The sequence below is a fragment of the Lontra canadensis genome, unplaced genomic scaffold (assembly GCF_010015895.1).
Source record: "Lontra canadensis isolate GAN:19392208 unplaced genomic scaffold, GSC_riverotter_1.0 scaffold75, whole genome shotgun sequence".
In the NCBI taxonomy this organism is placed as follows: Eukaryota; Metazoa; Chordata; class Mammalia; order Carnivora; family Mustelidae; genus Lontra; species Lontra canadensis.
In genome coordinates this window covers 10,002,590-10,145,067 of record NW_022631069.1, presented here as the reverse complement: position 1 = coordinate 10,145,067, position 142,478 = coordinate 10,002,590, and the positions used below count along the sequence as shown (strand labels likewise).

The 142,478-nt window shown below is 43.5% G+C and overlaps 6 protein-coding genes, 1 non-coding gene and 1 pseudogene across 21 annotated transcripts in view; 5 read left to right on the top strand and 3 right to left on the bottom strand.

Moving 5' to 3' along the window:
• Positions 1-18,646, bottom strand: part of WDR47 (WD repeat domain 47) — a 62,021-nt gene extending 43,375 nt beyond the window's left edge. For 7 of the 12 annotated variants that reach the window (XM_032881567.1, XM_032881570.1, XM_032881569.1 and 4 more), the window contains exons 1-5: positions 18,448-18,646; positions 15,537-15,583; positions 7,665-7,733; positions 6,118-6,158; positions 1,379-1,545 (exon numbers count right to left, since the gene is read on the bottom strand). In XM_032881567.1, coding sequence (XP_032737458.1) covers positions 1,379-1,545; positions 6,118-6,158; positions 7,665-7,731 — 275 coding nt within the window. In that variant the 5' untranslated portion in view covers positions 7,732-7,733; positions 15,537-15,583; positions 18,448-18,646. The remainder of the gene's footprint in view (positions 1-1,378; positions 1,546-6,117; positions 6,159-7,664; positions 7,734-15,536; positions 15,584-18,447) is intronic. The other 5 variants (XM_032881578.1, XM_032881568.1, XM_032881576.1 and 2 more) reach the window with 5 other exon arrangements.
• Positions 18,647-21,376: 2,730 nt separating this feature from the next.
• Positions 21,377-22,411, top strand: LOC116881506 (xaa-Pro aminopeptidase 3-like). The gene is made up of 2 exons (XM_032881275.1): positions 21,377-22,171; positions 22,388-22,411. The coding sequence occupies exons 1-2, from the start codon at positions 21,377-21,379 to the stop codon at positions 22,409-22,411; spliced, it is 819 nt and encodes a 272-aa protein (XP_032737166.1).
• A 6,698-nt stretch (positions 22,412-29,109) lies between these two features.
• Positions 29,110-37,612, bottom strand: TAF13 (TATA-box binding protein associated factor 13). The gene is made up of 4 exons (XM_032881565.1): positions 37,534-37,612; positions 36,586-36,664; positions 33,070-33,167; positions 29,110-30,259 (listed from the first exon to the last, which is right to left on the bottom strand). The coding sequence occupies exons 1-4, from the start codon at positions 37,558-37,560 to the stop codon at positions 30,089-30,091; spliced, it is 375 nt and encodes a 124-aa protein (XP_032737456.1). The 5' UTR covers positions 37,561-37,612; the 3' UTR covers positions 29,110-30,088.
• Positions 37,613-48,203: 10,591 nt separating this feature from the next.
• Positions 48,204-51,740, top strand: TMEM167B (transmembrane protein 167B). The gene is made up of 3 exons (XM_032881566.1): positions 48,204-48,353; positions 50,312-50,443; positions 51,213-51,740. Exons 1-3 carry the CDS (start codon positions 48,344-48,346, stop codon positions 51,293-51,295), a joined length of 225 nt encoding a protein of 74 aa, XP_032737457.1. The 5' UTR covers positions 48,204-48,343; the 3' UTR covers positions 51,296-51,740.
• Positions 51,741-54,916: 3,176 nt separating this feature from the next.
• Positions 54,917-55,328, top strand: LOC116881656. Its single transcript, XR_004385461.1, has one exon.
• Positions 55,329-56,570: 1,242 nt separating this feature from the next.
• On the bottom strand, positions 56,571-66,784 carry CUNH1orf194 (chromosome unknown C1orf194 homolog). The gene is made up of 5 exons (XM_032881564.1): positions 66,592-66,784; positions 58,543-58,659; positions 57,910-58,025; positions 57,423-57,553; positions 56,571-56,987 (listed from the first exon to the last, which is right to left on the bottom strand). The coding sequence occupies exons 1-5, from the start codon at positions 66,670-66,672 to the stop codon at positions 56,917-56,919; spliced, it is 516 nt and encodes a 171-aa protein (XP_032737455.1). The 5' UTR covers positions 66,673-66,784; the 3' UTR covers positions 56,571-56,916.
• Positions 66,785-67,610: 826 nt separating this feature from the next.
• On the top strand, positions 67,611-137,370 carry ELAPOR1 (endosome-lysosome associated apoptosis and autophagy regulator 1). Of its 4 annotated transcripts, none has more exons than XM_032881560.1 (23): positions 67,611-67,996; positions 100,897-101,017; positions 103,101-103,293; positions 109,031-109,178; positions 109,659-109,739; positions 110,314-110,419; positions 110,564-110,713; positions 117,722-117,810; positions 121,223-121,400; positions 121,587-121,715; positions 122,119-122,209; positions 124,355-124,460; positions 124,773-124,910; positions 125,424-125,687; positions 127,466-127,639; positions 130,312-130,492; positions 130,817-130,913; positions 131,387-131,488; positions 132,831-132,957; positions 133,035-133,213; positions 133,729-133,894; positions 134,146-134,201; positions 135,072-137,370. In XM_032881560.1, the coding sequence occupies exons 1-23, from the start codon at positions 67,844-67,846 to the stop codon at positions 135,103-135,105; spliced, it is 3,063 nt and encodes a 1,020-aa protein (XP_032737451.1). In that variant the 5' UTR covers positions 67,611-67,843; the 3' UTR covers positions 135,106-137,370. The 4 variants fall into 4 exon arrangements, with proteins under 4 accessions (XP_032737451.1, XP_032737450.1, XP_032737453.1 ...); XM_032881559.1 differs by having other exon boundaries at positions 135,041-137,370; XM_032881562.1 differs by lacking the exon at positions 134,146-134,201 and having other exon boundaries at positions 135,041-137,370.
• On the top strand, positions 77,634-90,790 carry LOC116881488 (annotated as a pseudogene).
• Positions 137,371-142,478: the final 5,108 nt, after the last annotated feature.

Below are 142,478 nucleotides of genomic sequence, written 5' to 3'. Positions count from 1 at the left end.
TACAATTCTTTGCATTTCACCTCAGACCAGCAAAACTTCATCCCAATACCCAGCAGGTTCTTGGAGGGGGCATATTTGAGAGCTGCTGCTAAATTACCAGGAGTACCAATGCTTGAAAGAGAGCCAAAAGAATATGGCCTCAGTACTGGTTCCTGGTGATTACCATTGACTAAGCAACTCAGGGTTAAATGACATTCATAATACAGAATACAGAAAAGTTCAAGCAATTTAAATAAATTCTCTTAATATAGTAAAGATTTTTTTTTTAAGTTCCTTTTTCATGACTTAGGGATACTTCATCTTTTAAGGCTTTCCAACTCACAAAATGCTATCTCCAAGAATCTGTACTCTTTGTCAAAGGATATTCAGCATCACATAAGCAAAGAATACATTTCTGTATGGAAATTTGGGTTTTTCTTTTTCCATCCAATTCAAGTTAGGATATATTTAGCTTTGCATTTTGGCAAATATGTTAATTCCCTTTTGCTCTGCAATTCCAAGAATCTTGTTCTAAGGAAATAATCCAATATATAGAAAAAGCCGTATGTATAAAAGATGCTCAACAGAACACTTATTTAAGATAAATTGGAAATAATTTGTCTAAAAATAGGGGAACCATAGGAAGTTGAAAATTTTTATAGTATAAATTTGTAATAACACAGGGAATGCTTATGTTAATGGATAAAGGATACTAAATTATAAATGCAACAGAATTGCTGTTTTTTAAAAAATATGTATAGAAAATTATTAGTATGAAGTCTGTCTGGGTGGTGGGTGATTTTTCTTCTTTATTTTTGTATATTTTCTATAATGAATAGGTTTATATTCACTTCTATGGCAAAAAAAAATGGCACTCCAGAAATATTTTATCTGCCTGGAGTCCCCGATTTCTTACTCAAGTATTTTCTGTGATGACACCACAACCATAAGGGAGTTGTGACTCTAGTTTTTTTTAATGGACCTCTGGATCTTACTACTGAAAACATTCTTTAGAGAACATTATTTTGTAAATGTTCCATTACAAAAACAAGCATTATATCTAAAAATTATACTTATAGGGGTGCCTGGGTGGCTAAGTTGGTTGGGCCTCTGCCTTCAGTTCAGGTTGTGATCACCGGATCAAGGGATCGAGCCCCACATCGGGCTCCCTCATCAGCAGGGAGCCACTTCTCCCTCTCTTCCCCACTTGTGCTCTCTCTCGCTATCTCTGTCACTATCTCTTAAGTAAATAAATAAAATCTTTTAAAAAAAAATTTTTTTAAATTATACTTATATAGCCTTCTCATGATTATATCTACCTGTGATACACATATTACCTTATAATACTTAACACTTCTTTGAAAGAGCTACAAAACTCATAATATTAATGAAATCATACCTCAGAAAAAGCATATCATCTGAAAACAGGCCATTTATGACTCCACTTTCCTTCTCAAGGGCCAACATACTAATGTGAAGCTTCTTTGAATTCAGGAAGTCTAAAATTAGCTTAATGATTTCAACCTCTTTTACATTCACTGTTTCTTCAGCCGTCATGTTGATAGCCTAAATATTAAACAGAACAAAAATAAAAATTATTCTTACTGTTTTATTTCTAAGTGTTATTAACTGTCTGGAAACTACACATTAGAGATTTCTTGGAAATATTTAGTACAGGTATTTTGAAGTGAAATTAATTTAATATTTATCAAAATCAGTCATTCTTTAAGGTATAATAAAGGTTATGGCTGTAATTTTTTTTAAAGTCCTTATCTTTGAGAGATACACAATGGGATAATACAGATTAAATTATATAAAGCCTGTGATTTGTTTCAAAACAATACAAGAGGGGCCTGGGAGGAGATAAAGAGGAAATAAGAATAATCATGACTACTGAAGTGGGATAATGGGTAAAAGAAAGTTCATTTATATTTGCTATGGTTTGGACATTGTGTCCTCCCAAATTAATCTGGTGAAATCCTAATCTCCAAATTGATGGTATTAGGATATGAAATCTTTGGGAGGTGATTAGTGGGATTAGGTGTCCTTCAAGAGGCCCCAGAAAGATAGCTCAACCCTTCCACCTTGAAAAGATGCAATAAGACAGTCGTCTGCAACCAGAAAGAGAGACCACATCAGAACTGACCATGCTAACACTCTGGTCTTAGATTTCTAGCTTCCAAAGCTGTGAGCAATAAATTTCTGCTATTTATAAGCCACCCAGTCTATGGTATTCTGTTACAGCAACCCAAATGGACTGAGATAGTATTATTTTGTCTATTCTTACATGTTTCTAGAATTTGCCATAGTAAAGAATATTGTAAAAAGTCACTAATAACCATGTTTAGCTATGTTCTAAATAACTTGCTCTAGGTATATACTCATTCCATAAGCAGTTACCACTTTTTCTCTGTGATAGGCACTGTTCTATACTTGGGAGAAACTGGCCTTGTCCTTAAGAAGCTTATAGTCTAGCAGCAATATATAAAATGTTATACCTTGTCCTTTGGAGCCAAACAAAGTAAGGCTGGTTAAAAAGGTGCTACTTTAACTCATGTTGGTACTATGAACCTAAACATGAAACAAAGATATTTCAACTCTCTACAATCTCTTCTGTTACCTATTAGTGTTCAGTGAAATAACTAAGCACATAGGTTATGAATTCATAAAGATTTAGAACTAGGAGGAATTCTGAAGATCATTTCATAGATGAGGCCACACAAGTTAAAGGGCCTAACTTGTTGCAATTTTCAGAGGTCAAGGCTCAGAGCAATACAAAAGACTTCCATGCGAACAGTAAGATTAGCTGCAAAGACACATCATCAGATCAAAAAGACTGTAAGCACATCTTTCTCACTGGACGAACTAACTTTAACAGAGCTCACAGAAACAAACATACATGTACACAAACATGTTAATTTTTTTTCCAACTTATCAACTTCTTCATAATGAGAAGTATAAATGTCTAGCATACTAGAATGCTCCTATCAGATGAGTACATTTTCTCTCTTAGAGAACATGGTAGGGTAAACAAAGGACAGAACATGGGAAGATAATTGTATGATTCCAAGATAATTGTATGATTCAAATATTTAATGACATCAGACTAAGTTAATCTCCTACATCCATCTCCAACAATAAGGACATGCTTGCCTCAAGAAACAAATCACACACACACACACAAAAAATCTCAACAGGGCAGCCGCCCCAGTTCCACATGCTTTGGGTTTCCCTTTGCTTTCTTCTGAGCTGCCCTTCCTCCTGTTAAGAGACTTTGTTCAAAAGAGGATACACTAAAATTAACGATATTTCTACTCATTAAATTCTAATTACATTTCAGAACTGCCTCCCTGAGATTACTCCTAAAGCACCATGATTAGTGATTTTAGCCTTTCCCAAATCTTCCCAAATCTGTAATTCTTACTAGCAAAAGAATGGCTTGCGGTGCCTGGGTAGCTCAGTGTGTTAAAGACTCTGCTTTTGGCTCAGGTCATGATCTCAGGGTCCTGGGGCTGAGCCCTGCATCAGGCTCTCTGCTCAACGGGGAGCCTGCTTCTCCCTCTCTCTCTGCCTGCTTTTCTGCCTACTTGTGATCTCTGTCTGTCAAATAAATAAATAAAATCTTTAAAAAAAAAAAAAAAGAATGGCTTTAAGTGGGGCACCTGGGTGGCTCAGTTGGTTAAGCAACTGCCTTCAGCTCAGGTCATGATCCTGGAGTCCTGGGATTGAATCTCTCATCTGGCTCCCTGCCCAGCGGGGAGTCTGCTTCTCCTTCTGACCCTCTCATGCTCCCTCTCTCTCACTCTCATTCTCTCTCAAATAAATAAGTAAAATCTTAAAAAAAAAAAAAAAAAAGGATGGCCTTAACTAATTTAGTGATCAGAAAAATAATTGCCCCCTCCATCTCTAAGATCTTAGAGAGGACTTCACTTATATCACTATGTACCAACCATACAACCCAGTGCAGAACTGAGATGTAATTTTCTAAAGTTGTTCAATATACCCAATGATGCTCAACATTTTGTAGGCCTCCATTTATTAAATATTCAGTCTAAATATGGAGTAACTCTGGAGTTACTATGAATCTATGGCAATAGTCCCACTCTAAATCATAACTACAAGTTTAATGTTGCCATCATTTCTGATTATTAAATAATTCTTACAAATACATATTTTATATTGACTTCACATTTAATTTTGGATAGAGAAAATGTTTCCTAATTAACAGAGAATTGATCAGGATTTTTTAAAACACAAACTTTAATTCTAGACTGTGAAATTCTTAGTAGAATAGTATAATATTTTAACCACCTAACCCAGAATTTTAATTCTTATAAAATTCACTGTTGTTGGATATAATAATAAACATAGGTAAAGGGGCTCCTGGGTGGCTCAGTGGGTTAAAGCCTCTGCCTTCGGCTCGGGTCACGATCTCAGGGTCCTGGGATCAAGCCCCAGATCAGGCTCTCTGCTCAGAACACAGCCTGTTTCCTCCTCTCTCTCTGCCTGCCTCTCTGCCTACTTGTGATCTCTGTCTGTCAAATAAATAAATAAAATCTTAAAAAAAAAAAAAAAAAGTCAGGGACACCTGGGTGGCTCAGTTGGTTGAGCAGCTGCCTTCAGCTCAGGTCATGATCCCAGCATCCTGGGATCAGGTCCCACATCGGGCTCCTTGATTGGCGGGGAGCCTGCTTCTCCCTCTGCCTCTGCCTGCCACTCTGTCTGCCTGTGCTTGCTCTCACTCCTCTTTCTCTGACAAATAAATAAATAAAATCTTAAAAAAAAAAAAAGTCATTTGTTAAAAATAAATAATAAATAATTTTTAAAAAATAAAACATAGGTAAAGAAGGACCAGGGTGGCTTATTCAGGGAAGCCGCTGCCTTCGGCTCAGGTCATGATCTCAGAGTCCTGGGATCCTGGGATACAGACCCATGTCAGCATCTCCCCGCTTGTCTGCCTCTCCCTGTCCCTCTGCCCTTCCCAGGCTTGTGCTCTCTCTCAAATAAAATCTTTAACTAAAACAAATATAGATATATGCTTGATGATTATATCTTATTTTGTTATTGAAACATTTGTAGAGGCTCCCCAAATCCTAGCTATATAATTTAGAAATTAAGTACATTATAAGTTTTAAAGATAAGATATAAAAACAGAATTCATATATATTTTTAATTTCAAACTTTTAATGCCTATAAAGCTAGAATTTTTCTCTAATTTAGAAGAGTAGAATTCAATAATAAATGCTTCATGGGATGCCTGGGTGGCTCAGTTGGTTAAGAATCTGCCTTCAGCTCAGGTCATGATCCCAGAGTCCTGGGATTGAGTCCCACATTGGGCTCCCTGCTCAGCAGGGAGCCTACTTCTCCCTCTGCCTGCAGCATCCCCTGCTCATGCTCCCTTTCTCCCTCTCTGGCAAGTAAATAAAAATCTAAAAAATAATAATAAGTGTTTCATCCCCCATCCTCAGGGGAGATATAAAACAGAGTTAACTGGCTAAGAAACAACTAAAATTATCTTTTAAAATAAGATGCACAGGGGCGCCTGGCTCAGTGGGTTAAGCCTCTGCCTTCGGCTCAGGTCATGATCTCAGGGTCCTGGGATGGAGCCCCACATCAGGCTCTCTGCTCAGCGGGGAGCCTGCTTCCCCCTCTCTCTCTGCCTGCCTCTCTGCCTACTTGTGATCTCTGTCAAATAAATAAATAAAATCTTGAAAAAAAATTAAATGCACAGTATGTTAAGTGTTCAACAAATGTTAGTTGAATAATTTAAGACGTAATTAATGAAGAAATGTCTCTAAAAAGGTAGAGAGTAAATTATTTTCTTTACTACTATTCTAAAAGCCATTCAAAAGAATGGAGAGGTGCCTGGGTGGCTCAGTGGATTGGAAGTCCAGTTCTTGGTTTTGGCTCAGGTCCCTGCTCATGAGGAGTCTGCTTCTCCCTCTTCCTCTGCCCCTCTCCCCTGCTTGTGCTTGTGAGCCCTCTCTCTCTCTCTCAAATAAATCAATAAAATCTTAAAAAACAACAACAAAGAAAAAATAAAAGGATAAAGCTTTGGCTCTTTATTTAGCTAAAGTCAGCTCTGACAGTATCTTATGTAGACACATCAGCCCATGGTACATGTGAACAGTTACTCACCAGGCAGAATTTATGTAGGGCCAACAATAAAGGGTGTTCTACTGAAAACAGAAAACAAAACAAATCAGAATGTTTCAGTATTTCTATAATAAAATGATAAATTTACATATAAAGAAATCACAAAAAAATCTTTATGGATTTTCCTTTAAGAAATTAGTTTTTGCTTATATCCACCTCTGGACTAGGTGAATAAGGAAATACGTTTTCTTTAATAATGAGTACATCTGGACACCAGTTGGTAGGTCGTTAGTATTTCAGTACTTAAATATAATTAATATCTACAGAAACTAAATTCGAAATAAGGTCTTTATATTCATACTGATTCCTATCTTACTCAAATAACATTGAAGAATATATTAAGGGGCAAGAAATAAAATTATTTTTAGAAATCTAAGATTAAAGATAAAATGTTAAGAAAAAAAGAAATAATGTTAACATAAATTCACTTCTATATATATTTCTATACATGGATATGGAAAAAGTTTCATGAAAAAATATCAGTGGTAGCTTTCTGATCAAATATAAATAGATATGATTTAAATGTTCCTTTACAAAGAGGAACATTTGAAGTGTTCCTTCAATAACTTATAATATAGATTAGGAAGGAAGAAAAATGCACAAAGCTACAAATGATTTACAAGTATGAGATTAAAGGAATCAAGGTACAGTCATTATAAATTTTATGGTCAAGAAGAGTACTTAAGAAAGGCTCCATTAATCTCCAACTCCATCCCACCCAATAAAAACCATTCTCTTTAATCTTCTGAGTATTACAGAGTGCCTAACAATGAATAACACTGCCTTACCATTCCTGTTTACAGGCAAAATTGCAGATAAGGAAATAAAGTACTAGGAAGACTTTTAATATAATACCAAACTAGGACATAATACAAACTAAGACTGTACCTTTTCCTTTAAAAAATGGAGAAAAAGGGGCACCTGCATGGTTCAGTGGGTTGAGCATCTGCCTTCTGCTCAGGTCATGATCTCAAGGGTCCTGGGATCGAGCCCAGGGAGGTTGGGCTCCACTTCTCCCTCTCCCTCTGCTCCTCCCCACTACTAGTGCTCTCTCTCTCAAATAAATTTAAATAAATCTTTTAAAAAATGGAGAAAGAAATTTGTGACCTATCTTTTTAATAAAATAGCATTCTAAAAATTTGTAACTGTAAATGTCTGGCCTTTGTGATGTTGCAAATCAATCTCTATGGGCTTCAATTTCTTCATACATAAAACAATAGGGTTAGTTTGGGTAATTTCTATGATTTCAAGTTTTATGATTTGCTTTAAGTCACATTTCAATAAAAAGAAAGTATACATAAATTCTTAGTGGGAAAAAGTCTGGAATAATTAGAAGTCTAATCTATAAGGTCAGTTTAATAAGAGGAAAGAAAATAGATTTGTTTTAAATCATTTAAGCAAACAAAAGTCCTTCTAATTGCAAAACTCTGTCATGTCTGCTAATCAGCTAACATTTGTGACATGGATGTATAATGTGTCCCTTCTTATTGTTGACAGCTGTGCTCTATTCATCAATTATTCTAATTTACCTTCTGGAACTGTGAATAATTTTGGCCTACAGACCAAATTATCTTTAAAGCAGGTGCAGCTTAACATAGCTATAAAAAGAAAAAAACTCAATTAACATAAACTAAATGTTGTGTGTATGCATAAAATATCTTTGGGGAAAAGGAGAAAAAATTGATAAAAATGACTGTCTTAAAAGAAAACTGGATAATTAAAGAATAGGAATGGGAAGAAGACTTCCCACTATATACCCTTTTGTACCTTTTGAATTTTGTATCATGTACAAATATTACTTATTCAAAAAATGTAAAAATTATAATATGAAACATAAGTAATGAATTTCCCATTGCAAATTACTTGAAAATTCTAATTGCAAGTAACTGGAAGGAATTAGTAATATAATGAATATAATGTGTTCATTTCATATATAAAGAAGTAACATTTGAGAATGATTTGTAATTTTTAAAATAATACCTCAGATCTAATTCAAATATTATTTCAATCTTTATGAGATTAAAGTAGTTGTGTTCTTTCCATATTCAAACCCACAAAAATTAAAAAGCATATTTAATTGCTGAAGAACTAAAAATTTACAAAGTAAGCAAAACTATTTTGACTCGGGGTGCCAGGGTGGCTCCGTCAGTTAAGCATCTGCCTTCATCTCTGGTCATAATCCCAGGGTCCTGGGATGGAACCCTGAATCAGGCTTTCTGCTCCGTGAAGAGCCTACTTCTCCCTCTGCCTGCTGCTCTGCCTGCTTGTATTCTCTCTTTCTCATTCTAATAAATAAATAATAAATAAATAAATAAAATCTTAAATAATAAATAAAATCTTAAAAACCAAAAAACAAAACTATTTTTGACTCAGACTATGTAATTAAGTCCCACAACCCAGGGGTGCCTGGGTGGCTCAGTCAGTTAAGTGTCTGACTTTGGCTCAGGTCATGATCTCAGGATCCTGGAATCAAGCCCCACATTAGGCTCTGTGCTCAGCAGGGAGTCTGCTTCGCCCTCTTCCTCTGCCCTTCCCCTGTTCATGCACTCTCTTTCATATGAATAAATAAAATCTTTAAAAAAAAAAAAAAAGTCCCATAACCCTGAAAATGTAAAGAAAAAAACTTGTCAAATTTGGTACTAAAAATGTATTCCACTTGTAACAGAAGTTGCCGTAAACAAGTTAAAAGACAAAGGACTGGGGCACCTTGGTGGCTCGGTTGGTTAAGGGTCTGACTCTTGGTTTCAGCTTTAAAAAAAAAAAAAAGACAAAGGACAAACTAGGGGGGCACCTGGGTGGCTCAGTGGGTTAAAGCCTCTGACTTCAGCTCAGGTCATGATCCCAGGACCCTAGGACCGAGCCCCGCATTGGGCTCTCTGCTTGGGAGGGAGCCTGCTTCCCTTCCCCTCTCTCTGCCCGCTTCTCTGCCTACTTGTGATCTCTGTCCGTCAAATAAATAAATAAACAAAATCTTTTTTTAAAAAAAGGACAAACTAGGAATAAACATAATACACATAAACAGTTACATGATTACCACTAAGAACATATAAATAGCATCTTTAAATCAATACCCCCCAAAATTCGAGTTGAACGAGCAAAGACTACAGACAATTCACAGAACTATAAAAGACCAATAAATTTATGAAAAGAAGTTCAACATCACAAGTGATATTAAAATAAGAAATCATTTATGGCCTACTGGTTTTGCAAAAAAGACCTGATATCTAGTGTTGGCAAGAGCATGAGTAAATGTCCTTTCATATATTGTGTTAAGAACATAAATTGGCAGGGGGTAGAGGGGTATTGGAGAGGGTGGTTGGGTTATGGACATTGGGGAGGGTATGTGCTATGGAGAGTGCTGTGAAGTGTGTAAGCCTGACAATTCACAGACCCCCGGGGCAAATAATACATTATATATTAATAAAAGCAATTAATAAAAAAATGTAAATTGGGGGCACCTGGGTGGCTCAGTTGCGGCTGGTGGTCATGAGGTCATGATTCCGGAGTCCTGAGATCAAGCCCCATGTTGAGCACCCTGCTCAGCGGGGAGTCTGCTTCTCCCTCTGCCCCTCACCCCACTCATGCTTATTCTCCCTCTCTCATATAAATAAATAAAATCTTTTAAAAAAAGGATATAAATTGGGACAAACTTTTTGAGAGAGAGTATGACAGCATGAAACTTCTACCTATGAAAATTTTACTTTTTTTCTACCTATGAAAATTTTAAATGTTTATACTCTGACTTACCAATTCCAATTCTACTTCTAGACACCTATCCTAAAAAAGTACTTGCAGGGGCGCCTGGGTGGCTCAGTGGGTTAAGCCTCTGCCTTCGGCTCAGGTCATGATCTCGGGGTCCTGGGATCGAGTCCCGCATCGGGCTCTCTGCTCAGCAGGGAGCCTGCTTCCCTTTCTCTCTCTCTCTCTCTCTGCCTGCCTCTCCATCTAATTGTGATCTCTGTCAAATAAATAAATAAAATCTTTAAAAAAAAAAAAATAAATAAAAATAAATATATAAATAAAGGATATAAATTGGGACAAACTTTTTGAAAGAGAGTATGACAGCATGAAACTTCTACCTATGAAAATTTTACTTTTTTTCTACCTATGAAAATTTTAAATGTTTATACTCTGACTTACCAATTCCAATTCTACTTCTAGACACCTATCCTAAAAAAGTACTTGCAGGGGCGCCTTGGTGGCTCAGTGGGTTAAGCCTCTGCCTTTGGCTCAGGTCCTGATCCTGGGATCGAGCCCCGCATCGGGCTCCCTGCTCAGCGGGGAGCCTGCTTCCTCCTCTCTCTCTCTCTGCCTGCCTTTCTGCCTACTGTGATCTCTCTCCGTCTGTCAAATAAATAAAATCTAAAAAAAAAAAAAAAAGTACTTGCAAATATACACAAAGGTACATATACAATGATGCTCCTTGAATATCTGCTTGTAATAGAGAAAAATTAGAAATGAACGGAGCTCTCATCAATAGAATTGTTAAATTATGGTAAATTCATTAATATAGAATACAAATGCATCCTCACAATGCAAAAGCACATCACAGAACAATAGAACTATCAATAAATATTTGCTGAATGGATCAATATAAATAGGTTCACTTGATTTTTTTAAAGAGAAGATATGATATCCATGTCTAAATAAGTAACAAAGAAAGGTCTAGTGGGACACATATCAAACTGTTAAGAAAGGTTACCTCTGAGGACAGGAATGGTACTGGATGCAAGGCATAAAACTGGGAAAAGAAAGGGGCTGAAGGGAGACTGTTTTACTCTTTATCATTTGTATTACCAGAATGCTTCACAAGCATTCATGTATCACTTGTATGTTTACACACACATTTCTTGTATGAATACAATTTTTTAATTTTAAAAAGAAAACTGAAAAATTACAAGTTTAGATCTGAAAGGTTCTCTTCTACATCAACCTGCCAACTGGAATACAATCCCAAAGATAAGATTAACTGCTATGTTTACAGTGCAAAAACTACTGGGTACTATTCTAAGATCTTTACTCATATTGTTTAAGTGATCCTTAAAACAATCTTATGAGATAGGCAGTTTCATTCCCATTTGACAGACGAAGACCCTTGGCTTTGTAAGTTTAAGAAATTAACCCAGTATCTGGGGGACCTGGCTGGCTGAGTCAGAAAAGCATGCAACCCTTCATCTCAGGGTTGTGAGTTCAAGCCCTACATCTATATTGAGTGTAGAGATTAAATAAACAAACAAACAAAAACTAACCCGGTATTTACATTAAGACTCAACATGTATTTCACAAGCTACTAAGTACTTCTTTCAAAAGTGCATCAGGACATACATCCTGGTATCCATGTTGACACCGTAAAAAGTACCAGAAGGTGGGATGCATGGGAGGTTCTGCCTGCCTCTCCCTCTGGCTTGTGCTGTCTCTGACAAATAAATAAATAAATAAAATCTGTAATAAATAAATAAATAAAAAGTACCAGAGGGCACCTATTTAACAGGATAGCAAAACAAGGGGAGGCAGTATTTATTTATTTATTTAATAATCTATACATGGTTAATCTAGCATATATATATATATATATATACATATACACACACACATATGTATCTATGTATATAGATAGTTAATCTTGGTAGCCAGACAAGAAATTGTCTCCCTCTCCCCAATCATATCCAAAGCTTTGTAGCAATGAAAATCAGAATTTCTGACAGAAATACAGATACAAAGAGGACAGGCAAAGAGAGAGAAAGAGGAAGAAAAGGAAAAAGAGTAGGAAAAGGAAATGAAGGAAATACAGTAGCCAAAGGTTATAATCTCAGGGCAAGATTGGAAACAGTCTGTGGGATTCTGCAGCTCTTTCTGCTATATCACACTAATTCCCAAGAAAGTGAAAGGCAAAGATAAGGAAAGTTATGAAATGGAAAGAGTCATCTAAATATGCCAAAATGAAAAAGCTTCATAGTACTGAAATAATTTTTTTTAAGATTTTATTTATTTATTTGACAGAGAGAGATCACAAGTAGGCAGAGAGGCAGGCAGAGAGAGAGAGAGGAGGAAGCAGGCTCCCTGCCGAGCAGAGAGCCCAATGCGGGACTCGATCCCAGGACCCTGAGATCACGACCCAAGCCGAAGGCAGAGGCTTAACCCACTGAGCCAACCAGGCGCCCCAGTACTGAAATAATCTTTAAAAATTATTCCAACAAGTATGCCTGGGTGGCTCAGTGGGTTAAGCCTCTGCCTTCGGCTCAGGTCATGATCCCAGGCTTCTTACTCAGGAAGGAGCCTGCTTCTCCCTCTGCCTGCTTCTCTCCCTGCTTGTGCTCTCTCTCTCTCTGACAAATAAATAAAATCTTTAAGAAAAATTATTCCAACAGAGGACCCTAGTTTTATGATCTTTCACATTATTTTCCTATTAAACAATGTTAATAGGGTAGATAAACAGAAGTCTGCATTAATAATAGTCTAATCAGACTTTTAAACACGTATTTTTAGCAAGAGAGACAAAAAGTATTAGCTCAACTGTGTAAGAAACTAAAATAAAAGTAGAGGGTGCCTGGGTGGCTTAGTTGGTTGGATGACTGGCTTTGGCTCAGGTCATGATCCTGGAGTCCTGGTATCAAGTCCTGCATCGGGCTACCTGCTCAGCAGGGAGCCTGCTTCTCCCTCGGACTTTTCCCCTCTCATTCTCTTTCTCAAATAAATAAATAAAAATAAAAAAATAAAAGTAAATATTACTTTTCATTTTTTAAAAAATCTCTCCACATCTAATATACTTGGGCAGGGGGAGGGGGAAGCAGGCTCCCTGCTGAGCAGAGAGCCCAATGTGGGGCTTGATCCCAGGACCCTGAGATCATGACCTGAGCCGAAGGCAGAGGCTTAACCCACTGAGCCACCCAAGTCCCCAGGTCTAATATACTTAACCCTTATTTAATAAGCCCCACTTAAGTTTAAAATTACGTTTAAAATTATCTAAATGAATACCACCATCAAAAAATAAGCAGTACTGAAACTGATAAGAAGGGAACCAAAAGGAAAGAAGGAAAGAAAAAAGAAAAAAAGAAAAAAAAATTAGATCTAAGAACTTTGGAGTTTAACTTTCAAGTTTAAAATGGACTTCAATTTTTAAAGTATCCATGAAGGGAGGCTGGGTGTCTCAATAGGTTAAACGTCTGCCTTTGGCTCAAGTCATGATCCCAGGGTCCTGGGATAGAGTCTGGCACTCGGCTCCCTGCTCAGCAGGAACCCTGCTTCTCCCTCTGCTTGCACTCGTGCTGAGAAATAAAATCTTTAAAAAATAAAAAAAATAGGGGCGCCTGGGTGGTTCAGTCGTTAAGCATCTGCCTTCAGCTCAGGTCCTGATCCCAGGGTCCTGGGATCGAGCCCCACACCTGGCTCCCTACTCAGCAGGAAGCCTGCTTCTCCCTCTCCCACTTCCTCTGCTTGTGTTCCCTCTCTTGTTATGTCTCTCTCTGTCAAATAAATAAAATCTAATAAATAAATAAATAAAAATATAAATAAAGTATCCATGAAAACCACACCAAATATGAGGAAATCTAGATAAATCTAAACAAATTTAAGTGTTTCAACAAATGCTTTACTACTAATCATAATTCAGTTTTTAGACCACAACTAAAAGCAAAATTAGCATTGATTTAAGGCATAAGAATTTTATTTATTTATTTATTTATTTAGTAGAAAGATAGTATGTGCAAGAGAGAGGGTGGCAAGAGGCGGGTTGGGGCAGATGGAGAGGGGAGGAAGGAGGAAAATCTTAAGCAGGCTCCATGCCCAGCATGGCTTGATCTCACAACCAACCCTGAGATCAGGACCTGCCAAAATCAAGAGCGGAGTGCTTAACCAACTGAGCCACCCAAGCGCCCCTAAGGCAGTAAGAATTTTAGATTGAAAAACAAAATGTTTAGAGAATGATTTTTATTCTTAAATAATAAACTTATAGCTCACTTGCTTAAAATATGGTTCAGCGGATCTCTTTAAGACCTGTCAGACATTTGCTGTGTTCTCTGTCTCAGACTGAACAGCTTCCAGTCAGAAAACTCATAGACTGTGTCACTGATCTCAAAAGAAACCTGGCAGCTAAAGTATGGACAGACCAAAACAAGTCCATTCCTTAAAACAATTCAAAATGGGAATCCCACTTACTAGTGAGCAACAGTGCCATCACTTGATTATATGATTATTATTTGACATTAGACAGAGCTAAACTCCAAGTCTCCTGACTTCCAGCCAAAACCTTTAGGTGTTAATCATAAAAAGAATTCAAGGATTTTAAAACATTTTTATTCCTTAAATCATCACAGCAGCTCATAGTGAAAATTCAAATGTATATTAAGCAGAGTTTCAACCCATAAAGATGTAAGAAATGTAGAAAGTTTACAATCTTAATATTTGTAATAAAAATTAATTCTAAACTCTAAGCACAAATTAATGCTATATCAACTAAGGTCAAAGTAAAAGACTCATAATTTCATACAGTATTCTTTTTGTGTGGTTTATTTTACGATAAAAAGGACGTTTTATCTAAGAACACAATTTCACCTTTTATTATATAATGAAGCCTCCAGCATAGTTTTCTATCACACCTAAAACCAAGGTAAAAAGTGTGCTTTGTAAAATAGATTAAAAGTGTCCTTCATGGGGACGCCTGGGTGGCTCAGTTGGTTGGACGACTGCTTTCGGCTCAGGTCATGATCCCGGAGTCCCGGGATCGAGTCCCGCATCGGGCTCCCAGCTCCACAGAGAGTCTGCTTCTCCCTCTGACCTTCCCCTTGCTCATGCTCTCTCTCACTGCCTCTCTTTCAAATAAATAAATAAAGTCTTTAAAAAAAAAAAAAAGTGTCCTTCATGTTTTATTCCCACACATACTCTATTATTTTTAAAGGGAAAAAGCAGAACTTGAGGTATTTGTGTATACTTCAAAAATTGAACTATCTTAAAAAATGGCTTTAAGTCAGTAGGTCAACATTCAGAAACATATAAGGAAATGTACTAAACCAAGAGCCACAAAAACTTAAAAATGTACCAAAAATGCCAAAATTATACAAGCATTAACTACTAAATTAAGTACAACAAAATATATACTATATAATTACCTATTAAATTTTTCTATCCTTAACTTTTCTACTTTCTTAGTTTTATATATTTATCACAGAACTGAGTCGGAAGGTACATTAGTCCATGCTACTTAGTACAGAATATTCAAATACTTACCTCTAACAGATGGTCTGCCAACCAATACATAAATGCCTCCAATGACAGAAAATTTTTATATACCCCCTACAAGGCACCTGTGGCAGGTAGACTCTAAGATGGTCACCAGTGACCCTAATAGTGTTTATAACATTTTGTACTCACTGGCCCTTACATATGGGTTGGATTTAGCGAGTCACTTCTACACAGAAGCACAGGAGAAGTGTTGAGATGTCACTTTCAAGCTCTGTAAAGAGATGACAGTGTGAGTCCTGAGTGTTGGCATGTATGCTCTCAGACTCTCATGCTGGGGGAAGCCAGCTGCCGTGTCATGAAGTAACCTTATGGAAAGATCCAAGTGGCAAAGAACCACTCAACTGCCAGGAGGAATGGAAGCCCTCAGTCCAACAGCCCACAGGAACAAAGGCCCAAGTCACTGAATTTGGATGGAGATCATCCCTGATTTGTATCTTCAGATGAGATCACAGCCCCTTGCTGCAGCTTGACTGCAACCTTAAGAAAGACCTTAAATCAGAGGTACTCAGTAGGGCTGTGCCCCAGGTTCCTGACCCTCAGAAACAGTGAGATAAACTATTTGTTGTTTTAAGCCACTATGTTTTGGAAAAGGTAATTTATTACACAGTAATAGTACAGGACTCCAAAAATTTTCTCACAAGTAGAAAAATTTTGCTTTTTGTTTTTTTAAGGGGGCAGGGGCAGAGGGAGAGAGAGAATCTTAAAAAGGCTCCATGCCAGGGGCACCTGGGTGGCTCAGTGGGTTAAAGCCTCTGCCTTCGGCTGGGGTCATGATCCCAGGGTCCTGGGATTGCTCCCCCCCCCAAAATCAGGCTCCCTGCTCAGCAGGGAGCCTGCTTCCCTGCCCCCTCTCTCTCTGCCTGCTTGTGATCTCTGTCTGTCAAATGAATAAATAAAAAATCTTAAAAAAAAAATAAGGTTCTGGACCTCAAAATACTAAGTGGATCATGCCAATACTCTATTAAAAGGTAATCAACAGGGGCACCTGGGTAGCTCTGTTGGTTAAGCAGCTGTCTTTGGCTTAGGTCATGGGATTGAGCCCAGAACTGGGCTCCCTGCTCAGCCAGGAGCCTGCTTCTCCCTCTCCCTGCCATTCTGCCTATTTGTGCTTTCTCTGTCAAATTAATAAATAAGAATCTTAAAAAAAAAAAAAAAAGGTAATCAACAGATCCCTTAAATTTTTTCCAAAACACTTTCAAATAGATTATTCTGTTCAACTTAGGAGCCCATTCCAGACTAAAATAATAGTAGGTATTATTACCATTTTACAGATTAAATATTAACTCTACAGTAGGATAAGTAGTAATGTAATCAAGAGCAAACTATATTGTAATCAATAGCAAAATGAAACTTAAATCTGGGCAATCTGATTTCCAGTTTACTGATCCACTAAGGAAAACTGCATCTCTTCATACTTATTTTGAAGTGTTTCTCAAACTGCTGTGCGTGTGTGTGTGTGTGTGTGTGTGTGTGTGTGTATGTATGTATTAACCTTATCACATGCTGTCCATTCAGTAACTGATAAATTCACAAACAGAAAAAGAGAATGAACACAATTATGTAACTAAAGAACTTAGGATAACACCCCTGTTCTCTTAGGATATATTCCTCATACTGGCTTTTAAAAAAAAAAAAAAAAAAGAAAAAAAAAAAGAAAGGAAAGAATTGGGAAGTAGGAGGGAGAGATAAACATGTTAAAATCCCTTCACAAAAAATTACATATTTCTAATGACATCGAAGTTCGAGTGTTTTGTCTTTATTTTACCTGACAAGATATGGTTAGTGGTTTAATTACTTGTCCTTTCCCTCATTGTATAATAATTTTTTTTCCCGTGTGGAAGCAATCTACCCCCTAAAACCTAACTAAAATTGTTCATTACATCCTCTTCCTAAATGAGACCTCCAGAATATGACATATAAAGGAAAATGGGTTCTTAGGCGTTTCTCCTTTCTAGTAAAAATTCAATACAACTCATGCCAATACTGGAGACAAAAAAAAAAAATCTACTTGGATTTACTGTGGAAAAAAAAAAAAGATTTGTAGCATATTTAAAGCCTACATGTTAATTTCTGTACCATTAACTTCTTGATGCATTCTTTGAAGTCTACAACAAAGGGAGGGAAATAAGTGTTAGATCACAACCTATGAATCTGGGTGGAACAAAGACTTCTCCTTTCATTATGCAGAGAACCAAGTTGCCAAAAACGCTCCGCTCAGATACCATGCGTGGTTACAGACTGCACGTCTGGGTTTAGAGAAGAAAACAATCAAACGCTGGTCAATGCTGTCCCTGCCTCCTCCTGCTCTCGCCCCTTATGCCCGATGCCTCGCCCCAGAGCATGAGCCCCAATCTCTTTCTCCCCAATACACGCGACCCGCTGAACCCTACGAGTTCTACAGCCTCCCGCGTCTTCTACGCAGGCGCTTCCCCCGCCCCAGCAAAACCGGGTTCCAAACCCAGTCGCTACCCCTCTCCCCGCCCGCCGCCCAGACCCCCAAAGGCTGCTCCCACAGACCACTGACGTAAGATAAGGCCAAAGCCGGCCCCGCGGAGCTGCCCCACGCCGAGGCTCGGCTCCCAGTCCCGGAGCTTCCTCCCTTCCTCCCGGCCAAGGCGTGCCCAGAAAGGGACGCCAGCGCGCCCCTCAGTTCTCGTCCGGGCCCCGCAGCGGGCCGAGGAAGGAAGAATCCGCGAAGCCAGCTCCCCTCCCGCCTCTCAGCAGCAGCGAGGTGGACACCCACCCTGCGCTCGCTCCTCGCTCGGGGGCCGACAAGCACCCGGGCGAGGGGCGTCGCTTGCCCCAGAGCCCGGCTGGCAGACAGGGGAAGGTGTGGTTCAGGAGCGGCGGCCTCCAAACTGGGGCCGGCAGTTCCCAGGCCCTCACCCACGACCCCGGTCCCCTGCGCCACCGAATCCTACCCGAGACCCTTCTCCCGGGCCGCAAACGCCGCCGTAGGGGCCAAGGGCTGCCTGGGTCGGAACCCCGTCAGGTGGTGACAGGTGGCGACCGGGGACCATGGCAACTCGAGGTGCTGCGCGGCCGACCCCGCCTCCGCCACCCGGAGTCACTCACCTGAGGGTTCCCGGACCAGTCCAGAGAAGCGGCTGGGGAGAAAGCGACTAAGAGGCCGGAGGACGCGGCCCCGACGCGGCCGGCTCTGGGCTGGGACTGGAGCGCGAGGGCGGAGGTCTGTGTCTGTGCTTGGCGTTGGTCCTCCCTTCTGCCGCCCTCACATCAATCCATCAGACCGTCAGTCCGTTCTTCCCCGAGTCCGCCCGAAGTACCTCTCTGCTCAGCCTCGCAGACTGCGGTTGTCAAGCGGCGTCGGAGCCGAGCTCCAACCCCGAGCCGCAGCCAATCACCGCGCTTCTCCGAGGCGCCTCAGGACCCCGCGGAGGGGCGGCCAGGCAGGTGCCTGAGCCAAAGGGAAAGTCAGCTGGGCGGGCCCAGGCTAGGAGTGGTGGGGGCACGCTTAGATGGACCGGCTCCGGGACTGCGCTCCAAGGACCGACTGGACCCTGAGGAAAAGCTTGCCTGGCGATCGGGTAAGGAACCAGCGCCCCGGACGCAACCCATCGCTGGCGGGTGGCCCTGCGTCCCGAAATAGCGCAGAGGGGACTTCGGAATCGAGAAGTCATCTGCGCATTAGAATCGATTCAACATTCCTCCCCGACAATTTATTAATAAAGACTAATGAAGTAAATCTGGCCTCCTCCCAGTGTCTCTCCGCTTCTGCAGGCCCCACTTCCTCCCGAAAACTCCAGCATCTCATCTGCCCCTTTCTTGATTTCTCCTTTTGTGATGCTGATATGCCTCCGAGCATTTTCCAGTTACTTAACACTTAACGGGATACTAGGGGTTTTTTTACTACCCTTTTTAGGTGTAAGCTCCTTGACAAGAGGATCTCACTTTCCCACCCCACCCGTGCAGTAGTAGTCCACAAATAAACGTGATGCTTCACCGAGCTGAATTGAGCCTTCAGTGGGTATAACCATGTAGAAGAGCTAGGAATAAACTGACACAAACCTCTAACAGCCTCGTCCTCATAAAGGCCAAATGCCAAGAGTGATCTGGGCCTCCCAACTGGGGGAAAGGACGTAAAAGAGAGTGGTAATAATAAACATCAAAAACATTTCTGAACAGGAAGAATTTAATCCAATTCAAGATACAGGGAGCGGTAGTGTGAGGCAAAGTTTCCAAGAAAAATATTTACAAATTCAGGGAAAACAGTTTATGCAAAATTTCTCTTGCCTAGTCCTGATTAACTCCTGGAAGAGTCTTCATTAAGAACTTTCTGTGATAAGTGACAGGCAAATAAATATAAGCACAAGTTAATGTTACCCAGGGTCCGGATATTTGAAAAAAAAGAAAAAAATGGTAAATAATGTTTAAATAGAAAAAGTGGGCAGATATATCCAGGAAATGCAGGTATAGTCTTTGCCAGTATAGTTCATCTGAGAATCTGCTTCTTGATCTTGAGTCTCAAACAATACCAGTTGCAAGAAGCAAGCGTTATTTATTTAAATTTTCAACTAGATCTACAAAGAGTTATTAATCAGGGACAATCTGACAAACATTTGACCACCTATTGAGGGCAGAGCACTACACAATAGGAAGAACCTGTTCTGGTACTAGATTGTTTGGATAGTCATTAAGCATAAGATTAAGTGCTTTCCCTATGTTCTCACTTAAGCCTCACAATCTCCCTTAAAATGCCTGTTAACTATTCCCATTTTAGAGATTAAGGAAAATAATTTGCCCAAGGTCAAACAGCTGTTCTGTAGGAGAGCCAAGATTTTAACTATTATGATTCTTAAACCCTCCTTTTTGAACTCTACCTCAGTGTATCAACTGGAAATTTTAGCTTGAAAAAAGTGGACCTTATTCTGACAAGGTAGAGGGAATAAGAGGTCTTACTCATCTTTATTCCCCCCCCATATCCTGTGGCAAAGTGTTATGTGCATCTAAATTTTCAAAAAGTAGTCATCAGAATTGTTAGAAGCAAATGAATAATCATTATATTTCCAGAAAAGGGGGGTGCAGGTTAGAGAGAAACTAGGCACTGAAATACAAGACATCTGGTACATCTTATCACTCGTTCAGTGATAAATGCATTGACTGTATATTCGCTTCCTAATGTAACATCAAGTTTTACACCACAACCTTAATAGCTGTTAGCCTAGGGTATATCACCTTTCCTTCTATACTCAGCCACACTGGTTAAGATTAGATCTTCTTGTCTTTCACTCTAGTTGCTGCAAAGCAGCGAATTGTTCAGAAAGGACAAGGCTTTCTTAGTTGAAAGACGGTCCTTAGATTCTGAGGTACTGCCTCAATCATTCACCAAATATTTATCCAGTGCCTACTCTGGATCAGGAACTAGGTTAGGCATCATGTGAAAATGCAGGTTCTAACTTGTGGGAATGATTCATAGTGCCTTGTGACTTAAATGCCTGTAGGCTAAGGTGGACCCCTTTTAATAAGACTCTCAAATCTCATTTCTAAAAAGGGAAATAGAAGTTTTTGGGTTTTCCCCAAATAGTGGAAAGGAATCTGAGCACAAGCCTAAATTAGGAAATCTTGCCTCAAGCCATTCAGGGGAAGTTCAGTAGGGATATGCGTTCTTGTTTTAAAAGCTCCACTCTCCTTATTAGAGCACATACACATAAATACACACAGCAAAGAGCTGTGTGCTTTAGAGCTGGGGCACTGCTGGCTCTGGGAGAACAAACAAAATACCACTACTGCAGGTTCTCTCAAATAGGCTCAAGAAATATGTAGGTAGAATACCTGAGTCTATCAGCACTCCTATCCAGACCCCTAAACAAAAGCTTAAATTATAGGTCAATGGCTAAACCTAGGAAAGAAAAACAAATTTTTGTTTTGACATAGAAGAGATTTTTTTTATATATATTAAATAAATATCCTGGATGTTAATATTGAAAACAAAAATAAAATCTTAAAAGTATTTTGTTTTGGCTGCCGTGTGAGCAAGGACGACATGCTTTGGTTACTCTCAGCAACTAAGCTGGTTCCCGCCGTAGCAAGCTCCCGCTGCCTCTCAGGATGCATGTCGTGTTCTCAGCGAAGGTACTCCCTCCAGCCCATCCCAGAGAGGAGAATTCCTAACCGATACTTGGGCCAGCCCAGCCCCTTTACACACCCACACCTCCTCAGACCAGGAGAGGTGACGCCAGGTCTATCTCAAGTGGAGTATGCACTTCGCAGGCACAAACTAATGTCTCTGATCCACAAGGAAACACAAGGGCAGAGTGGGACAGACCAGACAGTGGTTCTGCTGTCCAACCCTACATACTACATGAGCAATGATATCCCCTATACTTTCCACCAAGACAACAATTTCCTGTACCTGTGTGGATTCCAAGAGCCCGATAGCATTCTTGTTCTTCAAAGCCTCCCTGGCAAGCAGTTACCAGCACATAAGGCCATGATTTTTGTGCCTCAGAGAGACCCTAGTCGAGAACTTTGGGATGGCCCACAATCTGGCACCGATGGAGCAATAGCTTTAACGGGAGTGGATGAAGCCTATACACTGGAAGAATTTCAACATCTAGTACCAAAATTGAAAGATGAGACAAATATGGTCTGGTATGACTGGATGAGGCCCTCTCATGCACAGCTTCCCTCTGACTACATGCAGCATCTGACTGAGGTCAAAGCCAGGAGCAAGAATAAGGTTCAAGCTGTCCAGCAGCTGGTACAGCGCCTCCGGCTGATCAAATCTCCTGCAGAAATTGAGAGAATGCAGATTGCTGGGAAGCTAACATCACAGAGAGCAAGAGAGCACAAGCAGGCAGAGCAGCAGAGAGAGCGGGAGAAGCGGGCTCCCCACTGAGCAGGGAGCCCGATGTGGGGCTCGATGTGGGGCTCGATCCCAGGACCCTGGGATCATGACCTGAGCCCAAGCAGTCGTTTAACCAACTGAGCTACCCAAGCACCCCATACATTCCAGCTTTCAAACAGACTTTAATTTTTATTCTTTTCACGGTAGCATCCCTACATTGCCTTGAGTTAATTCTGTCATCCCTAAGGGGTTCATTTGCAGCCCCAGGCTAGTGCTGCATAATGTGTTCCATATTCAGTAGATCTAAAAGAGTTTCTTCTTTACTTCCAGCCATTCAATCACCCATTTGTTAAAATGTCTTGAGTTCCCTGCCAGAGATGACCTGGCATGATATGAAGCAGAGTAATCTTCTTTTTCCATTATTATCTTTACATTAAAAGCCAGTATTTTTACATCTGATGATAGTGGCTCATTGGAATGTTTTTCTTTCTAAAATTCCTCTAAACTCCGATAAATTGAATGTGTCTGCCTTGGGATTTTTATACCCTGGGAAGTTTGAGGCAGTTGCCTTTTCTCTGCCTTACTGTAAAATTATCAAAGCCTGGCACTCTTCAGTTTCTGCCTTTTTATTTCATTTTCAATTAAACATAAAAAACTGAATAGTTTCAGGGAAAAAAAAAGTATTTTGTTTTGGAAGAAAAATAAATACCCCATTTTAATGAAGTCATTGACATACTTCACAATCCAGAAAAGGAAGCTATAGGTTAAGAAATGTTAATAACACATAAATCACATTAAGCATCATAATTTTGGATGGGTATTTTAAGATAAGGTCAATAACTTTCTGGCAATAATCTTGAAACTCTTTAGTAGAACTTGCTAGAAAGATCAAAGAAAAACATGAGATTCACCAAAATGAGTCTAGGTAGGTGTCTTACTTACAAGTCAGGTGCTCCCAAAATACTTATAAAAGTCCTATTTCAGGGGCGCCCGGGTGGCTCAGTGGGTTAAGCCTCTGCCTTTGGCTCAGGTCATGGTCTCAGTGTCCTGGGATCGAGCCCCAGGGTTCTCTGCTCAGCAGGGAGCCTGCTTCCCCCTCTCTCTGCCTACTTGTGATCTCTATCAAATAAATAAACACTATGGAGTATTATGCCTCCATCAGAAAGGATGAATACCCAACTTTTGTAGCAACATGGACGGGACTGGAAGAGATTATGCTGAGTGAAATAAGTCAAGCAGAGAGAGTCAATTATCATATGGTTTCACTTATTTGTAGAGCATAACAAATAACATGGAGGACATGGGGAGATGGAGAGGAGAAGGGAGTTGAGGGAAATTGGAAGGGGAGGTGAACCATGAGAGACTATGGACTCTGAAAAACAACCTGAGGGTCTTGAAGGGGCTGGGGGTGGGAGGTTGGGTGAAAAAGGGAGGGCACTTATTGCATGGAGCACTGGGTGTGGTGCAAAAACAATGAATACTGTTACACTGAAAAGAAATAAAAAAAAAAAAACCTGAAAAAAAAATAAAAGGCAAAAAAAAAAAGTCCTATTACAGAAAATTAAGTACAGTATTAGCTTTTTTTTTTTTTTAAGAGTTTGGTCAGTAACTAGGCTCTTTCCTACGAAATTTTCAGTTATTTATCTAAAATTGCCACACAGGGGCACCTGGTAGACTCAATCAATTGAGCATCCAACTCTTGATTTCGTTTCAGGTTGTGATCTCAGGGTTGTGAAATTGAGCCCCTAGTTAGGCTCCGTGATCAGAGCTCAGCAAAGGAGTCTACCTGATGATTCTCTCCCTCTTCTTTTGACACCCCCACTCCTGTGTGCCCCCTCACACACTCTCTCTCTCAAATAAATAAAGATTTTATTTATTTATTTGAGAGAGACAGAGACAGAGTGAGAGAGCATGAGAGCGGAGGTCAGAGGGAGAAGCAGACTCCCCATGGAGCTGGGATCCTGATGTGGAACTCGATCCCAGGACTCCGGGATCATGACCCAAGCCGAAGGCAGTCGCTTAACCAGCTGAGCCACCCAGGCGCCCTCTCTCTCAAATAAATAAATCTTAAAAAAAATAAAATAAAATAGCCTTACAAAGCAAATGACAAATGATTTACATTTCAGCATTTATTCTTCCTATTCTAAACGAATATACCCGGGGCCCCTGGGTGGCTCAGTGGGTTAAGCCTCTGCCTTCGGCTCAGGTCATGGTCTCAGGGTCCTGGGATTGAGCCCCGCATCGAGCTCCTTGCTCAGCCGGGAGCCTGCTTCTCCCTCTCCCTCCATCTGCCTCTCTGCTTACTTGTAATCTCCATCTCTCTGTCAAATAAATAAATAAAATCTTAAAAAAAAAAAAGAAAGAAAGAAAGAAAAGGAATAGAAAAAAGAATACACCCAAGTTCAGAGCAGCTTACCGGGCTTTCTGTGTGAGGATGTGCATAGAAGACTGAATGCTACAAATTATACATGAATTGGGATTTTGTACAAAAGTTCAGATTGAGACTCTTCCCAATCAACTGGTAATAGTTAAGAAATTTCCTCCTTACTTTACCTCTGTAACTTTAGAATTCTACTCATCCAGATACCAGACAGCCCTATAGTATCTGTGCTATGCCTCAAACAAAACAGGTGCTTACTAAATACTTGCTGATACACCAAAATGTTTTCTGTGATCCTATCCCATGAAATAACAGTCTAGCTCATGGAGTCTTTCACCAGGACCCAGGAAAAGCAGTAGCCTGTAACAACATATTTAACACCTTGCTCACTGGTTATCTATCTACTTCCCAGTCTCTGTGTTAAGAAGATAAATATAGGGACGCTAAGAAAATCGGGCCTAGAGGCGCCTGGGTGGTTCAGTCATTAAGGAAATCAGGCCTAGAGAATTGGGAATGTTCTGGGATACAGTCAGAGTGCTTAAAAAGTTCTTGATTTTCAGGCACAATGCTCCGTGTCATCAGCTCTTGGGAGCAAATCTGAAGCTTCCCTGAAGATACTGGAAATAAAATTGCTCTGTGAATTACCTCTGAGCTCAACATGTGAATGAATTAGAGTAGAAATATACAAAAACACCAAAAGACCATGTTTGGATGGGTATTGTCACTGGAAGTGAAAACTCAAGTCAAGTCTCCAGTGTTAGCAGCAAAGGAATCTTGAAGATTGCTTCTCAGGAAACACACCCCAGCCCACGGCTTCAGGGCCTAGGGAGCCATTCTTCCTGTTTCTGTATAAATCTTATCCTTCTCTTACCCAATGCTCTAGGCAATGCATTCATCTAACTCTCCTCATTCTGATTCACCTTCATATTTATATTTTCATTTCCCATATTCCCAGGATAGGGAAGAATTTGCTGGTCAAACCCATGAAAGTTTTACCGCATCTATAAATTGGTATCCCTCTTCATACGCTGGCCTTACAAGCTTGGTTTCTAAGTCTACCCTGAAAGATGGATGTGCTGTCCATCTGCTGATGAAATCAGTTTCCAAGCCTGCAGGGTGCAAATCAAACTCTGGACTACACGTTCACCCAAGCAATGCAGCCCCCTGAGGCCTCTTGGGAAGTGGTCAGCTGACTCTCCAGACACTACCTCTTTCCACCAATGAGGAGCCAAGGGAGCTACTGATATACCAAAGGAGCCCATAAAAAAATTTCCACACTTAGATTATTACAGCTTTTACTTAAGAAAATCAGTTTAACTGCAGTAAAACCAATTTCAAGCGACTCATAAGTTATATCAGATGTTCTGTTAGAGCATGAAGCAAATAAACATGCTAGCTAAAAAAAAAGGTGTAATTCTTTAAAGAGAAAGCCTCACTTAAACAAGTAGGGAAAGAAGAGCTACTAGAGATTAATAGAAATTAGACCCACCCAATCCAATGGGTAACCAAATACAGTGGGTGAAACCTTGTTTAGATTTTATTGCAAATAGCCTGTGGGAGGTAAAATAACAGCCCCTCCCAAAGACCTTAACATCTTAATCCTCAGAATCTGTGAATATGTTACTTTACATGGTAAGAGACTTTGCTGGTGTGATTAGTTAAGGGTTTTAAAATGGTCAGGTAGGGGCGCCTGGGTGGCTCAAGCAGTTAAAATGGTCAGGTTATTCTGGGTTATCCAGATGGGTCCAATTGGACCCATCTGGATAACCCAGAATTCTAAGGATCACCTGGGTCCTTAGAAGCTGAGAACCTTACCCAGCGGGGGTCAGAGTGAGATAGGATTATGGAAGAAAGATCAGAAAGATGCAGCATTGCTAACTTGGAAGACAGAAGGGGACTAAGAGCGAAAGAATGTACGCCCTAGATGTTGGAAAATGCAAGTAAACAGGTTCTCTCCTAGAATATCCAGAAAGGAATGTAGTACCTTGATTTTAGCACCAGTGAGGCCCCTATCAGACTTCTGACCTAAAGAACTGGTAAGATAATGACTTTGTTGTTTTAAGTCACTAAATTTAATCTGTTACAGAAACAATAGAAAACAGATATACAAACTCTAAAAGATATTTTGAGACAAATTAGGAGATTTAAACAAGGATTGGGTATTAAATGGAGTATTAAGGAATTAATGTTAATTTGTGTTAGGGTATAATAGCAGTATTTGGACTACCTTTTAAAACTTTTTGTTAGAGACGACATAATGAAGTATTTATAGTTGAAATGATACAATGAAAGCTGTGATTTGCCTTAAAATGCTGCCCCTTTCCCCCCCAAAGGTGGGGGAATATATAAGACATTAAAATTGGCAAAGGTTAGTTAATTGCTGAAGATGGGGGCTCATGATACTATTCTATTACTCTGTATACTTCAGGTTTTTCATAATACGTTTTTTTTTTTTTAAGATTTCATTTATTTATTTGAGAGAGAGACAGTGAGAGAGAGCATGAGCGAGGAGAAGGTCAGAGAGAGAAGCAGACTCCCCGCGGAGCCAGGAGCCTGATGCGGAGACTCGATCCCGGGACTCCAGGATCATGACCTGAGCCGAAGGCAGTCGTCCAAACAACTGAGCCACCCAGGCATCCCCATAATAAGTTTTTTAAAGCAAATTGAATTAAGAAAAAGCACCTGAACACTACAGAACAGCACTGTCCCAAATAGTTTTCTGTGATGATGAAAAAAAGGTTCTGCGTCTGCATTGTTCAATGCCTTAGCCCCTAGCCATGGGGCTGATGAGCGCCTGAAATACAGCCAGTACAACTGAAGAATTGAAGGTTTCATTTCATTTAATTTGAATGAAGTGAATTTAAATAGTTCCATGTGGCTAGTGGCTACCATATTACACCATGTAGCTCTAGACATTAGAAAGGAGCCATGTTACCTCACTATTAGAATTCAAATAAGTAAACTCATGAATCAGGACAGTGCCACATCTGTTATTTTTGTCTGCCCAGCCTCTCTTTCCCTTTCTCACTAATAGTACCCAGCTCTTACCTCTTCCCTCACTCCTGGGGATCTTCTGTATTGGTAAGTGAAGTAGCTCCCTCGATTAGTTATATGGATGGGAACCCTAGAACTGCTATCATGTTGCCTTGGCACACTGAGGTTCCTGAGAGAATAAAACCAAAGTTAGGATACAGATGAACAGTCTTGATTCTCAAGTTCTTACATCTAGTCAACTGTAGGGAATCAACTCCATGCCTACTTTCCCTTGTTTCAGTCGGATAATCCAATAAATTCCTCTCTTCTGCTTAGATTATTTTTTTTTAAGATTTTATTTATTTATTTGACGAGAAAGAGAGAGAGATCACAAGCAGGAAGAGCAGAAGGCAGAGAGAAAGGGGAAAAAGCAGGCTTCCTGCTGAGCAGAGAGCCCGATGCGGGGCTCGATGCGGGGCTCGATCCCAGGACCCCGAGACCATGACCTGAGCCGAAGGCAGAGACTTAACCCTCTGAGCCACCCAGGCATCCCTGCTTAGGTTGTTTTTGAGTCAAGTTCTATGGCTTGCAACCTACAAGGTCCCATTAAAAAACTTAGTGTCAGGGTCACTAGCAAAATAGTAAGATTAATGGCACTGCTTCAGACTGAATTGTAATCCCCTGAAATTTGTCATGTTGCAGCCCTAACCCAACCCTCATTCCCATCTGACTATATTGGAGACAGAGCTTTTAAGGAGGCTCTATTAAGGTTAAATGAAGTCGTTAGGGTGGAACTCTGGTGCCCCTATAAAAAGAGGAAGAAACAACAGCGCTCCCTCAGACAAGTAGACAGAGGGAAGGCAGCTATCTGCAGCCCGGAAGAGTCCTCCCTCATCGGACCCCAACCATGCTGGCATCCTCATCTCGGACTTCCAGCCTCCAGAGCCTGAGGAAGTGAATTCTGTTGTTTCAGCTGCCCAGTCTGATATTTTGTTACAGTAGCCCTAGCTAAGAGGGGTACCAAGATAGCTCCCCTAGTGCCAATTATTACCAGTTCTTACTTCAGGGCGAAGTACACACTGATTAGCAAAAATAGCAATATTGAGATGTTACTATTCCACTTGCATTCTTGATTTCAGCTTAGACTGGAGCAGAGTAGCTTTTCAATTAGTTTTGCCTTTTTTTTTTTCTTTTTAAAGTAGGCTCCATGTCCAATACAGGGCTTTGAACTCATGACCCTCAGACTGAGAGTCACAGGCTCTACCAACTGAGCCAGCCAGGTGCCTTGGTTTTTATTTTTTTAAGTCCAAAAAAATCAGCCCGGCTATCTTGAATCTCAGTATCAATTCAGGGGGATTATAAGAATATAGAAAAAAAAAAGTCTTTAGTGAGATTAAGCAGTCAGAACCATATTACTAGTAATGGGGAGAAAAAACTGATAAATCACATAGTCAAATTCAATTATTAATCTAATTTTCCACTTTATTCCTTGTATTAACAGATTAAGAAAGTGAAGTTCTCCTACATGCTAACTTACAGATGTTTATAAGCACCACACAAACACTGTTCCACAGAGTAATATTCAGTAATCCCTTTAAATGCAGTTTTAATCTTTATTTTAAACTAAGTGTAATAATTTAATACAATAAGCTAAACACACACAAAACCTGTATATCCTGAAATACAAAAGTGGTTTCCATAGCCATATATGGTTTAGTCGAGTACATGTTTCCACAAACAAGTACTAACAAATAGGTTAATAAAACACTATCCCAAGTGCTTATCCTGCCATCAGCTTTTTAAGCAACACCATTCCTACTACTGAAAGCATTTATTTTTAGAAGCTTTAATGTGACCTGGGAAAATGAGTTCCCTTAAAATTTGACAACTAGTACATTATAAGCCCGAAAGGTTTTAAATCAAAAGCCTTCCAATACGGAAGAATTCACATGAAACTTTTAGTTTTAAAAATAAAAAAAACCTTCTTGTAATGTAAAGAATACTAAAAAACAAATATCTTAGATAAACATTCCTACAAAAGACTGTTATTTTCCTGTATCATCTTCTCCTTAAAAGAAAAAAAAAAAAAAAAAGGCAAACCAGTTCACTATCTTTTAATAATTAGATCATTGTAGTCTAAAAACTTTAGAATACATGAAACATGTCTTAGCAATCATAGTCAAAGGGGCCCTCTAGATTTCATATATTAAACAGCTATGGTTTAGCCTACAATGGCACCAATACACCCAATAGATAAATACTACTTCATCATTTAAACAGTCAGTCAGAAGGAACCGCCTGGTTTGCAAGGTACTTCAACTTACATGTGTCCATTAAAAACCCAGTAAGTAATTCAAGTACAGTCATATAGGGGCAGAAAATTCAAGGCTCAAATATCACTCTAAAAATGAAGACATGAAAATAAAAGCTGAAAAATCTGTGTTTCTCCATCTTGCATATATACATGGCTAGAGACTGGAACCTCACTGTGGAAAATACACAGTTATTATATATAGTTTCCCCAGAAGATAATGAAGCTTCAGAAAGTACAGGTGTCAAGATCCATAGTTTGCTTCATCAAATGCTTTTCTAGCTCGTTTCAATTCTTCATTCATAGTAAGCAAGTCTTTAACCCTAGCAAACTTCCTTGGGTCCTTTCGAATCAAGAAGACGATATCTTCAACTTGTACCCGACCTTGTCTTCCAATTGACATTGCCTTGTGAGTCTATTACAAAGAAATAAATTAAATTAAATTAAACAAATCTAATATTTTTACTCTTTTAATTTGCATTTATTTAATACCGGTGAATTTGAAGGTTTTCTCTTCTAATTATCATAGCTATTCATTTGTGAATTGTCTTTCTATTCGGGTCCTTTGTCCACTTGCTACTGTGTTATAGGAATGTTTCTCTTAATGGTTCATAGACATTTTTTAATACTGAAGACATTAAAACTATCAAATCTATTGAGGTTTCTTTTTTGATCTACGTAGCTTTTGTCTTCATTTTTATAAAATAATTCTATGATTTCTTTGTAACCGCACACTTCATTGTCTCAGTAGTTGAGAAATAGTGGTAGGTTTTCTTCAAGAAAGTCTCATCTCTTATCATATATTCATCCTGTACAAAAACAAAAGTCTGGGGCGCCTGGGTGGCTCAGTCAGTTAAGCATCTGCCTTTGGCTCAGGTCATGATCCTGGAGTCCCAGGATCCAGCCCCACGTCCTGCTCAGCGGGGAGTCTGCTTCTCCCTCTGATCCTCCCCCTGTTCATTTTCTCTCCTGTTCTCTCTCTCTCAAATAAATACTTTAAAAAACAAAGGTTCATTATAGCATTATTTCTAATGACTAAAAAAGAGGAATCTAAGTATTTAGTAAGGCATTAAATAAATTTGGGCACATCCAATCAATTAATATTATGAAGCCATTAAAATTATAGAGTGTTATGGAAAGACATGGGGGACAGAGTTCTACTTAAGTGAAAAAGCAGGCTCTATGACAAAATATACTGTATGATTTCAATTTAATGAAGTTTAAAAATATGTGCAGGGGTGCCTGGGAGGCTCAGTGGATTAAAGCCTCTGCCTTCCGCTAGGTCATGATCCCAGGGTCCTGGGATCAAGCCCCACATCGGGCTCTCTGCTCAGCATGGAGCCTGCTTCCCCCCCACCGCCTGCCTCTCTGCCTACTTATGATCTCTGTCAAATAAATAAATAAAAAATCTTAAAATAAAAAATGTGCAAAAAAAACCAATACTCACCAAAATCTCAGCATTAGTTGTCTCTAGGTGGAACGATTACAGATTTCTATTTTCTTTCCTGCATGTTTTTTTTTAAAGATTTTATTCATTTATTTGAGAGAGAGAGAGCGAGCGCATAGAGGGAGAGTGAGAGGGAGTAGCAGACTCCCCGATGAACTGAGAGCCTGATGTGAGGTTCAATCCCAGGACCCTGAAATAACGACCTGAGCAGAAGGCAGATGCCCAACCGACTGACCCACCCAGGTGCCCCTTTCCTGAACTTTTTTATACTTCCTAAATTTAATAAATATTATTTTTATAAATGGAAAAGAATGTTTAAAAATGCATACTGGGATACAGGAATTTTAATTCTATTATTCTGTACGAAGGAAATAATCCATAACACGGTAAAAATTCACAGGAACACAACCAAACTCAGTATTTCCATCCCTGTGAATATATCTAAGGAGACAGGAGGCAATTTCATGAATAAGGTCATTCAAAAGTATTTATTCACTTAATAATCCATAAGTAACTGAACTTCATTTAACTACTAAAATAACTGTGATTAGAATATAGAAAGTGGGGCGCCTGGGTGGCTCAGTGGGTTAAAGCCTCTGCCTTCGGCTCGGGTCATGATCCCAGGGTCCTGGGATCGAGCCCCACATCGGGCTCTCTGCTCAGTGGGAAGCCTGCCTCCTCCTCTCTCTCTCTCTCTCTCTCTCTGCCTGGTTGTGATCTTTGTCTGTCAAATAAATAAATAAAATCTTTAAAAAAGAAAAAAAAAGAATATAGAAAGTATGTACTGTAAAATTTTAAGTAAGAAATGTTTACCATGATTACCACTATGTAAGCATTGCATACTTTTTCCTAAAGACTTTATTTACTTATTTGAGAGAGAGCATGAGAGGAGAGACAGAGAAGCAGACTCCCTGCTAAGCAGGGACCCCAATGTAGAACTTCCAGGATCCTGAGATCGTGACCTGAGCTGAAGGCAGAGGCTTTTTAAAAAAATTTTCTATTAACATATAATGTATTATTTGCTTCAGGGGTCCAGGTCTGTGAGTCACCAGTCTTACATAATTTACAGCACTCGCCATAGCACATACCCTCTCCAATGTCCATAACCCAGCCACCCTATCCTTCCCCCTATCCCCCAGCAACTCTCAGTTTCTTTCCTGAGATTAAAAGTCTCTTATGATTTGTTGAAGGCAGAGGCTTAACTGACTGAGCCACCCAGGCGCCCCAGCACTATATACATTTAAATAAATAGTGGAAGGAGAAAACTTACATTAGATGATTGCATTATGGTTATTATTTTTAAATTTTATTCAAGGATCTTATAATTATGTTCTTACAAATAAAATTCAGGAGAGGGTAGAATATTGTATGTGTACATATGTACACATGTATATCTTTACATATCTATGTATCTTTTTTTTTTTTTTTAAGATTTTATTTATTTATTTGAAAGACAGAGATCACAAGTAGGCAGAGAGGCAGGCAGAGAGAGAGGATGGGAAGCAGGCTCCCTGCCAAGCAGAGAGCCCGATGAGGGGCTCGATCCCAGGACCCTGGGATCATGACCTGAGCCGAAGGCAGAGGCTTTAACCCACTGAGCCACCCAGGTGCCCCTTCTATGTATCTTTAATGATAAATAGTAATTGGTAACTTCCACAAAAAGGCCCTCAAATGGGTAAGATTATTTCAAAAGGATGGCATAGTTCTAGTCTTAACTCAAAGTTAGAATTTCAGATCTATTACTCAGTTAACTAAGACCAATCACAAAAAAATCTTACCATTTCAGTGATGAACTCTATGACAAGGTCTTCAAGTATATCCACTGACTCAGTATAAGGATTCTGGTCATCCCCAAACCCATACATCATGCATCGCACTGTAAAAGAACAATCATTTTTGTTTACTTGAACAAATTTAACAATTTACCAATACTTTTCTCAAATTATAAATGGACCAAGATAGAGAAGATACCTGTATGAACATATTTACATTGTGTCTGCAAGTATGGACTTAGATGTAAGGGATTTTAACCACGATCTCCTAACCAACTATTCCTACCTGTCCTTTCCTAGTAGGAACTCCTGTTCCCTCCCAGCTACAAAACCCTGACATCAATATTCTTTCCCTAACCTCTATTACCTATTCGCCAACAACCCTGGAATAACTTGAATTAGGAAACTCCATGGCAGTGAAAGGATGAGTACCAATGGCTTAGTCCTCACTGGGAGTGTTCTGTGCATATATGGTATAGGGTGAGAGTAAGGCAGTGGGGGCACTGGAAAAGAGAAGACAAAATCTTTCTGATACCAACATAGGGAAAAGGACATGAGAGATAGTGCTCCAATTTCTTCTTATATGAAGAAAAGGGGAATCAAATGGAGAAAGCAAACTATGTAGAATCTTGATATTTTATATTTCATTCTCCAGATCAATGCACAGCTAACATCTGAAAGAACCACAGAAAATGCAAAAGAGAAAAAAATTCAATACAGAGTAATAAAAAAACCCCACTTTATTTAATCCTCACAACAACCCTTTCCAGTAAATACTATTACCCCTATTCCATTTAGATGAGAAAACTGAGGCACTGAGCTAAGTGATTTACCCAAGGTCACACAGATAGTAAGAGATAAAGCCCATGTTTGAACACAGCTGATCTGGCTCCAGAGTCTATATCCTACCCTCAAAGTATTATACTTTTGAGCGCCTGGGTGGCTCAGTGGGTTAAAGCCTCTGCCTTCGGCTCAGGTCATGATCTCAGGGTCCTGGGATGGAGCCCCGCGTCAGGCTCTCTGCTCAGCAGGGAGCCTGCTTCCCTCTCCCTTTCTGCCTGCCTCTCTGCCTACTTGTGATCTCTCTCTCTCTGTCAAATAAATAAATAAAATCTTAAAAAAAAAAAAAAAGTATTATACTTCTTGGGCTTAAGCCAGATGGGATCCAGATGGATTATCATCCTATAGTCTATTAATCCCCAGTTAGTCTATGGACAGGCTTTGAGAAATCCTTGAACCCTGCTGAAATTATATGCAAAAATTTTATATATTGTTTGTATGTGTGGATTGTTCTGCAAAGAATAATCCACTCTTACCAGATTCTGAAAGGGGTATATAAATGTTAAAACAACAACAATAACAATACCAACAACAAAAAACTGATCATAGGTTGGAAATGTTTTATATCTTGCTCTGAGTGGTGGTTATAAGTATAGGTAAATACATAAAATTCATCAAGCTGTTCATTTAAGACTAGTACAATTTAAGTATAGTAAAACAACAACAACAACAAAACCCTAGAATACTTCTAAAGGAAGAAATGAGTACATTAAGAGTAATTCTTATTTAGGAGAAGCAAAAGCTGGTCAAACTGAAAGGAGTATTAGGTACACCAGCCTAGGGAGGAAAAGAAAGGGGTGATTTGGAAGTCAGGCTGGGATAGAGATATCCCTGTGATTTAAACTGGCAAGAGCCTATAGGTCCAGATACAGGGGTACTAAGCAAACACAAGAGCCAACATTTTTTCTCCCTCTTGGGTTCTGACAACTTTTTTGCCTTTTCTTTTTTGAGGTAATTTCAGACTTAACAAGAGTTGCCAAAATAGTACAGAGTTCGCAAATACCCTATATCCACCATACCCTGATGTTAACATCTTACAGAGCCACAGATATTTATCAAAACTAAGAAATTAACACTGATACAAGTACAGAAGTTACTCAGATTGTACCAGTTTCTCAACTAATGTCCTTTTTCTTTGTCAGGATCCCACACTATTTAGCTATCATGCCTCCTTACTTCCTACTAAGCAGTGACAGTTCCTCAGACTTTTCTCATCTTTCATGACCTTGACACTCTGGAAGGATACTGGTTAGTGATCCGGTAGAATGTTCTCCAATATGGATCTGTCTGGTGTTTTCTCATGATTTGACTGTGGTTACGTGTTACCAGAGAGGGTACCATAGAGGTGATGAGCCCTCTTAATGCATCAGATCAGAGGTACATGATATTAATACATATTACTGGTGATACTGACTTTAATCATTTGGGTAATACTTTAGACATCACTTGTCTGCCAGGATTCTTCATTGTAAGCTTGCTATTCTGCCTTAAATATTTAAGGAAGATACTTTACCATTACCATTTTGGTGGGTGTAATTCACTAGTATGTATGTAAACTGCATTTGGTTAAAGGGTTTGTAAAGACACCAAAAAATGCCAATGAATGCTTTGAAACTTTGTGTTATAGTAGCAAGAAATTTTTTAAAAAGAAGGTTTAGGAGAACAGATTTTGGCCAGTAAGGTCTATCAAGATTTAGGTAAGACAAGGAGAAGGTTGTGAAAATTCCGAATTCTTATCATCACAAAAAAAAAGCAATCCAAGTAGAACAAAGGTTTCTACTAAGAACTGACAATGCAAACATCACTCTGGGATGCTCTGGTGTGGAAATCTCCTTCTTAGGCTGATGTAAGAAGTAAAAACACATACAAATGTAGTAAACAGTATCAAAGATGGATTAAAGAGTGGTCGGCTTTAGATGAGAAATTGACATATGGAGAATCTGAGTTGTTAAAAAAATAAAAATATAACCTACCAACTGCAGATTCAAGAGCATTTGGGAACCACTTGTCTGACCCAGCATAAATAAACCATATATTCACGTGTTGTCTCATCTGTCAATACTCAGCCACTACTACGTGTAAAGGACACAGGATGGAGAGCACGTTGTCACAGTGCCTTTCAGAGGGAGACTTTAACCATTACTAGGAACGGCAGCGCTCCCTCTTGCTGCTGCCAAAAAGATCAAACATGTCTACTGAGGGAATGCACTACAGAATAAATACATTATAATCTCTATTCCACTGTCATGTATTACACTGTTCATCACCTTTCTGTCTTGTCCAATGCCTTAGTCCAAAGCCCCAACTTAATTCCTTACCCTTGGCACCTGTCCCAGGATCCATTAAAACCTTTGACTTACAGTCAAAGGAGTTCTGCTGAATAGTAACGGACAAAAAAAGTAATGGAGATAATATTCTAAGGCCCTGAATTGAAACACTGATCACATTTCCTCACTTAAAAAAAAAAAAGGAAAAGGAAAAAAGAAAAAAGTGTATACACCCACCCACCTACACATATATAACTTGGGGTTAGGATCACTAGTATCTATGATTCAGAAGTTAAAGAGAATCGGAGAATACTGTCCCCACAGAGAAACACATCCAGAACATTAATCTACTTTGAACAGACGTGTCCGAAAGTTTTTATTGTCTGTAATGAAATCGTTGTCAAATATTACTTACATTCTTTAGAAAAAAGTCTCTTCCTTTTACCCTGTCCGCCTTCTGCACCTCCTCCAATTTCTTCATTTTCTTCCTCAAACTGTAAGTTAGAAAGTATATACAGAAATGTCAAGCACTGCATTTGATTTTTAAATAATTAACATTAATTTTTTTCCATTTTTCAACACTGATATCATGCCAGAAAGCCTAAAAAAAATAATGAAATCTGAGCATTTGGGGAGCTTTAAAAAGACTATCCAGTCCGACTTCCCACTCATGCAGGAATGGCTTCTACAATGTCCTGAACAAATAATCCTACTGCCTCTCCTGGAAGAGTTCCAATGACCAAACTTCATTTATTTTTTTTTTAACCAACTAGGTAGCCTATTATTACAGTTTTACTATTAAGAGTTGGTATTTAAAACAAAGGGGTTGGTACTGAGTCAAAGTAAGCAAAAGTAGTATTTACTAAGCACTGCTTATACACACCTAGAAACTTTCCTCAAATAAGCCTTAACCCCATTTTATGACAAAAACCAGGCTTAAAGTCAAGGAACGTGCTCACAGAAACAGAAATTTTGGAATCCAGATTCCCTAACTTTCGGTCCATTATTTTCCTCCAACTTTACAGTGAGCATGTAGTTTTGTTATCAGCGGCAGTGTTCGTTGCTAATGAGAGCTAACAAATACTAGCTTTGTCCTCTGATGACTGTCCAGGCAATTCACGGAGTGTCTAGCAAATACAGACCCTAAAGCAAAGAACAACGAGCCACCTCTCTACTCTTCTTAACGTCCTGCCCCACGTATTAAGAGATGAATCCGAAGGGAAAGGCTAGCACGGCGTGAAGTCCCCGAACTCTCTCGAGTGAATTCGTTAAGGAAAATCTCGAGTGATTCTGAACTCAGGCTCCGCTTCTGTCCCCCAGGGAGTGAAGAAAAGAGTGGGTTGGAACGGTGGTGGTCACTCACAGTAGGGTCTTCCTCTTCGTCTGCCATGCCCCCAGCCAGCCTACAAAGCTCCGCCGCCTCCCTCCCAGCGGGTTTTACTATTTCCTCTGCCTCACTTCCGGTGACGCGCAGGGCGGGGCGGGGGACTGCAAGCGGACTAATAGCAGACGCCGGGGGAGTTTAGGGAGAGTGGCGTGAGCTCTAGGCTTTGTGATCAAGATCACGATTTAATAAACATTAGCAGAGAAAATGAAATCGTGGGCTGAGCGGTGTGTATCTTGTTGTGGCCCTGAATTGGCCTCTACATCTCGAATCACCGGTTCCTGTTTCGGGGCTGTGAAGCTCTGCGTCATTTGGGGTGCCGGCGGTCCTTGGGCTGCCCCAAGAGTGTATTTACTCAATTTTAACAATTTATAGTTACACTGTTATTAATTGACAAGTACTATACGGGTTATTGGGTATGTTTTTCTTCGCTACTAGTTTTTAAAAGGAAAACACCACCCCTTAGACTGAGGATTAAATATTTGTGGGGAGCTTCGTGTTCAGAACAATGAGGAAAACCACTGGCATTAGAAGGCTGAAGCTAGGGATATCAGATGTTCTGCATGCAAGACATGATGCCACACAAGGAAAAGTCCCACAATGAATGTCCTGCTAAACATTGATGCGAATGAAAAATTTTTCATTATCTGAGCCTAGAACTTAACTTTGTTAACATATAGACACAAAGTATGTCCTACGCTCTTAATTTACATTTAATTTTCTAGGAATGCAACTGTGAGATAATATAAAATACATATAGTGGTCTCTGGTGCCGGTTCCTGGCAAAGAACTCCTAAAATCGTTGAAATTTCCTACGTGATAAGAGCATAGGAGCATCTTTTGTTCTCCTGAGGCAATGCAGGGTGGGCTCCTGGTTGGGGCTGGTCACCAGAAAGACCAAGCCATGATCAGGAGGTTGGAGTTTTCAGCCCCAGCTCCCATTCTTCAGAGAGTGGAGGGAGGCTGAAAATGTAGTTAATAATTGATCATGCCTATACGATGCATTAAAAAAATCCCAGTAGTAGGGGGTTTGGAGAGCTAACAGGTTGGAGAACACATCCACCTATGGAGAAAATGACACACCCCCAGCTCCACAGGGACAGAAGCTCTTCACTTAGCACCCTCCCAGACCTCACTCTCATCATCTGGCTGTTCATCTAAGTAATATTTCCGTGGGTTCTGTGACCTGTTCTAGCAAATAAATCCAAGGGGGAGGAAGTCATGGGAACCTCTGGTTTGTAGCCAAGTTGGACAGACATATGGGTAACCTGGGACCTACTACTTGTGATTGGCATCTAAAGTGGGAGGCAATCTTGTGGGACTGAGCCCTTAGCCCATGGGATCTAACACTATCTCCAGGTAGGTAGTGTCAGAATTGAGTTAGATTGTAGGACGCCAGCTGGCGTCACAGAACGTTTGGTGTGGGAAAAGAAACCCGCATTAGGTGAATGTTCTTTGTGAAAGTGGAATGTTCTTTGTGAAAGTAAAGAGGAAAGACACAGGGAGGAATGAACTGACAGTTTTTCCCAAAATAGGAAGTACCCTAAAACTGAGGGGATATTGTACTTTCTTTTGTTTGGAACTTACCAAGAACTATGCATCATTTCAGGAAATAATGTCACCATAACTTGTAATAATTTGAGTAGACCAAGGACTTGAGTCCTGCATTTGTAACTCCTGCATTTGTAGTCATTCTACAGATAGGTGCAAGCATCTGGAACCATTATACCCTCTAGTGTAGTCATGCCTGAGCATTCATATCTTGAAACACATATTATAATTCACGATCTATATTTTATCTTTATATTACAATAGGGCATTATATATTATTTTTAAATTATTGGATAGTTAAGTATATTTGTTATTTGTTGTTCTGTAATAAATTATCCCTAAATTTAGTGCTTTAAAACAAACATTTATCACACATTTTCTGTGGGTCAGGAATTTGGGTGCAGGTTAGCTGGGTGCAGTTCAGCTAGCTCAAGGTCGCTTATGCTGCTGACAGGGTGTTTGGCTGGGGCTGTAGTCTTGTCTGAGGTATTAATGGGGAAAGATTCACCTCCCAAATCACTTACATTGTTGTCCACAGGATTCAGTCCCTTAGGTTGTTAGACTAAGGGCCTCAGTTCTTCACTGGCTATTGCCAGAGGCCTCCCTCAGTTTCTTGCTACATGGTCCTCTCCAAATGGCAGCTTACAACATGGCAGCTGCTTCTCTCAGCACAGATGAGGGAGAGAATTAGGAACGTCCAAGACAGAAGTCACAGGGGTTTTTTTGTTGTTGTTGTTTTCTTTTGGTTTGGTTTTTGGTAACCTAATCCTATAGGTGGCATCCCATCACTTCTGTCCTATTCTATTTAAGAGAATTCAATTAAATGCAGCCTACAGTCAAGGAGAGGGGATTACACAAGGATGAGTATACCAGGAGGCAGATATCATTGGAGTTCTCTGAGAGGCTGCCTACCACAGTAGTTCATACGATCTGTGAATGTCATTTCAGAATAATAAAGGAGACATAATACTTTTGCTATTTAAGGAATATTGTTGAGTCTGATAGGGTTGAGAATTGCTGTGTTAGATAGTGATGAAACTCTGGCCTTGTCTGGGAGTTGAGGTAAAAAACATTCAGAGTGTCCGTTATCAATGCACAGATAAAATGTGCTGGGTGTACACCAAGAAGTATTATGCATCAATCAGAAGTAATAGATTGACAATGTGGACAGAGCTTAGAAACATAGCGCTAAATTTAAAAAGAAACACAATGAGATCTATAATGTAAATTAAATATAGAGACATGCAAAAAGTAGATATTTTACAGGAACAAATTAAAAAACCATAGACATAAAATACATTGAAAGGTCGTGGGGCAATGCACAGATAAGTAACAGGTGAAGGACTTTAGAAGGCCAATTACATTAGTATGTCATGAACTGCAGAGCATCAATAATTCAGCCTTCTGAATCTGAGATCCAAAATATAAAAGATAAAAAAATGCGGTTATGAGCAGAGCAGAAATAAAGCACAGAGAGTGAAAAGTAATTGTATGCTTCAGTGAATTGTTTCAGGTGAATTACCAGAGCCACCAGAGCCCAGTTTGTTAGGTGGGGATGCAGGAAATGAGGCTGGAATGAAGCTGGAGTTAGAGTGTGAAAGGCCTGGCATTTTCTCTTCAGAGACTGAATTTCACACTGCAGAGCTCCTGGGAGGTCTTTCAGCAGAAGAGACACATGACCCTATCTTAAAAAAAAAAAAAAAAAAAAAAAAAATCACTTCAGCAGGGAGACCTAGGATGAGAGATGATTAGAACCCGAATTAAATAGAAGGAAATTTAGGAGGTAGAATTTACAGGACTTTGTGTCTGAATCAATCTGAGAGCTATGGAGAGAGAGGTTTACATCCAGATGGATGGAATGTTATTAATATAAATTGGAAAGTAAAATGGGAAAGCTATTGGGGTGGGGGAAGAAAATGAGCTCAGTCTTAAGAGTCTAGAGATGTCCTATAGACAGACAGACATGTAGACCTGGAAATCCACAGAGAAATTAGGACCAAAGAAAATGGAGTGGAAGACATCAACACAAAGGTGACAGTTTAAAGACTGCATAGCAACTAAGGCAAGAGAGAAGGGGGGCACAGAGCAGATCCTTAGAAATGGTACATCAAGAAACAGAAAAGACATGGGCACCTGGGTGGCTCAGTGAGTTAAGCCTCTGCCTTCGGCTCAGGTCATGATCTCAGGGTCCTGGGATCGAGCCCCGCATCAGGCTCTCTGCTCAGTGGGGAGCCTGCTTCCCCACACCCTCCCATGCCTGCCTCTCTGCCTACTTGTGGTCTCTCTCTCTGTCAAATAAATAAATAAATAAAATCTTAAAAAAAAAAAAAAGAAACAGAAAAGACAGACAGAATGGTCTAAGAGGTAGTGTTGAAAGAAATTTCTAGACCCACAATGGAGCCTTTCCTGCCCCAGACGCCATATCAGCAAATGGAAACTCAATTGCTCTGTTTGACCAAAAATGCAGCATATTCCTTAGCCAATCCCCAAATGCCAGGCCAATTCTGGGCTTTCTTACTCCCAACAAGGTTGACTATCAGCCAGCCAATCCGATATATTCATTTTTCTCTTTCTTTTTCTTTATTCTTTATCCTATAAAAGCGTTCTGCCTTCCACCCCATTTTGCAGTTCTTCAAGACTGTCCGCTTCATGAAATGTTCAAATCCAAGGCCTTTTCCTAAATCTCTTTAATCATTTTTAATAGTAGGAAAAGATAAAGAAGAAAGATGAGGAGGAAAAGAACATATTTTGAGAGCTAAAAGAGAAAATTTTCCAAAAAGAAGCAAGTGGTCAGGAATGCTCTATGCCACAGAGATTAAGAGTTTAAGAGATTTAAGATGAGACCTTGGGTCTGACAATTAGGAAGTGGTAGAATAATCTGGACAAAATAGTTCCAGGACACTAGTGAAGACAGAAGTTAGATTATAAGAGGTTAAGGAATGAGGGCATAGTTGGACAGTGAAGGGTAGAAAAGCAAACAGATGAAAATAGCCTTAAAGGGCAGTAGGATTAAGGAAAGTGGTCTTTGAATAAATGATTACCGAATGAGTAAAGCTGTGAATTTGTGTTGGACGCTTAGCTAACTGCTAGAAAAAGTCAGGTTTTCATTATGGGGGGAAAAAAAGGTGGAATGAGGTTCTAAAGGAAAGGTTAATGACAGAAGAGATTTGTTCCCAAAAGAATGGAGTCAGCACAGAGGCAGACAGCAGTAGCTGATAGGAGGAAGCAGTAGAGCTGAGTTGTGGGAGAAAAATTTGGACAGAAAGGCAGTGGGAGGGACTATCAGAAATGAGGAAAATAGGAGGCTGGGTGGTGGGCTTGAGGCATGTATTAGGATGGGATAGGAGAAGGCAGGCAAGTAGTCCCAAATACCCCAAATCCAGGAGAAGCTAAGCAGTCTCACCCTCATTCTGCTCCCACCCTCCACCCCACCCCACTCCTTCCCCTCTATCCTAGTATACAGACTTCTACAGTGCCACTCCCTGTTTGGGGCTGAGTGAGATAGTGTCATTTTTTTTTTTTTAAAGTGGCTTTCAGAATTTCCACAATAATCTTGTGCAGTCTTAACCATCGGCTTCTTTACCAAAGAATGCCTGTACCCTTTGGTTAAACTTGCAGGCTCTGGGGTCAGATGAGTCAGTTTTAAAATCCTAGCTGTACTTGGGGCACCTGGGCAGCTCAGTCAGTTGAGCGTCCCACTCTTGCTTTCTGCTCAGGTCATGATCACAAGGTTGTGGGATGGAGCCCCGAGTTGGGCTCAGTACTCAGCACAAAATCTGCTCAAGATTCTCTCTCTCCCCCTCTGCCCCTCCCAGTATCTTGTGCAAGAGTGTGTGTGCTGGCACACACAAAGACTCTCTCTCTCTTTCAAAAAACAAAAAAAAATCCTAGCAGTACTACTTACCAGCTGTGCTATTTTTGAGACAACTTACTTGACCTCTTAATACATCCCTTCCTTACCTGTGAGATGGAGATAATTTACTAACCTTCTAAGGTTATTAGGACACTTGGATGCGTCAACACCCAGAAGGTGCTTTGAACTGTACCTGGCATGTAGTCAACATTCTGTGTCAGCTGTTTTTATTCCAGAATCTATCTTTCAGCAGCATCTTCTGCTGTTCTCCTTCATGAACTCTACATTCCAGTTCCCCAAGACCACATTCAATTATTCACACAACAAATATTTCACAAGCACCCGTAAAATGTGCAGCACTGGTAATGGACTGTGGATAAAATGGCAAACATTGAAAATACACAGTCCCAAGCTCATGAACCTTACAGTGTAGCAGGGGGACATGAACTGAATAGATATTGTATGCTCTGATAGTTTATGATGGGGAAGGCAACCCAAGAAGGTCAGAGATGCCTTCCTTGAGCAGGCAGGGTTTGAGCTGAGACCTGAGGGATAAACAGAGTTAGCCAGTGAAGGAGAAAGTCAAGAGCATGCTCTACCCCCAAATTTATCCTGTGCCTTCCCATCTCCATGCCTTTGATCACTCTACTCCTTTCCCACTAGAATACCTTCTTATTGGAATGCTACATGTGCCTTTCCAGTCCAGCTAAAATCTCTGCACCTCCACTAAGCCTCCCCTGGGCTCTCCAGCTGAAAGCACTTTTTCCTTTACTCTCCCTTAGCACTGAATTTTCATTTTCTTTCAATACTTCTCACTTTCTACTGTATTTTCTGGTGATTTATACACACAGCTTTTCTTGTCTACTAAATCTTATTAAAAACGGAGTCTGTCTCTCATTCATCTTTGAGCTCCCAAAGGCTAGTACATTCCTTAGGCTCTGAAGTCCTGGAATAAATATTTGTAGCATAAATTAATGCCTGTTTAACATCCTTTTTCAAATATGTTGTAATTCAAATGAAGCTATTGTTGCAAGCTGGCCCTTTGGGACTGAACTTACTCTTTGGTTAAACCAGAATGCCATTGTCATGGTCCCCATGACTGATTAATGTTCACCACAGTGACCACAACAACCCGAACAAATAGGCCACTGTTCTTGACTGACAGGTGTTTGGCAACAACTGCCTGCCTTCCAGTGGTGCCTGAAATGAACTGAGAAGGGACTGTCTGAACTGAGTCCCCAGTCAGTGGGGCTCTATTTATTCATTGCAGTTTGGCTGCAAAAGCCCGAGGCCCAGGCTTTGGGCTGATGGAAGGCTATATGGTGCTTTCCAGGATGACAGAGACACTAATGCTTGGAACAAAACCATCAAAGATTAGTATCAGTGGAAAGCATCCCAATTTGAAGCAGGATGAAAACAAGGGGAAGGAGCTTTGAAGTCAGACAGACCTGGGTTTGGATCCTAACTAGCCATGTGATGTGACCCATGCGCCTTCTTTGAGTTTCAGATTTCTCATTTGAAAAATATTCTGCAAAACAGTTATGAAGATCAAAGCTAATGTCATTATATACATAATGCCTGTGCTCTATTAAATGTGTTCATTCATCTATCTTCTCCAATACAGTTTGTTCTCGAGGGCAGGGACTCATTTTTGCCTTTATTCCTGCAAAATCTAGCAAAGTGCTCAGCACATAGTAGACACTGGTTAATATTTTTTTAAACAAATGATTAAGAGCAACAGTAATAACTAGCCTTTATGGAATGCTTACTTCATGCCAGGTATTGTAAACAGTTCATTTAATCCTTCAATGACCCTAGAAAGGAGCAACCAATACAACCCAATTTTACAGAAAGAAAACTTGAATTTAATTTTTTAAATATAAAACTCTTGGTATAACAGATTTTGGAACAAAAGTCTGGTGAGATTCGTTTTATTTGATCAAAAGATAAACTACTTTATAGAACCTGGAAAAGAAAAAAGGTTGTAGAGAGAGAAAGAAGGACATAAATATAAGAATGGGAAGAAGGAGTAGGAAGAAGAAAGACACGTAGAAAAAAGAAACAGAAATAGGCAAATTCTGAGCAAAGTATAAAATAACTACTTAATCAAAATAAGATACTGTGGTCTATCACTGTCCTTTGAAATAGTAACTAGCCAACTAATCAATCACTCTTCTCAGCTCTTCAACTGTCATGTCTTTGTCCTTAAACTTTATGTGTAAAAAAAGCAAAACAAAACAAAACAAAACAAAAACATTTATTCGTAAATTCCGAGAATGACGGGGAAAAAGACTTATCTTTCAGAGTGACAAAAATTGGAATGGTTTTGAGGTGCTTGGGTGGCTCAGTCAGTGAAGTGGCCAACTCTTGATTTCAGCTCAGGTCATGGTCTCAGGGTGGTGGGATGGAGCCCTGAATCAGGCTCCGTGCTCAGTGGGCAGTCAGAGTCAGCTTGAGAGTCTCCCCTCTCCTTCTATCCCTCCCTCTGCCTGTGTCTTCTCTCGCTCTCTAAAATAAATAAATAAATCTTTAAAAAAAAAAAGAGTGGTTTCCTTCTAGTACAAAATGAGGAGATAAAGTTATCACTAAAACAGCAAATGGCATGAGCAAAAACTGTGAAAGCAAACAGTACATTTGAAGAACACCGAAGTCTTTTCAAAGCTGAAGCTTAAAGTCTACCACTGGGAGAACAGTGGAAAGTGCTACTGGAAGGCCATGAATAGCAGGGTAAGGAGTTAAACAATATTTAGCACCCAGTGCTTGCTGTTACGGGAAACAACAGTTGTGATTTTGAGCAAAATTTTCTAGTCCTCAGTTTAGAAGACCAGAACTATTGCTCGAGTGTGACACTGGGTAGTTTTACCCTAAACCTCAGTTTATCTCCAAAATAGGGTAATAAGGCACTTGTGAGGATTAAATAGGATCATACAACAAGGTGTGGTAGCTTGGAAATGTGGAAATGTCAAAACATTATATGAATGTAAGTTTTCACTAGTGGAGGATAAAACTGATGTTTAAAGAAGACTGACATAGTAAAATCACTAACATGATGGCTGTGAGATTAAAAAGGGAAAAATCTGGGGGCACCTAGGCGGCTCAGTGGTTTAAGCCTCTGCCTTCGTCTCAGGCCATGATCTCAGGGTCCTGGGATTGAATCCAGCATTGGGCTCTCTGCTCAGCAGGGAGCTTGCTTCTCCCTCCCTCTCTTTCTGTCCGTCTGCCTCTCTGCCTACTTGTGATCTCTCTCTCTGTCAAATAAATAAGTAAAATATTTTTTTTTAAAAAAGGGAAAAATCTGAATGACATCTTGAAAAAAGTTAATTGACTCAAAGATAACTGACAAATTTAAACTTTAGTGATTGGGCGAAAAATATTAATCATAGAAACTGGGAAATCGGAGGGGAATTGCATTTGGCTTTTAACATTTCAGATTTCAGCAGAACATCTATTAGAAATTAAGATTGGAGCTTGGCTAGGACATCAACTTAAGAACTCTGCAAAGAGCTAGTAGTTGAAACCATGAACAGAATAAGTCACCAAGTGAGAGTAAATAATGAGAAAAAGAGGATGTAGGTTTCTTAGGAACATCTGTATTTAGGTGGAAAAACTTGAATAAAGACAATAATTAGGTGCAGATCAGTGAGGCTAGCAATGTTCAACAGTAACCAAAAAAGAGGAGAAATTTTTTAGTTGAAGGTGAGCTACATGATCAATGCAAATTAGTAAACATGAATTTATTTAGGACTTGGTTTGGGCCCTGTGGGTGCAGGGAATCAACAGACAGTTGCTAGTGGTATTATTAGTGTTGATGCTGATTTAGATAACAATTGAAAAATTCAAAGGCCAAGACAATTACGGATTTTTATGTTGTTTTTGAAGGGTTGTGAGCAGTTTATTTGGGCAGGGGGATTTGTATGTGTATATGCATAAATATATCTGGCCTTGTCTTACGTTTTGTCCTTTGTATCTTCCTCCCCGCCAGTCCCCCGCATTTCTGTGTATGTTTGCAAGGAGTCTGTATTGCATCAGATTTCTTGTGGCTTGCCCCTCCACTTCGGCTCTTAGAAGGAGACATTTTGGGAGCTTTTTTTCCTATAACTAAGCCGGCTGCAGTCAGCAGATGGCACTGCAACAAGAGGGGCATTTAGTTCTTTTAGGACCTTGTCAAATGGGAACCTTATTTAAAATTTCGGCCTCGGATCCACTCTACCCCTATCATTAGGCTGTAGATATCTTTCCTCAGCTTGTGGAATTTGTGAAAAGCGCTGTCTTGATATCCCCGATTTCTGGTTAAACTGTCCAAGGTGACCCCAGCATTTAAATAAATACAACAGAGTATTGAGCATCTCCTGAAAGTTTAAAGGAACATCCACAGAAACAGGCACTTATCTGTATGTTTCCCGATAGACTGGAGCTTTAGGGACTGAAATATGTGACTTGTTTCTGTTATAATGTTTCTTACTTCATTCCGAGAGTTCAGAGCCTAACTATTCTGATTTCCATAAGGAGTAAGAAAGAAGTGATAAAGTGATGTAGGTCAATTATTTCTCAATAAAACTGGAGAAAAAATTCTGGCATACCCAGTAGCAAAAGGGAAGAAAGAAAGAGAAAAAAAGAAAGAAGGAAAATAAAAGAAGTAAAGGTAAGAAAGGGCAGCGCACCAAAAGCAAGTCTGGAGACCTCATGAGCCCTGCTGTCAAGAGTTCTCTCTTTCTTTTTAAATTTTTAAAGATTTTATTTACTTGACAGAGATCACAAGTAGGCAGAGAGGAAGGCAGACAGAGAGAGAGGAGAAAGCAGGCTCCCCGCGGAGCAAAGAGCCCGATGTAGGACTCGATCACACGACTCTGGGATCATGACTGAGCCTAAAGGCAGGGGCTTTAACCCACTATGCCACCCAGGCGCCCTGTCAAGGGTTCTCCTAATTGGAATCCCAGGACCGAGACCTTTCCGTCGCAGGAAGGTTGCGGCTTACACACACACTAGCTGTCACAGCGCAGAAAAAAAGTGCAAAGCTGCAAGCCTTTACCTATCCAAATTCACCGACATGAACAGGTCAGGTTAGGCCCCCGCGCTACTGCCGCAAAGACACCCAGAAAAATGTGGTTACCATGGCCACTTCAGAAGCCTCCCGGAAAGCCCTCTTTTCACGCGTGTGTACACAGCAAGCACCACCCATACGAGTCCCCTAGCTCCGCAATCTGCTAGCCACTCCTGAGTGCACTCGGCGCTCGCCTCTCTGCCCTTGCGCCTGCGTACAACGCCTTCTACCCGTCGCTGCGGCCCCGGTCGGGAAGTGTCAACACGGAGCTGGGTTCTCCAGTCTTTACCGATACCACTCACAGCTGATCCCGGAACCCCTAGCCAGGCCCGGGTCCAGCCGCCATGACGAACGGTGAGAGCCAATACCCAGAGTGGAGAATGGGAGTAAAGGACGAGGAGAAATGTGGCGGGCGGGGCCGGGACTGACGTGGCCATTCTCCCCGCCCCCTCCCAGCCCAGCCCCACCATGGCCTTTCAGTGCCCCAACCCTTGTTCCCCAAACCCTTCCGCGGTTCCCCCGTCCAGTGCCCATCTAGAAATACCAGTGCCTTTCGTTTCCACACTCCACACGAGTCCTCAGTCCTTGGGAAGAGAAAGTCTGTGCTTTCTCTTCCCCCTTCCTAAAAGTTCGTTCTAGCCCTTGCGAGACTTCGGGGCAGGCCAGTCCCAGTTGAACTATTGCTTTTGCACCAGGAAGAGAGAGGATCCTCCTCTCAGCCCCTACGTTTTCATACTTTCGGACTGTAGCTTCGTTGGGAGGACCAAAAAATCACAGAGAGTGTCAAGCCTCACACTTTTTGGAGGCGAATGTAGACCTTTAAACAAAGTTCTTGTTTTGAAAAAAAAAAAAAATGCCAGAAAGCTTTCTCTTGTTTGATTCTAAAGTCCTGCCTGAGAGTGATCCCATCTGGAGATCTGGCTAGTGTTGCAGGGGTTAAGTTTAGACACTGCCTCTTCTAAATGATGTGGCAGTTGCAACCCTGTTTATCCGACCTAATTTTCCAGACGCCTTCAAACACTTTATAGACATGATTGCCGAATTCCAGGGAGGTGCAGGAAGCAGGACTTTTATGGTCTTTAGAGTCAGCTTTACAGGAAAGAAGAGAAGGCCTCCTAGTATGATTTGAGGGGCATAGGAAGGTATTTCTTAGAAGTACCTTTTCCATAAGCCTGGCAGTAGAGACTCAGATTTCACCTAATTGGAATCCTTGTAAATTTTGGCATTGTCTGCAAGAACTTATGAAAGTAAAAGAATATATTAAACTGTCATTCATCATAAAAATTGCATGCATGTGTTAATTTACTGGACCCTTTCTCATGTGACAGCTGGCTATGAGATAGTTTTACTGGAGAGAGGGAGATAGAGTGGTGCGGAACTGGAAGCTACTGATTATGTAAAATAGCCTTTTGAAGCTTCCTGGGCAAGTCACAGGTCTGAAGTTACTAAGCACAGTACCAGAAGGAACATTACTGGAGGAAGAAATCATCCGAGCCAGGAAATAAGAAAGCAGTCTGATACGTAATAATTACTGAGTAAATTTTAGTTACCTTCCTCCTTTTATGGTCTGAATTTTTTTTTTTTTTTGCAGTTAGGTGCTTCATTGTGCTTACATGTACAAGAAATAGCTTGTTTTACATATGCAAGAAAAGGAACTAATTGTTCAACGCTTTTTTCCACAATTGTTCTATGTTGATACCTCAGATACTTTTTTTTTAAACAAGAATCTGTTATTCTAGCTGAAATTTGGTTTGTAAGTAGAGTATTGTGCATGAGGTGTAAGATAAGCATAGGAAAATTGTAGTTTTATGAACTCTAACTCTTGCTATTTCCAATTAAGCTTTAGGTTTTGCCTTAACATATTCTTCAACAAAGGCAGATTTGAGAGACTTAGCTAAACATCTGGCTCTCCTTTATCACATGAGTGACTGATAATAGCAACATGGGCACTTTCCTTAGCTCAGGCTCCAAGGATTCTTACGCCTCTCTCAAACTTTTACTAACACTGACCATTTCTGGGAGACTGATTTGTGATGCACTCTTCTCAGAACTTATAGCTCTTGAAAGGGGAGGAGAGGGTGCAGTGAAATCTTTCTAAGGGGGTTGTCTCCAAACAATTTGGGGAACAATGAAGTAACTTCGTTAGTCCCAGGATTTTGGCTCAATCTTGTCAAGTGTTGGCATTGCTAGTTGATTTTAGCATCTTGATATTATATCATTCTGTTCTCTTTGGAGTTCTCCAATGGGATCACCTGTCGCAAGCTAGACTTATACCAAAGGTGTATATGTGTCTTTTTTTCTTTCTGTAACAGTGTACTCCTTGGATGGGATTCTGGTGTTTGGTTTGCTCTTTGTTTGCACCTGTGCTTACTTCAAGAAGGTACCTCGTCTCAAAACCTGGCTGCTATCAGAGAAGAAGGGAGTTTGGGGTGTGTTTTACAAAGGTATAATCATCCCTGGACAGTGGGGTGCTACTAAGTGTAGGGGGGAGGGGGATTGGCCTGCAGTGTGTTTGGTTCCACTTTTACATAAGTTTATTTTAGCATCAAGGTAATTTTAATATTCTCCGTGGGGTAAAAGCATCTAAATAAAAGCAGTTTACACTGGCCTAGAACTGTTGGAATTTCTTCCCAATGAAAAGTTTTTCTGACTTTCAGAAAAGAATATATTGGAGTCTCTTTTAAGACTGAGTTCATTGGGGCGCCTGGGTGGCTCAGTCGTTGGGCATCTGCCTTCGGCTCAGGCCATGATCCCAGCCTCCTGGGATTGAGCCCCGCAGCGGGCTCCCTGCTTGGCGGGAAGCCTGCTTCTCCCTCTCCCACTCTCCTTGCTTCTGTTACCTCTCTCTCTCTCTCTCTCCCTCGTGTCTCTCTCTATCAAATAAATAAATAAAATCTTAAAAAAAAAAAAAAAGACTGAGTTCATTAACTCAGATGCTTTTTTTTACTTTTTATTAAGGGTATATCCTACCTACTTAAATCTTTTTTCAAAATAGAACAAAATACAAATTACAAAAAATACAAAATAAAAACAGTGTATTCACCTAGAATCTACGGCTTATGGATAGTATTTAAATGCATCCCTGGGTGGGTTCTTGAGAACCTTGATAGGTCTCTTCATTGTGACTAGAGATTTCAAAATACCACCTTGAAATGAGGACTTAAATGAAAGGCAGGGTGTGATTTCTTTTCTCTTTTTACTTTTGTCTGCCAGCCGCTGTGATTGGAACCAGGCTGCATGCTGCTGTGGCAATCGCCTGTGTTGTAATGGCCTTTTACGTCCTGTTTGTAAAATGAATTCCAAAGCATCCGTCTCTTCAGCTGCCAACCAAGAGGATGAGAGTGAAGAAACTGTCCGGGGCCTGGGCCCAGCATAAGAGAGCTCAGCTAAAATCATCAAAGTCCCCAAGATGACACCACAGCATTTGCCCCTACCATATAGGGGGGAAATTCCTCATGGTTACAAACATTATTTATGCTTCAGGGGACTCCCAGAAGGCCAACTTCTTTGGATCTGTGTGAATCAGTCCTCAGCAGAGAGCATATGATGTCCAGATAAATTACACCCCACAGTGATAAGATTACATACCTCCTGCATAAAAACCTGTCACCTATTCTGTTCTTCAGCCCATCATCAGGATCTTTTCAAACTGAGGCTCAGTATTCACACCTCTTGAGAAGAGAGAGAATTTTCAAGACTTGACCTTTTTTTTTTTTTTCCACTGTTGGATTTGGATTTGGCAAATTGGTGAGGGTGGGGGGCAGTGAGTTGGTGGGGTGGAGGGGGGTGGGGAACAGGAGTTACACAATGCCAAGAAAATTTTTTGGCTTTGGGAATTTCTCTTTCTTATACCCATCTGGGAACATAAGAGAGAGAGGCATGGTCCTCACTGCAAAAAGAGGACAGATGAAATAAACGTACTGTGTGCTGGTAGCTCAAGAGTTTGCCAAGAAAATCAGGGCCTACATAAGATTTGGGAATTAACTGTCCATAATGAGACCAGAAAGCGGTAACTTGATAAGGAAAAATGTTCTGTTTACCGATATCCCCCAAAGGAGACTTCATCCCATCAAATGGTATATGGAAAATGCATCCACTGTTGCAATTTTCCTAAAGCCTTTTTATATGCTCTGAATTACTGAGTCCTAAATAGTGTTACTCAGTCTTAAATGCTACCACTAGGGGAAAGAGAAAGTACTAAAGAAATAATTTTTAATATATTTGCAGTTAGGGTAAAAGAAGTCTAGTATGTAATTAATACGCTAGTAAGGTCCTCTAGTTTAAGAATTTATTGTGATGTTAGGTGGATGTTTTGTCATGTTATCCAAGACACAACCTTACTTTGTTTGAGTCTGGATTATTATGGCAATTTTTAATTGATCACTTGTTTTTCTTGGGCAACTCTTAGTTTTCCTCATATTGGAGTACTCTCTACCTATCTCTTGGAAATTCTTTGTATTATAAGAACATGGTAAATTGAAATGAGTGAGAGAAGTTGCTGCTATTCATGGGCATGTTTGGAAAGTTCACAGAATCCACAAATAAAATGAGGGTGTTTTCTAAAGTTAAGTAAAACAGATGTTTGCAATGGGGATTAATGGACTTTTCCGTGGATATGGCAAATTCTTACACAAATCATTTTAGATGTCTCAACATTTGAAAGGAAGACTTCTCCATTAAAAAAAAAGAGAGAGAGAGAGAGTGTGTTAGTCTAATTATTGTAAAAAGCAGGCATCAACATAGGAACCAATTGAATTGTCCATTCCAGTAAAACTTGACTGTGGACAAATCAGTTGTGGTTGACCCCTGTGTGGCAGGAAATTGTCTTTTGTCTTTTCTCCAAAGAAAAGCTGCTAGAAAGTTTAGGTTCTGAAATAAGCCAGTTTAGTGGTTTGAGAGTTTCTAGAGGTGTAAAAAGTCCTCAAGTAAACACTACTTGTCTAATCATCTCAGAATTGTGGCTTTTTTGTCTCTTCGAGAATTGGCGCACAGGGTAAATCAATTTCAATGTTTCATATGTTTTCTGTTGTCACTTCTGAGGATCTTTCACACGAGGGAAAGGACATCTATTGGAACAGAAAAGAAGAGTTACACCTTGTAGGTGTGTTTGGGACCTGTTGGCCAGCAGGAAGGTTACTCCCTGGAAATACAGGTTCAGCATGTTTTGCACTTGTTATTTTGTAGCTTTAATGACTTGTTTTCCAATAGGGCTAATGTCTCTAAGCTCAGTGAGGAGAGCTGCTTCGGATTTTAAACCCATTTCATTTCACAGTTCTAGGCGTTGAAACCAATTTTTACAGCCTCCCGGGTGGGTCATCTTGACATAAATTGTTATATTTTGAGATGTTTTCCTAAGAGAATGTACCAAAAAGTGCACAGAATGAAGGCAGTTTACAGCAAGAAACAAATACACAGCTTATTTCATTTCTTGCTTTTATGTAAGCAGAGAAGCAGAAGGCTGTTTAACTCATTGCTTTGGTTGATGTGTCATATGTTTTTTGAGTGAAAATTGTAGAAGTTGTTCCTCTGAGGGAGTCTTTTGGGGTGGAAGAAGGGGGATAGCGATATTGCCTCAGATTCAAACTGGCATTACCATAAGCTCTGAATGCCAGGGTGGAATGAAGTCAGCCTTTTATAGTTAAAATACAAATTTTTATTCACCATTATCTGTACAAATCCTTGAAAATAAAATTTCTTTCCCTACCATTTTTGTCCATTTTATTTGTCACATGATGGAATTCATTGAACGTTGTTCAATACTCCCCTTGGTTCTACCCAAGTATACCTTTTTAGTTTACATTAGTGAATATCATTATTCCAGTTGACCCCTTGTGATGGTCACCAAATATATGATATAGTTTAGAATTTGTGAAGGTGCAGTTTTTTCCTTTGAGGGAGCTAATACATGTATCAGCTTATATATATAAATATATACATTACATATATATACATATATATGGATAAGTTGTGAAGCATGTTAAATAAGGCAGACAACAATACATTTTATCCACCACTACTATTAAAAGACATATTATGTTATTAGCAGCCATGAACTTCATTCAAATGAGGTTATCAGGTTAACCAGCCATGGCACATAAATGGATAGTATCCCCCTATTTGTTTATTCCAAGTGTATGGTGGAACTGGCAGTTACAAATTATAAATTCACAAAATTCTGATTTATCCTACCCACACACACACCTTTTTCATTGAAGAAGGAGAAAGAAGGACCTGAGACATTAAAAGTGTGTTCCCCGGTATGAATGGAGCTAATTCGCATTATATAAACACTACTTTTTTTCACTACTTATTCTGGAGTTTGAAAGTTAGACATGCTGTAATGGATGTGAAAGTTAAGTGAAGGTTCAGCAAATGAATGCCATAGATAGCGTCAAGTTCCTGGTAACAAGGGGGCTCTTGTAAATGCCAGGGATATGCCTTCCTACTTATACTCATTTCATAGTATCCTGACTCCCAAGACATTGGATTTAAATAATCTATTCCCAACTTTCTCTTTGCTAAAGTGGTGTTTTCCTTCTCCCCTGGGGGAAGGAGCTATTGGAGAAGCTGATACTGGTTAGTGACCAGGATTTGCCTTTCCATGGGAAAGCAGTAGGTCACCTATAAACCCCCTACACTGAATCATCTTGTATTCAGAACCTGAATGAAAGACTTGGGTCAAAGACCAAAGGAAAGCTATATATACGGATATAAGCATGTACCTGCACAAAGATCTTAAGACACAATTTAGTATTGTGGGAACTTGTCCAGCTTTTCTCTGGGACCCGGGTTCCCCTCCGGGCCACGCGGGGGCAGCAAAGCGCACACCAAGGGAGAGGCTGAGCTCAGTGGTTCCTCCCATAATCCTCCGAGGCTGGGGGGGCGGAGAGATTTAAAAGAGGGTGAGAGTTCCGGTCCCTTCCCGGAGGGAGCGCGGCTTGGGGACCGGGTGTGTTGTGTGTTTTTACGGTGCTGCGTGGATGGCGCGTGTGGGCTGAGTGAATGGACGCGCGAATGCGTGAGTGTGCGCATGAGGCGTGCAAGACGAGTGTGAGCGCCCTTCCCTGAGCCCCTCCCCCCGCCTACACCTTGATCTTATTTGATCGGGTTGCGACCCGTAGCCCCGCCGGGCCAACCCGAAATGAAAAGCTCTCCTCCTGCGAAGCCCCGTCCTCGGGACTATGTGCAGCGAGGCCCCTTGGGCGGCGGCAACGCCGCGGCCCCGGAGCTGGTCTTAACGGGGCCCGGCGCTCAGAAGTGATGAATTGATCAGATAGACGAGGCCGGGCTTGTCTCGGGCCGCTGATTATCGAGGCGATTCTGATCTGAGCCCGGCCCCGGAGCGTGATCGCCCGTGGCATTGGGGCTAAACGTTAAAAGGCGGCGGCGGGGCCCGGCGCTGGGGGCTGGGGCGGGGCTGAAGGAGCTATCGCCCGATCTGCGGGAGCGGGAAGGGCACGGACGCCTTGTTTGGTGCTGCAGTGCTTTTCCCTAGTCCCTTTCCTTTTTTCCTTTAGGCCCGACGTGTGATGACTCTTTGTATGGTACTAACACTGGTGCCCCCCTGTACAGTATATGCCGCTGAAGGTTATACATACATGTATATCTCCATAAGGGAACTTGGAGAGCTTATAAAATGTCAGATTCCGGGGACCCCATCCCCGATTTACTGAATTAGAATTATTAAGGAGGTCCACGAGTCTATATTTTTAAGACTCGATTTACGGGTCACGATAATAACATTTTTTTAATAGTATCAACCTGTATGAGATGATTAGCTAGAGAGTCACCCCTCTCTGCCACTTTCAGCCATTCTAAATAATGAGAACTGAAACTTGATATTGCCACTTGGCAGCAGATGTTCTGAATAGGTTGGAGCATCTCTGTGGAAGAGGAGCCGCGATAGTTCAATGGAACTTAAGGACCCTGTGCCTGAGTTAACAGGAAGAAACTCTTTCATATCTGAATTGTTCAACAATGCATATGTTGTCCAAACTTAGAAATGGGAATTTACCCTACAATGTTCTGAAAGTTCTGCCATTTCTTGTCCAATCTAACAGCAGGTTCCCCTGAGTGACTTAAAATTTTAGAAACCACATTAATGCATGTTTTTAGATACCTTCAAACCCAAGCACCAGGTTGTTGAACCACATTTATAATAATCAGGGGCGGTATTTCACAGCATAAACTGACAAAAGGAAAATGACTCCCAGGCAAAAAGACAGCAGAATTAGAGAATGAACAGTAGCAAGGAGCCAGGTCCAGGAAGATGGAACCCTTATGGAAAAGTAGAGCCCAGCAGATGACTAAATCTGGAAGGTCTGAAATATGTTAAGTGTGACTTCAGCATAAACGTTAACGCTACACAGAGTTACCAGAATTATGGTGTGGTAAGCTCATTAAGAAAATGGGCTATGTCCCTGACACTTAGCTCAGTGGCTGACATACAAGTTTGCAAGAAATGTTGATATATCTATGTTTGGAATAAGCCCAGTTTACAAAATATAAATTCCTGTCCCCTGCCAAAAACAATGGTTTTTTTTTTTCTTTTTCTTTTTTATTTTAAGTAGACTCCATACCCAGCCTTATGTGGGGCCTGAACTCATGACCCCAAGACCCAAGACCCGAGCTGAGATTAACAGAGATAGTTAATCAACTGAGCCTTGAAGGCACCCCATATGCTGTTTTGCTCTAGATCCTTAGCTTTTCAGCAAGATGACTTAACAAATTGCAAAAATGTCCAATAGGACTAGTTTCTAAAGTTGGGAAACTTCCCTCCCACATTTTAAGAGCAGTCAAGTAGCAACTCTTTAGTCCATGGGTAACACACTTCAGGCTTCATCCAGCACAAATCTATTTAATGGAGGTGGGCAGCAGATGTTCCACTATGATTAATTAGTCCAGGGGCCTGTTAACATTAGGTAGAGAAGAAGCCACCATCATTCTTTCGGGAGTAGCCTCCATTGGTGGCTGCAGTGTGAGGGGACACTGTGGAGAAAAGAGAACAGGGGGTAGGCTGTGAATTTCAAATCCTTTGCCTTTTCTGGGAACCTGTAATCACCCACACATTTCTGGGTGCTGTGGAGAAGGTTCTTTTAGTAGCTGGGGAAACTAACCTATAGAGAGGACTGATGGGAGACAGCTGTAGGTCTTCCACTCCCAGGTTTCTGCCCTTTCCTACACTTTTGTCCCTTAGACCTAAGCCTGTTAAAAGCTCTGAAAAATGGAATTCATTTCCTAGCTTTTAGGCAGTATGTCCTCTGGTATTAGTCTAATAATGTGCCAGCTTAGTCACTACTACTCCAAGACCTTCAGTTATCCCTGAAGTTCCCTAATGACCAATCACCTCAATTCCCTGATTCCTGGGTCAATTTAAAAAACTCTGGTACCACCCATTTGCCCATCCAGTCTTCTAACCCTTACCTATGGATCCCTGGATGCTGTGGATAGACTCCTTCTTAGGGTTGATCCAGTATCTGATGTTAGACCGGGAAGTGATGGAAGGTGGTGGAGGAGGGGGTAAAAGTTCTCCAGGGAATTGGGTCTTGATGATTCTAGAAGATGGTATGGGGAAGAACAGGGGAGAGTGAAATGAATCAGAAGAAAGGTGAGGAGGGAATGAAAGTTGCATGCAGCCTCAAAAATAATGCAGCCAAAGGCCCTTTTTGCCCTCTAGGAATTAACTGAAGATTTTGTTTGTTTATACAGATGAGCACAATGCTGGAGGATCTCTATTCCTTTTAGTAAATAAAAATACAGAAATTACATTATAGATACAGATGTAAAAAGCATAGGAATGGGTCTACAAATGAGTACCTACTGATTATTTTTATTTCCCAGGTGACGATTTACCTTACATGACGGGATGGCATTGTCCTTAGGGTGGAGAGGCTCTGCCTCCACCACTTACCCATGGGTATCCTGGGTAGTCTCCTGGTGTAAGAGTATCTCACTTTTGTTCTTGAATGTCCCTGTGTGGTGGTTGTACAAGGCTGCTAAGCGGAAATCCAGGTCATCCTTTGGTATCTACAGAGGAAGTCAGTCACCCCAGGGTTAGCTTGCTACCTCTACCCCAACTCTAGTCAGGTTCTGTTGGGCTCTACTTTTTCCCCAGAAGCAGAATGAACCCCTTTTGGGCCTGAGGTCCACCAACTCCTTATATACCAAGGATATTTTAACTCTTGTCAATATAGAATTGTGTCATGCTTAGGTCTAATGAGGGGTGAGCTCTCACAGGAGCTATGGACATCTTATTGTCCTTCACGTGGGCTTACTGGGTCTTACCTCATTTCTGGTTATAATCAGAAGAGTGAAAAGTCTGGTGAGAAAATGATTTGCTCCAGATAATCAACTGGACAAAACACAAGCCTCCCAACTTCCCAGAGGCCAGATAAATTAGTGTTAGGTTTTAGATTTGGTAGGACCTTGGACTGGGGACAAAGTAAAGATGCTGACGCCATGAAGGACAGATGACCTTTCAAAAAAGAGATTCATGAGTCTTACGCAGATGTAAAGAGAAATAGCATTTCAATGCTATAGGTACCTCAGGATCAAAAAAATAAACATCCCGCCTCATGGAGGTGATTGTGGGAGTTGAGCTGAGCCGACTCCAGGGTTCCTGTTGCTGAGCAAGGTGAGCTGGGTTCTTATATGGCAGTTTCTGCAAAAGAGAAACCACACGCAGGACCTGGTTACAGGAGGCCTTGCTGATGTGATAGCTTCAGTGACATCCATCTCCTTATTCCAGCCTATTTTAACTGAACCTCAGGGGGATATCTTCAAAGGGAAGAACGATACGAAGCAAAACTCCCAGACTTTTGATGCTCCTAAGTTTTCAATCTTAGAACTGACAGAAGTAGGCCAGGAATACAGGCAAAGGGGTGGAGTGGGACGGGGTCAAGAGTGTGGAGAAGATAAGAAAGATGATGATCTCAGGTTTAGACATACCGAGTTTGAAGAAAAGATACGTTGTCCAAATGCTGTCAACAGGTGGAAAATGGGAAGTTGAAACTTGGAGGAGAGCTCGGAACAAGTAATAGGGGTCTGGAGGTCATCCACATGAAGTAGTGGCTGATGCCTACAAAAAGAGGGGTGGCCAAAAGGGCTCATGATTGCACAATATTATAATGGGGAGAGGGGAGGAGAGAGGATACTAAGGTAGTCAGAGTCAAAAGAATCGGGAGAGTGCAGTGTCTAAGCAGGAAGAGAAAAAGATTGCAGTAAGCAGGGATGGGTGTGGCTGCAGAAGTGTCATAGAAAAGTACAATGAATAGTCAGTCTTCTAAATAGAACCGGATAAGCATGAATGTGAAAAGCATGTAACTGATTTTGCCATTTAATGTAAAAATGCCATATTGTTCAGTATACTCTAGTACCTAGCACCGCAACCCAACACTTGCTGTTCAAAAACTAAATACTGTTTGAATAATGACTGTGAGTACAGTTTCAACCTAGTAGAGATCAAATTCAACCTATCCAGTGTTGGAACCCCCTTCCCTTCTATATATGGCAGTGCTCTGTAACTCAGGTCAGTTAGACATTAATTGGATAGATAGTATGTATCAGACAGTGTGCTATCACCAAAAAAGATGACAAATGAAACAAGAAAACTACAAATATATGATGCGGGCATAGGCAGTTCTCCTCCCGTTCCTTAAAGACTACATAAGCCTCAAATGTCCTCATTCAGCAGAACAATGAGACTGTCTTTCATTGAGAAAGTCAAGACTGTCAATCATGAATACCATCCTCACATCCAGTGTCCTTCCATCTCAAAGAAAGGGGTCTTACCTTTAACTCAGGATAACCCTTATGAATGGAAAAAGATAGTCCATTCAAATGGAAGCCAAAAAAAAAAAAAAAGAGCTAGATAGCAATACTCCTTTTAGACAAAATAAACTTTAGAACAAAGACTATAGCAAGAGTCAAATAAGGGCATTTCATAGTGATAGAGGCATCAATCCAATAAGAGGATATCATAATTATGAATAGCTATGTACCCAAAATAGAAGCACCTAAATATATAAAGCAAATATAAATAGACATAAAGGAAGAACTGACAGTAATAATCCAATACTAGGGGACTTTAATACCCACTTGTATTAATGGATAAACCATCCAGACAGAAAATCAAGAAGGAATTGATTTTGAACAACACATTAGATCAGATGGACACAACAGATACATACATTCCATCCAAAGCACCAGAATACACATTCTTTTCCAGAGTACGTGGAGCATTGTCTAGGAGAGATCACATGTCAGACCACAAAACAAGTCTCAATAAATTTAAGAAGACTGAAATCACATCAAGCAACTTTTCCAACCACAATGGATTGAAACCAGAAATCAATTAGGAGAAAAAAACCCTGGAAAACAAAAACACATGGAGGTTAGACAACATGCTACTGAGCAACCAATGGGTCAACCAAGAAATCAGAGGAAATAGAGAAATATAGAGAAAATGAAAATGAAAACACAACTGTCTGTCCTAAGTCTTAGAGTTCTTTTTTTTTTTTTAAAGATTTTATTTATTTATTTGATAGAGATCACAAGTAGGCAGAGAGGCAGGCAGAGAATGAGAGGAGGAAGCAGGCTCCCTCTTGAGTAGAGAGCCCAATGTGGGACTCGATCCCAAGACCCTGGGATCATGACCTGAGCCAAAGGCAGAGGCTTTAACCTGCTGAGCCACCCAGGTGGCCCAAGTCTTAAAGTTCTAAGAGGAAATTTTATAGTGATACAGGCCTACCTCAATAAACAAGAAAAATCTCAAACAATCTAATCTTATATCTAAAGAAACTAGAAAAAAAGAACAAACAAAGCCTAACGAAGAGCCAACAAAGTCAGTAGAAGGAAGGAGATAATAAAGATCTGAGCAGAAATAAATGAAAGACCCAAACACACAAACACACATATACAACGATCCAGAAAACCAAATGAAACCAAGAGCTGGTTCTTGGAAAACATAAAACTGATAAACCTTTACCTCGACTTATCAGGAAAAAAAAAAAAGAGAGAGAGAGAGAGAGAGAGCAAGGAATTAAATAAAATTAGAAATGAAGGAGAAATAATAACCAACATCACAGAAACACAAATAATTATAACAAAATACTATGAAAATTATATGCCAACAAACTGGACGATTAGAAAAATGGATAAATTCCTGGAAACATAGAATCTTCCAAAACTAAATTAAGAAGAGACAGAAAATTTGAACAGACCAATTACTAGTAACAAAATTGAAATGGTAATTCAAAAAACTCCCAACAAACAAAAGTGCAGGACCAGATAGCTTCACAAATTCTACCAAACATTTAAGGAAGACTTAATACCTATTATTTTCAAACTATTCCAAAAAATAGAAGAGGAAGGAAAACTTCCAAATTTATTCTACAAGGCCAGCATTACCCTTATACCAAAATCAGACAGACGCCACTATGAATGAAAGAAAACTACAAGCCAATATCCCTGATGAACAAAATATTAGTAAACTATCTTCAACAAAATACGAGTACACTAAATTCAATAATACATTTGAAAGATCATTCGCTATGATCAAGCAGGATTTTTTCCCCAGCAATGCAGGGGTGGGGTCAGTATTCACAAATCAGTGTGCTACATCACATGAAAAAGAGGAAGGATAAAAATATGATCATCTCAATAGATGCAGAAAAAGTATTTGACAAAATACAATATCTGTTTATTATTAAAAATCGCAACAAGTAGGTTTAGAGAGAATGTATCTCAACATGATAAAGGTAAATATGAAAATCCACAGTTAACATCAATTTCAATGGTGACAACTGAAAGATTTTCTTCCAAGTTCAGGAACAAAACAAGGATGCCCACAATCACCACTTTTATTCAACATAGTATTGGAAGTCTTAGCTACAGAAACCAGACAAGAAAAAGGAGTAAAAGGTATCCAAATTGTTAAGAAAGAAGTAAAACCCTCACTATTTGCACATGACACAGTACTATATATAGAAAACCCCATAAAATACAAAAAAAACCTGTTAGAGTTAATAAATGAATTCCCTAAAGTTACAGAATACAAAATTAATATAAAGAAATTTGTTGGGGCACCTGGTTGGCTCAGTGGGTAAGCCTCTGCCTTTGGCTCAGGTCATGATCTCAGGATCCTGGGATTGAGCCCCACAACGGGCTCTCTGCTCAGCAGGGAGCTTGCTTCCCCACCCCCTGGCCCACCTGCCTCTCTGCCTACTTGTGATCTCTCTCTGTGTATCAAATAAATAAATAAAATCTTAAAAAAAGAAAAGAATCGCATTTACAATTGCACCAAAAATAATAAAAAATCTAGGAATAAATTTAACCAAGGCAGTGAAAGACCTGAAAATTATAAGACACTGATGAAAGAAATTGAAGACAGCACAAATGGAAAGATATATCATGCTCATGGATTGGAAAAATTAATGTTGTTAAAATGTCCATACTACCAGAAGCAATCTACAGATTCAGTGCAATCCCCATCAAAATGCCAATAGCATTTTTCACAGGACTAGAAAAAAATAATCCTAAAATTTATGGAACCACAAAAGATTCTCAATATCAAAGCAATCTTGAGAAAGAGCAAAGCTGGAGGTACCACAATCCTAGATTTCAAGATATACTACAAAGTTATAGTAATCAAAACAATATGTTACGTGGGGCATCTGGCTGGCTTGCTTGGAAAAGCATGCATCTCTTGATTTGGGGGTCATGAGCTTGACCCCTACACTGGGTGTAGAGATTGCTAAAACAAATACATAAACTTAAAAAAAAAATACAGTACTGGCACAAAATGAGAAACATAGAATAGTGGAATAGGATAGAGAGCCAAGAAATAAACCCATGCTTACTTATATGGTCAATTAATCTATGAAAAAGGACGCAAGAATATACAATGAGGAAAAGACAGCTTCTTTGATAAATGGTGCTGGGAAAACTGGGCAGCTACAGGCAAAACAATGAAACTGGCCACTATCTTACACTATACACAAAAATAAAATGAAAGTGGATTAAAAACCTAAATATGAGAACTGAAACTGTAAAGATTCTAAAAGAAAACACAGACAGTAATTTCTTAAGACGTTAGCCTTATCAACATATTTATGGATATATCTCCTCAGGGAAGGGAAACAAAAGCAAAAATAAACTATTGGGATTACACCAAAATAAAAAGTTCTCGCACCAACAAAGCCATCAACAAAATGAAAAGACAACCTAGTGAATGGAAGAAGATATTTGCAAATGCTATATCTGATAAGGAATTAGTATCCAAAATACATCAAGAACTTATACAACTCAACACCAAAAACCCCAATCTGATTAAAAAATGGGCAGAGGACCTGCGTAGACATTTTTCCAAAGAGGACATAGAAATGGCCGACAGACACATGAAAAGATGCTCAACATCACTGATCAGCAGGGAAATGCAAACCAAAACCACAATGAAATATCACCTCACACCAGTCAGAATGGCTAGTATCAAAAAGACAAGAAATAACAAGTGTTGGTGGAGATGTGGAGAAAAGGGAACATGTAAATTGGTGCAGCCATTGGGGAAACAGTACAGAGGCTCCTGAAAAAATTAAAAATAGAAATGCCACATGACCCAGTAATTCCACTACTAAGTATTTGCCTAAAGAAAATGAAAACACTGGGGCACCTGGGTGGCTCAGTGGGTTAAAGCCTCTGCCTTCAGCTCAGGTCATGATCTCAGGGTCCTGGGATCGAGCCCCGCTTCGGGCTCTCTGCTCAGCAGGGAGCCTGCTTCTTCCTCTCTCTCTGCCTGCCTCTCTGCCTACTTGTGATCTCTGTCTGTCAAATACATAAATAAAATCGTATTAAAGAAAATGAAAACACTAATTCAAAAAGATATATGCACTATATTTACTGCAGCATTATTTACAGTAGCCAAGATATGGAAGCAACAAAAGTACCCATTGATAGATGAATGGATTAAGAAAATGTGATATCTATATATATCTATATATAGCTTCATTCTTTATCTGTTTATCTACCTATCTATACATAATGAAATATTACTCAGCCATAAAAAAAGAAAAATCTTGCCATTTTCCACAACATGGATGGAGCTAGAGGGTATTTGGCTAAGTGAAATAACACAAAGACTGTCCGATACCATATTATTTCACTTACATGTGGAGCCTGAAAAGCAAAGCAAAACAAACAAAAGCAGAAACAGACCCATAAATGCAGAAAACAAACTAACAGTTGCCAGAAGGAAGGTGGGTGGAGATATGGGTGAAATAGGTGAAGAAATTAAGAGATACAAACTTCCAGTAAGTCATGGGCATTAAAGGTGCAGCATCGGGGAGAGTGTCAATGCTATTGTCATAACGTCGTATGGTGACAGGTGTTGACTACACTTACTATGGTGAACACTGAGTAATTTATAGGATTGTCAGATCGCTATGTTGTACACCTGAAATGAAGAGAACACTGAAAGTCAACTATACTTCCAAACTAATAATAAAAAAGAATAACTTTTCTTCCTTGAACCTAGCCTTTCCCTGCGCTTCAGAGACCGGCACCATCCTGGCATCCATCCCCTATACCCAGCTTCTCTCTCATTTCTTTATCACTGCCTAGCTACCACTCTTTCACCTTGCCAGCAGATCTAGACTTCTTCAAGAGTCAACATTTACTATCTTCACTTCCTCACTCTTTCCATGTCCTCTTTAGCCACCGCAGCCTGGCCTCCTTCTCAAGCAAGCCCTGAAACTACTCTTGCTGGTGACCAATGCTCTTTATCTTTAACTAGGTTAGGTAGGTGTCTGCATTGTTCTGGCACCATGATTCTGATTCTCTCAAATGTTCTCTCCATGCTCTGTGGGTTCAGCTCTTCCTGGCTGTCCTCCTGCTTCTACCTGTTACTGCTCAACCCCCTTGTCAGCTCTACTTTCTCCCTCTGCCCCTTAGACAGTTCCTTCTTCAGGGGTTTCGTTTCTGTTTTTCATATTCTCACCTTCACTGGATGAGCTCATTCTGTCCTATGGGTTAAATCACCACATGGGTACTGTGGCTTCTAGATATATATTTTCAACCTAGAATTCTCAACCATGTTGCCCACTATTCATCTTCACTTAAATGTCCCACGGGCACCACAAAAGCAACCTCTATATAACTGATCTGCACATTTTTCTCTCCAAACCAGCTTCCCCTGGATGCCTCATTCAGTAAATGGTATCAATTAAGCCTTTGGACACCCAGGAGCTATCCTAGACTTGTCCCTTTCGTGGGCCCATATCCAGCCACAAAGTTACATTAGTCCTACCCTTGGCAACTTCTTCACATCTGCACCTCATTGCCATCCCCTGATTTAAACCTGTTATTCCTCCTGGACACTGCTGCCTTCTGAGGCTCCTTCCTCCTTGCTAATTCTTCTTGTCCCCACTCCCATTCTATCCAATCTACACCACTTTGCTTTCTAAAACACCCACTGATCGTGTCACTCTAGTGCTTAAAATCCTGATGTGATTCCCCAGAGCCTCCAGGATGGAATCCTAGCTCACAAGCATGGTGTACACAGCACACCCAGCCCAAGTAGGTGACTCCAGCTCCTGCTCTCTCCCCTCCTCCATCTCACATTGATGCTCCAGCCACTCTGGACTCTTTGGCCCCAAGCAGGCCACTCTTTCTCTCCTTTCCATGGACGTGCACCTGCTGCCCCCGTGCCTTTAATGTCTGGTTCTTGTTTCCTTTTTTCTAACTCACATTCCACCTTCTCCCTCACCTAGTCTAGCTCACTCATATTTGGGTGTGAAAACTCACCCGTTCTGAGCAGCTTTCTTTAAGCTCCCAGTTCTCCTGACACACAATATGACACAGAGTATAACTCTGTTACAACTCATGTGCTGTTGTGCAAGCATCTTCACTGCTGCTGTTGTCAGCTTTTCTACTAGTTTCTCTAAAGCAGGAGCCATATCTAACTCATCTACACATCCTCAATGTTGAGCAGAATGCTGGCGTATAGTAAATGATAAATGTTGAGTAAACGAAAGGAAGCTCCTTGATTCTGTTATCAAGCCACAACTACTATCAAATTAATCTTACTTTGCACCATTTCAAGCTTCCCAAATACTTCTGCCAGAAAAAGATAATTTAAATTCCTCAAATCACTGACACACATACAAAAACACATTCCAGCATTAACCAAAAGACCGAGATGGTGTGAGGGCAGATGTACAAAGCATGGCCTGGTGGCTTCCAGAGCATTCTCTCCCATTCCATATCTCATATCTCTTCAGAGAACAGGTTTCCAAACAGGGCAAAGGGTGGCTTGGTGGGACCTGGGCCTGAGTAATCCTCATTATATCAAGCACTGCTTTGGGCAACGAGAGCCCCTTGTTCCTCTGGGCTAGAGCTCTACTTCCCTCTCCTCAAAAGCATCTCTGAAACGTTAGCAGATCTGAACGTGGAGCCAAGAGGTAGGCAGAAAACAAACTTCTCCGGTACCTTACTCAGTGTCCTCACCAGAGTGCTTTAAGTTACCATCCCTGCCCATCACGCCAACAGAAAGAAGAGTGCCATCGCCCTTGGTGGGAATCTACGCAAGAAACCACAGTACCTTGGAGGCCCGGAGTTTTCCCAGGTAGGTCTCATCGTTATCCAACGTAGGGTGCTGGAAAGGGTCTCGGGTGAAAGGCATGGTAAAATGCGGAGTGAGAAGCTGGTGTGAGGGATGGAAAGCCCGCGCAGCCGCACACAACTCACGCGGAGGATCCCGGGTCCCAATTGTTTGGAACGCCCTCTTTCGGTTGCCAGGCAACTCTCCCGCCATCTGTGACTGAGGAGAATTCCCTTCGAGAAGGGCGCCACCTGGCGGTCCAGACCCCTCCGGAGGAAGCTCCGGGAAACGCAGAGGGGAAAGCGCCACCGAGCGTACCGGGGAGCCCTGCATTTGCACTTGGGAGCCTTGGTTGAAAAACGTCGGCCTCCCGCCTTGCAAAAGACTTCAGTTAAGTAAAGAAGTCCTGAAAGATGACCCAGGAATTTCCTTCTCCCTCACATCTAATGAAAGAATTTTTCAAAGCAACGAGAGAATGAAGATGTGAAGAGACGGAAGAGCCCAAGTGTCGTGCTTGGAAAATTTCAGGCTAACGCAAACCCTCCTTGCTTAACCTCAGTTAAGCAAGTCTTAAGGCTTCGCATAGAGCCGGTTGTAAAGGCACGGGTGGATTTGGCGGGATGGAAGTAAGATCTCCAGAAGCGGCTGTTGCAGTAGGTAACATCTACCGGGGCCACTTTTCCGGGCTGTGACTTCTGGAGGTGAGACAGCGCCTCAAACTTCCTTCTATCGCTGCACACAAAGGAGGTGCACAAAAAGTATTGTCGAACGCCACGTCTGCAAAATTAGAGATGCTCATAAATGGCCCATGACCCGAAAGAGCAATGGAAAACGTGAATTTGGTGGCGTTGGCTTGTAGGATGTTTCTACTGCGTTCTTTACACGACCCCGGCCCGCCTGTTGGGCCGGTTGCAGATCCTGGGCGCGCGCAGTCTCACGCGGCGCGCGCCAGCGGCGGCGGCTGCCATGGCGACCGGCAGGTGAGCGGCAGAGGAGCGCGTGGTCCCTGACCCACCCGCGCGGAGGGAAAGAGGAGGCGGTTGCCAAGGCGACGTGGGTAGGAGGAGAAGAGGAAGGAGGGAGGAGGAAGGATGGGCGGCCTCGGCGTAGCCGCAGGGAGGTGACTGAAGCGAGCCCAGCCCCTTGCATCCTCCCCCTGTGAACCTCCCTCCCCTTTTTTTTCCGCCTTCTGCCAGCAGTAGCAGCAGCCGCAGCACCTGAGCCGCTGCTGCCGCTCGCGCAGGACAACGCTATGGCTGAGCCGGGGCGCAGCCTCCATCCCTCTGCGGGAGGCAGGGGAAGAACGGAGCGGCGCACACTCCGGCTTCTGCGGCTGCTGCTCTGGGTTGGGACCGCCTTCCAGGTGACCCAGGGAGCGGGACCGGAGCTTCACGCCTGTAAAGAGGTACTGTTTTCCCCGACTTGACCCCACTTTGGTCAGACAAATCTTGGATCCTGGCGGAGACCTTGAGGACCCAGGCACAGACAGTTTCAGAGGCCACGGAGTTTAGGTTTCTTTGGGGATGAGGCGGGTTGGGGGGGGGGGGGGGGGGGAAGAGGAGCGGACTGGCGTCATGGAGAGGCCAGCCCACTGGAGGACTCATGAAATAGATCATCCTCACAGCCTGGGCTGCTGAGCTCAGAGGAGAAGGTCCCAGCTCCAAGGAGCCCAGGAAGGACCTGGGTCCCTGGGCTCGGAAATGAAGGAAGAAGACATGGATGATTTTTCAGCTGCAGTAAGATACCTTAAAGTAGTTGAAAACAAAAGATTATGTACAGAGGGGCAAATTGGAAAGTGAGAGGGAAGAGCGGGGTAAGAAAGGAGTTAGGAAGGCCGAGGAAAGTAGGGGAGAAAAGCGGGCATCCTTGTGGTTTTATTATGGTTTCAAATAAGTGTGAAGGTGGTAGATGTGACAAGGGGACTGAAGGAACCCATCACCTCTCTTCCCCTCCCCTCCTTCTTAAACATCCAGTTACCTTGCGAGCTGCTAAGTGCTTTGCCTCCCCCAGTGTGCTTTGTTTAGTGTACCTGACAGCCCACAAACCCCTCTGACCAAACTTTGAGTCTGTAATATCTCGCTTTCCGCCAGTCTCTACTTTCCTTCTCTGGACTTCTGCTGACATATGTCACAAGTCTTTTTCAAGGTGTTTCTAAAAGGTTGCCAGCACAATTCAGATAATACGCAGTGAATGTCTTCCCACCGAAAATCCTTTGAGCATTCTTTTTGGAGTAATACATAAAGGTATTTAGTAACAAAACTCAGTAGTTTTTATAGGTTTGAAATACCATTATTTGGTTGTTCTCTGGGTAAGCTTTTTTAACCATATGGCAGAGACAGCAACAAGAACTGCACTGGGGAAGGTAAAGTAAGAGTTGTTCTGTTATTTCTGTGAGATGTGAAAGATTTCATAATACACCAAGAGTTTAGCCCTGTAAAAGGAATCTCCATTGTCATACTTAGCTAGGGTTTTGAGAGATTGAAATACTTTTTATGAGTTGTTAGTGTTCATTGATTAGTAAAAGCAACCTCCTCTCATATGGAAATATATTATTATGAAGGTGCTCTATCCATTAGACTGTCTACAACAAAACAGATCACGAAGAACTGAAGGGTGGGGGAAGGAGAGAGAATTTTGTACTTCATTCATGAATATGGCACAAGTGATCCCAGTCAGTGGCACTTTTGATAACTTTTTATCAGTTCCAATGATGACCTTCCCTGGACTGTCTACATTTTCACTCAGCCACTTTATGAAGTGTTTTTTCTTTTTTTAAGATTTTATTCATTTATTTGAGAGAGAGAGAGAGCATACAAATGAGCAGGGGGAGGGGCAGAGGGAAATGCTGAAGCAGACTCCCTGCTGAGCAGGAAGCCTGTCCCTGTGGGCTCCATCCCAGAACCTTGAGATCATGATCTGAGTCGAAATCAGATGCTTAACCAACTGAGCCTTCCCAGCGCCCCTTTATGACCTGTTTTAAAGATGGCTAGGAACAGGATGATCTTCTCAGTGACTGTGGCTTACTGGGCTTGGTGGTGTGTGGCCTAACCAACTGAGATACCTAGTTCAACCAAGCACCCTTGCCTAAGAATCCAGTATGGGGGTCTCCTCTGAGTGGAAGGTAAGAATCTTAACAGTTCCACTACTGCTTCTTGGTAAGATCTTGTCAACTCTGGAAAATGTGAGACATTTGAGAAATTAAACACTTTGTATCGTCTTGTTTTGGAGGGAAGGAAGAATACTGATGCTTGAGACCTCTAACTTGGGCACAAATTTTTGCATTTACTCCTTTTTAAATGGCTGCCATTTGCCTAAGCAAAAGGTCTTACTGCAGAACCTGAGCTCGGGCCAGTGTTATCTGTGCAACTCAACATACCAGGGGTCTAGTCTCTACCTGTTATTTACCACATAGTTTTTGGATCTGTACAATTGGTGTTTCAATAACACCTACCACAAAAAGGATTGCTTTGAGTATTGAAAGAGTAAATACACATACAAAAAACTCCCAAAACCATAAAAATCAAACACAAATTAGAGTTACCTAACTCCCTTTCCTTTTCAGCTTCATTATCATTAGATCCATACCCCATGCCAGAGTCAAAGTGACTTAGGAGTTGGCCACAGACGTCAGCAAGTCCCGTTTATTTATTTTTTTTCTTAAGATTTTATTTATTTATTTGTCAGGGAGAGAGAGGGAACACGAGCAAGGGGAAAGGCAGGCAGTGGGAGAAGCAGACTCCCCATCGAGCAAGGACCCTGAAGTGGGACTCGATACCTGGACCCTGGGATCATGACCTGAACCAAAGGCAGACGCTTAAGCAACGGAGCCACTCAGGCGTCCCTGCAAGTTCTGTTTAGACTTTCCTTGAGCAAACAGTGGCTGCTGGACACCCTTGACTCCAAATAATAAGGAAGAGAATAAACGCATTGTTACAACAGTCTTCATTTGGCAATATGAACTGACTCAACAAGTTTGGGGGCTTCCAACCCAAATGGTGAAAAATCAGTTCAGGGTAAACTAACCCTTCTCTATTCTTAATCTTCATATGAATTCCTTGTGAGTCCATGTTGGGTATTACTGGCGGGGACTCTTTTCAGGCCAACCTGATATGACAACAGTGCTGTTCCAGCCTTGTTTCTGAAATCTGAGGTACCCCTCTGGATCTAATCAGGAAACAGAGAGATTTAATCATTTTTAAAAATATTTTATTTATTTATTTGACAGATCACAAGTAGGAAGAGAGGCAGGCAGGGAGAGAGGAGGAAGCTGGCTCCTCGCTGAGCAGAGACCCCAATGTGGGGCTCGATCCCAGGACCCTAAGATCATGACCTGAGCTGAAGGCAGAGGCTTTAACCCACTGAGCCACCCAGGTACCCCAGGAAACAGAGAGATTTAGCAGGAGGCTTAAACTGAGGTGGCAGAGAACGGGGAGTTATGGATTGTCGTGCTGGGGTGTGGCGTGCCTTTGCTTACACAATTTTACGATAATCAAGGTCACCAGTGGAACTAAGCATCCTGTATGGTATTTGTTTTCATGAATCATTTCTTTAGCCCTGTGCTAGCCTGGGCAGAGTGCTGACTGAGAGCCAAGGGAGCATTTCCCATAACACAATGAATATACATCAAATGAGAGAGGAGCAGAAAACCCTCTTTAACAGATCTGCCTTGTCCTGAGGCTCCAGTGCTAATTGCCCCCAGAGGGACTTCCCAATCTATACTGGGAAGTCCACAGGACCTGGGAATCTGGCGCACCTGGATTGTAATAAAACTGGATGAGTGAGGGATGACTCTGCCACTTAGTAAGGATACTGCATCGAACAAGTTAATTCACTTCTTGCAGCCTCGGATTCCTGATCTGTAAAATGGGAATGGTAATACACATTATGATTCTTACTCTAACAAGGCTGCTGTGAGGATTAAATTAAGTTAGATAACACATGCAAAAGACCCAGTGCATACCCTTGACATGTCACAGGTGCTTAAGAAATACTGGTAGGCAGAAAAGTAAGTACACAAATAAGGACATATAAATGATAACGCACAGTTAACATATGGTAAGTGATGCAGGAGTGGCAATACAGAGTTGAATAGGAGAAGAAGAAAACATATTTGAACAGTTGGCACTTGACCTAGTTCTGGAATAATCAGGAGGACTGCAATGGGCAGAGATGGATTGGATAGAGGGGGGAGCCTGCAGAAAGGTCCACAAGGAAAATGCGAGAGATCCTGGGAATTGCCAGTAGATCAGGCGGCAGAAATGTGAAGTATGTGTGAGTACAACAGGAGATAAGGTTGGAATGTGGAGTAGGTGTGGGGGACAATAGAAATCTAGCCTGGAAAGTTAGAAATCTGAAGTGGAGAATCCCTGAAGGATTTCTGGCAGAAATAGCAGCCTTCTCAGTGTGGATTAATAGGAATGAAAAGTAAACATGGTTGAGGAAGGCCAGAAGGTAAGAGAGGGAGGTGGGAGCAAGGAGATCAGTCAAGGAGGAGGCTAGCAGGACTGTGCTGGCAGGTGGCAGTGGGACACATGGAGAGGTGTAGATGAGAAAAATATGCTGAAGGTAGAGGTTAGAGGGTTTGGCAACTGACTTTAAGTGTAGGGTGAAGGAGAGAGACAAGCCATGGGTTTTGGTCAGGGTTTTTGAGTGGGTGCGGGAGATGTATAAAGAACAGCTTTAGGAGCAGAGTGATGGACTTTCACAGTTCTGACTCCCCCAGATCAGCCCCTCTACCAGGAGGGAGAAAGTCCTGAGATCCCAGCATGGTATTTCACGGCATGATCATAGCTTCGGACCTTTTATGTTTCCTCCTGTATTTGCTTCTAACTCATTATTCAAGGTTTGGATTCCACAGGGAAATGAGTAGGTCTAGAAAACATTCAGGACCCCTGAGATTTCAGGAAATATTTCACCGGGAGCCTAAGATTTAAAGTGACTCCTGGGGGGCGCCTGGGTGGCTCAGTTGATTGAACTTGCGGCTCTTGGTTCTGGTCGGTCATGATATCAGAGTTGGGGGATCAAGACCCCTGAATCCTGATCCACACTCAACAGAGAGTCTGCTTGAGATTCTCTCCCTCCTCCTGCTCTCTCGATCTCTCTCTAAAATAAATAAATACATCTTTTAAAAAAATTAAAAAACAAAGTGACTTGGGGCACCTGGCTACTCAGTTGGAGGGGCGTGCAATTCTTGAAATTGGGGTTGTGAGTTTGAGCCTCACATTGGGTGTAAAGCTTACTTAAATAAAAATTTAAAAACGTAGGAGCACCAGGGTGGCTCAGTCATTAAGCTCTGCCTTTGGCTCGGGTCATGATCCCAGGGTTCTGGAATCGAGCCCTGCATCTGGCTTTCTCCTCCATGGGAAACTGCTTCTCCCTCACCCACTCCCCCGGCTTGTGCTCCCTCTCTCGCTGTCTCTCTATCAAATAAATAAATAAAATCTTTAAAAAAAATTTTTTAAAACTTAAAAAAAAAAAAAAAAGATTTGAAGTGACTCCTTTGGTTGGGAGTCACCAAGCTTGAATGTTTAAAACATCCTGCCATATTTGGTAGAGAGGGGAAATTGAAAAGCTCCTTTTGTCATGAAGTACTCTTTTTTTCCCCCCAGAGATTTTATTCATTTATTTGACACAGAGAGAGAGCGTGCAAGCAGGTGGGAGGAGCATAGGGAGAGGGAGAAGCAGGCTCCCTGCTGAGCAGTGAGCACAATGTGGGACTCAATCCCAGGACCCTGGAATCACGACCTGAGCTGAAGGCAGCTGCTTAACTGACTGAGCCACCTAGGCATCCCTCACTAGGTACTCTTGTAGGGTTGTAAGATGTGCTGGTTTTAGTTGCTATCAGAGAGGTCTAATGAGTAATAGATATTTGAGATCTGAAGGCTTTGGGGGAGTTGGGGAGTCTCAAGGTAGGAGTAAACTAAAATTGGACCAGTCTGATCATTATCTACCTTACTTTATTTTATTTTAAAAAATGTTTTATTTATTTATTTGAGAGAGAGAGAGAATGGGGGCTGGGGCAGAAAGAGAAGGGAAGAATCTCAAGCAGACTCCAAGCTGAGTGTGGAGCCCAGTGCAGGGCTCAATCTCACAACTCCACAATCATAACCTGAGCCTAAATCAAGAGTCAGTTGCTCAACTGACTGAGCTTCTCAAGCACCCCAATCTGCCTTACTTTCAAAGAAAAACTTTAGGGGCAGCTGGGTGGCTCAGTCAGTGGGGTGTCTGACTTTGGCTCAGGTCATGATCTTGGGGTCGTCGGGATTGAGCCCCATGTCAGGCTCTGTGCTCAGTGGGGAGTCTGCTTCTCCCTCTCCTTCAGCCCCTCCCCCTGCTTGTGTGTGCACTCTCTCTCTCTCTCTTTCAAATAAATAAATAAAAATCTTAAAAAAAAAAGGAAAAACTTTAAAAATTGTAAAAGTGACACATTTCCTTTGCAGAAAACTTGGGAAAAAATAGATAAATAAGAAGAGAGTAAAAATCACCTCTACTCCTAGCATTCAAATTATGAATTTTATGTATGTTTTTGTGAGAGGGAGGCAGAGTAATGGTACAGTGGGGTCTGGATATATGGAGTGGGGTGGGTTCAATTTCCAGCTCCTTTGCTCAGTAATGACATGACCTTGGGGAAGCTATTTAATGTCCTCACACCTCAGCTTCTTCATCATTGCCATGGGAATATTAATAAAGTCCACTTAATTGATTACTATATTATGACAGTCAAGTGAATTCATACATATAAAGTGCTTAGACTAGTTCCTGGTGCATAGTAAGTACTCAATAAACGTTAGCTGTTCTAGATTTTTAGTGGAAGTATAATTAACATGGTTTTATAGTAGTAAATAATAAGAATTTAACAGGGGTAAGAGTGTTGGAAAGGGAAAAAGAGTAGATGTGAAAGCTATTCTGAGGGCAAAGTTGGTAAAATTTGGCAAAGAGAAGGAAGAGAGCATAGCAGGTAAGGGTCTGGAGCTGTACTATCCAGATATGGTAGCCACTAGCCTTGTGTGGCTATCGAGCAATGAAAATGCAGCTAGTATAGCTGAGGAAATGGATTTTTTTAAAAAAGATTTTATTTACTTATTTGAGAGAGAAGGCTATACAAGCAGGGGGAGTGGGAGAGGGAGAAGCAAACTCCCCATTGAGCAGGGAGCCCGATGCGGGGCTCGATCCCAGGACCCTGGAATCATGACCTGAGCTGAAGGCAGAAGCTTTAACCCACTGAGCCACCCAGGTGCCCCAGAAACTTAGTTCCTAACTAAGAAATTAAGTTTCTGTTCCAAGTCCGGTATGTGTGTTACACTTTACAGCATGACTCAATTCAGATGCTAAATTTTCATAAAAAATACTGGATCTCTATTTAGATTTCATTAAATTTCTGGTTAAGAAAGTAGATGTGGATCCCTGGATGGCTCAGTTGGTTAAGCAACCGACTCTGGATTTCTGCTTAGGCTGTGATCTCAGGGTGGTGAGAATAAGCCTGGAGAGCTCCGCTCTTAACAGGGAATCTTCCTCTCTCCCTCTCCCTCTGCCCGTCCCCCTACTTGCACCCTCTGTCTCTAAAATAAATAAATAAGTCTAAAAAAAAGAAAGAAAGTAGATGCACATACACAAGTAGTTCCAAGCACAGCTGACAAATTTTCAATGACTGAGTTGAGTGCGTTTTAACTTTTATGTTTTTTAAGATTTTATTTATTTATTTGATAGAGATCACAAGTAGGCAGAGAGGCAGGCAGAGAGAGAGAGAGGAGGAAGCACGCTCCCTGTTAAGCAGAGAGCCCCATGTGGGCTCGATCCCAAGACTCTGGGATCATGACCTGAGCCGAAGGCAGAGGCTTTAACCCACTGAGCCACCCAGGCACCCCTAACTTTAACTTTTAATTAAAATTAAATAAAATTAAAAATCTATTTCCTTGGAGTGCCTGAGTGGCTCAGTCAGTTTAGTGTCTGCCTTCTGCTCAGGTCACGATCCCGGAATCCTGGATCGAGCCCTTCATTGGGCTCTCTGTTCGGCAGGGAGCCTGCTTCCTCCTCTCTTTGTGCCTGCTTCTCTGCCTACTTGTGATCTCTGTCTGTCAAATAAATAAATAAAATCTTAAAAAAAAAGAAACTAAGTTTCTAACAGAACTTAGTACAGAAAAAATGAATGCGAAACATCTCAATAATATTGCATGCTGATGGCATTTGAAATGTAGTGTTAAAATTAATTTCACCCGAAAAATATAATTTCACCTGTGTCTCTATACTTTTTCAAATGTGCTTACTGGTAATTTAAAAACCTTGTATGTGGTTCGCATGTTTCTGTGGTCGGTGTTGGCTTGGCTGTGTCAACTGACCTTTGGGCAAGATACTCACCTGTCTTCTTCTCAATTTTTTCATTTGGAAAATGGGGATAATTTATATCTTTTATGGATTGGTGGGAGGATTAAGCAAAATAATGCTTACAGTGTTTTGTAAAATGCATAGCGTAGAGTCAGTGCTTAATGTTGTGTTTGTTACTGTTTTATGATCTGCTTTTTGAAAATTGAGGAATGGGACTGAGCTCCAGATTGCCTTATTCCCTTTTGGCATATTAATACTATTTTTAAATAGCTTTATTATTTTTGTAACAATGGTACATTCTTATTCTAAAATATCAGGAAGTATAGAATGTGAACAAGGATGCAAAACTTACCCAAAATTTCATAACTGGCTAACATCACTATAAACACTTTGTTGCATATTTCCAGACTTCCTTCTATACTTGTAGACTTTCTATACTTCTACACTTAAATGTAGAGATATAAATATCTAATTTTCCATAAATGGGATCATATCATACATGCTGTGTCATAACCCTTTTTTTCATGCAAGAATTTGCAAAAGACATCTCTATTTGTTAATAAATATAGGTCTAACTTCATCATTTTAAAGGCTACATAGAGTTCTGTAGCATGTATAGCATATAATCTATTTAATCAACCAATTCAGATGGCTTCTAAATCCTATTGCTCTCAACAATACTGAAATGAATGCTTTTGCATATATATTTGTAAACATTTGCTCAATTGTTATCCTGTTAACTCCTTAGCTATATTCCATACATGAAGATTCCTTGATCAAAGAGCACATATATATTTTTAAAGGTTTTATTTATTTATTTGACAGACAGAGATCACAAGTAGGCAGAGACACAGGCAGAGAGAGAGAGAGGAGGAAGCAGACTCCCCATTGAGCAGAAAGCCCGACTCGGGGCTCAATCCTAGGATCCTGGGATCATGACCTGAGCCAAAGGCAGAGGCTTTAACCCACTGAGCCACCCAGGCGCCCCACAAAGAGCACATATATTTTATATTGCTCCCTATTATCCAATTTCTCTTTTGGGGAAATTGCATCAATTTTATTTTCCATGAACTCTGCATGTCCTCACCTTTTCTCATATCTCTGGCAATATTGTCAATCCTTTCAAACTTGACAAATGGGGCGGTAGGCAACACACACACCCCTTTGTTTTTGCTTGGCCCCTAGCTGAAGGACCCCTCCTGTTTCAAGAAGGACCCAACCTAGAGCTCCCAAGAGACCTTAGAGTGTTTCTCGAAGCTATTACTGCAACTGAGGGACAGACTCTTACTCATTCTATAGCAAGCAATACAAACAAATCCCTATACATCAGTCTTTTTCTAAATTGCTTCTCAGCTTCTTCTCCCTCCACCAGCAAGCAGTGTTCTTGGCCACGCTGCCTCCAGCTCCCCTCTCCCCATGTAAATGGCCCTGGGGAGGAACTGGGCTTGGAAAGCAACTTGATACTCCCAAATAACCAATGCAATTGACTTGCAAATTCGGTTCAATGATATGAAAGAAAAGCAGAAGATATGACAAGGAGACCTAACTGTAGATCGTGGATCTACCCTAGGTGGTAGATGGGGAAGGTGACAGCTGGCCTCTCTGAGGAGCAGGTTTAAGCAGCGAGCTGAATGAAAGCTGTGGAGAAGTTTGGCAGGTGAAAAGGAGTGGACAAGCTTGCAGGCAGGAAAGAGTCTGTGCCGCTTTCTCTTCCCGTCCGAGGCGCTTTGGGAGCCGCGGGCTTCGGGGCAGACATGGCCAAGTCCAAGAACCACGCCACACACAACCAGTCATGAAAATGGCACAGAAATGGCATCAAGAAACCCCGGTCCCAAAGATACGAATCTCTTAAGGGGGTAGACCCCAAGTTCCTGAGGAACATGCACTTTGCCAAGAAGCACAACGAGAAGGGCCTGAAGAAGATGCAGGCCAGCAACGCCAAGGCCATGAGTGCACGTGCCGAGGCTATCAAGACCCTCGTCAAGCCCAAGGAGGTCAAGCCCAAGATCCTAAAGGGCAGCAGCCGCAAGCTCAATCGACATGCCTACATCGCTCACCCCAAGCTCGGGAAACATGCTCGTGCCCACATTGCCAAGGGTCTCAGGCTTTGCCGGCCAAAGTCCAAGGCCAAAGCTCAAGCCAAGGCCCAGGCTTTGGCTGCGACTCCAGCTCCAGCTCCAGCTCCTGCTCCTGCTGCAACTCGGACTCCCAAAGGTGCTCAGGTCTCCAGTGTAGAGGCTTCTGTCTGCCAGTGTGAGGACAGAAGGACTGGTATGACCCCTGGGCTTCTATCCGCATGGGGCTGGTGTCCTCTTGTGCTATTTGTACAAATAAACCTGCGGCAGGATCTGTTAAAAAAAAAAAAAAAAAGAAAAGAAAAAGAGTCTGTGCCTAGGAGACAGGGAGAAGGCCAGTGTGGCTGGGCAACATCAATTTACACTTGCAAAATGAGAAATGTATATCCCCATTTTGAAGTTTCAAAGCTATTAAAAGAAGGTATCTTAAGCAAAAGTCCCAGAGGGCATTGTTTATTTAAAAATTGTTATTTATTTTTCCATCATAAGGTAATATATGCCCATAATAATAGCTTACATTTATTGAGTTCCCCAAGTGACCTACAGGCAGGAACCCATTTGGTCCTTATAAGAACTCTGTGAGGTAGGCACCCCACCTCCATTCCACTCCATCCCTCTCATCTTGCTTGCTCCACTCTCTCCCATAGCCCTCTCGGCCCTCTGGCATGTAGTTTACATACATACATCTGTGTGCACACACATACAACATTTTTTTTTAATTGTTCATATTTTCTGACTAGAATGTAAACTCTGTGAGGGCTGGTATTCTTGTACATTTTAATCATTTCTAATTTCCCAATGCCTGCCACAGAGAGATTAGCCTGCCAGAGGTTACTTGACTGGAAAGAGAGCAGGAACTCAAGCGGCTGGGCTCTTCCCCACCGTGCTATTTTCTGCGTGTCAGCCCCAGTTGTGCAAAGGGTAGAAGCCTAGAAGTAAAAGTTTCCCCTCCCCGCCCCTCACAAGTCCCCAAAGGCTAACCTCTGTCAGCTCCTGCTTTGATATTCTTCTTGAAATATCTTGTGCCTCTACAAGCACATCTATTTTTTCTCCTTCTCTACAAATCAGATCAGAATATGTGTCCTGTTCTCTATTTTATTGTTTTCCTTACTACAGATCCACATCTTTATTTTTAACAGCTCCATGGTGGTTTGTGGTAAACATGTGCCGTGATTTGCTAAAGCAAATTTGATGACTAGGTCAATTCCAGTCATTTATATGGTAACAGAGCTGCAGTGACTGTCCTCCTATGTGTACTGAGGCAACTTGTCTGAGTCTGTCAAAGAGTCCAAGTGTTTAGCATTTTGATAGAGGTGTGCCAGGTTGGGAGCATGGATTTTTAAAGACAGCATTAGCCTTCTCCATCTGCAGTCAGATGGAGGAGGGAGGCCTTGTCTGGGAGGGCCCCCGCCACTCTCTTCTCCCCCAGGAATCACAGAGACCTGGAGGGCCGGTCTGCAGAGCCTGTCGGCTCTATCAAGCTGCCAGCTTTTCCCAGTCAGGACAGATGGGCCTGATGGCTAATTCTGCCAGATTTTCAGAAAATAATTTGGTCCAACTCAGAGCTCTTCCTCAGTCTGTATCATTCCTCTAGTAAAGTGATAAAAACTGTGCCGTTTGTCACATTTCTTCCTAAGCTATCCTTCTATGTCATACCAGATAAAGCACAGAACAGATAATTATAGTTAGTGCTTGACAGCTGCCAAAAGAAAATATATTTTTCATACTTCCTAGCTCTGTGCTTTTCAAAATCTTTTTAAATCTGAGAACCCTAATGTGAGGTTATCACCCATTCTTCTCCTTCGATTTGACACGTGTCATTAAAAGCATTTTTAAAAAGACCCACAGAACTCTGCAGGGTGGAAAAAAATAAATAAAGTGGCTTTCAGAGGCCTAGGACATGATTTTCTAAATCAGAATTGTGCTGATGATACAATAAAATGCAAAAACCCGTAATAATAATTGGATTTTAATGTAATAAGCCTGCGTCCTTATTGGAATGCCCCTCTTCTTACCCCATGCACAACAGTCAAGGAAAGCTGTTTCTCAATTAGAAAGGAAACTGAAATTGGCTAATTTTCTGCCTGAAATTGATTACTTTGCCCTCCAACCTCAATCACATGAAGATAAAAGAGTAGCAAGTAAGCCACCAAGAGAAAAGATAAAAGGAAGCATCAAGTGTATCCATTTGTTTGACTTGCTTCAGATTCTCCTAAGGGTGATGCTGGCTCAGGACAGCACGTCAGAAAAATCAGGTGCGCCCAGCCTGCTCCATAAATCTTGAATTAATGGCTCAATTTATTTTCCTTGTAAAACATTTTTTTTTTTTAAAGATGAGGGCTAGAGCTTCCCTTTGCAAATATTGAGCTATATAAATCATCCATACAAGAAAGGAAAGGGCTATGACCAAACACAGAATAAGAAACAAGGTAGCAGGAAGTCAGAAGGAAACAAAGAACTATGGGGAGGGGGAGAAGGCATATTTTTAAAAAAATACATAGAGTTTTTAGTCCTGGATTATCCAAAAGATGAGTCCTGATTTTTATATTCACCAGCTCGTTTTTCTCGAATGGAGATAGATTTGGGTAACATTTCAGAAGAATGGGTGATCATGGCCAGTGTGCTTTATTGTCTTTGATGTAATTATCATTTTAGTCAGATGATGAGCAAACAATGGGGGTGGGCATGAATGAAGATGAGCAGATAAAGGTGATGTCACTGGGCATATGCCACAAATTTTCAGGAGCTTCTCTGAAAGATGAGACATCCTCTTGATTTTTAGATAACTTAAAAATCTCGGGTTTTTGTTTCTAATTATGATTGATACGCCATTAAAATCCCTATTTTATACTCGCAGAAACTGAGGACCAAGGAGATCAACAGGTTGGTTCATTCTGGGGAGTGTCGTTTAGATATAAAACTGTGACCTCAGCAAAAGCTGGTGTCAGGGTAGATCTCAGTGGCCACCCAGACAAAGGCAACGTCACAGGCTCCCTAAGACAGCCGGGTGAGCGCTTACCCTCAAGTGGGTCTTATTGCTTAACAATTACCAATGTTTTAAAGATTTATTTATTTATGTATTTGACAGACAGAGATCACAAGTAGGCAGAGAGGCAGGCTTGGAGGGGGGGCAGGGGCCGGCAGGGGGGAAGCAGGCTCCCCGCTGAGCAGAGAGCCTAATGATCATGACCTGAGCCTAAGGCAGCAGCTCAACCCACTGGCCACCCAGGTGCCCCACAACTACCAATGGTTTAAAAAAATACTTTTACCCCAGAGAATGAGAGGCTCCCTATTTATGGAGTGGACCCCTACAATTGGGGTAAAAAGTATTCTTTTTTAAACTTTGTAACTGTGAAGCAACCTGACAGCCCCATTGTCTCCAATACTCATTTCCTCCGGTGACAGATACTGTTCATATTAGTACCTGGTCCCAGAAAACAGTGATCATCAGAGTACTCACAGTTTGAAAACATTAATGACAGATTTCCTCTAGAGATCATGGGCCATTGTCAAGTTTTCTCCGTACTTATTTTTTCCTCTTATATTTTTAATCCTCTGAAATTTGAAATAATTCATCCACCAGGTATTTTTTGAACGTCATGGACTGGAAAAGAGACATGGGAGAATTGTAGGACATGAAACTGACACGGATGGCACTTACAGCCTTTCGAGGAACAAGCAGTTACAGAGATCAGTGCATGAGAGAATGAGGCCAGAGAGGGAGGAGCAGCAGGCAGAGCAGTCTCTGGAGACTGGCTTTGTACCCTGGGTACAGCTTCACCGGCTGTCAGACTCATTTATCAAAGGAGCTAATCATATTTATTTATTTATTTTTATTTTTATTTTTTTAAAGATTTTATTTATGTATTTGACAGACAGAGATCACAAGCAGGCAGAGAGGCAGGCAGAGAGAGGGAAGCAGGCTCGCCACTGAGCAGAGAGCCCGATGCGGGGCTCGATCCCAGGACCCCGAGATCATGACCTGAGCTGAAGGCAGAGGCTTCAACCCACTGAGCCACCCCGGCGCCCCGAGCTAATCATATTTAATTTGAAGCATTTTTGTGAATGTAGAAATGAGAAATAAGATGTGCACAGTATGACTCTTTGTATTTGTTTGCTAGGGCTGGGGGTCCTAAAGCAACAGAAATCTATTCTCTCACAGTTCTGGAGGCAAGAAGTTCAGGTTCCAGGTGTCATGGTGCCATGCTCTGTCTGATGGCTCTAGGGAGGAATCTTCTTTTCTCTTCTTAGCTTCTGGTGGTTGCTGGCAATCCTTGGCAGTCCTGGCTTTGTGGCTGCATCACTTCAATCCCTGCTCCGTTGTCACATGGCCTTCTCCTCCTGTGTCTCTGTGTCTTCACATGGCCTTCTTATTAAGGACATCAGTTACTGAAGTTAGGGTCCATCCCTACTCTAGCATGACCTTGTCTTAACTGATGGTATCAGCAAAGACCCAATTTCCAAGTAAGGTTATACCTTCTGAGGCTCTGAGTGGACACGAATTTTGGAGGGACACTATTCAACCACAACAACATCACATTGTAAGTTCTCAGTAAGTCAAAGTGATTATGGTTATCAGAAGCCAAAGTGCAAATGAACAGAGAAAAATTATTTCAGTATGGGCTGGAGTGGTTAAGAGAGCGTCTCAAAAGACGTGAGGAAGTCAAGCAGGGCCTTAGGGAAAAGGTAACGTTGTTTGATTGATTGATTGATTGATTGATCGGAAGATTTATTTATTTTAGAGAGAGCACACACATGAGTGGTGGGGGGTCGGGTGGGGAAGAGCCCAAGTGAGAGGGAGAGAGGATCTCAAGCACACTCCCCACTCAGTGGGGAGCCCCATCCCACCACTCTGAGATCATGACCTGCCAAAATCTAGAGTTAGATGCTTAACCGATTGAGCCACCCAGGTGCCCCTAGAGAAGTGGTAATATTTAGATAAGAACTGAAGGTGAAGGAGGGTCTATCGGGTGGGGAGAATGGAGTATGAATATTTTAACACCAAGGTTACTAACCTTGTAAAATCAGCTCTTAATGAGACAGAGATCTCCTCTGGTCCAACAGGAATTAAAAACTATAATCTTTTTCTGAGTTGATAAGCCCATATGTTATGTATTTTTATCTATTATCTACTTCTTTATAACAAATTACCCCAAAACTTAGTGGTTTAAAAAACCAAACATTCATGATCTCAGTTTCTGTGGGTCAGGAATTCAGGCCTGGCTAAGCTGGCCGAGTCTGGCTCAGAGTCTCTCATGAGGGTATGGTCAAGAGGTCAACCGGGGTCGCAATCCTCAGAAGCTTGTTTAGATCTGCTTCCAAGATGATCCACTCATGTGGCTGTTAGCAGGAATGAGTTCCTCGCCTTCTGGGTCTCTCTCTGGAGCTGCCTGGGTGCCCTCATGACATGGCAACCAGCTTCCTCCAGAGAGGGTGGTCAGAGACAGAGAGTGGGGAGGAAGCCTCAGCCCCTTTTATGACCTACTCTCAAAAGTCACACACCAGCACTTTCGCCATGTTCTTTCTGTTCATTAGAAGCAAGTTGCTGGGTGACTCCAGCCCACACTCCGGGGGGTGGAGGGGGAGAGGATTAAACTCTCTCTTCCTTGGAGGAACATCCAAGAATGTGTGGGCATATTTTAAAAGCACCACATCACAGCATATCATGAAATCATCCATTCCTTTTGCTGTTGGACTAGTTTCCTAAATTTGATGTTCCTATATCTCCATGTTGTTGTTGTTATTATTATGTATCAATACAGTAATCATTTTGGCCTATCACAGTGTGCCTGACACTGTGCTTGCAGCTGGGAGTTTGGAATGGATTTGCCTGATGCTTGCCTTAAAGGAGTTTACAGTCCAGTGGGAAGGGGAATGCGTTATAAGTATAATGCACTCACGTAAGAGATAAAAGTTAATATAAACAAAAGGCTTTGGGTTTGGACTATAAGAGGGAAACTGCAGAAATCAGAGACAGCTGTAGGCGTAGGTGGCATCTGAGCGCCTAGGGTACCATCCTAAGCTTAGCCTCCTCCCAGTAGATGCTGGACAGGTCACTGGGGTGGGACATTCTACACCAGGAGATGGGAATGTGCAGGGCTACGTATGGGAGAATTTCAGGTTGTCCAGGATGGCTTTCATGGAAGGGGTAGGAAAGGGATTGGGAAGGTGGATTGAGGCAAGCCTTGGAGGACCTTATAGAATAGATAGTGTTAGAGAGAAAGATTGAACCTGATTATGAATACATTAGAGAAGTTTTTTTCTAGAGAGTAGTGAATGCTTAGATAGATGTTTCGGAGAATAGGAAAAACGCTGGACCAGAGAAACAAATGTATCTGTATGTATGAACTCATTCATTCACTCATTCATTCATTCAACAAACTTTTTGCAGACCCATTATGTGCCAGACATTGTTTGTAGTCTAGTGGGATATATATACATATACATATATACATATATATATGTGTATATATATGAATGAAATCATATATATATATATGTGAGATCATATATATATATGAGATAAAATTACAACTGTGACAACTGCTAAAAAAAGAAAGTACACATATTAGGGGATTTGACTTGAGCAGAAAGTTCAGGGAACTCTTAGGGTAGCCATAACCCAGCTGGGGTCTAAAGGATGTTCAGGAATAGGCAGCCATGAGGGGTAAGAATCAGCACAAGCAAAGGCCCTGAAGTGAGTACAAAGGACTGGAAGAAGGCCAGTGTATTGTGAGGAGCAGAAAAGGAGGGAAGGAGAACATGATGAGCAATGAGGTAGGAGAGGAAGGTAAGCAAACCGTGAATGGCCTTATTTTAATTAAGTAATTAATAGTGCCTCCACCTATAAGGACTTCACTTTTCAGGAAATATTCTATCAAAATAGTAGAATCCAAACATAAGATGAATATTATGGCAGGAAAAAATACAATTTAGAATGACAAATACAGAAAGAATAATTAAATGAATATATAAATATTATAGAAGCAAAAGAACTGGAAAATTGACCCTGAGCTCCCTGGTGGTCAAGGTAAAAGATGAAAACATTACAGGACATGTAGTGCTCCGAGCCCATTAAGAAAACACATGAGAAGATTATTTAGCAGGCAGATGCAACAGAACCATGTACTGATGGGCAAGCTGTGGCATGATGGCATGAGAATAACAGATTAGGAACATCAGAGGAAGACATTGCAGAGAGATTCATTGATTAGTTAATTTAACTGCTGAAACTCTATAGTATCTGTGGAGACTATTATGGGACCACTGATTATGAGTTGTCTCATATATGTATGTATATATGAAGTAGATATGGAATGTAGCTTCTTTTTAAGCCAGGATAATTTCCTTTGGTGTCAAATTGAAATAGCAGGGGATATGATGTTTAATTCCTCTCTGTTAACCATTATTGAGGTTGGTAGTATGGGAGTGGGAGGAAAAAAAGATGGCTTGTTGATCAGTGAGTATAAAAATAAAGAAGTAGGAGATCTGTCCTGATTCCTCCTGCGACTACTAAAAAGCAGGAGGATCATCTAAGGCCTTCCTGGAAATTAGAGAGAACAGCATCCTGGCTTTAATTTCTTCCACCAAATTTCACTCTTGGACCCAGGCCACTTCTGCTTTGGCAAAGCAAGAGGTGCTGATGTGAACCGAGTTCCCAGTGATGGAGCCCCAGGCTGGTCCCCGGGGAACCTTTTGAGATTGCTGTATGCAGTGGCTGCCAGAGCCCTAGGCGCTGTCAGGTGCCTGGCCGTGGGTGGGGGGATGTGGGAGGGGGCAGAGGAACCCTGATACCAATTTTAGTACCACATAAAGAAGGCTTTCATTTTCTACTTTGTAGCAGAAGCCATCTGCAAAAGTGAACTCAGGCAAATGGCTTGGAGCTGAGCATTCTGCCTGGGGCCCTGTTCTTTCTTGCAGTTCCCCTTCCCACCCACCCTCCAGCCCCAGGTCACCTCTCTTTCTCACAATGGACAATATTACAGTTTCCCAAAGGAAAACATTGCAGGGGGCGGTCAGTGGCACTGTTCCCTCCTCTTGCTTTAGCTTCAGGTGTTTGCCGATTTTCTGCTACAAAGTCTCGCGACCTCCTCCAGGCAAAGCCTGGTGGTAGAAAGCTGGTTTGGGCCCCACGCAGGCCTTTGCCACCTCCCAGGGCTCCGGGCCTCTCCCCTGGGGGCTGGCATCATCTGGCTGCCACCCTCATCTGCCACCAAGACCCTCAGAAAGAAAAGTGACTTCCTTTGAGAATCAGGTCATCTAGGAAAGGGTTGCTGAGACCTTAGAGGTCACCCACCATAAAGGGTGGCCTCTATGACAGCCTCCTCGGTTTCTGGATAGGAAACAGCTATCCGTTCAGTTGGCTGCTGCGTCTCCTGCTCTGGTCTTTTCTTCATGAGCATGTAGACACAGTTCTGCAGAGCTAGTCGATTCCACCTTTATCCTTACTTCATGCAACTTGGAAGCCCTCTGGCAACTTTCAAAGCATCTTGCCCACCTCCTCCTGGAGAGGACTGTCTGTTCGCCTTTCCAGGTGGAAAGTCCTTGGGTGTGTGTTGTCAGAGCTTCTCCCAGGGATGTCCCAACATTTCCAGCAGAGGAAAGAAACAGATTTAAGTAATTACCTCCAGGCACTCTCTCTCCTCCCTCCTTTTTAGAAGTACTGGAGTAATATAATTTCTCAACATAAAAAATAGTAACAGTGGTTGGACCTGGAAGGCGAGGTTTCTGGAAATCCTACAACTACATAGGTGACCTCCCCACCCTCCAAAAAAGACTGAGCCGATCTCTCAGTCCCCACCTACTCTCCACTTCTCACATCCCCCAAACAAACAAACAAAAAAAACAACCAGGCCAGCTTCCTGGTTTAGTGTGGGGCGGGGGCTCCTGGCTTTAGCTGGTGTTCAATGATGGGGAGGACTTCCTAGAGCCCAGATTGATGGCCCCACCCTAGCAGTTCTGATTCAGCCGGTCAGTGAAGAGCCCTAAGAATTTGCATTTCTAATCCAAACTGATTGGGCCTTTTGGGTCTTGGGACCACACTTTGAGAACCACTGATTTAAATGTAATGGAAAGGATAAGAGCTTTGAAGACAGGTGGGTCTGGCCTTGAGCCCCAAACCTGCTGCTTACTCACCAGCTGTGTGACTTTGGGGTATGTGCCTGCACATCTCCGAACTAACGTCTTCATTCATTCTTAAAATGGGGTAAATAATATCTACCCCACAGGTCATTGATCTGAACACGTATTTGTTGTATGAGTATTTCAATACTGCGTTCTCAGCTGGGTGGTGGGGACATGACAATGGATGAGACAGTCTTTGAAGTGAAGGACTTGGGGTGGTTGTGAAATTAAAAAGATAAAACTTGCAAAGGTCAAGCACCCTGAGAGATGCCTAATAAATATTCACTTCATTTCCCTCATAGGAGAGAACATGATTCTACTTTTTGGGTTTGTTTATTTTTTGTTTTTTTAGAGGAGGGTGGGGGATCCAAAAAGTCATTTTCAAATTTTGTAGCATGAGACCTAGAGCAATAATTCTCTTTGATAAGATAGAAAATTTGAGGTAAAGGGGCTCCTGGGTAGCTTAGTTGGTTAAGCATCTGACTCTTGATTTCAGCTCATGTCATGGTCTCAGGTGAGAATGAACAAGCCCCTCATTGGGGTTTGCATGGAGTATGGAGGCTGCTTAAGATCCTCTCTCTTCCTCTCCCTCTGCCCCTTACCCCACTCACACTCTCTCTCAAAAAAAAATCCCCAAAACAAATTAAAAAAAACCCAAAACTTCAAAAATTGAAAAAATAAAAAGAAAAGTTGAGGTATGTATGTTAGTGTACGTCCTATGTCCTCCAGCACCTCTGAATGTGACCATATTTGGAAATAGGGTCTTTGTAGATTGTGGTCAAGTTAAGATGAGGTCGTTAGGATGGGCCCTACCCCTATATGGCTGATGTCCTTATCTAAAGAGGAAATTCGGACACAGATAAAAACGCACACACACACACAGGGAAAATGCCATGTGAAGACTGGGGTTATGCTGCCACAAACCAAGGAAATCCCAGGATTGTTGGCCATCACCAGAAGCTAGGAGAGAAGCATGGAACAGATTCTCCCCTTCTTGTCCCATAAAATGAAAACTGTACCGGTGCCCGTATATGCCAGAACAGCCTTGATCATATTTATATCTCCTTACCCTATCTGTAGTGAGTATTTTTAGCTGAGTTACTCTGAGGTGAAGCGGGAAAACATCTCAAAGTGTTATGGTGAGGGCATAGTGTCGGAATAGAGAGAGGGGGTAGAAGTAAGTAGGGACCAGAGAGCAGAGTGAACCTTGGGAGGTGTCTGGTGCTTGGTCTGAGGGCAATGATGGGGCAATGGTACATTCTGTTGTGCAGTTCGATGGGTCATGCTGGCTGTGGCCTGGAGAGTGGCTTGGAGGCAAGAAGGGAGCAAAGCCTGGGAGACAGTGAGGAGGCTCCTCTAGGTGAGAAATGACTGTGTTTTTACTTCAGTGGTAGCAGTGTGGATGGAGAGAGGTGGACTGATTCGAGAGATATTGTGAAGGTAGAAAACACACTTCCTGACTTGAACAGGGGCTGAATGTAGCAGTTTAACCAATATCAGAGCAAAAAGGCAATGCCAAGACTGGTTATTTTATTTTTTCAAGTGTTTGGAATTTTTCTTTGTTTGTTTGTTTCTTTCTTTCTTTTTAAAAAGATTTTATTTATTTATTTGTCAGAGAGAGAGCACAAGCAGGGGGAGCAGCAGACAGAGGCAGAGAGAGAAGCAGGCTCCTTACGGGACTTGATCCCAGGACCTTGGGATCATGACCTGAGCCAAAGGCAGCTGCTTAACCAACTGAGGCATTTAGGCATCCCCAAGTGTTTGGAATTTAGTAAATATTTTAAAGAAATAAGTAAAGCTAAATATTTAAACATTTCAAATGCACATCAAGTAAAATGTACATTTATAAAAATATACATTTATAAAAATATAAACATCATTATCATTCTAGTATAAATTGTTAGCAGATAAAATTAAGGAAAAGAAACCCTATAAACCCTGAAGACCAGTATTGCCACCACAGTGGAGGATGGTGTGGAGCACCAGTGGGTGAGAGGAGTTGAAAACTGTTTTTAAATGTTGGAACTGACATGCTTGAGGAACACCCAAGGCAGTTAAAGATAAGGATTAGGAGCTCCAGGGAAGGGCTGAGCTCAAGGTGTAAACTTGGAATCATCAGTCCATGAAGACAATTGAAACTTCAGAAATAGCTTTGTGTAAGAGATTTGAACTGAGCTTTAGGAAAGACTAGGATTTTAGTTGAACTAGAAAATGCAAACACAGAGGGAAGGATTTACAAATGGAGGGAAAGAGCAAAGCCAAGAACGCCGTGGCATTAGGGATACACGGATTGTTAGCGGTGTGCCGGTCAAGGTCTAACAACCTGCTCTTCAAAGGTGAGGGGAAGGGCTCTTTGGTGGCTCAGTGGGTTAAGCCTCTGCCTTCGGCTTAGGTCATGATCCCAGAGTCCTGGGATCGAGCCCTGCGTCAGGCTCTCTGCTCCACAGGGAGCCTGCTTCCTCCTCCTCTCTCTCTCTCTGCCTGCCTCTCTGCCTACTTGTGATCTCTGTCTGTCAAACAAATAAATAAAATCTCAAAAAAAAAAAAAAAAGGTGAAGGGGAAACCCTGGTTTATCGTGTTTGCTGATTTCCAGGGTATAAATGCTCCCATCCAAGTTGGTGTCCAGCTATCAGTGTCCCTGAGCATGGGGTCGGGGACAGATGAGCACAGTCAGCTGTGGGGAGCTCCTGCTAGGAGCAAGTGAACGTAGCACACATCTAGACACAGTTCTAATGGGGAGGGAGGGTTCTGCCGGGAGTAGTGCTGGGGGTAGTGCTGGATACGTTTTAGAGGTAACATGGACGGCTAGGGTGGCTGCGAAGACAGAGAACAAGCAAGTGTTGACGAGGGTGCAGTCACTGAAACCTTCATGCTTCTGGGAATAGAAAACGGTGCGGCCAACTATGCGAGGTGGTTGGGCCATTCTCAAGAAGTCAAACATAGAGTTACTGTAGGACCGAGCAATTCCACTCCCAATTATATTTCCAAGAGACTTGAAAACAGACATTCACTCCAGAACTTGGACACGGATGGTCATAGCAGCATTATTCACCATAGCCAAAAAGTGGAAACATCCCAAATGTCCCAGCGAGGAATGGGTAAATAAAATGTGGTATATCCATACAATGGAACGTTATTGGGCCATAGAAAGGAATTACGTACTGATACGTGCTACCACATGGAAGAACCTCGAAAACACTAGGCTGATTAAGAGAAGCCAGATGCAAAAACTGCCTATTAGGGTTCCCCGGCTGGCTCAGTTGGTAGAGTGGGAGACTCTTGATCTCGGGATCATGACTTCAAGCTCCACATTGGATGTAGAGATTGCTTAGATAAAATTAAAACAAAACAAAACAAAACCCAAAACCACAGAGGGCCACCAGGTGTATAATTATATTTATATGAAATGTCAGAAACAGGTAAATCAACACACACGTACAAAGTAGGCTTGTGGGTCCCAGGGGCTCGTGGAGGGGGAAGATGCAGAGTGAGTGCTGCTGGGTAAGAGTTTGAGGACTCTTAAGCCCCAGATTAAGAAACAGTGTTCTAGTAGACTGTGGTGTCGCAGCCGATCAGATATGTTTGCTCCATTGGCGTTCCAGAAGCCCTGTCTGTTGACCTGGCTCTCCCGGCTGGAAGTCTGTCCTCCGGATTCGAATTCTCCATCATCAACAGCTAACACATTTGAACACTACGGTGTCCTTGGAGAGTTTTGCACAGGCCAGTACCTCGCTGCCCTGTTTCTTTCATGCGTGATTAGAAGCTCAGGTAAAAAAATTTAACGGAACATTTTGATCTCATTAGAAAAACCAAGAAAAGCACATCTTTGAAACATAATCTCATCAAGCCATGCCTTGTAGACAGATGTGTGTATGGAGCTCTCAGCTATCAGAGAGGGATTGGAATTTATAAAGGGACATTTTGTTTCCTGGCGACAAAGCCATTTCAATCCTAGGGATGTTTATAAGCAATACGGAAAAGCTCTCTGCACCTGACAGGCTGGCTGGAGGTACCAAGCGTCTAAATGTCAACGACCAGCCTTTCTCCTGGAGAGATTAGCTTTGGTGGTGGGTGGGGGGGTTGTTGCTGGGGAAGAAAAAGAGGGAAAAGGACAGATGTTATTTCATATGTATGAGCAGACTGGGATCAGAGGGTGAGTCGGGATAGGCGGTAAACAGCAAGGGGAACCAAGGAGGGGGGTCTACCTCCTGCTGTCATCATTGCTGTTAGGCCACAAATGTCTCCTCCTCACAGCCCTATTGCCAGGAAGAGGAGGGACGAGCCGGGGCACCCCCTCCATGAGCTCTTTCCAGGCAGGGTCATGGCAGCCGCTGCCTTTTTCTTTCTTTTGTTAGCCAGTTTACAAAGAGCTTTCCTGAACATCATCTCCTAATTGTCCCGAGAATTTGCTGTTATTCAGTTTGGGTGGATGGGTGAGATCTACTTAATCATCTTATAAACAAACAAACAAATAAATAAAATAAAATGTGGGGCCCCCCGGGGGCTCAGTCAGCTGAACGACTGACTGTTGATCTCAGCTCAGGTCTTGATCTTAGGGTTGTGGGTTTGGGCCCAACGTGGAGCCTACTTAAAAAATAGATAATAATAATTAGTTAATTTTAAAAAATCATCTTAGCAGGGCACTGTCATCCCTATTTTGTGGGCACAGGGAGATTTAATAACTGATCCCCGATTGTGCAGTTTGGGGTGGCGGGACAAGGTGAGAGTCTGGATCTTTGGGCTCTAATCAAGAGTGTCTTGCACAGCTCCAGAACCTCTCGAGAGTCTACCTTTTCCCCACCATGCAGTCATTCAACAAATCCTTACTGATAGCTACTGTGTGGCAGGCACACTGTCCTGGGCACTTGGGCTACATTAGTGAACGAAAATAAAGATACCTTATCTTATGGAGTTTTGCATCTGATCTGGAGTGAGGATGGGGCAGAAATAGACAAGAAACATAATGAATAAGTTACAAAGTGTGTTTGAAGGTGCTAAGTGTATGGAAAAAAGTCACTCAGGATTTGAGGATCAGTGGGGTGGAGGGGATGGGATTACAGTTGCAGATAGGGAGGTCACAGTGGTAGGGATAATGTCACGGGCGTTGGTGGGGGCTAAAAGGGAATGTGAAGTGACCAGCCCAGAGCCGGGAGCAGAGCGTGCTCGTAGGTGCTCACTAATGGTGGCTGTCATCACCACACCAAATCTGTCTCTCTATTGCCCTGTCGGTGTCTCCCAGGAGCCCTCAGGCCAAGGCTGTGCCCAAAATGGACAGGCAGCTCAGGTTCCAGGCAGGTTGGACAGCAGGGTCAGGGTCCTGCCTGGCCCAGGGCATGGCGGCACAAAGTGCCCCAGCTGGGTGTAAAGACCCAGGATCCTGTAAAGATCCAGGATCCAATGTGTCCATGGCCAGACCAGCAGGGCAGGTCCTGCAAGAGTGAACGAGCACCATCTCTGTTGTTTTTGACCAACATGGAAGCTGAAAACCCAGAGTAGAATAGAAAATGTTGAAAGAAGGGACAGCGTAAGTCCAGGGCTCCCCCATACTCCTTCAGACCAGGAACCCCAGGGCTCCTGACACCATGTTGCTAGGCAACAGCACACAGATTGAGGACAGCCTGCCTGGGGTCTGTTTGCTTTGGCTGCTGCTGGGTCTGGTGCCTGTTCTGGGGAGAGGCTGTGCAAGGAGAGGAAACACCTGACTAAAAGCATGATTAGAGGAAGACCACAAAGACATCCTTGACTCTGAGTCTGCTTCGGTGCCTGCAATTCCACCTTGAGCCATTTGCTCCTTCAAGCCGAGTCTGGGATGTGAAACTTTTGGTTAAAACAATATCTTCACTGAGGAGAACAGATCTGTAAAATTTTAGGAAAAAAAGTCAACAACACAGGGTTGCTTTATTCAAGCGGGGGAAATCCCCACTCCCCTCCAAAGGAGATTTCTAAACCCCTAGACTCTGGACCATAATTTGAAAATCCTTGACTTTAAAGTATTTCAGCCCCCTGTTAAAAAATGAACAGCCTTTACTCCACGAAATAGTTATTTTAAAATTACTAATTTTATGACCAGTTTTCATGGTTTTCTGCTGGGGGAGGGGTGGTGGATCACAGACTCCTCTGAGGATCTGATGAAGTCTGTAGACCCTCTGCCCAGGAAAATGCACATACCTGCAATTCTGCATCTTGTTGTATTGGGGAAGTGGTCCATGGGCCGTAGGTTAAGGATCTCTGTCCTGTGGGACATTTGTTTACCTGATTTGCTTCCAAGTGAGACAAATACTTCAGTCTTGAGGTATAGAAGAGAGTTTTGAAGGAAGGAGAGAGCAAGGGGGAAAAAGATCTAGACAAAAATCAGAATCTTAGGGATGAAGCCCAGGAATCTGTATTTTTAACATGATCTCCAGGCAGTTGTGAAGATCAGACAGATGTGAGCACCAGAGGCCTGGAGGTGGTCAGTCTAGGGTCCTGGGGCCCAGGAGACACTGCTACTGAGTTAGCAGTCCTCCTGAGGGTGAGGAGGAGAGAGATAGGGAGAAGTCCTGCTGCCCTCCCCAGTCTGACAGGCTGGAGAACAATAAGAAAGAGCCTGTGTTCACAATGGGAAACTGAGGTCACTGTGCCCCTGAGCCTCAGCCAGACCATTCACGCAAAGCAAAAAGAACAAAGAGCAGGAGTTCATCCTACTAAGGCTGGGCCTAAGAGAAAGTCTCAGTTGGCACACTGATGTTCAAATTCTGATATTTCTTTCTTTTTTTTTCTTTTTTTTTTTAAAGATTTTGTTTATTTATTTGACAGACAGAGATCACAAGTAGGCAGAGAGGCAGGCAGAGAGGCGGGGGGAGCAGGCTCCCCACAGAGCAAAGAGCCTGATGTGGAGCTCCATCCCAGGACCCTGAGGTCATGACCTAAGCCCAAGGCAGAGGCTTTAACCCACTGAGCCACCCAGGCGCCCCAAATTCTGATATTTCTCTGTGGTTTCCCATGTTCTGTATGCTGGCCCTACCAGAAAAGGTTAGTGTCCCCTTGTTAGTCAGGATTGTTTAATGGGATCTGTTCCCATCGGAGTCAGGTGCTTTCCAAGCAAAGAAGCATTTGCTACTGAGTCAACAAATAACTATCGATCCCACTGTATCAACTTTAGGGTGTTTGCCTGGCCTATTCTGCCTCCATCCTGAGATTCTTTCCAGAGGATCTGCTTTTTCAAGGATGGTGAGAGAAGGGGATGAGCCTGAAGGGAAGGAAAGAGCAGGAGGCGACCTCCTCCAGAACCCAGGGCCTATAGTCAAAATCCGGGTTTACTTAAGAACCTGTTTCTTGACACAGGTCCTATCCCAGCCAAGACAAACGCAAGTTGTGTTTATCTCCTGCTTCCTTGGGTGGTTGTGGCTTTATGCAACAGTGACTTGGTGATACTCAGATTTAGGGGTGAGACCCCCTGCTGGGCTCGGTCTTACCCTGCCTGTGGAGGGGAGGTATCTACCCCCCACCCACATTGTTGCTGTGGTTCTTCACCCTGACAGTGTTTTACTCGGGTATAGCCCTTTATCCAAATCAAACAGTGAAGATTTGTGCAGTCCAATTTGTATAAATTTTACCTAAAAGTAAAAAAATAGCAACAACTTTCAGAAAGGTGGAGTAGGTGGAAATAAATGTGGAGTGGGTCCAGGTAGATGAACAAGAATGGCAGAAATTAAGTATTGAAACTGGGGGATGGGATCATTATATTCCGTTTTTAAAAAGTAAATAGTTGACATTTTTGACAATAAAAAGAAAAAAATAAATAAAAAGGACTTAGAGATGTCTGTTTTTGCTTAGAAATCTCCTTCCCTGATCAAGAACCTTAAAGAAACTCATACTCTTTACCCTAGTAAATTCCACTTCTGGGAATGTATCCAAATAAAATAATGAGAGGTACACAGAAGGCTTCATAGTAGTGCTATTTAAAATAAGGAAAAAGCTGGATAAAACTCAATGTTAAAGGAACTGTGGTACAGCCATTAAAGACACGGGAAAGTGCTTGTGACCAAAATTATAAAAAACAACAACAAAAAAAAACAAAAACCAAAACGAAATAGCCACAGCACGAAACTCCAAACTGTACTATCTTCATTTTGTTTTTAGAAATGCATGTGCACGTATAGAAAAAGGCTCTGGAAAGAAATGTAATCGTATGTTTAAAGTAGTGATCTCTACTTGCTTGGGCTTGTGGTCGATTTTTACGATCATTTTATTATTTAAAATAAAATTTTTTTACTATCATTTTAATTGTAGCCTGTATTTTCATCTTTTCTGCAATGAACATGGATTTCTTTGATAATTATTTTAAAAACTGAGCAGAGCCATTTTGAAAGAAGTAGGGGGCAAGAGTGGAAGAGAGAACTGATTACCGTGCGGGTTCCAGTCATAGAAGAATAGGGTACTGGAAGCAGAAGGAATCTAGAAAAGGCCTAAACTCAACTTTCTCAGTTTACAAACTCAACTTTCTCAGTTTACAAATTTCCCAGACGAGTCAGTCCCTGGGACCTCTGGCTTAGCACCGCCCTGAGCCTCACTTCCCTCCAGGGACCTCTGCAACTCCAGATCCTGGGAACTCTGGACACATGGTGTCAATCCTAGCAGGCCCTGCTCGGGGACCAGCTATTTGACTTACTAGCCAGTCTGGGTCGCCTGCTGCCGGCGTCTGTGGCCAGCTGGCCTGGGGTAATGCCCTGGCAGGAAGAAGGTTGGAGAGCAATGGGCCTCACAGCCACCGGATCACCCAGTGCCTGTCCCTCTGACAGTCCTGCCCGAACCTCTCTGTCTCGGCTCTGCTGTCACAGAGGTTAGTTACTTCTAAGTAAGGAGTGAGGTTCACGTTTGTGGTGTCTGGCCTTGTCATGGCTTTCAAACCACTGTGAGTTGAAAAAGAAACAGTGTGGTTGCATGGTTAGTGTCAAGTTGGAGTCAGAGACGTGTTATATAGCCTTTGCCAGAGTCCTTAGACATGGTCTTAGTCCATTTGGGCGGCTCTAACTGAATACGGTAGACTGGGTAGCTTCAAAGGCAAACGTTTCTTACTCATGGTTCTGGAGGCTAGGAAGTCCAAGATCAAAGTGTAGGGAGATCCAGTGTCAGGGGAGAGCACTCTTCCTGGGAAGATAACCTTCTTCTCACTGTATCCTCTCTTATACGAGACTCTGTTCCTCTTCGTATAAGGACACTGATCCCTTCGTGGGGGCTCCAGGCTCATGTCCTAATTACCTCCCAAAGGCCTCACCTCCAAATACTGTCATACCAGGGCTTCACCAGGGGACACAAATAAGCAGTCCATAACAGATATCAAAACCTTCTCTGGAGAAAGTGGGGGCAAGCAAGAACGTGCAAGGATAATTAATTGTAGAGAGTGGTGGAAGAGCAGAAATTAGCCTACCTATGTACGTGTTTATGACCTGTCTCCTCCCTGCCCCATCCCTGCCAGCACACTCCCCACCACGGACGCAGCTACACTCCTTGAGAGCCGAGACTGTCTCGGACATCACTGCTTCCTCAGAACTTTGCACAGAAGAGGCCCTCAGAAACTACATGTTGAATGAGCAATGAGTGAACACCACATTCCTAGAATGTGGAAGACCTGACGTGTTCCAAGTGAACAGTATTTCCAGAGTTTAAACATTTTAATTCCAAAAGAGCAGAATGTTTGAAAAACAATATTTTTTGGCACTTACTCTTATTTGCAGAATTGCAGCACGCTGCTTTCAAACAGATGTCGGTAGAAAGCGCATAAGCACCAGGGGACCGCCATGGCGGGGGGTGTATCCAGTGAGACGGTCATCATGACCACTATGTCTGTTGTCTTCCACCCCTTCCTCCCCTCCTCCTTTTTGGTGTCTTTTTAACTTGGACAATATATATGCTTCTCTTTTAGGGATATTTCTTAAACACAGACTACCAGATCATAGGCTTCTACTCTGTGGTGTACTTAATAGGTTAAGTCAGAGATTGGGCAGGTTCTTGTAGCATATATATATTTTTTTAACTAGAAAAATTTTCTTGAAATACACATAGCATAAAATCATCTTGACCACCTTGAGGGCACCTGGGTGGCTCAGTCGGTTAAGCATCTGACTCTTGGTTTCAGCTCAGGTCATGCTCTCAGGACCGTAGGATTGAGCCCCATGTGAGGCTCTGTGCTCAGCATGGAGTCTGCCTCAGATTCTTTCTCCCTCTCCCTCCCACTCTCTCAAACAAATACATAAAATCTTTGAAATAAAATTATCTTGACCAGTTTTAGGGTACAGGTCAGGCATTAAGTCCATTCCCACGGGCAGCCATCGGCACCATCCACTGACAGAACTCTTTTCATCCTGCAAAACCAAAATTCTACTCAGGGGCCCAACCCCCAGCAACCACTATTCTACTTTTTCTCTCTATGAATCTGACCAGTATGGGTACTTCATCCAAGTGGAATCACATAGTGTTTGTCCTTTCGTGACTAGCCTAATTCACTTGGCATCATTTTCATTTACCAACAGATAGCTCAGTATTTGAGCAAGGAAATTCCAGCTTTGGGATTCTTTTCTTCTACTTTCTCACGTTCCCCAGGAGTATGCCGTGTGGCTGGATGACTTAGGAGAGGGCAGATAAACTAAGGTGCCCATCCCTTATTTCCAAACCCTACCCTTCTCCTGAAGCCACTGCCTACTGTGGCCCATTTAAAATTATAACTTGGCCCAGCGCGGGAGGGGTTGGCCCCTTGCTGGCTCAGTTGGTTAAACATCCAACTCTTGGTTTGGCTCAAGTCATGATCTCAGGGCTGTGGGATCAAGCCCTTTGTCTGGCTCCATGCTCTGCGAGGACTGTGCTGGAGATTCTCTCTCTCCTTCTGCCTCTCCACCCTCAAATAAATAAACATAAATCTTAAAAAACAAAACAAAACACCAACCTGTGATTTGGATATGTATCATATCACTGTGCATGGAGAGCAAGGAATTGTGTGCTGGACACACATGCCAAATATATTTGTATGTCTCCTTTGCCCATATGTTACGTAGACTGTACACTTCCAAGGACAGATCACTGGGTAAACTTGATGTGTTCATGGAACGCTGACTGCAGTCAAGGAGTGCTGTCAGTTAATGCCTCTGATTCAACTGCCTGTCTAAGCTTATGTCCTGAATGGGGAAGTCTCCCAGTTCAGATTTGAAACAGCTGCAGCAGACCCACCACCTTGCATGGTGGAAATATCCCCAAGTGACACAAAGTAAATTAGCACATATTGAAAGGGGAGTTTTCTAAGGCTTGGAATCAACCATTTTCCCAGCAAACCTCCCACCCAAGTGAGACCCAGGGGACGCCAAATGAAAGGCAGCGAAGAGAAACAGACTTGGCCCATGTGTCTCTGAAAGTCAAATGCAGTCCAAGTGAACTGAAATGATTTGGCCGAACAGATTAGGTATTTTAACACCAATTCTCAGGCCTCAGAAGCGAGTCTGGCTGTTGGCAGACAGCCATCACTGCCTTATTTAATTTTTAGATTTGACTGTTAAATTTGGCCCAGTGGGAAATTGTGTTTGATTGGACATACGAAGGTGGTGGATTCGGGGGGGAAGGCCTGGGTTCTAGCTCGGTGACTTACCTGCTGTGTGAGCTGGGACTGGCCCTTTCACCTCGTTGAGAGTTTTTTCTCATCTGTACAATGAGGGAAACATTCCTGCTCTGCTTGCCTTATGGGGAATTTGAAGATCAAATGAGACCATGTTTGAGAACTCTAAAATTACTATGCAGATGACCAGCGTAATTATGCTTACAGGCAGAACATCGAATCCTTTCTGCCCAGTTCACTCAATTCTGCATTTAATTTACATGCTGTGGATTTTAACTCTCATTCTTGCAGGAAAACCCTTTGGGGAGTATCGTTTTTAGACCTGGAATTGCTAATCTCAGCATCCTCTGAGATAAGGAAAAGACTGGAATTATGGGGAAAAATAGACTCAAAGAGACAATAGCCCAAGGACACAAAGGATTGCCACCCTGCTGTTCTTTCTCTCCTAGATGACACTGACATCTAAGCCCAAAGCCAAAGATTCTCATCAAAAGTTACGCTCACAGTTCCCCCAGTTTCCCCCTTCTCTACATCTTCTCCCTGTGGATGAAAATGCTGAGTTTGTGTTGCTATCTTGAGCCCTACTGGACACAGCACTCAGTAACTCTAATGGCTGGACATAAAATATGTATGTGGTAAATATGTATAATAGAGAGAAATAAAGTTCTCTTACAATCTTAAGTTTCTGAAACGACAGCTCGAGAAAACACGTTCACCGTGTTTCCACAAATCTGAGATCCCATTGCTTCTAAGACCCACTATTTTTATGTATCGCAAAGAGAGGAGAGCAGTTAAAATACATGGGGGTGCCTGGGTGGCTCCGTGGGTTAAGCCTCTGCCTTCGGCTCAGGTCATGATCTCAGGGTCCTGGGATCGAGCCCCACGTCGGGCTCTCAGCTTGGCAGGGAGCCTGCTTCCCCCTCTCTCTGCCGTCCTCTCTGCCTATTTGTGATCTCTCTCTGTGTCAAATAAATAAATAAAATCTTAAAAAAAAAATGACACAGTGCTTTCTCATTACGTCAGCTGTGATTTCACAGATGTTAAAATGTGAAATATGCATCTTAGAACAGATGAAATGCAGTGTGTTTACCTCTTCCAAAAGGTTAAGTTTTCTCCTTTTGGTTCTGATGCATTCTTAGATTAGCAGACTTAAAAACCATCTCATTTTTAGTCTCTGCTCCTTGCATTTACACGTGGTATGCAGTCATTCTTTTAGATGGGTTGAAGGGGGACAGTAAACCTATTTTTCTTATGGATACTATAATACCAAGTACTCTGGCACTTGAATATAGAGTTAGGTAAAGGCGGCTTATAAAATACTTGACAGAGCCAAAATTACATTAATCCTGTGGTCTGTCACTTATTATAAGATTTAAAAGAGGAAGAAATATTTAAGGGCGTGGGATGCATCTATGGTGGTCTTTTTTCCTCCCACATAGTGCTTTTTATTATTTTTGTTGTTACTCTTATTCTGTGAAATGCCTGATTAGGCTGTAGTGGCTGTTATTTAGGTTAGACTTAGTTCAGGAAAGCGAATGAACTGTGAGTTTCCCAGTACACAGAGAAATTTGGTATGAACAGGTTCCAATAATGAGAGCTGCCTGGGTGAAAATCGTGACGTTTTCATAAAATGCAAGGAGGGATTTAGAGTCTTTCTGGGCAGAAGATTGTATGAAGAACAAGAAAATACAGCTTCTGTGACAATCCTTTGCACACGTTCCAGGGACCAGAACTTGATCATAATTCTATCATTGGGGACAAGAAAAACTGCAACTGTTTCTAGCCCGTTCTGAACTTCCCTTCTCACCTTACTCTTGCCTATCAGGTCATTCCTTAAATACAACGGCCAAGAGAGTCACCACACAGAAAGGATTTCTAAGGACTAGACCATGGCTGGGTGGAGAGGAAGGATCCAAGTCATTGTAGCTCCTGTAGTCTTCCTAACAAGCCTTTGGGCACGATCCCTGCTCCCTGCCTGGGAAGAGGTGGGGGTAAGGGGATATTTGGCTGGTGTGGTACCATGTTGGCTAGTCAGTAGCCACCACGATCCTTGCTCCCTGCTGGGCGGGGTGGAGGCAGGGGTCTGGCGTGGTACCACGTTGGCGAGTGTCAGTAGCCGTCACGCTGGGTGAGCAGTGGGTGGAAAGCTATTAATGTTTGATCCCTGCTAATGCACATCTTGCCCTTTGTTGTCTCCCCTGTAGTCCGAGTACCACTACGAGTACACCGCGTGTGACAGCACAGGATCCAGGTGGAGGGTCGCCGTGCCGCACACCCCGGGCCTGTGCACCAGCCTCCCTGACCCAGTCAAGGGCACTGAGTGCTGTAAGCAGTCCTGCTTCTCGCCCTTGGCCTTTGCCCCAAACCTCTTGGCATCGGAGCTAGGATCTCCCCGACAGTGCCACTGACTTAAGGAATCAGATTTTTCCCTCGTTTAACCCCCTACCCCTTTGAGATTTGGTGCAGAAATGTTATTTCATGGCTGCAAAATGGGCATCTAAATTTGCCTTTATTTTCTTTTTTTTTTTTTAATTGAAATCCCATCAGGGGATAAAGAATAAGCAACTCCAGCTGTGTGCCACTCAGATCTTTTTTTTTTTTTTTGGTTCACATCCATTTGCTTTTGTGCCTGGGCGGATCTCTCCAATCTACGCTCACCAGCCACAATCAGTCCCTAGGAAAGACTGTGATTTGCTTTTGTTCTTGAAAAGGAAACCAGAAAAGATGAATTTCTGCAGAGACAGATCTTTAAAATGCACTGGGCATCGCTTCAGGGAAGAGAATCTTCCCCTGCTATGGAGCTGCCTGTGCAGTGGGGACGGTGGTGACTTGTCTGAAGCTCTGTCCCCACCTCTGTGACTCTGTTGTCCCAACTTTTCCACAGCTGGCAGCTCTTTCCCCTCCACTGTTCTTTCTAGAAATGTAAGGGAGTAACCATAGGGGCTACAGTCAAGGAATACTTGAAGATTTGGAAAGGAGACTGGGGACATTTAAATTCTAAAAAAAAAAAAAAAGCTTGCCTTGTGCCTGGTTCAGTCGGCAAGCAAGTGCCTGTTAAATTAATGAGTGGATATTGCTAAGGTCTGAGCAGGACCAAGGTGTGACTAATGCTAACAAATGAGCCATCTTCAGGTAACCCAGCCAACTCAGTTGAGTTCCTCCTATGGGCACATGCTATGAACCACGAAGAGACCTAAGGCCCAGTCTGCCTTCGGATGCCTACAGTCTTCTAGAAGAAGCAAACATTCACATCTCCATTCATTTTTTTCAGCAAAACTTAGCGGAGCCCCTGCCATGTCTGTGCCCATCACTGAGCCACTGTCCCTGGAGCCCAGAGCCTTGTGGGAGGCCCACATCAATACAATGTGTTAATATGGGGTGAAGAAGAATGGGAGTTACAGATGGATGCTTGGGGATCAGGAAGACCTGGGGGGACCATCTGGGCAAAAAGTTTGCAGGTGGAAAAACACCAGATACATCCAGGGAAGAACATGTGGTCTGGGGCAGAGGCAACAGAGGGAGGGTAACGGAGGGTGCTGTGGCAGAGAAAATCCTGTAGGGGGAGATCAAGCTGGAAAGTTAAGTTGAGGGGAAATTATGGAAGACTTGGAATGCTTGACTGAGAGCTTAATTCTATAACCAAAGGGGGAGTGCCTGATGATTTTTTTAAATAACAGGAATAATAGTACATATCAGTGTGTTAGAAAGATACCTCTGACCACAGAATGAGCAAAAAACAGGAAATAGGGAACCAGGTAGGAGGACACTGCAGTAGTTGAGTTAATAGGCATGAGAATCCCGACCAACATGGCGGCAGTGGAACAAGAAAGGAGACAGAGGCCAAAGGCTCACAGGGGAAATTCATGGCTACAGGCTGGGCACCATTCAGAGGGGTCAGCACGAGAGGCCATGGTATCTTCTACTGGAGAGTTCTTAGAATAGCTGAGGCTTTCCCTTAGGAAATGTCATGTATATGCCCAAAGTCCCTCAGCAAGGCAGAGTTCCCATAGCCCTAAATCTTTCTTTTCTTTTTTTTTTTTTTAGTAACAGCTTTATTGAGATATAATTTGTATGTCATAAAATTCACCCCTCAAACATGTAAAGTCCAGTAGTTTTTGTCCAATTCTTCTCCAAAAGAAACATCACATTCACAAGCAATCTCTCCCCATGCTCTCCCCTCAAAGTCCCAGGCACCACAAATCTGTTTTCTGTCTCTGTGGATTTGCCTATTTTGGACATTCCATATACATGGAATCATACAAGATGTGCCATGGTTCTAAATCTTTGTGGGGCAAACTCCTAGATCTCGATCTTCTGTTCCCCCTTTTCAGGTGCCCACAAGCTGCCCAGATCTCCTGGGGTGGCAGGAGTCTCACCACCCTGCCCTTATCCCCGCTCTGTGTTCCAGCCTTCTCCTGCAAAGCGGGGGAGTTTCTGGATATGAAGGACCAGTCCTGTAAGCCGTGCGCGGAGGGCCGCTACTCCCTCGGCACGGGCATCCGGTTCGACGAGTGGGATGAGCTGCCCCATGGCTTTGCCAGCCTCTCAACCAACATGGAGATGGAGGACAGCACTACTGAGTCCATGGAGAACTGCACTGCGTGAGTGCCTCCTCCTCCCCCTTCCCCTGTGCTGGGCTGGGGAGGTTGGAAACAAGGGAGCCAAGTAGCTAAGGGGAGGCCAGAGCCGCTTCCCACAGGACTGCTGGACATGACGCCCACCTCAGCACACTCTTACCGATCCAAACTTACCGGTGACTGACAGGCACTTGTGAAAGGTGGAAAACTGGAGGCAATAAGGGAATAAGGTAGACAAGGGTTAAATGGCCAGTCCACTTAAAACAAAACCTAATTGGAGTTCCACCATGGGATTTTGGATCAGGAGTAAAATTCCTCAACTTGAGTGCAACACAATGTGCAAAGCCTCAGGTATCTCCCTGGCTTTGGTGCTAACTCCTAAAACGGGCCAGCCCAACCGGTGTTTATGGGTTGGGGGGGATAGGCTAGGACCAGAGGTTTGGTCGTTGCGGTCCAAACCCCTTAAGACCCCGGGGACCAGCCCCAGGTTCCTCGGGAACTGGTGAGCTATCCTTCTCGTAGCTGTGGATATTTAATCCCAGGAACAAGAATTAAATGATGCGGCTTTTACGAGCCAGGTACTATTCTGAATGCTTTCCCTATATTACTTTCTATAATTCTCACAAGAACCCTCTGAAATTGGTATTGTTGTTCCCTTCACACACATGAGGAACAGGAGGCTCAGAGAGGTTAAGTGACTTACTTGTGTTTTTTTACCCAGCTTCAAACCTGTGACATTGGAATGCAGACCCAGTCCCAAGCTTTCTACTGCCTCGTGCAGACATTCTCAAGGAACATGTAGCGTACGCAAGGCAATGTTGGGTTCTTATGGGAGAATTATGGAGGGATGTACAGATGTGAAAGACAGTCACCCACTGCTCCTTGTTCAATATTGACAAAGAAGATGGGAGAAGGGCCACCAGGGTGGCTGAGTCAGTTAAGTGTCTGAATCTTGATTTTGGCTCAGGTCATGATCCCAGGGTTGTGAGAGGAGCCCCAAGTCTTCTTCAGGCTCTGTGCTCAGCATGGAGCCTGCTTAAGATTCTCTCTCACCCTCTGCCCCCCCCCAAAAAATAAAAGAAGATGGGAGAAAAGTACATGAAAGTTTCTCTTATACCCAAGCAATCAAAAGGATAAAAAGAAGTTAATAATTGTTTACACTTGTGTTATACTTGGATTTCTAAAACTGGGACCAATGTCTCCCATTCCTAAAACTGGGACCAAAACCCCTCCCATTCTAAAACTGGGACCAATGTCTCCTATTCTCTCAATAAGAAATATAGAGAAAAAAAATTACGGAAGCACCATTATCAGAGCCAGGCAGCAGGCATTTTATGGTCCAATTTTAATGTCACTTTAGAATTTAATATTTGTGTCCGAATCATTGCATGACAAGGTTGGCAGCAGAGATGGAGCCAGAGAGGGTTAAAGCTGAAAGGGGACCCATTTGTGCCTTAATAGAGAATGTGATTGACCCCAAACAAGGTGCAGGCCTCACTCACTCAATCAATTCTTACCCTCACGAAGAAAGGGTTTCTCTCTCTCTGGGGACCTCACTGAGAGTCCAGAAATCATTACCGCTCAGCAAGACAGGATGTGGGCCGGTTAATAACAACTTGTGTTTCCATAGCACAGAACCTTAGCTTCAGGACCTGGATCTTCATGGAGCCCGAGACATCCCCAGGAGGGGGGGAAAGGATGTTTCTCCTCTGTAGAAACAGAGAGGAAATAGGCACCTAGAGAGGCTTTGTGATTTCCACACTGTCCTCAGAAAGGCGGTCATGGAACTAGTACCAAGAAACCTAGTGCCTGGCTTTTCTGCTCACCTGAGTATTTACTTGAATCCATGTCCGCTGCCTCCACCCTGACCAGAGCCCGCCTCCTGCCTGTTCTGGGCTCCCCCAGCTGGTCTCAGCTTCCACTCCAGCCTCTGTGGGGCCCCTGGCCATCAGTGGCCAGACCCATTTACTTAAAACATAGAGCCAACCGCAGTACTTCCCAGCTCAAAACTCCATATTCTACGGATTCCTGTTTTCTGGGAATAAAATCCAGTACCTTGCCACAGCCTGCATGGCCCTGCCTTGGTGCAGCCTCTGCCTTCCGCCCATTTCGCCGGGATCCAGCCACGCTGGCAACCATGCTCCTTCCCTCCTGGGTCTTTGTTTTGTGTGTGGGTTTTTGTTTTTTTTTTTTAAGATGTTATTTATTTATTTATTTGAGAGAGAAAGAGAGTGTGCAGCATGCATGAGTAGGGGGAGGGGCGGAGAGAGAGAATCTCAAGCCGACTCCCCCCCCACCCCAAGGAGCCTAACGACGGGCTCCGTCTCACAACCCTGAGATCATGACCTGATCCAAATTCTAAAGCCGGACAGTCAACCAACTGAGCCACCCAGGTATTCCCCGCCCAGCTCTTTGGACACAGTCTCCTCCAGCTCTTTCAGCTGATTCCTGCTTTACCCTCAGGTCTCTGCCTAAAAGTCACTTCCTGGGAGCTGCCAAACCTGGCCCCATAGATTCCCATTACATACACACTGTTCATCTTCTATTTCTCTTTACGGCACTTATCAGACTGATTACTATGTGATTAGTTGTGTGATTAGGTAAGTGTCCTAATCACTTCAGTGCCTCAATTTCCTCATCCTAAAACAAAACAAAACAAAACAAAACAAAACAACCAGTGGTCTTTTTCTTTTAGGCTGTGGTGAGGATTAAACAAAATGATCCGTGTGATGAATTTAGAGCAATGCCTGGCACTAGAAATCAATCAACACGTGTTGTTACTGAACAGGAAATGATCTGCACCAGAGACAGCTCTGACAGAACCCAGAATCGTGGTGCCTTGTGCAAATGTAGCCCACTGACGGCATCCTTTTAATTATTCATCTCACTTTGGGAGTTATTTATAGATAACTCCATGGAGCCCATCAGCTCTAAGGGTTGTCTCTTTTAACAGGAGAAATCAATACTATTAGATTAAGGGGAGATGTTTGGGATGAGCTCAGCTTAGGTATTTTGGATAAACTTCCATTTGAGAATAACATCGTCGAAGAACTGTTATTATTCTAAAAACTCAGGGGGAATCCAGTGGACTATTGGAGGTCCCCTTCACTGGCCACTGTTAATAATTGCCTGGGCTGGTCTCAGGCCAAACAATGATATAATGGACTTATCTTTGGTCACCCTTTTCCACACCCACCTGTGTAACCCCTAGTCCCTCCTGTTTGCCAGGGCCACGCTTGGTGCCCGAGCAACAATGTGAGCAAGACAAGGGTGACTTCTGCCCTCACAGAGTCTGTCAGCCAGCCAGGAGGACAGACAATTAAAGAAGACTTAAACAAATAAAGAGGAATTAGAATATGACCAGAGGAGAAAGCCAAATGGCAAATAAACCAAAGAAAAGATAGTGAACCTCGATAATAATCAAGGAAAAGAGATTTAAAGCCCAAGAAGCCGTTATCTTCTACCATATCACATTGACAACAACTTTATAGTCTGACCATTCCAAACTTGGGGAGCCTGTGGAGCAACAGGTATATTCTCACATGCCAAGAGGGGCACATCCGTAGCAACCACTTTGGAGAACTGTGGCAGGAGCTGGTAAAGTAGGAGGTTCACATACCCTCTCACCTAGCTTCCCCCTCAGACATGCATACAAGGAGAGGTATAAGAATGTCTCGAACAGAGTATGTACAATAGCCAAAAAAAAAAAAAAAAAAGGAAACAATCTAAAAGTCCGTTAGCAAGTAATAGGTAAGTAAATACGTCAGAGCCATGCAAGGCTCTGATAGTAGCTTAGATAGCAGCAAACATGAAGAAGGAGCTTTGTGTGTGGGTATGGATGAATCCCACAATCATATTGAAACTAACAAAAAAAGCAAGTTTCAGAACACAGACGTATGATGCCATTTATGTGAGGTTTAAAAACAAGAAAAAGCATGATCATAGGACATATTGTTTAGAAATACCTGTATAATTAGTAAAGGGTAAAGAACCGCATGGAGATGATAAGCACCATATTCCAGAAAGTGGTTACTTGGCTGAAAGGAGTAAGGTAGTCAAGGGCTTGAGATTTGCTGGGTGTACACCAAGGCTTCTGCTGTATTGTATTTCTTTTTTTTCCTTCAAAGATTTTATTTATTTATTTGACAGAAAGAGAGAGCACAAGCAGGGGGGAGGAGCAGAAGGAGAGGGAGGGAAGAAGCAGGCTCCCCGCTGAGCAGGGAGCCCGAATCAGGGCTCCATCCCAGGCCCCTGAGATCATGACCTGAGCCAAAGGCTTAATGCTTAACTGATGCTTAACTGGCTGAGCCACCCAGGCAGCCTCTGTATTGTATTTCTCAAGCACAGTGGTGGCCTTAAATCTTTCATAATATGTGTAAGTGAAGTGTAAGAGAGCTGTGGCTGCGGGAAGAGAATCGGTGACAGCTCAGAGTGCACATAGCAGATGCCAGTAGAGTCAAGGAGGACTTCTCAAATGAGGTGACATTTATTCTAAGATGCCTGGTACACAGGAGGGACTCAGGATTACACAGGAATTAAACAGAGGGAGGGAGGGGCTTCCTGGGTGGCTCAGTCAGTTAAGTGTCTGACTCTTCTTTTCAGCTCAGGTCATGATCTCAGGGTGGTGAGATAGAGCTCCATGAGGGGTTCCTGGCCATGGAAACTGCTTAAGATTCTCTCTCTCTCTCTCCCCCTCCTCTAAACAAACAAACAAATGCTGGTGGGCTGGAGTCTAGAGAGTAGGTACGGATTTGTGCCCTATTCTAAGGGCAGCAGGGAAGTGGCATGGTCAGATTTTTGTTCTGGAGGACCTCTGCCACCACAGTGTGGAGGAAGGATTGGAGGAGGCAGGACTGGATACAGGGAGGCAAGATAGGGGCTGGTTCAGAGCTGGGGGTGGGGGGTGCAAGGAAGAGGGAGAGCGCTGGGGTAGGGTGTGGCCAAGTTGAGAGATATTTAGAAAATGAAATTACAAGACAGATTGATTGTCTCTGATGTTCTCTGGCCTTCCTTCTTCCCAGTTACCAGTTATATGCAGCATCTAAAAGTGGGCATTTCCAGGGGTACCTGGGTGGCTCAGGGGGTTAAGCCTCTGCCTTCGGCTCAGGTCATGACCTCAGGGTCCTGGGATCGAGCCCCACATCGGGCATTCTGCACAGCAGGGAGCCTGCTTCCCCACCCACCGCCTGCCTCTCTGTCTACTTGTGATCTCTCTCTGTTGAATAAATAAATAAAATCTTTTAAAAAAAATTCTTTAAAAGTGGGCATTTCCAGAAAACCAGCTAGACTGGATATGTCTGCTGGTTTTCCCTGACAGCTTTGGAGTTGTGCAGACCTGGGTTTGAATCTGAGCCCTGCCACTTGCTGGCTGCATGACATCGGGCAAGGTCTCCACTGAGCTTCAATTTCAGCATCCATTAAATGGGAAAGAAAAGAAGTCATGAATACAAAACACTGTAGTTCAGTACCCGGGAGATAAGAAGCAACCGATAAATGTTACCCCTCTTCCCCTCACAACACCTGCCATCTATCTTCTGGATAGTTCTGTAGAATGTGGGGATGCACCCACCTGCCTTCCTTGTGTCCGCTGTATCCCCAAGCTCCTTGATCTGGAGGTCACTCTTGTTCATGTCTAAATTCCCATCTGTGAATCACAAGTCTGGAGTTCCTCAGAGACCCAGCAGGGCGTGAGACCTGCACTTCACACAAAGCACGGAGGGCCGTGACCCCGCTGATGAACATGGCTTCTGTTTCCTCACAGGTCCAAGTGGGTTCCCCTTGGTGACTACATCTCCTCCAACACGGACGAATGCACAGCCACGCTGATGTACGCCGTCAACCTAAAGCAGTCTGGCACAGTCAACTTTGAGTACTACTACCCAGACTCCAGCATCATCTTTGAGTTTTTTGTAAGCTCCCGTCGCCGGGGGAGGATGGGAGGTAAAGACTGTCCAGGGCTCAGATTCACTGACAGGAATCGCAAGCGTATTTCTGGTTGGGAATTTTCCACAGTGGTCTTCCCTCTGGAGAGAACTGTGGACAAAATGAGCTGAGACTTCGAGAGGCGAGGAGAAAGAAGCTGGGGGCCTCTGAAGGGAAAGAGTAGGGTCCTGGAGACTGTAGGCATTCTGTCCATGCAGACATGAAAAAGTGTGTAAAGGCTTCTGAGTTCCAAGTTATTTCTTTGGCATTGATGTCCTGATGTTTTGTGTGAATAGCTAGCTCCCACCCTGCTTCAAGGCTCATGTGTTCTGACCTCAGTCCCTAAAGGAAATTGGCAGTTCCTCTCCCATAAGAAGGGCCCTCTGGAAGGCTGTGATAGCAGGGCGGGTAAGGAACCCATTTTCTTGGAAAGCTGAGACTCTCTTCCCAAACTCCTGCCTCCTCAGGTTCAGAATGACCAATGCCAGCCCAATGTAGATGACTCCAGGTGGATGAAAACCACAGAGAAAGGATGGGAGTTCCACAGTGTGAGTATCCTGCCAGCCTCCCTGGAGCCTTTCCTGGGGATACCAGCAAAGGGGCCCTGGGCTTTTCCTCCAAGGGGTGGTTCTTCCCAGTCTGGGCTCCCACCTCTCCGTCCCTAGAGGCCAGGCGTCTGACCCAATGAGGACGTTGTAGTTTCTGTCCTCTTGAGTTGACAGAGTATGGGTGGGAGATGACTTGCACTCGTGGCCTGACCCCAAGGATCAGCAGCTTGCCAGCTCTAAGGCCCAGGTCTTCTGGGGATGGGGTGTGGATACACAGAACCAGAGAAGAATGCAGGAACTCCACTCACCACTCCTGTCAGTCCTTTTAGGCCCCTTCATAGGTCTCGCCTTGGAGATATTCATGGTATATGTGGGTTTGGGAGAGGCCACGAGAGGGTGTTAAGAGGAGGCTTCAAAGCAGAGGGGACTAAGCTGAGCTGGGTGGAAAGCAAAGCTGAAGAAGGTCAGGGAGGGAATCAGAAAAGGTGCCGCCCAGCAGCCGGTAAGAGGACAGGTCCCTACCAGAGGCTAATCCCATGGATTAGGGATATCTGTCTTCCTGTTTGTGGCTTAGGTGGAGCTAAATCGAGGCAATAATGTCCTCTATTGGAGAACCACAGCCTTCTCAGTGTGGTCCAAAATCTCCAAGCCCGTGCTGGTGAGAAACATCGCCATAACAGGTACCAAGAAGGGAGCAGGGCTTGGGGTCTGTGGACTTCCTGACTCAGGGGAGGGGGGGTTACTGGGTGTCAACCCCCAGAGGGCTCAGTCTCGGGGCTCAACCCTTGCTTCTCCATGTTCTCCATGCCGTTCTTCCTCCCTAGGGGTGGCCTACACTTCAGAATGTTTTCCCTGCAAACCTGGCACGTATGCAGACAAGCAGGGCTCTTCTTTTTGCGAACTTTGCCCAGCCAACTCCTATTCAAATAAGGGGGAAACTTCCTGCCACCAGTGTGACCCCGACAAATACTCAGGTGAGGTTCCTGAGGGAGGGTAGAGTTGGGAAAGGGGCGGGTACCAACAACCAAAGGGAGAAACAAGAAGGAGAACCATCCTTCTGGCCATGCTGAAGATGACTCTTCGTGAACCCCTGCTTCCGGACGCTGGAAGAACCCTGCTGATCCATACTCCACCGATCACTCCGGAAGCAAAAGTGAAATCATTCACAAGTAGTTGGTGAGCCTCTCCTATCTGCCGGGTCCTATTCTAGGTGCCTAGACTACAACAGCAAACAAAACCCTATCTTCATGGAATTTACATTCTGGTGGGGGGGAGGGGGAGACAGACAATAAACAAGAATGATAATAAATATATAATAAATTATGGTATGGTAGACAGTAAACCGCGCAGGGTGCTGTGGCAAAAAGAAAAAGCAGATCAGGGCTAGAGGGATTAGGAAAGTTAGGGAAAGGGGTTGCAATCTTTTTTTTTTCCCCTAAGCAGTGAAATTTGTATAAATGAAATTTTTTTTTTAAGATTTTATTTATTTATTTGACAGACAGAGATCACAAGTAGGCAGAGAGGCAGGCAGAGAGAGAGGAAGGGAAGCAGGCTTCCCACTGAGCAGAGAGCCCGATGCGGAGCTCGATCCCAGGACCGTGGGATCATGACCTGAGCCGAAGGCAGAGGCTTTAATCCACTGAGCAACCCAGGTGCCCCTGTATAAATGAAATCTTATATAAGATTATAATTATAAATAATAGATACAGTAAGCAAAAGTTATACATTTATGTATTTTAATTCATAACAGCTATTATCAGAGTTAGGTTAGAAGAGCCATGAGGCTGCGTTGATGAGCAAAATATTTTTTTTTTAAAGATTTTATTTATTTGACAGAGAGAGACACAGCGAGAGGGGAAACACAAGCAGGAGAGTGGGAGAGGGAGAAGCAGGTTTCCCACTGAACAGGGAGCACAATGCAGACCTCGATCCCAGAATTCTGGGATCATGACCTGAGCCAAAGGCAGATGCTTAACGACTGAGCCACCCAAAGCACCCCAAGCAAAATATTTTTTTAAAAGATTTTATTTATTTATTATTTGAGAGCACGTTGGTGCTAGGGTGGGTGGGTGCGGGAGCAGAGGAGGAGGGACAAGAATATTCCTCTGCAGTGCAGAGCCAGAAGCCAGGCTCCATCCCACCACCCTGAGATAATGACCCGAGCTGAAATCAAGAGGCAGACGCTTAACCGACTGGACCACCAGGTGCCCCGATGAGCAAAATGTTTTGATAGAAAAGATTAAAGCTGGAAGTTACAATCTTTTATCAGTGTGATGATCCACTGAATTCAAAGGCCGTCTCAGGAAATCAAGGCTTCCTTAGAACATAGTTTAAAAACCAGTGTTCGGGGGCTCCTGGTGGCACGGTCCATTGAGCATCTGACTCTTGGTTTCAGCTCAGGTCATGATCTCAGGTCGTGGGATTGAGCCCCACAATGCCACTGTCTTGGCACTCAGCATAGTCTGCTTGGGATTCTCTCTCCGTCTCCCTCTGCTCCTCCCCCATCTCCCCACCCCAACTTAGACCCCACTTGCATGCTCTTATGCTCTCTCTCTCTTTCTCTAAACAAACAAACAAATCAGCCATCTGAGGGCAAATAAGGGGACAGGTGTAGCAGCCTGTGGCTACGGTCTCTGAATAGCTTCCTGAAGTATCCCAATTTAAGAAAGAGAACCTGGGCGTGTGAGGGAGTCCCAGGGCCACAGGGCTCTGGTGTAAGATGGGCAGTCCCCCCAGAGGACCCTCTTCCCAGGCAGCCCATAACTATTCCATTTTTCCTTTCTTACACAAAGCCACACACACACTCCCAGCTCAAGGCTCTCCCTCAAGCAGACCCTCAAATCTGTCCACAGACAAACCCGTCCTTCACACAGGCATTGCATGACGTGTTTGCCCAGCCAGCCGAGACCAGCCATTGACCCTGTGAACTGCTTATTTTTACGCTACTTCTAAAACAAAAGTCCTATTTATCGACACAGATCTTGCCAAATGAGTGTAGTTTTCAGCAAGAATAGGGATGTTTAGATCTTGAGGGAAGTTTTTAATCTGTAAGCCTACATTCCTGTTTTTCCACTTGAATTTCTTATTCTCCTTCCGTGCTCTATCAATGGCGCCCTTGTTTGTCTTTGTCTCCAGCTGCCTTGCCAGCCCAGCAGTTGTTCAAGGGTTTGAATGGCAAGGTGGCTCTAGAAAACCCATCTGGGAATGTTTTGATCAACTCTGTATGTAAATTAATTGTTATCCACAGAGCTGTTGTGAAAGTGTTGGGTTGGGAGTCTGAGTCCTTCAGAGTCTGTTCTTCTGCTACCCATTTCTCAATCCACCTCTTTGAAGAGAAACTGAGTTTTTATCATGACTTGACTCTTCCAGAATACAGGGTCCGTGGGAGGCCGGGGAAATGCAGAGATCTGATCAGAGCCTGTGATGGAATGTGCATAAAGGGAGGGACAGAAGACCCTGAGAGCATTTAGTCATCCATTTACGAATAAATCCTGAGTGCCTGTGGGTGCCAAAGCCTGGGCTTGGTTGGAGCTGGTGCCTGCCTTCCAGCTTAGGTCAAAAAGTGGGAATGTAGTTATAGGAGCACCTAAGCGTGGTAAGTGCATTGTGCAGTGGCCGCTCAGATAGGAACTCTGAGTATAGCGCACAGTAGAGGCAGAGAAGGGACATGGTCAGTCCTCTGTGGGGAGGCAGGAAAGTCTTCAGTGGCAGTGGTCTTGAAAGAGGAGTCGGTGGTTTGATGGATGTTCTGGAGGGAGTGTAGCCAAAGCCAGAAGTCTTGGGGGTCTTGGAGAAACTCAGCAGGGCAGGAGCTGACTTGGAGAGAACTAGCATCCAAGGCTAAGAGGTGGGCAGGGAACAGACTATGGACCAGCCCTTTTGTGCCATTGCTGAACATTTGGGATTTGATTCTGCGAGCAGTGGGGGCCGTTCAAGAATTTTAAGCTAGGGAGTGATGTGATTTGGCTCTTGATTTTAAAAGACCACTCTAGCTGCCATTGGAAAATGGATGAGGAAGGAAACAGTTGGAAGCAGAGGCCACAGTCCGGAGATTTCTCAACAGACGTCATGCTGGTATCTAAGACCTAGATAGACTGAGATGGAGCTAATGGGAATGCAGAAGTTAAGGACAAAGGCTTGACTAAAAGCATCTTTCTTATTGATACCTAAAATGTGATCATTAAGAAGAATTTCTTTGTGTTATGTTCAATATTAGGGATTCATTTCCTAGTAGAATAGCATGGGGTTTAAGAGCACAGACTCCAGAACTGAATTACTAAGGTTCAGATCTCTGCTCTGTCACCTACTAGCTCTGCCACCTTGGGCAGGTCACTTGTCTGTGCCTCAGTTTCCTCATCCGTAAAATGGAAATGGCAATAATCACATCTACCTCATAGTGTTATTGTGTGGATCAATTGACTATTACAGATAAAGATTTAGAGCAGTGCCTGGCACTGTAGTAAGCACTAATTTTATCACAGCTTAACCTTGAACAATACAGGGACAATAACTTCTGACTCTCCAGAAACTTAACTACTAATGACCAGAAGCCTTACTGATAAACAATTGGTCAATATACATTTTGTATGTTTTATGTATTACATACTGTATTCTTACAGTAAAAGAAGTTGGAGAGAAGAAAATGTCATTAGGAAAATCATAAGCGGGGCGCCTGGGTGGCTCAGTGGTTAAAGCCTCTGCCTTCGGCTCAGGTCATGATCCCAGGGTCCTGGGATTGAGCCTCACATGGGGCTCTCTGCTCAGCAGGGAGCCTGTCTCCTCCTCCTCTCTCTCTCTCTGCCTGCCTCTCTGCCTATTTGTGATCTGTCTGTCAAACAAATTAAAAAAAAAAAGAAAATCATAAGGAAGAGAAAATACATTTACAATACTAATACTGTACTCTGTGTGTGTGTGTGTGTGTGTGTGTGTGTTCCACATATAAATGGACCCTCCTGGTTCAAACCTTTGTTGTTCAAGGGTCAACTGTGTTCATTTCCATTGAGGCTTATCCCAGCTGTCCTCTCTTTCCATGAAAGTACTCTTAGCATAGATAACAGTGATAACAAGTCACTTGGATAGTACTTTACAATTTACTGGAGTGCAGGAGTGATCTCCCTGTGTATAAAAGAATAAAGGGCCGCTCAGAGAGGTTGAGGGGGTATCTGAGCTGGACCAAGCCTTCATTAGGTGATTCAGTCATCAAGGGGAATGTTTTCCTTTGATGAAATGGATCTGAATGAGAGGACATTATACTCCTGGGGGTGGGGAGAAGTCCTGAAAGGAAGAGGAAAGCTCGGAGAGAGAAACCCAAGCCCCCATGATAAACTTTATCTTCTCGCAGTCTTGCTCCCTGGGCCAACGTTAGAAGAATCACTTTTTGCTCCCTTGCCTGAACATCTAGGCAGATCTTCCAAACTTGACCAGTACCCAACTTCAACACCTTGATGAAACCTGAGCTAGGGAAGTGAGGTCCGGCTCAGCATTTGGGTTAATCATTTATTAAAACTAGGTTAGCAGTCATCAAGTGTGTAAACAGCTGGATCACTTTTGCTGAAACCTGGAGCTGGGGTATCAGGTTGAGCAAACATTTGAACAAGCAGAGAAAAGTCCTTGTGTAAAATGTACTTTTTAATGTGGAACTTGCAACCTGCTAGACCCTCTATGCTGGATCCTGGGAAATGGTGTGTTTTCAGCATCTCCTTCCAAATTCCTCCTGGCCCAGGTTGTCAAAAGCAGGAATCCCTGGATCCCTCTGTGCTGAATGGGGCCTTCTGCTTGTTAACCAAGTCAATGACCTGAGAAGACTCCAGCTGTTCCTCAGGCAGTAGCTCCCTCTTGTCCAGGCTAATCAGACAGGAGCAGAAGAGGTGTGGGAACGCGAGTGGTGGAGGGAGCTCCCCAGGGCAGGCCAACAAGGGTGTAACTAGGAGATTCTCTGATCTAGGAACTCATTTGGTGCCTCAGAAAGAAGAAAGGATCAGTTGAGAAATAAGACTTAACTGGAAGGGAGAGAAAGAAACTTTCAATCCTTATTTAAAATCTCAAGACAAGGGGCCCCTGGGTGGCCCAGTTGTTAGGCACCTGCCCTCAGCTCAGGCCATGATCCCAGGATCCTGGGATCCAGCCCCGTATCGGGCTCCCTGCTCAGTGGGAAGCCAGCTCTCCCTCTCCCACTTTCCCTGCTTTGTTCCCTCTCTTGCCGTCTCTCACTGTCAAATAAATAAATAGATGGATAGATAGATAGACAGATAAAATCCCATGACAAGGGGCGCCTGGGTAGCTCAGCAGATTGAGCATCAGACTCTTGGCTTTAGCTCAGGTCACGATCTCCGGGTCATGAGGCTGGGCTCCGCGCTCAGCAAGCAGTCTACCTGAGATTCTCTCTCTCCCTCTGCCCCCTTCCCCTGGGCTCTCTCTCTCTCTCTTAAACAAATAAACACATCTTTTTTTTTTTTTTTTAATCTCATGACAGTTAGCAAATAAAAATAATTCCCACAAACACAGGGAGTAATAGTTACCAGCATTTAGTGAGCCCCTACTTCCAATGCACCAAGAATGTGCTGGCTCAGGTAAGGTAGATATTATTCATGCTCTACGGATGAGAGCTTTACGCATCAGAGAGTTTCAGTAACTTGCCTAAAGTGACACAGCTACTAAATGGAGTGGGATCCAAACCCAGATCGTATGACTAAAAGTCTCATTTCAGTCTATCACATGGCCTGTCAGGTAATCTACAGAGAGAGGATGGCGCACTTGTATCAAATGCTTGCCTGCAGGTGACACAGCAGTCACCTTAGAAATGACAGCGACAGGAGCAGTAGTAATAGTGCTGCACTAGTCCTCTATGAAGCAGTGGTTTTCTTTTCTTTTCTTTTTTTTTTTTAAGATTTTAAGATTCCATTTATTTATTTGACAGAGAGAGACACAGTGAGAGAGGGAACACAAGCAGGGGGAGTGGGAGAGGGAGAAGCATGCTTCCCGCTGAGCAGAAGCCCCATGTGGGGCACAATCCCAGGACTCTGGGATCACGACCTGAAGCGGAAGGCAGACGCTCAATGACTGAGCCACCCAGGCACCCCAAGCAGTGGTTTTCATTCTGGAGAAAATAAATTCCCTGGAAAGTTTTAAAAATTCATTTGCATAAGCTACATATATTTTTCTGGAAAAATGAAACAGGTCTTTTTTTTTTCAATTTCTCAAAATGTTTATGATTCCAAAAAGGTGAAGTCCACTGCTTTAAAGAGGGATAAGCTGAAATAGTTCTTGCCATCCAAGCATTCACAGGGTTAAAGCAGAGCTAACATATGGAGAGTAGAATAAATCAAATGATAGTTGATACCTTTTTTATTAAGAACAGGTCAAGGGTTAGAGACAGTGGCAGGATGTTTGGGGGAGGGGAAACTCTTTGTCTTAAGTGGAGTCGGAGGAAATTACCACCTTATTTGTGGAGGGTGGGTGCCTTGAGAAAGGGAAAAGCCGAAGGTGGAAGGCCTTCATTGGAGGGAGATATTCAGAGAAAATGCAGGGAAGGAATTGGAATAAGAGTATGAAGGCACTGTCCTAAGCTTTCCTAAGTTTTGCTTTAATCCTTCAGGAGTAGAAAAACCACCTGCACAGGATTATGAAGCACATGGAACATGACAGGTCTCAAAAAACCGCGTTAGTTGTGGTTAGCCTGGAAGATGCTGTCTCCGGCTCCCCACCCCCCTCACTGGCCCGCTGGCGCGTCCCCTTCCTGATGCCCTGCCCGCCAGTGCCTTCTCATAGCACCAGGGACAGGTGCAAAGGGGGTATCTGGGTGGGGCTTTAGGTTCTGGAAGCGAGGCAGAAGGAAGGGTGGGTGGGCTGGATTTTCTTCTTCCTGCAATACCTGTGTTGTGCTGTACCCCAGGGTCTTGGAGGTCCTAGGGTCATGAGCGAGTGGTGAAGAGCTCTGCTTTCTTATGTGACTTCGCTTATTTGTCCTTGCTTTTACAATTTAGAGAAGGGATCCTCCTCCTGCAAAGTGCGCCCGGCCTGCACCGACAAAGATTACTTCTATACTCACACAGCCTGTGATGCCAACGGAGAGGTGGGTAGCATGGTCTTGGAGCCCCTTGGCCCCCAGATAGCTCCTTTGCCCGCTCCTGGGGCTTTACTACATTTGGGGTTCCAGAAGTCAGTGGAGCTGGCACAGGAGAACATCCCACAGACCTCTGTGGGGATCCCAGGGCATGGGAGGGGGAGTGGGGAGGCAAAGGGAGATGGCCTCTTTCATCTTCAGGTCAGAAACTGTTTTTGCCCCATTTCTTCCACTGCTTATTCACACATGCTCTGTTGCAAAAAAGCCATCGCATGTTTTTTCACTTGGTTTCTCCCATTCGCTTGGTGCCTCTGGGCCATGCCTGCCATGTGCTCTTATTGCCTCATGGAACTCATCAGACCTGTCCCCTCAGCACTGCTTTTGTCGGCTGGCAAAGGGAATTCATTCCCATTTCCTGTCTCACTGGAGAATGGGCTGACTGTTCTGTCTCTGCTGGTTCCTTCTTTCCCCCAGGCTTTCTGCCTCAGAGAGACTTTCCTTTGTAGTCTCCGTCACCTCTGAGTCAGCAGGCGTGATTTGAGTACAAATGCTCTGCCAGGCCTTGTGCCCCGGCTGGGGGTCCCTGACGTGATGAAGGCTCCTGCCCTCCCAGAGCTCACTGTCCCGGGAGGGAAGGTGAGAGATGAGAACAGGAGGAGGATGCGCAGGGGCCTGGGGGCAGCAGGGAGAGCTGTGACTGGGACTGGGGAGCCAGGGAAGGCCTTTCAGAGGAGGTCACGTGTTCAAAAGTCAGTTACTGTGCCTGGTACCTCCCATACAGCAGTTAACCAAACAGGGTGAGGGAACATCTACTTTTATGGGGCTTCATTCTTGCTGGGGAGCAAGTGGAAAGAGAGACAACAGATAAAACATAAATAAGAGCATATCAGATGGTAGTGAGTGGAAGCAAAAAATTAAGAAAAGATGAAAAGACAGAGAATGACAAAGGGTGGCAATGCTGTTTTAGAGAGGGTTGGGATGACATTTGAGGACGTAACATTTGAACAGAGACCTGAGTGAGACAAGGGGTGGCCACGGGGGTTTCCGAGCAGAGCACACAGCACGTGTGGAGGAGGCCGACTTGTGTCCAGCAAATTTGAGGAATAGCAGAAAGTGAGCTGGGATGGCTCAGGGGCACGAGTGGAAGGATTTGTCTTAGATCCGAGGTTCCAGATGAATTGTCTGTATCCCTAAACCACAGCCTCTCAGAAAGAAAGAAGTTGGGAAATTTGCATTCAGTGTTAAGCATAAGCTTGGCTATTATTAGGATGCGTAAGTGTTTGCTGGTTGGGCAGCTGGATGAATTCTCCTCTTGCCAGATAAGCATGGGATAAAGTCTGGTCCTCTGCAGTGATTGATTGCTTTTCATCATCCTCTCTTACTCCCCACCCCTCCCCACACCTGCCCTCGTGCTTCGAGCATCATTCTCTCCCCCAGCGGCCGAGGGAGAATGGCTACACAGCTCGTCAGTTTTACCTTCGTTGTGCAGTGTCTGGGATTCTATACGACCTTGTAAAAATCATTTTCATCTTCTTGGCATTAAATGGGGATGTTGAATCCTGCTGCTCTTCGCCTCCCCTCGGCATAACATGTGGCTGAATGTGGTGGTCTTTGCTTCCTTCTGCTCCAGTATCTTCCCTCCCAGCCTCCAGCCAAGGCCCTTTGGAGCCGCAGCGAGCTCTGCTGCCTGCCAGCCGGGGTGTCTGCCCTTGCCTGAACAGCCTGGGGCCTCTGGATGCTCAGCGGGGCCAGAGCCATTGCTCCGCCTGGCAGCCCAGCCAAGGCTCAGGGGAGGAGCCCTGCAGCATGAGTGCACATGAATATGCGTTCATCAGGATGGCCTCACAGAGCTCTCACGCCTGCACTGGCTCTGCTCAGTCTCATGCTTACATTTTGTCTTCTAAACTGTATTTTTAAATCAAGGGCCATAACTCGAGTCCACTCCCATGATCGCCCTTATGGTCTTTGCCGTGCCTTGGTGGTTCCCCAGCGACCAGGTTGACCAGTCCTCCAGGTCTGCTGCATGTGCTGCTCCAGGAGATGGCCCCAGTCAGTGTTCCTGCTCCCCAGACCCTTCTCTCCATCAGACTTGGGGGACAAGCAGGGAGAGAGCACCCAGGTTAGAGGCCAAGTTTGAGGCTCTGGCCATTGGCTGCTCTTCACAGGGAGGAGTCTCTTCACGGTGGAACGGACAGGGCCGGGAGAGGAGCCCCAGGACCCAAGACAGCACAGGCTCCTCTTAAGACTTGTCTTTTCTTATGCTGAGTAAAGTGGACGGATGCCTTATTGGTCCACCTTTTCACATGCATTGCCGGGCTGCCCAGAGCATCGTCCCTTCAATGCAATCCGCTCTTGTAGATTACACCTTTTATCTCTGACTTGGCCCAAGGGCCACACAGGTGGCTTTCCCCTGCCGAACCAGGAGCCTCCCCAGGTCATCCCCTCATCTGTATCCCATACCTCCATCAGAAGAGTAGGGATGGCCCTAGTGAGTGACAGATACAATGTTTTCCTTGTCCACTGATCTGATGGCTGACCGTTCCTCTTCCCATTTACCCCCAGCTTCATCGAGATGTAACTGATGCATAACTTTATGTAAGTTTAAGGTGTCTACTGTATTCATTTGATATACTTATATATTGCAAAATGCTGACCACCATAGCATTAATTAACACCTCCATGATATCACATAATTATCCTTTTGTGTGGTGAAAACATTTAAGATCTACTCTCTAAGCAGTTCTTGGGTATATACAGTAGTATAGTACTATTAACTGTAATCACCTTGATGCAACTTAGTGCCCCAGAACTTACTGGTCTTGTAGCCCTTGGCCAACATTGTCCCTTTTGTCTTGATGTCCCATCAAGACAGTATCCATCCACCCACACAGATCGTTCTTACGCGATTATTGTCCTTGCTAAATGGTGAGTCCCTTAAGGGAAGGAACCATGTCTCTTTCATTGCTGAGCCCCCAGTTCTGGCACACAAGTGTAGTAGGCTTCTATACATGTCTACTGAATAAATGCAAAAGCAAGGAAAATACTTGGAAGACACATGGGGACACCCCTTTTTATGTTTTGGGATTTTCATCAGCTACTTTTCCTGTGACCTTGGTAGTCATAGGATGCTACATTGGAACCAGAGCTTTCTCTGGAGACAACTGGTCCTTCCCTTCTCCCTGTCACGCATGTCCTCGCTGAGTATACCCTTCTTCATGCAGGCAACACTCAGTGGATATTTACTGAGCACGGCCGTGTGCTGGGCTCTGGATCAGGAGCATGGAATATGTTGGTGACCAGAAGGGGGTCCCCTACCCTCATGAAACTTTCATCATAGCCCAGAGTCCCCCCACCACCACCACCACTCTAAAGATGTGTTAAATCCCACACAGGCTGAGCCATTCTTCATCCGTTTCTGCAGACCCAGCTCATGTACAAATGGGCCCAGCCGAAGATCTGCGGTGAGGATCTCGAGGGGGCCGTGAAGCTGCCTGCCTCCGGGGTGAAAACCCACTGCCCGCCCTGCAACCCGGGCTTCTTCAAAACCAACAACAGCAGCTGCGAGCCCTGCCCTTACGGCTCTTACTCCAACGGCTCTGGTAACCTCTCTGCCTGCGTCCTGTCCATTCCCATGTCCCCTACCTGGGTGGGCGGCGTGGCACTCAGAGCGGTCAGCGGAACGTGCACACTGCCCACCACTGTTGTCCCTTGTCTGAGGGACAGCAGCTCCCATTGGGGTGGCTGTGGCCTTGTTGCTGAAGGCACGGATCTTATGGTTCCCCCAGATTGCAGCCACTGTCCAGCCGGGACTGAGCCAGCCGTGGGATTCGAATACAAATGGTGGAACACGCTGCCCTCGAACATGGAAACCACCGTCCTCAGTGGGATCAACTTTGAGTACAAGGGCATGACTGGTGAGTACCTCCTCACTGCAGTCAGTGAGCTGTCAGCTCCCTGCTGACCGGGAGCTCTCCCGCTTCACATTTTTTCATAACAGTGATATCCACAGAAAAATGAGCTAATCACGCCATGCATCCTCTGGAATGTTCCACTCCCCACGGACGTTCGTTCTGCCAGACCTTAGTTTTATAGATAGAACCAGAGCTAGCAACCATGTGCACACACTCCAAAGGACTTGCTCTGAGATCTTCAGAGTCTTTGACCAAAGTAGCAGGATAGATAACATGGTTTTGCTTTGGTGGTGAGTCTGGACGCCTCAAAGGACGGTGTTCTCTCTCTCTCTCAGAGTGTCAGCTGGGTGCATGTTTCCCTGCACCTGGGACCCTGGGGCACTGACTCTCCCCTCTCCTTTTCCAGGCTGGGAGGTGGCCGGTGATCACATATATACGGCTGTTGGAGCCTCAGACAATGACTTCATGATTCTCACTCTGGTTGTGCCAGGATTCAGGTGAGGGATACAGAGCTAAGGGAAGCCCACGCCACCTTGACCACATCCAAGTCCCACATAGCTTAGAATGTTGTAGAGGAGAGGGTTCTGGCATGTGGAAGCATGAGTTCAGAACAGAGGGGAGCAGGGTAATGGTCTGAGAGCATTAACCTGAATGTTAAGGTGGTTTCCTAGTTGCTGCCCACACTGGCGGACCTCCCGCTGGCACTCTCTCACACCTGGCTTCTCTCATGGATTGGCCACACACTACTTGAATTCTTCCTCTTCACGCCATCAGATAAAATGTTACAAACAAACACACAACTTTTTAAAAAGAGGGCCAGGGGTGCCTGTGTGGCTCAGTCGGTTAAGCATCCGACTCTGGATTTCGGCTCAGGTCATGATCGCATGGTTGTGGGATGGAGCCCTGCATTGTGCTCTGAACTCAGGAGGGACTCTGCTTGAGATCCTCGCTCTCTCTCTGCCCCTCCCCACTGTGTACTTTCTCTCTCTCTAAAATAAGTAAATAGGGGCGCCTGGGTGACTCAGTGGGTTAAAGCCTCTGCCTTCGGCTCAGGTCATGATCCCAGGGTCCTGGGATCGAGCCCTGCGTCGGGCTCTCTACTCAGCGGTGAGCTTGCTTCCCCCACTCTCACTCTGCCTGCCTCTCTGCCTATTTGTGATGTCTCTCTGTCAAATAAATAAATAAAATATTTAAAAAATTAATTAATTAAGTGAGTAAGTAAATAAACCCTAAATAAATAAATAAATAAATTTTTAAAAATTTAAAATGAGGGCCAGAAGTATCCACAGATAGTTCGTCTTCATTTGGGACAAGAAGACTGAAATGGATGGCTCTTGCTGCTATAATGATCCCCATATCCCAAGAAGACCTAGGACATTAAGCAATGTGTATGCCATTAAAATAAAGACTACAGGCAATGTGGTGTGGTGAAAAGAACACTCTATTGAAAACAGGCACTTGAACTTCGCCAGTTACTGGCTTTGTGAACTCGGGGAAGTCACCATGCTCCTGTAGGCTTCAGGCTCCTCGTTGGTAAAACAGGGGGATTGATAGTCTGTGACTTTGAACTAACTCAGGTTGAGATGATTTTTCCAGCCCAGTGGTTAGCATAACTGTGTAGATAAGAGTTGGGACTGGTGGTCCTTAGGACACAAGCAAATGGCCAAGGACAAAAGAAAAGCCATAAATGGATTTCCAAAGCCAACGTGAATGCTTCTGCCCATATGAGCTTTCAAGATGAGGGAGGACCGCTGAATGCATTTCCCTATTGCCAGTCTGGCTTCTCCATTACCTTCTTCAGGCTCCCTCCTTTCCATCACTGGCACAGTGCTCAAGCCCATGGTAGTTGCTCAAAAGGAATAATGTCTCTTCTCTTAATTTACACTACTCAGTGATGAGCTGAGTAGTGTAAATTAATTTATAACCCATTTGCAGGGTGAGCTCGGTTTTTAGGCTTTGGAGGGATGGGGGTAACATTCCCAAAAGGACATTTCAACTTGCAAAGCTGACTGCTCCAGTAGAGTGGTTCCTCACCTCTTCCACTCACCACCCCTACCCCACCTGCCCCCTGGGGCTTGGCTCTGTCTTCCCAAAAGAAGGACCAGCCTGAGAACTTGGCTGAAGAGATGACAAATTGAAATATCTGCTCATTCGACCCGAGAAAATTTCCCATCACCCCAGAGAGTGAGCTGCTAAGTGCATGTAGGCACTCTCGAAACTTGATGTGCTTCTGCATCACCTGGGAATCACGTTAACGTGCAGATTCTGATTCAGTGGGTCTGGGTGGGGGGCCTGAGGTTTCGGGCCTCTGATAAGCTCGGGTGAGGGCGATGCTGCTGGTCTGAGGACCCCACTCTGCTAGTGAGATTCTAGAGCATGTTACAAAGCACTCCTCCCTCTGTTATGCCCCTGGATCTCACCACAGTGATGGAAGGTAAATAAGAAAGGTATTATCACCTTCATTTTACAGATGAGGAAACCAATTTGATCACATAGCCAGGTGGCAGAATTGGACTTAATCCGTGCTCTTTCCAAAGTCCTCAGAACTTAATCCTGTCCCCCAGCAGACCTTTTGCTGTTGTCTGGGCTCTTCGGGAAGCACTGCCGGTCTTGGGAGCTGACTTTTCATTTCTGCCCCACAGACCTCCACAGTCAGTGACGGCAGACACGGAGAATAAAGAGGTGGCCAGGATCACATTTGTCTTTGAGACCATCTGTTCTGTGAACTGTGAACTCTACTTCATGGTGGTATGTTTCCCTTTCTTTGTCTGCTGTGGGGTTTCTGGGAACTATTGTGAGGGTTGGCCCCCTTTGGCCATCAACATAACTGACCGCCGGCCCCCTTTGGTGTGCCAGTGTAACTGATGGCCCTGTTTATAGTAACTTCACAGAAGGGCCTAGACTGTCCTTCAGGGACTTCACAGTTTAACATGGGTCTGACCGACTGTTCTGGCCCCTGGGATGGCAGCAGTATGGGAACACTGCCCCCCCTGCCTCCCCACGCACACCAGCCAGCCACCCAGCCACTGTGCCTTCTTCACTTGTCTATCTTGGATTCAGGGTGTGAATTCTAGGACCAATACTCCCGTGGAGACATGGAAAGGTTCCAAAGGCAAACAGTCTTACACCTATATCATCGAGGAGAATGCTACCATGAGTTTCACCTGGGCCTTCCAGAGGACGACTTTTCATGAGACGGTAAGCTGCTGCCCTTCTCCAGACCCCTGGCTTCCAGAAGAGACCTCTGAGCCAGGATAATTCCTGGCAGTAGCTTAAGTGTGAGTGTGAGGTTCAGAACCCAAGGGTTCGAAGGATCTGAAAGAGTCAAGCACGGAACGGCCTATTCCCGCCCCTGAGAAGCATCTGGCCTTGTCCAAACGACTTCCCAGGAAGATGGCACTAAAAGTTCAAGTACATTTTTTGTCCCCTTTCACAAGGAAGAGACCTGCTTTTTTCATGTAATGGTATCTACTGCATATTTCTCCTGTGGCACTTAGTATTTTTATACAACATTTAAAATGGGCTCGTCTTGGTTTAATGTGACACAAAATGTTCACAAAGGGCTACTCTTCAGTGAAGAAGAATAGTATGCTTCTCAGATTTTTCTCAAGTACTGGAGGGTAAAGAGGGTTAAGTAGTCATTTGCTATTTCTAGAGAACCCAATTGCTGCTGACATCTCAGTCCTCTGCCCTCTCTCCTCCCGTTTCCAGGGCAGGAAGTACACCAATGATGTCGCCAAAATCTACTCCATCAATATCACCAACGTCATGGACGGGGTGGCCTCCTACTGCCGTCCCTGTGCCCTGGAAGCCTCTGACATGGGCTCCTCCTGCACCTCTTGTCCTCCTGGCTACTACATCGATCGGGACTCTGGAACCTGCCACTCCTGCCCCCCAAACACAATCCTGAAGGCCCACCAGCCTTACGGCATCCAGGCCTGTGTGCCCTGCGGTCCAGGGACCAAGAGCAACAAGGTGCCAACCGTGTATCATGCATCCTAACCTTGGATCTCTGAATGGTGCCAAGACCTGGGGCAGTGGGATGGGGGGTGCTCTTGAGGGGTCGATAGCCAAGCATTCCCTGTAGCTCATTCCCAGGTTAGAGTCCTTGAGGATACCTGCCCTGGCTTTGAGCATGGAGAGCAAGTTCTTAGATGCAGAGAGGTTGGTTTTCAGGGTCTAGGCCTCAGCCATGGACAAGTCTCATCTTCACGGGGTGGGTTAGGGAGATCTGTGACCATCCGGTCCAGAGGGTTATTTGCCATCTCTGAAGAGACCTAAAGGGAAGGAATGAGAGCTTGGGCTCACATTCAGCCTACTTCAGTGCAGCCTATTGTCATGGGAGTTGACCCCCCTCTCCTTTGGGAAGGCAACCCACCATCGCTGGGACATACAGTTAACTGGCATTGCTGTCTTTTATCCTAGAGGTTTTTTCTAAAGTAAAATAACAGTGCTGTTGCCCCCATGCACTTTCTGAAGCTAAGAAAGTACTATGATGAAAAGCTCTTTAAGTATTCATTAACGCTTTATTTATTTATTTATTATTAACATATAATGTATTATTTGCCCCAGGGATACAGGTCTGTGAATCATTATTCATTCACAATTCACAGCACTCATCAGAGCACATACCTTCCTCAGTGTCCATCATGCAGCCACCCCATTCTTCCCACTCCCCTCCCCTCCAGCAACCCTCAGTTTGTTTCCTGAGATTAAGAGTGTCTTGCGGACGGGGAGGGAGACAAATCATTAATCCTTTTTAAATGAACTTATATCTCACTTGTCACAACCACATCGATACACAAACATCTGTGAGGCATTATTTATACAGTCTGCAAATGCTACTTAGTTTAGCTGTGCAGTAAATGCCACAGTTCTGCAGACCCGGGGACAACTTCTCCAGGCACCCCAGGCCTTTGCGGCAAACTTCTTCCCCTAGGGCTCCCTCTGCCGCTGAGGGAGGGAATGACAGTTGCATAAGGCTGCTGCTGAACGGAGATTCTAGAAAGGAGTAAGGTGTTTATGGGGTTTATGGGATGTAATCCCCTCTTTTTAAAGATTTACTTATTTATTACTTATTATTATTTATTATTATTATTATTATTATTATTTATTTATTTATACCAAATAGGGAGAGCGAGAGGACAGAGAGAGAGGGAGAGAAGCTGACTTTGCGCTGAACACAGAGCCCCTTGTGGGGCTCCATTTCACGACCCACGAGATCAGGACCCATAAGATCATGACCTGAGCCAAAACCACTCAGGCCCCCTAAATCTCCTCTGAAGCTCAGTGTCCTGCAGAGAACCTGGGAGAGAGGAGGCAGGCTTTTGAAAGGAGGCAGGCATTTGAAAGTGGGGCACGGGAAAGGCTTGTAGCTTCTCTTCTGCCATCCTGAACACCCTTCTTCTGGTTCGCTCCTCCTTGTCTTCTGCTGAAAAGCAAGAAGGGGCTACCTTGAGTCCTGAGAGAGTTCAGCCATCTAGGCAGAGGGACAAGGCTATAAAATCTGACCAAATTCCTTACTGAAAAATGGTAGACTCGGGTCTGTATACCATATACGTGCTAACAAGTGCGCTGTGGGATGTACATAAACCTCACTGGCCCATTTCCCTTATTTTAATGCCCACCCGATCTTTACGTCTGCTTCTCTCACTCCTGGACTGGACCAGGCTGGGGACAATGGCTGCCACTCTCCATACAGTCCCCTTCAGGCCCCGCCCGAACAGCCCACCTGACCGAGCCTTTCCCCTCAGATCCACTCTTTGTGCTACAATGACTGCACCTTCTCCACCAGCACTCCGACCAGGGGGTTGGACTACAACTTCTTGGCTTTGGCAAACACCGTCTCTCTGGCTGGAGGGCCAAGCTTCACTTCCAAAGGGCTGAAATATTTCCACCACTTTACCCTCAGTCTGTGTGGAAACGAGGTAAGCTGTGTGAGTGCCGGGGCGTTGTATCGAAATGGGACAGCAGAGGGTCAGAGCCGGAGATGGACACAGGTGCAAAGCCAAAATACCAGGCAGCAGGCGACTGAGAAGATGACAGCGTTTCTAAGTGATGATAATTCTCCCAGAGGACATTTTCCTCTAAAATTAAATCATTTGGAATATTTAGGAAAATTAATATTTGGAATATTTAGGAAAATAAAGGTGTTTGAGTTAAGATATTCATTTACTCCTAACTGACTTTAATTCTTTCAAAAGGAATACAAATAAACAATGCCAGAGGAAGATTTTTTTTTTCCCTTTAAAGAGCAGTCTGAGCAGTCTTCAGTAATCAAGGCATTTGACATTTGCTTTCTAAAGACTGGATAAAATAAACTGTATGTAATTCATCTCTAAGAACCTTTGTGGGCAGTTTTTTAAAAGGGAAGTGAAAGGCTTTCTAGGATATGGGAAGAATGTTAACATTTAGCCGTTTCATGGGGCTGTAAATGTGTTGGATGCACAAGTCAAAGACAGAAATGTAAAGAGTAATCCCAGCACTACAGCACTTAACTAAATTACAAACAAGCCGGGATTAGCAGTAGGAGAGATAGTTTCAAATGTTGCAAAATAAAGGGCATCTTGAGCCTTTAGTCTGCGACCCTGTGTGGCAGTGAGACCTCACTTAACACACAGTCCATCTTCTACCACCTTCTGGAACATGTGAAAAAAGTTGATTTGTGTTTATATAGAGAACACACCAAGAAATAAACCAATCAGTGTTCTATGGCAATTATATCTTAATTTAAAAAAAGAAATAGTCTATGGAAGATTAGAGATGCATGTCTCTATCTTGTTTTTACAAGTCTTTGAAGAAGTTCAAATGAAGCTTCCAAGGAGTTAGTGATAACTCAGAAACTGAGGCTGATTAAAGCAAGATCCATGTAGCAAAAGTTTCATTCAGTGAGTGGGGAGAGAGATGAAGACAGGGAATTTGGAGAGATTGACTTTTTGTTTTTTTCCCCTTTATTCTTTTCAGAAATGTCTCCTGTGTGCTGTCACACTACTGTCAGTTCAAAGACAAAAATGGGTCTTTGTTTTACTGTAACGCAAAGGTTTCTTTCTGTTCGCCTGTCCCTAATTTCTTACAATCTAAAAATTAACTAAGAATCACCAGATTTAGCAATTGACATAACTTAATTTGTAATAAAATTTAGAATATTGGAAATCTGACAGGGTAAGTGCTTAGGACACTTCCATTCTTAAACATTTTATTAAGCTTTTAATTTTAATTCCAGTATAGTTAGTTAACATACATTACTAGAATGTAACATAGTGTTACCTTAGTTTCAGGAGTACAATGTAGCGATTTGACACTTCCATACATCACCTGGTGCTCATCACAAGTACATTCCTTAGTCTCCATCAACTGTTTCACCCACCCACCCCCCACCTACCTCTCCTCTGGTAGCCATCAGCTTGTTCTCTATAGTTTAGAGTCTCTTTCCTGGTTTGCCTCCCTCCCTCTCTCTCTTTTTTCCTTTGTTCATTTATTTTGTTTCTTAAATTCCACATATGAGTGAAATCATATAGTATTTGTCTTTCTCTAACTGGTTTATTTCACTTAGCATAATACTCTCTAGCTCCAGCCATGTTGTTGCAAAAGGCAGAATTTCATTCTTTTTATGGCTGAATAATACTCCATTGTGTATATACGCCACATCTTCTTTATCCATTAATTTATCAGTGGGTACTTGGGTTGCTTCCACAATTTGGCTTTTGTAAATAACACTGCAATAAACTTAGGGGTGCACATATCCTTTTGAATAAGTGCTTTTGTATTTATTCTTGGGGTTTAGTACACTAAAATTTAAAGTAGTGAACAAATGATTTTATGCTGACAAACACATTATATACTGATATTCCATAAATGTAATGTTGTTGAAGGAATAATACCTCAGTATTTCCTCTATTACAAAATCTCCAGGAAGAAGGAGACTTAATCTTACCATCTTCCAGAGTTCTCTACAGTGAGGGTTGTTAGAGAACATTTTACTTCTTGTCATGTTCTCTACATAAACACAGACTTTCTTCACTTGGTACTTTTTTTTTTTTTTTTAGTGGATTAGGTTCCAATTATTTCTAAGATGTCCTATCTCAAGGCAGGGAGGGGGCTAGTTGTGGGGTCTGTTTTAACTGCTGGGAATCTCTCTGGAAAGTGCTCTCACAACAAGCACTAAGGGAGACAGAGAGGGAATGTGAGCCAAGCCAGATGTTCAAAAACTTCAGAGAATCAGTTATATATTTCAGTATCTATCAAGAAATCCAGCCAGGAGAAGGAAGACTATTAACTGGTGGGCTGGTATATTAGAGCTCCAAGTCCTTTGCCACCACCACAACCCTGCTTATATGAGGCTCCCACGTGACTCTGAGGAAACAAAAAGGCTTGGCGACCTTTGGGCCAGAGTTCCAGAAACTAGGACACCGAGGCCTTATTTTTAGCTTTAAAAAAAAAATGTGTCTTGTAATTAGATCTAGGATGAAATCATTCCATTGCAGCATACCACTGAAAGGCTGAAATTTCAGATGTGAAAACAATGTGCCCTCTTCCCCTTTGGGAATTGTGTGACCATTCACTCCTTCCCACTCCTTCCTCCCTACGTCCTCCTACCCAGGGTAAGAAAATGTCCGTGTGCGCCGACAATGTCACTGACCTCCGGATTCCTGAGGGTGAGTCGGGTTTCTCCAAATCCATCACAGCCTACGTCTGCCAGGCGGTCATCATCCCCCCGGAGGTGACAGGCTACAAGGCTGGAGTGTCCTCACAGCCTGTCAGCCTCGCCGACCGTCTTATTGGTGAGTGACCCAGCTGCTCCAGCCTGTGTGAGTGTGTGTGTGTGTGTGTGTGTGTGTGTGTGTGTGTGTGAGTGTGTGTGTGTAAGAGAGAGTGAGGCTACCGGGCTCTGAGGTAAAAAGGCCCCAGATGAGAGGCCCACCCTCTTGATCTCTGTTTTGTATTCCATCCTGCGGCCTCTGACAAACCTTGGTTTACCCTTTCATGAGCCAGTTGGGAATGTGAGGAGATGGAGGAAGGTTGGATGTTGACAGGTATTGGAAGAGTTGAAGTGGTTGCTGGCTCATGCTACTAGTGACAACTAATTAGGAGCTCTAATTTGGCAGGGGTGACAACAGATATGACTCTGGATGGAATCACCTCCCCAGCTGAACTTTTCCACCCGGAGTCCTTGGGAATACCGGACGTGATCTTCTTTTATAGGTGAAGATGAGAGACCAGGCCGATGCAAGGGAAACCTAGCCCCTCCACCATTTTTGGTGCATCCCTCTCTCCAGCCACCTACTTATCAAGCCAGACATGTCCAATGTCTAGCAGATTGACCCAGCTATGATAGCTACAGGCTGGGAGTTCACTGGTCCCAACTTCTGGGGTATTACTGGGGCAGGTCTGCCCTGGAGGCAGAGAGAAATATGGGATTATCTGTGGCTGACTTCCCTTCCTGCCTTAGGAGACTCCAGTGTTATGCCTATGCTAACCTCTCCTGGACCAATGCTTTTCCCCTTGACCAGCTCTCCCCGATCCCCACTCTCACAGTGTGTAAACCAACTCCTGTGCACCCCCCAAGTCCTGACTTCCCCAGCAAGGGAACTGTTCGGTGCTGACCTCACTTAGTGACTCTCCAGTGAAACAGACGAGTGACTTCTACCCCCACCGGGGGCTGGCTTGCTCTGCAGGTCCAATGACGTGACCCAGTCCTGCAGTTCTGGGAGATCGACCACCATCCGTGTCCGATGCAGTCCACTGAAACCCGCCCCTGGACGTCTGTCACTGCCGAGGTAAAGGGGTGTGTAACAAGGTCTCCCCTCTTTGGACTCATTTCATCCCAAGAGTCAAAGAGAAAACAATCTGAGAGGCAGGAGTGGGCTATTGGGGACACAGTCATGACTTCAAATTCTCAATCTTCAGGTGTCAAGAGTGGGGCAGAAGGAAGAGTCCAAGCTATTCTCACAATCCCATACCTTTATGGGGACAGCTAGGCACAGCTATTGGATTCATGTCCTCCACTTACTAGCTATGTTATCATGGATACATTTCTTATCTTCTCTGGGCCTCTTGTTCCTTATCTGTAAAATGAGGATAACAAGAAGTTCCCTCAGGGAGTGATCTTGAGGCTTCAATGAGACCATGAGACTTGTGGACTTCTTGTGGTGTCTGGTGTGTACTTGCTATTATTAGGAGGAGTAACAGTTTTAGCAATCTCTGCGCAATCAAAAGACCCAATTATGAGTTTAATAGCTGGGTGTGCTGAATCAAGAATTCTGAAACCAATTTGATTGCAGGACCCTCCCCCCACCACCTTCTTTCCCCCAACTAACATGTTGAGGGCCGCTAATGTCTTGAGGAAGATGGTTTGGAGAATGCTGTTTCTTTCTCTTTCTTTTTTCTTTTTTTTTTTAAGATTTTATTTATTTATTAAAGAGAGAGAGAAACAGAGCACAAACGGGGGGAAGGGTAGAAGGAGAAACAGGCTCCCTACTCAGTGGGGAGCCCAACTCAGGGCTCGATCCCAGGACCCTGGGACCATGACCTGAGCTGAAGGCACATGCCCAGCCGACTGAGCCACCCAGGCACCCAGGCACCCAGGGGAATGATGTTTCTAAATAGCAGCTGCTCGGGGAGATGGAGACCAATGCAAGATATTTTGACTCTGTGGTGTCAAAATATAAGACCATTGTTCTTGCTGGTGTAAACATTGCAGTAAAGTAACTAACAGATATCCATGACCTAAGTCTGTTCCTGAAACCCAGCACCCCAGCCCCCCTGCCCAAGGAAGCTGCATTGAAGAGGCTTTTGCAAAATGTCACAGGTCCATGGGGGAGAACAGAAGCCTCTGAAGGGGGGCTGGCTGGGGCAGCCATGGTACAGCTCAGACACCTGACATTAGCTCTCATCTGATGTAGCAGAAACAAATGGGCAGAGGGTAGAGAACCTGGTGGAGACTTGGAAGCCCTCTTGTTATCAGGGACACTGGAGAGCAAAACCTGTATTAAGGACTAGTTGGAAGGATCCTGGTGGGGCTAACAGTCCGGCGAGGAGAGCTATGAGATGATGGGACTCCCGCCAGCTCTTGCCACCGTCCAGCACATAAGCCCTCACGTCTCCTTTCTGCTTTGCTAGCGCATGTTCCGATGGGACCTGTGATGGCTGTAACTTCCACTTCCTGTGGGAGAGCCTGGCTGCTTGTCCGCTCTGCTCCCCTGCCGACTACCATGCTATCGTCAGCAGCTGTGTGGCTGGGATCCAGGTGGGTCTTTCTGCTCAGGGACGTCCTGGGAGAGAATGGAATGTGATCTCTGAGTTCCTTGTCTTTGTCCCCAACAGAAGACCACTTACGTGTGGCGTGAACCAAAGCTGTGTGCGGGTGGCATCTCCCTGCCTGAGCAGAGAGTCACCATCTGCAAAACGATTGACTTCTGGCTGAAAGTGGGCATCTCTGCAGGCACCTGTACTGCCATCCTGCTCACCGTCCTGACCTGTTACTTTTGGAAAAAGAATCAAAAGTATGTGATGGGGTATTGGAGTCTGGGGATGGGCAGGGTTGGGTCACTGCACCGGGAAGAGAACGTCTGAGAATTCGTTCCACGAGGCTTTTCTCTGGGGTTGGCCATGGACCCTGTGACTCCGGCCAGAGACTTGTTGAGCCACTTATCCAGCAGCTGCCTTGGCTGTCCTGATTGCTGAACAGGGACAGTACCACGTGGCGGTCCATAAATGACCGTTAGATGCTCAAAGGAAAAGCAGAGTATCCTTAGTTTGTTGTTATTATTACTAATTAAAATAATGACTTCATGATTCCAGTATTTCTATTAAGCCTTGAGAACACAGACACAGCTGGCCTTAAGGGCAGAAGATCACTGAGCTGGAAGTCAAGATTCCTTAGCTGTAAGCCCAGGCCTTACACCATTTTGCTAGGCTTCAGTTTCCTTATCTGTGGCTCCCTGTTTAGGGCCCAGCCTCTCTCCCTCTCCCCTCCCGCATTTCCTTGTCTAACCTTTCCCATTGCCCTGCCTCACAGACTGGAGTACAAGTACTCCAAGCTGGTGATGAATGCTACCCTCAAGGACTGCGACCTGCCAGCCGCTGACAGCTGTGCCATCATGGAAGGCGAGGACGTGGAGGATGACCTCATCTTTACCAGCAAGAAGTCACTCTTTGGGAAGATCAAATCATTTACCTCTAAGGTAGGGAGGCTGGCCAGCACACTGAGGTCAGCCTGGAGGGCTGGAGAAGACACCAGTCCTAGGACATTGAATGACCGGTCCCACACTGCTCAGGGACCACTCATTACTCTACTCCCCACCCTCCCTACTGTTCCAGCCCCCCACCCTCAAAATCCTGGCTTCTGCCTTCTGTATTTCCACACCATTACTGATTCCCATGGGGCCCAAGGCTGCTCTTGACCAGGCTCCTTCTCTCCCAACATGCACTCCAGTTGATGGACTGTTTGGGCCTTTTAACTTCCAGAAGGAGTATTGAACCATCCACGTTGTAAGAATCATTTCCCTTTTTTTTTTTTTTCCGGAGGGTGGGGAAGAGGCGATCCCTAGGATCAACTTCTGATAGAAGTGAGGCTCTCCTTTGACCAGTGGAGGGTGCTGTCCCCTGATGTCTGGGCCCCGTCCTGTGGGGGCTGAGTCATAGCTAAGGCCACGCTGCTCACCACTGAGCGCTGTGGAGCTAGGAGAGTTGGCTCCGTGTGTGTGTGGGTGGGTGAGCAGATCTGAAGCTCATAAATGCTATGCTGACAGCACTGTCGCCAGGTGTGAGGCCAGCAGAGAGCATCAGAGCAATGCCTCCGGGGCCACAGCCCTGTGCAGCCCCAGCCTGCCAGAGCCCACACCTCCCTCCTGTCCTGAACCAGTTCATCCAACAGGTGTGGGTGGGAGGGTGGTAACCAGAGAGGAGAGGACTGGCGGGATGGGCAGGGGAGGGTGGGGAGGAGTTTAGACTGCTGAATCTCATTCCCTTTGTGCTAACCCGTCAGGGTGATGCGTGTGTGTATGTGTGTGTGTGTGTGTGTGTGTGTGTGCGCGCGCGCGCGCGCACACGCGCATGTGTGTGTGTGTGTGTGTGTGAGCAAGACCAATGGGAGAACCATTCACCCTGGGACCCCTGAGTCTTTCTGGGTTTTTAGAATTCAGCAAAGATGCAAAGCAGGGGGTTTTAAAGATTTTTCTTACCCTCTGACTGACTGGAAGGACCAAGAAGAATAGAGGGTATCTTCTGTCTGTTTCCACAAAGCCACTGGAAGCAGGAATTCCATAAGGGTTCCTTCTGTCACCTCTTTTCCGTTTCTCTCCTTTGTTTCCCATCTTGCCGCCGTGCAGCAGCCAGCTCCTGTCACCATCTCTCTTTCAGAGGACTCCTGATGGATTTGACTCCGTGCCACTGAAGACATCGTCAGGAGGCCCAGACATGGACCTGTAAGAGGCACTGCCCTGCCTCCCCTGCCTCCTCACCTGGGCACACCACCTTGCAAGCCTGTGGCGATTTGGCTGCCAGCTTCCGGCTGGGAATCTCTTCATTGTGGCCTTATCAGAAGAAGTTTGGATTTCAGATATCTGGTTTTTTTATAGAGTACCCAAACCCTCCTTTCTGCTTGCCTCAAACCTGTCAAATATACCCACACTTTGTTTGTATATTACTCCCTTGCTCGCATCTTGTTTCCCAAAATGGTCTAGCTGCCAGAGCCATAGCTTCGTCTGCTCATAATTCATAGAGCTCCGGAATGAAAATATTTCTCTCTTCTGAAGTATAGAAACAACTTCCTCTGTCCTAAGGGCAGAAGCAGCTGGGAGTTTTTCTGGTGATCTGCCCTCAGCTTATGATCTCTTTAGGAGAGAGGCTGGGTAAGGAGAGTGTTGGTGTTCTCTCCTGGTCTGTCATGGTAGTCTGGATTCTTCTCTCCTGGATAACCAGCTCAGACTGAGTTTCGTGGCTAGGCTGAGGGCAAGGTGAGTAAGGTCTGGGGAAGAAAAGTCTTGATAAGCACAAAGAGAAGCAATAAGGAAAGTTTCATTTTGTTTTTGAAACTAGGTACTTCACTTCCTTTTTCTCAATAAGCGATGAATATTCTCACAAGAGCCAAAGGAAAAAGTGCACCAAGAAAATGCCCAAAGCCCCAGTGAACTTATTCTTCCTGCTTATTTTTTAACATCCCACCATCTCCCTATGATGTTAAAGAGAACCAGGTAAGCCCCAAACACAGGTGTTCTTGCTTTCTTCTCTGCTTGCTTGTACCCACAGACACGACAAACCTTACCAGCAAGGAAAATGTCCTGCACTTGAGGTCCCCATTTGTACAGGCTTGAGCATATCATGGACCAGGGGTATCTTATTTTGAAAGAACACGAGGAGGCCAAGGTTTTAGTGGGGCCGTACTGGGGGATCTGGCCCACAATGGGATGGACCCGAGGTGGCCAGGATATCTGCTTCTAAGCTTAACTCATCTGCTCAGCTCCAGAACAAACATTTTCTGGGCTGGCCAAAAACAGAATTGACTGCTAGCCCATACTCCAGCCAGAGGACCACATCAGTCTTCCTGGAGGAAAGACTAGGGGAGTTGAAAAAGATATTTAGCAAACTGTCATCCTTCACCCTCCCAAGCCCCTAGCTTTCTCTTTTTCCTGTTCTCATTTCTTCTGTGTGCTAAAAACGAAAAAGACTTCTGGTTCCAATTTCTGGCAGATCCCCTTCTGAAAGGTGAGTAAAGTGAGGGTCCTCTGTGCCCCTTCTCACCACTTTGGCACCTCATGTAACTGATGGACTTCAAGTAACTGCAATGGCAAAACCAGTGCAAGAGTTTAAATTCTTGTTCTCTTACTCCTGGTGTTCTCCCTCCCTCGCTATCAGCCTGGCATGACCATCCCTGGGTGAGGGCCCACTCAACCTTGGTTGTGCCTATTTTTTTTCCTGAGTGGCCACCTGGTTCCCAGAGGGTAGGTATAGAATGGGAATGGTCTTTCAGAGTGGTTTGTCTGCCACCAAGATGGTCTGCTGGTCTGATTAGGCACTGCTCCTCCGGCAGTGCCCTTATAAAAGGGTCAGTGAGAACCGGGCCCTGCTGTGAACTTCTGGTCATCAGTAGGATCACTGAAGTCAGGCAGTCCCTTTGGTTCAATAAATCTAGGAGCTTTGCTGGGGTGGGGGGTGTGCTCCTCTCGGGGGAGTCAGGCTCTCAAGACCCTGTAAGCGATGTTGGAATTTCTCCCGATGGATGCAGATACCTCGCTCCTGAACTCCAGCGGAAAGTTTTCTGTGGCCTCAGCAACACCCAGAAAGCATCTGCTTTCCCACTGAATAACTTTCTTTGTGGCAAGAGCCATACATGGTCCTTAGACTGGAAGCAGTAGGAAAAAATATCTACCCTGTTGACTTCTTTATTCTGATATCTTGAACCTCAGTGCCCCCAGAGCAACCTCAAACTCCACTGTTTGAGTCACAACGTTTTAAGCATCTCCCTTTATCTATCCCTTGGTGTACCAACTTCTATGGATCTTCCCTGGGTCTTGCCAGGAGCTCCTGAGTTGTATTGGGGTCACCTGTTGCTCAGACATATTCAGTATTTTTTTAACAGCATTGAGATATAATTAACATACCATACAATTGGCTCATTGAAAATGTACAAGTCAATGGATTTGAATATATTCAAAGAACTGTGTAGCCATTACCATGCTCAATTTTAGGACAGACACATGTTAGATTTTTATATGGGAAAAGCCTTTAACTCTTAAACTAAGGCTATAGCGCTTTACACAGGCTACTGCGGGAGGTAGTGTGGGCTCAGGAGACAAAATACTTAAATCCCATTTGGTCACCTAGAGTGCTGGAAGACACAAGTAATTCTCATCATGTAAGCATCACCTGATTTGTCTGGGAACATAAACGAACATTGTGGTATATTCAAGGACCAGGCGATTTCTTATGCCAAGGCTTTTTTTTTTTTTTTTTCTTTTTTGGTCTGACTCTGCATTAAAGATAGGATTGACTATATTTTTACAACAGAGACTTTGTGACAGATTTTTCAGCTCTGTGAAACCAAATTTTTGTCCCATCAAGACTGCTTGGATTTCCTTTTTATTTTGTATTCCAAGAGTTTGTAGTTTATTAGGGGATGGCTCTGGCTTATCACATTTTTCCCCTTTTTCTTTTTCTTTTCTTTTTTTTCTTTTTTTTTTTGTGAAATAAAATGTATGTTTCAAGTTGTTTTTCTTGAACACGGGTTGGGTGGCTGGATGGGGGAGTGAGAAATGGAAGTGTTCTTGAAGCTTAAGCTGAAGGTGAAGAGCATTCTGGAACCCCAGAGTGACAGAGAAAAGAGCATGCTTCAGAGCAATAGGGACCTAGGATGGAAAGCCTCTCACCACCTGTTGAGGAATCAGCCAACAACCAAAGCCTGTTTCCACGGTAATAAAATGCATCTAATGATGCCTTACTTCTCCAGATTGGGTGAGGATCAAAGAGAGAATACATAAAACTCTTCACATCTTCCCTCCCTTCCTTTCCAGTTTAGTTTTCTCTCGTGTGGCACTGAGTCCAGCCATAGAACAATGTATCTACAAAGACAAGTAAAATTTACTTCTTTGGATACGAAGTGGATTCTTACAGACTACATGCGGAGAAAATCACAGAGGACATCAGGACCTACCATTTCCAGGGTTAGCTGGATTTTCCTGCCTCAGTACTTTCCTTCACTCTGGTTGAGGCATTTAACCCCCCAGAAAGATCTCCCTCAGCTGGTTGTTTTCCTCAGACTGAGTTGTACCTGGTTGTACTGATGGTTAACTAAATATCAGTCCAGTTTATGGTATAAAATCTAAACTAGAGGCAAGGACTATCCCCATTGTAATGGATGATGAAAGTCCATCTGCAACAGAGTTAGTGTTGTGGCGTGTAAGGTCTCTAACAGCCTCCGTGCCCCCTCTCTGCCCACATTGGTTCCACTCCAGCTACACTTTAAAAAAAAAAAATTTTTTTTAAGTCATCTCCACATTAAATGTAGGGCTTGAACTCACAACCCTGAGATCAAGAGTCACACGCTCTACTGAGCCAGCCAGACACCTCACTATTCACACAACTTTGGACTGTCCCTCACAAGCTCTTTTGTACCTCCCAGCATTGGCCTATGCCTTTGCCTTTGCCTTTTCACCTGATTGACCCCCACCCAGCCTTCAAAATCACCCCACTATGGGGATGCCTGGGTGGCTCAGTTGGTTAAGCATCTGCCTTCAGCTCAGGTCATGATCTCAGGATCCTGGGATCCAGTCCAACATCGGGCTCCTTGATCAGCAGGGAGTTTGGTCCTCCCTCTGCCTGCTGCTCCCCCTGCTTGTGTGTGCACATTCTCTCTCTCTGACAAATAAAAACATCTTTAAAAAAAAAAAATCATCCCACTGTGAATCTTTCCCTGGCTCACCCACAGGGGACACAACAGTGAAGAAACACTGACATGGGAGTACTACAGTGAATTCAATCATATACTGTGCAGTGTCCCAGTGCATCAAACAAGCAGCAGACCTGACCAAGCTTGAAACTGTGGGAGGGGCACCTGGCCGGCTCAGACAATGAAGCATGCAGCTCTTGACCTTAGGGCTTTGAGTTTGAGCCCCATGTTGGATGCAGAGATTACTTAAAAATAAAATCTTAAAAAAAGAAAATAGAAACTGGTATGTGTGTGTGGGATGGATATGTGAATGATTTTAAGGGTTTCCCAATCAATGACAAAGAAGTGAAATACATTGTCAGGTGACAAGGCAAGAAGATACTGATCTAAATCTTAAAGAAGACAATTAGTTGAAAACCACAGAGCAACAAGTCTTATTGAAGAGACAAATTGATGTAGGTTGCATATACAAAAGTTCATCGATAATTTTAGAGCTATTCAAGGGGAATTTGGCATATTAATTCCGTATTAGCACTGAAGCTAACAATCCCACATAAAATGTAATAGCCCAAACCATACAGTGTGGTAGGAGAATGGACACCTCCTTCCAACTCTAACAGGGAGAGGCAGGATCAAAGTCCCACCAGATCCTGGCAACTTTCCCTGACCCATGCTATTTTTAGATGGTTCCTCCTACATCATCCAAGGACAGGAACATTAACTTCCTTTGTTACTGTCTCTCTCTGATAGAAGGGAATGGGCAGCCTCGAGCTGGGAGTTGGGTTGTCAGTTTCTCCTGAAACAGTATGAAAATGCTACTGTACTCTGGGGACTTAGAAGGGTGGGTGCTGCATTGATCTGGGGGGAAGGGTGAATAGTGTAGCACAGATAGCTTCCCGAAGGAAGAAGGAATTGGCCAGTTTGGAGGAACAGGGGAGGGAAGGGGGTTTCCAGGTAGAAGGGGTTTGTATAAAGGCTCAGAGACAAGAAAGGTGTGCTACAGGTAGCGCAGCATGGGGAATGTGAGGAAGAATGTCAAGAGATAAGGGGAACATTTGAGAGAATTTGGTAGAGGACAGATCATGAAGGGCTTTGCAAGGCATATCTGGACATTCTCCGAAGGGTAACAGATAGCCATTGATGGTTTCTAGCAGGGGAGTGAGAGAGTAGGGCCTGCTTGTCCAACACTGAGAAATCCTCCTTCAGATCCAAGACAAAAAGAGGAATGCAAAGAGGTACTGAAACAAGACCCAGGAGAGCCCTCCTACTTTAGCCAGCACAGAACTGGTAAAAACTGAGAATGGCATCTGGGGCTGCATGATCCTCCCTCTTTTCTTGCTCTTTCCCTGCAGGTAGTCATTCTCTGTAGGCTGTCCACCAGCTGCCCAGGACCCCTAAGGCCCTGAACCTGCAACAAGCTTCTAACCTCCCAGCCTACTCCCTGCAACTCACATCCCCAATAAGGATATAATAAGCACCTGCCACGTGTAAGGCACTATGCTAGGTCCAGTGGGGATAAAGATGCAATAAAGGGTCTCTGCCCTATAAGAAAAAGCCACATCTTCTAGCCAAGTTCCTCACGGCTCTGTTTTCTGCTACGGAATGCTAACAGAGAAACAAGCTCAAACATGAGACTATCTTAGAATCTTACCAGTATTCAGGTTTGGTTCTATTGCTTAATTTCCCTGGGCCTCAGTGTTCTTGTATAGAAGAGGAAGGGGTTGACATAGCTGTTTTCCTTGAACCCTTGAATCCCTGGGTCTTCAGATGTAGCACCCAATAGCTGTTCTCAGTATTAAAGGCCAATGGAAAGCACACATCCAAAAGTGGTATCACCCCATAACTGAAGTACTATTGTGGATTTGTTTTTCTGTTAGTTTCTGGCAGTGTAATAATACTTTATTTTCTGCTGATTGGAAATTCTAATTGGCGGCTGTATATGTCTGATGAATAAGAAGGGAAAATGAATTTTTAAAAATCACGTTTGTTAAACATATTTTAAAACACAGGGGACAAGGTGATGAAAAGATTAGGAATTATTAGGCTAGCAATTACCTAAGATTCACCTCCAGCTCTAAAAATTCTATGATTCCTAAGTTGATGAAGTATGCCATTATGGTAATTGTTATATTTATCAGGTAACATGAGCATTTTATTTTATTTTTAAAATATTTTTATTTATTTATTTGACAGAGATCACGAGTAGGCAGAAAGACAGGCAGAGAGAGAGGAGGAAGCAGGCTCCCCGCAGAGCAGAGAGCCCAACGTGGGGCTGGATCAACCCTGGGATCATGACCTGAGCCGAAGGCAGAGGCTTTAACCCACTGAGCCATTCAGGCGCCCCTAACATGAGCATTTTAAAGGAAGATGACTATAATATAATGCTAAGACTAATGGTGAAAATTCCTAAGGAAATTTGTGGAGGCTGGAATTTTAAGGCCATCCATCCAATTATACTGATGACCTCCTTATAGGATTAGCCCTGTGGACCTCCTCCGCTGGGCCTGGGCCCCAGTGCAGCCTCAAGAACACCCTTCACTGTCTTGAAACTTAGCAAAGAACACACTCTGGCAGTGCCTTCACTGACAGGGAAGAGTCAGCCCCTATCAGACCTCGCCCTCAGAAGGTTTCAGGGAACTTAACATTATGAAGACAGTTTTCTTACATGTTTTCTCGGGAGACTGCAGCTGCCTGCATGTCCTTTCCACTGGTTTTAAGTCTAGCATCCTAGGCAAACTGAATCTAGGGAGGCAAACCCAGACAATCCCCTTACCGAAGGCCCCCTCCGGATCTCTACTTGTCAGCTTCACCACTGTCTTTTGCCCTACATTACATCTAAGTTGGCTTGGTAGACATTGTTGGAAAGCAGGGATAGCAATGCCATATCCTCATCACAGGAGCCCATGCAACGGCTGTAAGACCAAGACAGACTTAGCACAGCTAGCTGGGGGGCATTGGGGGTGGGGTTCTAAATAATCTTGTTATCAGCAGTACTTTTTGATAACTTTGGCTCCAATCAGTAGCCATAATATTTCACTGTAAGGGGAACCTGGGTGGCTCAGTGGGTTAAAGCCTCTGCCTTCTGCTCAGGTCATGATCCCAGGGTCCTGGGATTGATCGCCATATCGGGCTCTCTGCTCAGCAGGGAGCCTGCTTCCTCCTCTCTCTCTGCCTGCCTCTCTGCCTACTTGTCATCTCTGTCAAATAAATAAAATCTTTTTAAAAAAATTATATATAAAAATATTTCACTGTAAGGGCCTGAACATTATAAAATGAAAATAAGGTGAAATCTTCCTTCTAGGAGTTTTAAATAGACCCAAGAAGTGACTTCAATACCTTGTACTGCCTTCAAATCCACTGAATACTTACCCCGTGGAAAAGTC

Coding starts and splice junctions, on each gene's coding strand:
- LOC116881506 (XM_032881275.1), top strand. CDS start 21,377: ATGCTTTGGTTACTCTCAGCAACTAAGCTGGTTCCCGCCGTAGCAAGC. Junction 22,172..22,387: donor GGAAGCTAACATCACAGAGA/GCAAGAGAGCAC, acceptor TTTTCACGGTAG/CATCCCTACATTGCCTTGAG.
- TAF13 (XM_032881565.1), bottom strand. CDS start 37,560: ATGGCAGACGAAGAGGAAGACCCTACT. Junction 36,665..37,533: donor ACGAAGAGGAAGACCCTACT/GTGAGTGACCAC, acceptor TCTAACTTACAG/TTTGAGGAAGAAAATGAAGA. Junction 33,168..36,585: donor GAGACTTTTTTCTAAAGAAT/GTAAGTAATATT, acceptor GTTCTTTTACAG/TGCGATGCATGATGTATGGG.
- TMEM167B (XM_032881566.1), top strand. Junction 50,444..51,212: donor TTGGGGTGTGTTTTACAAAG/GTATAATCATCC, acceptor TTTGTCTGCCAG/CCGCTGTGATTGGAACCAGG.
- CUNH1orf194 (XM_032881564.1), bottom strand. CDS start 66,672: ATGCCTTTCACCCGAGACCCTTTCCAGCACCCTACGTTGGATAACGAT. Junction 58,660..66,591: donor GAAAACTCCGGGCCTCCAAG/GTACTGTGGTTT, acceptor TCTCTTTTGCAG/AAACTGCCATATAAGAACCC. Junction 56,988..57,422: donor CAGCATCCAGGGATCCATAG/GTAAGGGTTAGA, acceptor TTTTCTCCACAG/TGTCCCCTCACACTGCAGCC.
- ELAPOR1 (XM_032881559.1), top strand. CDS start 67,844: ATGGCTGAGCCGGGGCGCAGCCTCCATCCCTCTGCGGGAGGCAGGGGA. Junction 122,210..124,354: donor CTGGTTGTGCCAGGATTCAG/GTGAGGGATACA, acceptor TCTGCCCCACAG/ACCTCCACAGTCAGTGACGG. Junction 134,202..135,040: donor AGTATTGAACCATCCACGTT/GTAAGAATCATT, acceptor GCCGCCGTGCAG/CAGCCAGCTCCTGTCACCAT.